General features: G+C 39.1%; 3 protein-coding genes and 1 pseudogene across 5 annotated transcripts; 3 read left to right on the top strand and 1 right to left on the bottom strand.

Moving 5' to 3' along the window:
- The first annotated feature begins 7,916 nt into the window (after positions 1 to 7,916).
- LOC138174098 (alpha-1-antichymotrypsin-like) lies at positions 7,917 to 32,392 on the top strand. The gene is made up of 4 exons (XM_069104265.1): positions 7,917 to 8,555; positions 18,324 to 18,597; positions 22,532 to 22,679; positions 32,024 to 32,392. Exons 1-4 carry the CDS (start codon positions 7,928 to 7,930, stop codon positions 32,219 to 32,221), a joined length of 1,248 nt encoding a protein of 415 aa, XP_068960366.1. The 5' UTR covers positions 7,917 to 7,927; the 3' UTR covers positions 32,222 to 32,392.
- Positions 32,393 to 61,098: 28,706 nt separating this feature from the next.
- On the top strand, positions 61,099 to 78,144 carry LOC138174065 (alpha-1-antichymotrypsin-like). Of its 3 annotated transcripts, none has more exons than XM_069104212.1 (5): positions 61,099 to 61,277; positions 64,190 to 64,833; positions 69,559 to 69,832; positions 70,759 to 70,906; positions 76,199 to 76,716. In XM_069104212.1, exons 2-5 carry the CDS (start codon positions 64,206 to 64,208, stop codon positions 76,394 to 76,396), a joined length of 1,248 nt encoding a protein of 415 aa, XP_068960313.1. In that variant the 5' UTR covers positions 61,099 to 61,277; positions 64,190 to 64,205; the 3' UTR covers positions 76,397 to 76,716. The 3 variants fall into 3 exon arrangements, with proteins under 3 accessions (XP_068960313.1, XP_068960311.1, XP_068960312.1); XM_069104210.1 differs by lacking the exon at positions 76,199 to 76,716 and adding an exon at positions 77,752 to 78,144 and having other exon boundaries at positions 61,102 to 61,277; XM_069104211.1 differs by lacking the exons at positions 61,099 to 61,277; positions 76,199 to 76,716 and adding exons at positions 61,292 to 61,315; positions 77,752 to 78,144.
- An 11,231-nt stretch (positions 78,145 to 89,375) lies between these two features.
- On the top strand, positions 89,376 to 122,999 carry LOC138174075 (alpha-1-antichymotrypsin-like). The gene is made up of 5 exons (XM_069104222.1): positions 89,376 to 89,521; positions 95,332 to 95,984; positions 103,670 to 103,943; positions 107,951 to 108,098; positions 122,624 to 122,999. The coding sequence occupies exons 1-5, from the start codon at positions 89,376 to 89,378 to the stop codon at positions 122,918 to 122,920; spliced, it is 1,518 nt and encodes a 505-aa protein (XP_068960323.1). The 3' UTR covers positions 122,921 to 122,999.
- Positions 123,000 to 137,610: 14,611 nt separating this feature from the next.
- On the bottom strand, positions 137,611 to 139,240 carry LOC138174097 (peroxiredoxin-6 pseudogene; annotated as a pseudogene).
- Positions 139,241 to 144,179: the final 4,939 nt, after the last annotated feature.

The following is a 144,179-nucleotide window of genomic DNA, read 5'->3' as shown; positions in this document are numbered from 1 at the left end:
ATTATGGTTTTAAATAATTCACCATGGCCTGGAGTGGACACTGGCGAAGGGGTAGACTAGAGTAGAATGAGGCAGCATGGTGTAATGGAAGGAATATTACATTTAGACTGAGAACATTTTATTTTTGAATTTTGACCTTCTTGTGGGAAAGCAAGTCACTTTCCCTCTCTGACCATCAATTTCTTCATTTTTAAAAAGATCATATATTGATAATATGTAAGTTCCCTTTTATCACAAATGCCTATAATATCATGAAAAAAGGTGATAGGAGGTGAGAATGGGAAATAGTAGAAAAGATCCTAGGATGGGGCAGAGGTGGGAAAGCAAGCAATTGAATGGGAGTTAATTATTCACCACTATCAAGTATGATTCTTTTGGAAGTAAGAGGAATAGCCAGGCAGTTGGGAAATGAACAAAGAAAGGATCCAGTAAACAATGTAAGTGTAGAGCTGGAAGAGACCTTAAAAATAGTTTTTGAACAGAGAATCCTACACTGTTAGACTTGGAAGGGACCTTAGAATATAGAATGTAAATGTTATAAAGACCTTAAATATCACTTCCCATCAGCTTCATTTTAAATGAGAACATTTCATGGCAAGGAATATGAAACATAATTCTTTTTATTCAGTGTAGGACCTGGTTCAATATTGATTTGAATAATGTCTCCTCTAGACTAGAGGTTTTCACTCTTTCATTCTTCCAGTGGACCACTTTTGAAGAGTATGGTACAGTGGCAAAAGGACTCAGCTGAAGGACCTATCCCTGGAATACCAGCTTTTGTGTTATGCTTTCCAATTAAGGTGATCATGCCTTTAGTGGAGGGAATCACTACATTGGGAAGAAGAGTATGTCCCTGGAACTTTCATTTAAAAGTGACATTTATTTATAGCATCATAGCAGTTGAATTAGATTTGTCATATCCCTAATGGCCACAATGTAGAGTAGTGAGTGGAAATTACAGACAGGCAGAATTTAGCTGAATGCAAAGGAAAAAAAAACAAAGAAAACCAACCTAATAAATAATGCTTTCATAAGGGTAAATTTACCATAGGATGGACATTTACTTGTAGCAATGGGCAAAGAAGATCAATGTCACTGGATTTCAGAGTACAAGGAATGGAGTAAAATTTAAGAAGACTGGAAAGGTAGGAAGGAGTCAGTTCCTCAACGACTAAACAATGGATTTTATATCTGAACCTGGAGTAATGGGAAATCACTGGAGTTTATTGAATGTTGTAGAGGGTGACAGTGTTCAGGCTTACACTTCAGGAAGACTGGTTGTTAACAGCTGAGGGAAGGATGGACTGTAGTTGGGGAAAGACTTGAGTCAGGGAGAGCAACCGAAGGTTACTACAAGAGTCCAGGGATGGGGTGATGATGGTTTGCACCCAACAGCAGCTGTGTCAGAGAAGAGGCGATCATATAGGAGAAATCATGGCACTTGGTCATAGCCTGAGTATGTGAGGTGAGGGCTAGGGAGGAGTTCAGGATGAGACCAAGTTTGTGAGCCTGGATAAGTGGGCGTAGGACGGTAACTTTGACAGTGATAAGGAAATTGAGACAGATGTATTTGTAGCGAGGATTCAGTGACCTTTTGTCTATATTCGGCCACTTCTTTATGTTCACAAATATATCTGCTAAATGTGTGTATAAACATAGAGTGCAAAGGATCCACATCCATATATGTATACAAAGACACATATGCAAGAGCTACAAAAAGATGCAGTGAAACAATTTTCCAGTCCAAGACAACTTAGAAAGTCATCAGGAAAAAGGTCTTTTGCAGCAGGGTGAGAGAGGAGCACACTCCAGCTCAGGCTGCACCAGCACAGACGGGGCCCCAGAAAACTCAGAGCAGGCCTCAGGGTGACTGAATCAGTGGCAGCAGCTACTGCTTCCAGGCCCACAGAAGGTAAGGGAGTCAGACGACTGGTCAGAGGGAGATTACAGGGAGGCAGGACTCTGTTGCTTTGCCCATATTGGATTTGGGGTGTAGTCCTGGGTCTCAGTCCCAGGCCCAGAAGGAGCACTACTAGCACCCCAGAGCTTGCGGCTGCAGGGGAGTGGGGACCCAGGTCACAGTTCTGGAATGGAAAAGAGGGCTAGTGGTCCCCAAAAGACCAGTGCACAGTATAGGTGAGTAATAAACACACCATTGTAGATCATACTACCTTTGAACAACTGAAAACTTGCAAGTCCCCAGAATTACCTGTAAAAGAGCTGCACAAAACACCTGAAGCTTGGAATGTGTCCCCTCTACTCTAGAAGCAGAGCCTGACTTTAGCAAAGAGTTAAAAGTCAACAAATAGGCTGGGAAATGAGCAAACAGAAAGAATGAAGAACCCTATCAATGCAACAGCGAACTTTGTATGCAGTGGATTTATGGCAAAGTATGTTACCCATGTACTACCAGAGAGGTAATGGAAACAGAGTTCAGAAAGAGATAAACATTTTTGGTTATAGACACTTATTTTTTTTTAAAGCAATTGGGGTTAAGTAACTCGCACAAGGTTACACGGCCAGTTATTTCTGGGTGTGGTGCTGAGTATCTGAGCCCAGATTTGATCCAGGTCATCCCGACAGTGGAGCCGGTGCTCTTACTCGCTGAGCCACCTGGCCGCCCCTAAGAAATTGGGGTTAAGTAATTTGCTCAAGGTTACACGGCCAGGTATTTCTGGGTGGTTGTAAGTGTCTGAGCCCGGGATTCGATCTCCAGGTCATTACAACACTGGAGCCGGTGCTCTTACTCGCTGTGCTACCTAGCCGCCCCTATGGATATTTATTTGACTTAACTTGTCGTACTTATTACAAGAACTTTTTTTCCTTCTGTTTCCCTAAGTTTTTAAGCAGGGAGAGACTGATAAGAAACAGTACTAGAAATAGTAATGTTCCCCTCCCCTGCTCCCCATCCCCCCTGAAGATCAAAATTGCATAATTGTATTTGTAAGAATGTACAGACTTTGGGGTGGCTAGATGGCACGTGAATAGAGCAGTGGCCCTCAAGTCAGGAGGATCTAAGTTCAAATGTGGCCTCGGAGACTTAACATATACCAGCTGTGTGACCTTGGGCAAGTCACACCCCCAATTGCCCTGCCTTCCCCCTGCAAAAAGCAAAAGAAGAAAAGACTGTACAGGCTTCTCAGTTCAAAAAAAAAGCACACACAAGCAGAATATTTGGAAAGTAATTCATGAAACGTATTATATACTTAATAAAAATATTTTATATATTGTGTTATCTATTTATTGTATGTATTGATATATATGTTAGAGGATGATTTTATTTTCTATTGTTTAGTCATTTCAGTCATATTTGATTCTTCATGACCCCTTTTGCCATTTTCTTGGCAAAGATACTGTAATGCTTTATCATTTCCTTCTCTAGCACATTTTAAAGATTAGAAAACTGAGGCAAACAGTGTTAAGTGATTTGCCCAGTGTCACATGACTAATAAGCATCTGAGGTCAGATTTGGACTCAGGAAAATGTCTTCCTAACTTCAGGCCCAGCGCACTATCCATTGTATCACCTAGCTGACTCTTAGTTTTAATATATGTTTGTGTGTGTGTATATGTGTGTGTGTGTTATATTTTAGATAATATACACTTCATAGGAAAAAAGGTAGTATGAAGTAGACATTCACGGTTTCACATAGAATTCTTTGGGGTTATTTCTGTGTGTATTTATTAGCTTTTACTGTTTAATTCGGAAAAAAAAAATATTTCTAAAACTAACATTGTTAACCCAGTTGACTATTAATGGGAAACAGTATGTAGACTTCTGCACTACAGTGCTTGGAGACACAGACCCACAGAATTAATGCAAGCAGTAGCTGCCCTCTGTGGGACCCAACATGTAAGTGAGTGCATGTTTTGGTTCAAAGCAGATGCTGCATTTACATTTTCTGAAATCTTTCAGTACCTTCCACCTATCTGTTCCTGTTCTACCTCCAGACACCTCTGAGAATAATTTAAAATTTCTTTCAAAGAACATCTCTTCCAATATCTGGAGACACCAATTATGTTCTAGGTTAAAGATTCACCGTTCTTTCAGCTGATCCATGTTTGGTACCTCTGCAGTCCATGCCTTATCCTAGCTGCTGTCCTCTGGAGAGACCCCAATTTATCAAAGTTCTTCCTGAATTCTGGTGTCCAGAGTAGGATGTAGTATTCTAGAGAGGATAGGATCAGAGCAAAGGATAGTGGGGCTAGTTCTTCTTTGTCTTGGATACTGTATCTAGCTGTCAGTACACAGGATGCTAGACTTCGATTCAGGACAACTGAGTTCAAATCCTGCTTCAGACAAGCTGTGTGACCCTGGGCAAATCACTTAACTCATGTCCTAAGTTAAGTTGCTTTATCTATAAAATGTGAAAACTAATAGTAGTACCTACTTCCCAGGGTTGTTGGGAGGATCAGATGAGATGACATGTAAAGCACTTTGCAAACCCTAAAGTCTATATAATAGCAGCCAGCATTTAAATAGTGATTGAAAGTTTGCAAGAGTAACTCAGTGTAGTAGGGAGAGTCCTGCATTTATCAGGGGACAGAAGGCATGTGTTTAAACTCCATCTCTAACTGGCACAAGTCATTTCCCCTTTCTTGGTCTGTTTCTTCATCTGTAAAATGAAAAAACTGGAGAAGATGATTTCCAATGTTCCTTTTGAATCTGATTTTCTATGACTTCTTAGGATTATGATTCTCTCATCCAATAAATTAACTGTCAGATATTGAACATATCAAAACCAAGCTTGAAAAAATAAGTATTAACAACAAAACCCAGTAACTTTAGGAATCAAACAGTGAATAGAAGCATACTTTATATAATTTTCCCTGTTGAGCCAGAAACAGTCACTAATTTATCAACAATCTGGCCAAGATAACAAAAATATGTAAAATTTCTTCATTTTTTGATTGTCTATAAGGATTAGGTAACTAGTAGATTTTATTCTCCCTGTATTCCCGTAGCTCTCTGATGAAATCTTTCTCTCTGGTTGAGATCTATGGAAAATGGAAACTGTATTATGAACACACAGTGTCTATGTGGGACAAGGCAGATAAATGGGAAGATGAAGTTACGGAAATCATCCCTTTGCCAATGTCAGCACAAACAGGTCCCTGTATTATCCCCTTTTCTGTTTAATAAACTTGGGGAGGAGCTCTTTCTGGTGGCAAATAAGAGTGAAGGTTGGCAGGGAGCAAAGTGTTTGCTTTGGGAGTGAGTGGTAAGTAATATTTTTCTCTTCCAGTGCTCTCAGCTCAAGTAAGTAAATTTCTTTGCTTTTTTATATTTGGGTTAATAGCATCAGAGAATATCAAAGCTGAAAGGTACTTTGGTCCAAGTGATGCATTTTATAGACGGAGAAAATGAGGCCAAGGGTCAGAAAGCAACTTACCTAAATTTAAAATAATTAAAGTAGTAGAATCATGATTCAAATTCAAGTTCCTTTCATTGACTTTCTAGGACATCACAGGAGTTCATTCAACAAGAAACCTCTCTTCTCATTTAAGCTCTGCCAGTAACTAGAGGGAAGCCCTGATGGGAGAACAGTGGGGTACTTTTCTAGACGTGTGACTCTGTACCTCAGTTTTCTCATCCATAAAATATCTGTACAAATAGTTGCTTTGCCTGCCTTACTGGGGCTGTTATGAGGAAAATGCTTTGTAAACCATATGGTGATATGGAAATAAGAGCAAGTGTAATGATCTAAGGGCCTGCCCAACCCCAGTGATTTCGGTTCTGACATTCTATACTCCAAGTCTGATCTAATTCTGCCATTCTTTGCTTTAAGGTGCCTTCAGTTTCTAGCAGTCTGTATTTCATTTTTTATTATTTTATATTCCAAAATTCTTATACCAAAATACTAGCTTATACCAAAGTAACCTGATTTTGTAAATGCAGGATGGCAAAATGATTTTGAATATGACCTTTGTTTTTTTTTTTAAGTGACACTAACTCCATACTGATGACTTTGTTTTTGAGGGAGTGAGGAATGGAATCATCTCTGTGATATAAATGGGACAATGAATTTTAAACTGTACATGCTCATGTAGAATTTTCACTGTCATTAGCCTGGAGGTGAAGACCCGGATTCTCTTCCTTCCCTACAGCAGGCACCTTACATTAAAGATGATGTAAGGATAGAATACTTTGCTGATATTCTATTAACAAAACTGTTGTATTTTTGCTTTTTTATCCCTAGAAATCAGCCCAGTGCCTGACATAAAGTACGCACTTAATCCAGGTGTTCTATGAATTTGGGAGAACCAATTGTTAAATTTTTAGTATGAGCATTTATTGCACAAGTTACAAATCAGGTCTTTGTTTATTTTTTCTTTGATCGTTTAAAGTAAAGAAGGTGATAGAAAACATAGTAGTGATGCAGACTGAACTTAAAAGTATGTGGTGAGTATAAGTTTTCTTTCCTGGGAGAGGTGCTTGTTAAAGCACTTGCCAGCACATCCTTCTACTCAGTCGATGCCTGCTGATATATTGTTTGATTGAGTATAACGCACTGAGTTGCATTGCCCTGAAACTAGAACTTGTTTGTTCTCATGGGAAATGATCAATTTCTCAGAAACAAATGAATCTGGTACCCAGGAGGAGGGGTGCATATAAGAAATAAGGCATCAGAAGACCTAGGTTTTAATGCTTACTTTTTTACTAGCTCACTGTGTGACCTTAGGTAAGTCCTTTCCTCTCTCTATGCCTTAGTTTCCTCAACTGTTAAGTGAAAGGCATGGATTAGATCATATCTGAGGTCTCTTTATCCCTTTCAGGAAGCTGGATGGCTCAGTAGATGCAGCAGTGGGCCAGGAGTCAGGAAGACCTGAGCTCAGTCAAGTCACTTAGCTTCTGTTGACTTAATCCATTGGAGAAGAAAATGCAAATTACTCCTACATCTATGCCAAGAAAATTCCCTAGATAGTGTGGTCCATGAGGTCACAAAGAGTCAGACATGACTGAACCATAACTACAAAGGCCCTTTCAGCATTAAGGTAGAATTAAAGATTAAATTACATTAAAGATGCTTCTAGCTCTGGCTCTATAATGAAGCATCTGAGTGATCTCCAGAAAGTCATAACTTTCCTGATCACCAGTTTCCTCCTTATCTATAACATCAGAAGATGAGATGGCTTAGTTCTGAGATCCCTTCTGGTTCTATGTATTTTTAGGAATAGATCATGATTTGAAATAAATCCCATCATTGTCGTAACCCTAAGGAATGATCAATCAATTTCTTTGAGTCTGCAAAGGCTTTTGGTCTTTGACTAACCCTGATTTAAATGCAAATATCCCAGTAGGGAAAGGTCATGCACTAAGCCAAGATTCAGTTATCAATGAATATCTTAATAGGTATTAGTAGCAATGAGATTCTAGGGGAGGGAGTTTCATGTCTATGGGGAAATGAGAGGATGGAAAGGGGAACAAGGAAGGAGGAAAAAGATTTCACGGGGAAGGACCAAAGACAACTTCACAGTTTTTTTCTACGGCTATCTCTGACCTTGAGAGTAAATCAAGGACTGGTGATGGCAACGGCTCCTTCTCCAGCTCATTTTACAGATGAGGAAACTGAGGCAAACCTTTAAGTAATTTGGCCAGAGTCATACAGCTACTAAGTTTCTGGGGCCAGATTTGAACTCAGGAAGATGAGTTTTCCTCCATCCATACTCAACACTCTATCTCAGAGGTTGGGAGCCTTAGACCTTGAGGCCACATTTGGCCCTCTAGGTCTTAAAGTGCGACCCTTTGACTGAATTGAAACTTGAGTGAATCCAAAGTAAAGAGGCACATATGGCTTGAAGGTCACAGGCTCCTCACCCCCTGTTCTATCAATGCACCACATAGTTGCCCAAGTCCAGTCCTTCTTAGCACTTTGCAGGCAGTAACGTCAGTGGTGCTTCCTTTCCACAGATTACAGGTTGGAAGAATGTATCCTGCCGATATTCTGGGGCTGCTTGTGGCTTTATTTTGTGTCACTGGGATGTGTTACCCCAACCCAGAGAAAGCTCCAATCCTGGAGGAGCAACCTGGTAGGATGAATTCAGTATTTCCATCCCTATACACTGACAATGCTGAGTTTACACTACTTCTATACAAGAAGCTTATTTTAGAAAACAGCAAGAAGAATGTCCTTTTCTCTCCCCTGAGTATATCAATTGCCTCTGCTCTCCTTTCTCTGGGGGCCAGAGGAACCACCCAGACTCAGATCCTAGAGGGTCTGAGATTCAACTTGACAGAGATCACAGAGGCTGAAATCCACAGAGGCTTTCAGCAGCTCATAAACTCCTTCAATCTCTCCAACAACACGTTCCAACTAAGCACGGGCAATGCCTTGTTTATCAACCAAAGGTTGGAACTGCTGGACAAGTTCCAGGAAGACAGCAAGTTTCTGTATTCAACAGAAGTTTTCCCTGCTAACTTCCAGAATTCTACTTTGGCAACACAGCAGATCAATGATTATGTTGAGAAGCAAACCCGAGGGAAAATCGTGAATATGTTTGACAGGCTTGATGAAGACACACTAATGATTCTTGGGAACTATATGTTCTTTAAAGGTAAGAATTATGGGTTTATTTGGGTGGTTTACTCTATTCTCAAGGGGAAAAATTTTTTTCTAAGACTGTTGGGCCCATGACCTCACATCTTTTCCTACAGGCAAGCCCCTGGTTTTGTTCCTTTGGAGTCTCCTACCATTTTCTTGCTTGCACCATCTTCCCTCTTGGCCTAGGGTCCTCATGATCAAAACTCCTGGATTTAGAGTTACAGGACCTGGGTTTGAATCTCTCAATGGCTCTTGACTTGTCAATTCCGCCATTGAGTCTGGCTTTGTTGTTGTTGTTGTAAGTTAAGGAAGTTGAACTGCATAAAGCTCTCAGATTTAGGATCAATTTTGAAAAAAAAAGGAAAGAGGATGTTGTCTTCCCTCCACTTCTGCTTTACGCCTTGACAATTGACATAGAGTGATTTTTGCAGATTTTCATTTTATTTTTTGTTGTTACTGAAACCATGGGATCATAGAACATTAAAGCTGGGACAGTCCTTATAGACAGACCACATACATAGACTCAGTAAGGTAAAGGGACTTTTTTAAGGTAACACATGAATTAAATGCCAGATCTGAGAATCAAACCTTCTTCCAGTGCTTACTATTCCAGGCTATACATAGGTCAGTTGATCAACAAGAGTTTATAAAACACTTATTATGTGCCAGGCATTCTGTTAAGGAATGGAGTTACAAAGGAAGTCCAAAACAGTCCTTGTCCTCAAGAAACTTAGCTTGGAATGGAAGAAATAACATGATAAAAACAAAACACACAAACACAGAGAAAAAAAAGCGATATGAATAAAAGATGTATACAGAATGAATGAAAGGTGAGCTGAGGAAGTCATTAATAGCTGGAAGAACTAAGAAAGGCTTCCTATAGAAGGCAATATTTGAGCTGAATCTTGGAGGAAGCCAGGGAAACTAAAAGAACGAGGTGAGGAATGAGAAGATTCTAGGCACGGGGATCACGCAGGACAAAGATAGGCATAGAAATGGGCAATAAGACATTAAACAAGAAACAGCAAGAAGGCCAGTAGAGATGGACTGTAGGGTACAGAAAAGGGAGTAAATTGTAAGAAGTCTAGAAAGGAATAAAGGATCAGGTCATGGTAAGCTTTACATGCTAAACATAGGACTTACCATTTGATCCTAGGTGTAATACAGAAGGGGTCATGAGAATGGAAGAAGAACATGTTTGTAAGGCATCAAGTTGTGTGTTAGTTCGGTACTTGATACAAACATACAAGGACTTAGTCTTTCTTAGTTTCCTCTTCCTTGATGGACTGAACTCCTCTTCAGACCTTCTCCTCCTGGGCAGTTGGCTTGGTCCCATTTGGATTGGGTTTTGGATCTTGCTCTAGGTTTGCATCAAATTTAGTCTCCAACAGGTAAGGCTAATCTGTGTTGCCAACCTACATTAAAAGTGTTAGGAGACCAGAATTCTGTCAAGACATCTTTTTTCTTTCTCTTTTCACTTTCTTAAAGAGTAGACTTCCTGGTATTCAGGATATTTGCAAAATGTTTGAAGTCATCTTCCTCAACCTTAAACCTCTATGACTATGAGTCCACAGAAGTGTTTATTTACCTGTGTGTAATGTAATGCCAAAAGAAGGCAACTTCCCAGGTTCAAAATACCAGCATAGGTGCTCTCTATTTTATTCAGTAACAAACCCAGAACAGAGAAGATCAAAACATGACATCATTCAAAATACAGCATTTACTAAGTGTGATTAAATAATCTCCAAGGACTACCCCACCCCAGGACTTTCCAATCATTCAATCAATTACAAAGTCCCAGTTCTAAATACTACTCCACCCCTAGGCTATACCTTCATTAAGTCCACCACAAAGCCCCTCTTCTCAAATGGAGATTAGTTTCCAAACATAAGTAAAATACATTCATTTGCTCAACCATAGAACACAAAAAGGTCAAAAGTTCCCCACCCCTGGATCACAATTGAATCTACCCCAGAGTTACATCAAGTTTAAACACAGCACTTAATACCCAAATGGAGGTCTTTTCTTCATCTTGACACGAGGCAAGTTCTCAGCAATCTTAGTTCCTGGGGAGACAAGGCTTAGCAAGGCCATAAGATACATTGCCAGTCCCTTCATGAATTTATCCTCTGTCTGTAGAACAGTCCTAGAACCCCTGAACACATTAGCAAAGCCCTCTCCCAGGATTTCTGTAAACATACAACAAGAAAATCCTTCTTCAGGGCTTCTGAACCAACAGAAAGGCTCCCAGACCCCTGCAACAACAGCACTGTCCTTCACCAGTGGACAGTATTCATTCTGTCTGCCGGACAGTCTCCAGACCCCTGCAACAACAGTACTGTCCCTCACCAGTGGACAGTATTCACTCTCAGTACTGTCCCTCACCAGTGGACAGTATTCACTCTCTGTCTGCAGGACAGTCTCAGGCCTTCTTAACCAAATGCCAGGTTCCAGGACTTCTTCAACAGGACAGTCTTTCACCAGTGGACAAATCTAGCAAAATAACATCAAAACAGACAGACAAAGTACCAGCAAAACAGCCATGTCTCCTCAGTCCTTGGCAGCTCAGGGGGCAGGTCTCAAAAGTCCAGGGCAATTCAAAGCGGCCACCAGCAATTCTCTTAGTCTCTCTCCACGAGGTGCAGCTTCCAAAAAAAAGAACTTCCGCCTCTCTCTTGTCTCTCCAAATCTACATCACCAGCTCCTCCCACTTCAGGACTTTCTTTTCACATCAACAAGCCCATCCCACAGGTGGGATTAACAAACTCTGGGTTTTAATACAATCAATTTGAAAACCAAGCCAATACAGGGGAATCTTTAATTGCCATTACCATCACACTGTGCTGGAAGACCGTCATTATTCAGATATAAAACATTCCTCTTCTTTACTCCAGTCCCTTAAAATTGTCTTGTCAAAGACAACTTAGTTGCTTAGAACAACTGGTTCTGCCCTATAGGTGAAGTTTTGGCTTCTCCACCTATTACCTCAAAGATGAAATCAACACAACATTCTCTCTGGAGCTATATGGACAAAACCCATGAAACCTGGACCACAATGATCATCTTCCATCAACCAATTGTGCTTCCAATAAAATACCCAGTAGATAATCTTTCCAATTCAAATCCCTCCCACTAACTTTCTGTTTTTCTGGTTTACAACTTCCTGGAAACATTGAGATGATTGGCCATTGTTACTTCACTTTTATTTACTTTCCTGGTAATAATTATAACTTACAATTACATATAATTTAAAGTATTGAATACATTTTTCTCACTATCATCCCATAACATAAATCTCACTTCTGGATTAAGGTTCTAGGACATGGTAATCCTCTTTGGTACAGATCACAACACACCCATACTTCTTGATTCTATGCAACTCTTTTTCAAGTCTTTCCATAGACCTTCCATAAAGGAGTCAACCTATGGGCCAAAGGCTTTTTTTAATGGCTATGTTGTGACTATTAGAGCAGCACTTGGCTTTTTTCTATATTAATCCTCCCTCTTACAACATGACAACCTCACTTCTCTTTCTGGTAGTGTATACACTCATTCATATATTTTATATCCTCTCTCAGGTGGGTCACCTGAAATAGTGACTCTTGGGGAAATGATTGTCTATTATTTACATATGTTGTCATCAGTAGGATATAAGTGGGATTTAAAGATATGGGGTTTTAGGCCAAAGAGTGGCTTTGGATCATTGGAAGTGTGGAAGAATTTCCTGAATGTGATCCAATAATACTTTCTATTCAATCCTGTTTCTAGCTTTTTGTCTATCTATAGCATCTGCTCAAAGTGTGTGTGTAGATCTGTGTTTTTTCCTTACTGTTTTAAGTTTTAAGTGACCCATTTATTTAGATCTCCTTACACGAATTCCAACAGTCTTTTTTATACCATACCTCTGAACTTCAATGATTCCTCCTTGGGGTTTTCTAGAAGCTGGATTCATAAAAGACAAATATTTCACCATTCAGTAAATACTGCCAATTCTTCACCAATAAAGGGTACAGTTCAGCACCACAGGCTATTTGTGGATTGGCTTAGCCAGCTATATGATTACGTAAACCACTTGTAAGGCCAATGTGCTGTCTTCAGTTAGTTGTTAGAATTTGGGGATAGAAAAAATGGATCACACCCTGATAGGAAGAATTGTTTTCTTTCTCAATTTAACCAATTATAGCTTGTGTTACCTTGATTAGTTTAATTCCAAGATTGCTCATGGTATACCTAGAGCGGCATCCATTAGCATTTCTTGAGCATCTACTCTGACCTAAGAACTGTAGATGCTAGCATACAAAGAGAACAGTTTCTGTTCTCAAAGAACTTATGTTCAATTGAAGAAAATAGCATGGACACATCCCTTGTGCATGGGAGCTTGGAAGTAGCTCATTTTGAGAAGTAGCTCAGCTGAGACCCAGACAATGTTAGAATTAGCAAGGGCTTCAGTTATAGAATTGTAACTTTTCCAAACTGGAAGAGGCTTTAGAGTCATAGGACGTAGAATGTCACAATTTAGAACCTATGTTACAGCTGGAAGGATTATTATAATCCTTATATTCCATTATATTTTTATAATCATAGAAAATGAAATGTTAGTAGTGGAAGAAATCAATCAATCTATCCAAAAGCATTTATCAATGTCACTTATTGTATTGTACTCCAGGTGCTTAAATTCTTTCAGGGAAAACAAAATGAATTTAAAGAAATGAATGAGTAAGTAAATTAATATGTATATATGAAAATACATGCAAAATAAATAGAAGATAATCATAGGAGGTGATGCTGGCAACTAGAGGGATCAGAAAATTCCTCATGCAGAAGGCAGTACTTGAATCGAATTTTTAAAGGAAGCTAGAGATTCTAAGATTTGGAAGTGATGAGGGAGCATATTCCAAGAATGAGTTAGTTCATCAGAGAGATGAAACTAAAAATCTCTCTTGACTTCCACACCCCAAATTGTGCCTATATTTTCAGGCTAGTTTATGTCACCCAATCTTTTCTTTTCTCCTCCTCTTTTCTCAGAGAGTGCTTGCCCCAACTCTTCCTCTTCTCATCCACATTTCCTTCCCTGCTTGGCCCAGCTCACATCCATCATTGTTCTCTCATTATTTCTCCTTCACCCTAGCCATGGACGTCTATGTGTTTTTTCATAAACTTTCTGCTTCCACCAATCTGCTACTTTCAGGGTTTGGGCTGCACAGTATGGACTGGTTGGAAGAAACCTTCCCAAAAGAAAAGAGCCAGGATCTTGGATTTAGGAGACTTGGGATATCATCTCTGACTCACTGTGTGGTTCTAAGCCTTTTGTTTGACTTTTCCTTGTCTTAATTTCCTCATCTGTAAAGTGAGGATAATAAGTGTTCAAGTAAAACTGTCATTCTTTTATAGTTTTGATTGTGCATCTTCTCCATTTGGGGATCATGTATCCCTAGAATGGCTAATGCATCTCAGGTGAAAGAGTATGATTTCTGACTCCCTTGATTTGATCCGTCAAGTTCTACATTTATCTCTACTCTATTCATCTCCAGGCCATTCCTCAATGTTGTGATTAGATTCATGTCCTCTGTGCAAAAGTTAAATGCCATTGCTGCAGTATTTATCGGATCCCCACAGCCACACAGTCAGCCTCCAAATGTACCTGCACATTCCCATGTGACAGCTGTAGAGCTATGTTTCCCAAAGTGCTGAAGTTCTAGGACTTGTGGGTGAATGAAATGCAGAAGTAGCATCTCTTTCTGCTGATCTGATTCATTAGTAAGTAGGCGTGGAAATGTATTCCTTGGCTCAATTCCAATACTTAAGACTCATATCAACCCAGACAGTGAGGTAGATTGAGAATGAGGAATGAGAATGAACAGAGAGAGAGACTCATAATTCTAATTTCTATTGTTATACATTATATGTATTATATATAATATTAAGTATTAGACTAATACTCTGTATAACATTGAAAGTCACTCACAATCAGTTCCCTTCACACCTTTCCAGTCTTCTTACATTTGACTCCCCATCCTACACTCTAAAATTCAGCTAATCTGGCTTACTTGGTGTTCCTCACCCAGGATATTCCCTCTCCTAATTGAACCCTGTGCACTGGTTTATTCCCCATGCCTGTACTGATCTCCTTCCTCACCTCTTACCTCCTGGCTTCTCTGATTTTCATTGAGACCCACCATCCGAATTTTCAAATTCCCCCATTTATAAGAGGCCTCTCCTAGTCTCTGCTGGTGCTTGTGCCTCCCCCTCTGAGATTACCATCCATCTAGTCATATAATCGGACATGCTGTACTTTGTCCTTGACATTGTGATGTCATTTTGTCCTCTTCAAGTCTAAAGGATAATGAGTGACCTTGTAGATACTTAGTTATTTCCATGTTGTTCACCATATTGGAATGTGAAGTCTTTGGGGACAAGGACTGTTCTTATCTCCCCTTTTATCTCCAGTACTTGACAGGGTACTTGGCAGTAAGAGCTTAAATGATCCTTGATTTATTAGTGATGATAATAGTTTCCACATTACAATAGCCTTTATGGATTGAAAAGGAACTTCAAGCACATTATCTTATGTGATTCTTATAAAAGTCTTGTGAGGTATGTGGTGACTGGCATTGAATGTGTAAAGAAGACAGGAATTATCCTTATATTACAGATGAGGAAACTGAGACATTGGAAAGGTCAAATGAGTGGTCTAAAGTCATACACTGAGTCAAGAATGACATCAAAATGATGTCAAGAATTATTTAACTCCCACTTCATGACTTTTCTCTATTGGGAAGGTGTCTACCAACCAGTCCATACTGTGCATCCCAAACCATTAAAATGGCACATTGGTGGCAGCAGAAAATAATGCGTATAGGAAGAGAAAGAGACTGATGGTGGCACTAGGCTTCCAAAATCATTTCAAATTCCTCAGAGTCTGATCACAAGTTTTTCGTTTGACTCAGTCAGGAGTAACTAATCTCTTGAATTGTTGACTCATGCTACCCAAGTTCATATGAGAAAGGATGAATTAGATGAGAAGACCAAGACATTAATTTATTGTGGGAGATAAAATTGGCCTGTGAACCAGAGTAATCTGGTTCTCATTATCTACGCAGGCTACTCCCTTCTTTCTGGGAAGATCTCAACTAGGAACTAAAATTACAGTTTGCAGTTGCTTCTATGGCTCAGCCTCTTTGGTGAGACCCATCAATAGTGTCTAAAGTCCTTCTGAAAGTAGAGTGACCAGTGAACCCTGGATTCATTCCCTGAACCTGTCTATCTATTGGTGTATCAGTAGAGAAGGTAGGTTCACCTTGCTGATCCATTACATTTTGTGTGCTGTAATGACAATGGAAAAATCATCTCTTAAAAATGTATTATTGATGCTCTTTTAAAAAAAAAAACTGATTCTTTCCAATGACTTTTTTTTTTTTGCTTTTTTGGAGGTGGGAAATCAGGGAATTGGGGTTAAGTGACTTGTTCAGTGTCATATGGCTAGTATGTGTTAAGTGTCTGAGTCTGAATTTGAACTCAGCTCCTCCTGACTTGAGGGCTGGTGCTGTATTCACCGTGCCATCTAGTTGCACCCCCCCCATGCCTTTCTTGCCATCGATAGAATCTCCTTTGTAAAAAGAAGTTAAGCAAATCAAAGCAAATGAGTACATTGGCCATGAGCTACAGAATGTGCCTCGTGACAGTCTACAATGCCACCAGCCTCCTGAAAAGAGGAAGGATGCCTGCTTTGCTGTCAATGTTCTAAAGCCATGATTGGTTACTTTATCAATCAGATTTCAAAATCAGTCCACTAAGGTCATTCTGCTTTTCTAGGACAGGATTTTCCTTGGAGGTCTCCTTCTTTGGATAGGGTTCTTGCCGGCTGCATGGCCAGCAATTGTTCTGACAGGAGGGAGGTTGCTTTGGCAGGATTGCCCCAGCCACAAAGCCAACCTGTCCTGTCAGGCTGCTTCCGATCAGCCCATTAGGGGTCTCCAGCTCTTTAGTCTTTCCTATAGCTTAGAGATAACAATTTAGTCAACCTCAGAGATCTAGCAAACACTGTGCCCACAGAATTGCCAAAGACTCCAGCTATGGCTAAACCTTGTTTTGTCTATAAAGTGATGTCAGGGACAGTGTTGGTGGTAGCGAAGGGATTTTCAAGTACTGGGGAAATAACATAGCTTAGTTTATAGAGTAATATGGATCTATTATCTTGACTGATGCTAACAAATGTCTGTCTTAAAGAGGCAGGATGGGGATTGTCATTCCTGCATTGCCCATTAAGGAGAAATGCCTTGCTCAGTCACATGATTGTGAAGTGGTGGTTTATGGACTCATAGCCAGGTCTTATTAATGATCTTCCATTTAACCTCACTGCTCTCCCAAGCCATCCTGGATGAGGATAGGGGTGTTGGTATACAGAGGTTAGCACTGAACTTGGAAGCACCAGGCTAATTGGAGCATTGAAAATTGGAAGGAGACTTAGATGTCTTAGAGTTCATGAAGTTCATGAATGTTCTCTGCACAACAGTCAGAACAAGTAATTAAGTGTCTAACTATGATAGTGAGCTCACTACCTACCAAAGTAGTTCATTACACTATGGCATGTCTGATCATCAGAAAGATACTGTTGTTGTCATTACTTCAAACCAAAATCAAGTTTTGAAAGTTCCATCCATTGACTCTAGTTTTGGTCTCCAGTTGTTTAACTTCTTTCTGCCTCAATTTCCTCAATTATAGCATAGGAATAACATTAGCACCTACATCACAGAGTTTTTGTAAGTAGTAAATGACAGAATATTTGTAAAGTGCCTGGCATGTAGTAGATGCTTTTTCACTTATTCTCCTTATCTTAGAGCCACTTATCTTTCTAGGTTCTATTCCAGTTCTGATTCTCATATTCTACCTATAGTCTCATCCCCATTCTTTTCTCTGCACATCCTGTTACTTAATTTCATTCAGCTGACTGACCTGTAATTGAAGTGATCTCTGACAAAATGGACCAGGTTTTCTAAAATGAAGCAGATGGACTAGATAGCTTCTTGCTCCAAATTTATGACCATTTGTTTAAGTGTTTCCATATTCTCCAGAAGGGCACCATGGCTAAATGGGAAGAATACTGTATTTCTGGACAGAGAATTGAGATTTAAACCATGGCTCTGCACTTGAATGCCTTGTTGAGCTTGGACAAGTCATTTAACCACTGTGAGAATCATCTTCCTCATCAGTAAAAAGAGTGGTCTGTATTAAAGTCATTCTAGGTCTGCTTCTATCCCTAAATCTATGATCCCATGATCCTTTGGTCCTGGATTTTTTTTTGGGGGGGGGGTTGCCTTTTTTCTTATTTCTTGTCTAAATTTCCTCTGTCTCCTGCCAACAAGAACTGTAGAGCAGGAAAAATGATGCAATGAGTGAAAGAGAGGGACTGATTTAAATGCTTTTTTTTGGGATCTTAAGTTAAAAAAAGTTTTTGTGAATCTACAATTTAGAGCAAGGATTCTTAGCCTGCAGTCCAAAGTCCTTGGAGAGATTTCAGGGGTTTCATAAAATTGGATGAAAAAAAGTACATTATTTTTAAATTAATTTCTAGTTGAATTTTATCATTTTCTTAAATTGTAAAAATATATAACAAAATACTATTCAGGCTTCACTGCATTTTTGCCAAAGGCATCCATGGCACAAAAAAGGGTCAAGAGCCCCTGTTTTAGAGTTATCCTGGTTACCTTTCCCTATCTGTAAACACTACTATAAAATGGCCCTTGTGTATAATGTTTCCCTGTATTTTTTCTTCCCTCTCAAGCTAAGTGGCAAACACCATTTGATTCATATCACACTTCAAAGGATATGTTTTTTGTGAGTAAAGACCAAACTGTTGAAATTCCCATGATGCATCAAGATGAATTTTTCACTGGTGTTTTCCAAGACGAAGAGCTTTTCTGCACAGTTGTAGAGCTGAAGTACATAGGTAATGCTACGGCACTTTTTATTCTTCCTGATGAAAATAAAATGAAGAATGTTGAAGATGCTCTCAGCCCAGAAGTACTGAAAAAGTGGAAGAATTCACTGCAAGTGAGGTAATTATCCACTGTTGATAATCTCCAGGGTAGAACCCAGTTTTACTCTCATTCATTCTGTATTTTAATCTGTGTTCTAATGTCCTTTCCATCCCTAACAACTCCATTATTTCTAACATCCTCCTTTACTGTAAATACCATAACAGACCTCAGTAAAATCTTAAGAAGTAATAAATCTAGGTGCTTTTCTGTTTGTTTTTGCACCTCTTATATACCCCGGCCCTGATTATTTGGCCCCAGTTAAGGCATTGTTTGAAAACTGACATGTGCCTTTCCAATTCTTTTTTTTTTTTATAAGTAAAAAAGACCATATAGACTTTTGAGCTGGAAAGGACCTTAGAGGTCATCAAATATATTCATTTTACAGGTGCAGAAACCGAGGCTCAAAAACCAAAATGACTTGACCAAGGTTACAACTACCAGAAATTCAAACTAATTACAAATTCAGGAATTTTTCTGACATACCGCAGAAGTAAATTTCATAAGTGTAAAAAAAAAACTGCATTAAAAAGGAACCTAAGTCATGTCATTGGGATATGGGTAATAGGTCTGATAAATAAATAACCTCACAAATCTATAAAATGTTAATGTTGGCAAAGTACTTCCTCCTGACAACCTGGAGAGGTAGATCGTATTTCCCTCATTTATAGATAAGAAAACTGAGGGATTAAGTAATTGTCCAAGGTCACTCAGCAATTCTCTGTCAGAATATGGACTACATCCCAATTCTTCTGCCAATCTAGGGCTCTTTCCCCTTCACCGTGAAGTTAAACTGTGACATTTTCTGGAGAGTGAGATTGATTCTTGCCTCCCATCCATGGATTATTTATGTTTTTACTAGACTCTTCGAAACCAAAAAATATTCCCAAGACCCAGAGTGAGGAAATGAACTCATCAATAACTCAGTTGTACATCTACTACCACAACAAATTAAAAAATAAATCAGTTTTATTTGATTCAATTTAACTAATTCTTTCAGTGCAATTCAATTAGCAGTAGCAGAGCAGAGAATGTTCATAAGATCTTTGTTCTAATTCTAGATCAGTTACTACTGGGATGAATTCACTGTCACTTTCTTCTGGACTTATTTAACAACAACTAGTGGGCTTGACTAGATAGATGGGTCTCTAAAGTTTCTTTCACCTCAGACATTCTAAATTTTTCAATTCATAAAAGTCCTGTTAAGCACCTACTATGTGTGGCATTTGGGGAGCAGGGGGTTAGGAGATACAAGTATAATCTTTAGATTAAAAACACAGATTTTTACTTGTCTTTTGTTCTCAATGAGGACCAATGAAGTCAGGAGTGTGATGTCTTGATTTGCAAGTGAATTGGATTTAAGTGACCCTATGCCCCAGCCTCACTCTCCCTCCCAAGTCCTCTGAGTCCAGTGGTAAGACACAGGAGGACTGGAGATGACCTCAGCTGCAATGAGAGACTTTGGCCTTTTTGAGCTAAGGTCTTTCCCATGTCTTAGTTTGTCTGAGTCAACACTCATTAAGTGATTTAAGGGTACATAAGCAATGAGGCAAAAGATGGCCTTAGTTTGTCCACTGCAAAAATCAAACTGGGAGGGGAAGAGCCTCAAAGTTTCTGACCAAAACAGAAACAATAACTATTTGCACTCCTTCTGAAACACCAAATCCCAAATGAAGACCAAGGATTGGCCAATCAGTGAGAGCCAAAGTGATTTGGGTTTAAGTTATGGTCAAGTAGTTTCATTCGAATCCCAATGGGGTTTATCAAAGCCTAGCTTTCCAGAGCTCTATGTCAAGAAAACATAAATGAAACTACATGGGACAAAAGAGTTAATTGTCCCAGTTTTTTTTAAATGACAGAATAAAAAAAAAAGTATGGAGGAGGAAAAAAATTTAGCCACCAAACCCCAATATATTTTGCAAGGCTTCAGCAATCAAAATGTATATACTTTTGGGTAGAACACCCAAATGTAAAGCTATGATTCCCTATGTGGACAGAAATAGGGGAGAGGGGGAGAAAGGGAGAAAGAAAGTAAAGAAAGAAGGAAAGAAGGAAGCAAGGAAGGAAGGAGGGTAGGAAGGAAGGGAGGGTGGGATGAAGGAGGGAAGGGAGGGAGGAAAAGAGGAAGGAGGAAGGAGGGAATGTAGGGAAGGAGGGATGGAGGAAGGAAGGAAGAATTGCCCAACTGGAACTGGAGAGGATAATAACACATCCCTCCCAGCGTTGTGAGGATCAAATAAGATATTTGTGAAGGCTTAGCACAGCACCTGGCACATAGTAGATACTTGAATGTTGATTGACTGACAGACTGTCTTATACATCAGTGCGGCTCTTGCAGATTCTCATGGTCACCATTCGGAATAGGAAAGTCAACGAAATATGCAGAAAGTGAAAAAATTGTGCAAACCTTAGAGCTAATGTTGGAGGCATTTTTTCCTTTTAAACACAATCCCTGTTACTAATTATTTTGCCACTTTCTTCTAAAAGTGGGAACATTTGAAAAATCTAATTTAGTGAGGACTGCATTAAGCAATGTCAGACTTTTCATAAAGATCATAAAGATTATGAAAGAGAAATAGATGGACACACACACATGCACACATGCACATGCACGTGCAAGCATTTTCTGAAGGTTTAAGCACCCACTTGCCCTTTCTTCCACTTAACTCCCCATCCAAGATAACTTCTATGGGAAGGTCAAAATGGTAGTTCCCCTATCTTTTTTGAAGTCTACCTTGAATACTTCAAATAATTGTTTCCTCCAAACCTTAATAACATATAGGTTGGTATCACTTTTTGGGCTCTTAACAAATATAGTCTTCTAGTGCTCATCAAAATTTTTATACTGTGTTTTTTTCCCCCTCAGAATAGATTCTTTAAGGTTAATGATGATAGTTGTTTTTATGCATCGTCTAATATGTGCGAGGCACTATCCTAAGCTTTACAAATATTATCTCTTTCCATCCTCACAACACCCTTGGGAGGTTGTTTCTATTATTCTCCTCATTTTACAGTTGAGTAAACTGAGGCAGGCAGGGGCTAAATGACTTGCCATAGGTCACACAATTAGGTGTGTGGTCAGATTTGAACTCAGATCTTCCTGAACTCAGATCTCTATTCACTGTGTCATCTAGGTGTCTGGCAAAAACTGTGTCCTATGTATCTTCTTTACAATGCTTGCTGCTCTAATGTGTGAACCAAGTCAAATAGTAATCTCTCCATCTCATTTTTCCCATTTTTAAGATGAAGGGATCGAAAAGAGGAATTGCTAAGAACCTTTTCAATTTTAAATTCTCTGTCCTAATTGCTCAGTATTCTGAAGTACCTTACAACTTTAATGTTTCATGATTTATGTTCTAACATTCAATTTCTATGAGGCCCCCTTTTTTTTATAAAGCAATTTGGGTTAAGTAACTTGCTCAAGGTTACACGGCCAGGTGTTTCTGAGTGGATGCTAAGTGTCTGAGCCTGGATTCGATCCCCCAGGTCATCCTGACACTGGGGCCGGTGCTCTTACTCGCTGTGCTACCTGGCCTCCCCAATGAGGCCCTTTTCAATTCTGACATTCTTATGGTCTGAGATGTTCTTTGTGAATTTTTTGTTCATTTTTAACTTAAATACAAGATGAAAAAAAAGACATTTCTGTGTATATAGCAGAATATGAGACGATTCAATACAAAATATGTGGTTTAATATTCTATGATATGAAGATACTAGCTGCCTAGCTCTAACTTTAGACATACTAACATACTAAGATTTGAAGGCCCTTTTGATTTTGACAAATTCACTTCTAGCTCTAAGAGTTTCTGTCTAGGGTCCTAATGTGTTCAATAAATACTTGTTAAACTGAATATTAAAATGTTTTCATAGGATTACTCATTCCAAAGGTGCTAAAGAATAAAATGGCCATAGTGCACTTTTCTCACTCTTTGGTTTGTTTGTTTGTTTTTAACAGAGAGATCGACCTCTACTTGCCAAAATTTTCCATCTCTAGTAGCTATAACCTAGAGAAGATACTTGCCAAAATGGGTATAGAGGAAGTCTTTACTTATCAAGCTAATCTTTCTGGAATAACTGGACAAAACAACCTCAAAGTTCCCAAAGTAGGTTCAACAACTTTAAATTATTCCTTCTCAAGTTTTTAGGTGCATAGATTGATGCGGACAGGATATTGGTAAGGTAGGTGAACATGGACATATTGGTAACATGACAGTGGTATAAATAATGACAACAATATATGCCTATGGACCCCCTGGCCTCCTACAATTCTTGTAGATTCCATAGAACCCAGAATAAGATAGCTTATTATTATAACCCATGTTTTCAAATACCTTCTGGCTCCCTGGGAATATAGTAATAATCCATATACCGCTCAAGGTTAACAAAGTATCTTCATCACAATAACCTTTTGAAATACCTAGTGAAAGAATTATTAATGTAAAGATAAGGAAAACTTGCCACAGGTCACACAGTTAGGAAATATCTGGGTTTAGATTTGAACTCACTTCTTCCTGACCTAAGTCTGGAAGACTGGCAATGTGAGTCTTTGAAGGGAAATGATTTGGTGAAAGACACAAAACCAAAGAATGGTAGGGCCATTTGAGCTACATGTCAAATACCTAATAAATAATAATCATAGTTGGCAGAAAAACCCAAATAAGGTTACAAAGAGTTGAACATGGTGGCAAAGAATTAGAAATTAGGGAGATGATCTTCTATTGTGGAACAGCTGAACAAGTTGTGGCATGTGATTGGGATGGAATATTATTATGCTGTTATAAATGGCAAAGGGGATGACTTCAGAAAAAAACCTGAGAAGACTTTCATGAACTGATACAGAATCAAATGAGTAGAATTGGAGAATACTGTACATAGTAACAGCAACATTGTAATAATAATCAACCATGAAAGATTTAGCTATTTTAATCAATACAATGATCCAATCCATGAACCAAAGGCTCATAATGAAAAATGTTATTCACCTTCAGAGAACTGATGAATTCTGAGTACAGTTTGAAGAGTATTTTCCCCTTTATTTTTCTTGCTTTTTTGTGTGATACAGCTAATGTAGAAATAGGGATTGCATGACTTCATGCAAATGAACATCATAATTCTTGCCTACTCAGTGGGTGGTGGAGGAAATGGAAGGAGGGAGAGAATCTGGAACTGAAAAATAAAAATTAAAATAAATTACTTGACATAGCTGGCATCATAGATTTAATGCTGGAAAGGTCCTCAGAGACCCTCTAGTAGAAACCCTATCATTTTACAAATGAGGAAACTGAGGCCTAAGGAGGCTCAGTGACTCATTCAATTGCCACAACATCCCTGTGAGATATTGGATATTATTGTAATAGCATTTACCTTCCAACTAGGTGGTGCAATGGATAGGGCACAGGACTTGGAGTCAAAAAGAATTGAATTTGAATCTGGTTTCAGACTTTCTCTGGCTGGGTGAGCCTGGACAAATCACTTGACTGTTTTGTGCCTCATTTTTGTTGTCTATAAAACTGTGGATAATAATAGCACCTGTGTCCTAAGGTTGCTGTAAGGATCAAAAGACTTAACTTAGGTAAACCACAATGTAAACTTGAGAGGACTATCTGAATGTTTACAGTTATTCTTTTCAAAATAAGGAAACTAAGTCTAAGAGAGGTTAACAACTTGCCTGAAGTCCCAGAGCAATTACATTTCTAAGACTGAATTCCAAAGTCAGTCTTTCTGATAATACCCAGTCCATGTTTATTCTGCTTCAAGCTTCTCACTTCCTATGTATGTGACTGTGGGCAAATCATTTTTCTTTTCTCATCTTCATTTTCATTAGCATTGGATTTACAAGGTTGTTGTGAGGAAAATGCTTTGCAAACATGAAAAAAAATAGGAAAATTCATTGTTATTCCTCAAAATGTATAAGATAGTGCTGAAAATTCAGAGTGATATTCGATTGTACAGGGTCTTGAATGCCAAGGTAAGGATTTTGTTTGTTACTTAAGGACATCACCTTCCTTGACAGTTATGTTACAAAGAAGTCCCATAGTTCCTTGAGTCATGCCAAATTAATTTCAAATAAGCCCAGTGTTACTTTAGGACCACTCCAAATAAGCTTGTGTTCACTAATGGATTTTCAGAATAACACTATTAACACACAGTAATGTAATGTCTGGATATACTGCTGCAGTGGTTGATTGCCCTTTATAATTAAATGCACCTTTGGGTTAGTGCTGCATTTTTGTACCACTAAAGATCTTGTTCCCTCCAAGCCCCACAGTTTGCGTCGAGATAGGGGAGGTGAGATCACTTGCTGAATCTTTCAGCATCATCAGTCGACAAAAACAGACTTCTTGCCCTCTAAAAAAGTTTTGCTGTAGATGTGCATTCCCTTCCCACCTCTCAAAGAGTCCAAAAAGTTTGATTGCTCAGCTCTGTGAAGGCTCAGCTTAAATGTTTTCATGTACAGTCCTAATAATCCGTCAAGAAAGGTATTAAGTTCTTCCTATGGGCCAGACACTTCTATGTTGTTGACAGAGGCCAGTAAATGCACTGACTTTCAGTCTTCTAAGCATCCTTAGTTGTAGCACCTTATTAGCAAGGGTGGGGTTCTGGGGCCTTACAGTTTTCTATTTCCTGTTGGAATGAACAAAATTCCCAGACTTATAAAACTATCTCTGAATGAGCCAGTGTAATAGAGTGAAAAGAGTCCTAGTCAGTCAGTCAGAAGGCATGGATTTGAGATCATGGACAAGTCACTTCATTTCTCCATGAGTTAATTTCCTTTTCTTTAAAGTGATTATTGGGAGTGTGAAGGGCACCATGTTAGGCTAGAAAATCACTGAGGTTCCTTCCAGTTCTAATATCCTTTCTCTATGCCCCTTTCTTTCAAACACAATAGACCTGGCATCATCCTATGATATTTACATGTGTCATTCTTGTCTTTCCCTTGTTAATTTAAGTAACTATTGGTCAGCTGGGGTAGTTAGATAGCTCTGTGGAGAGAGTGCCAGTCCCCATATCAGGAAGACCCATCTTTATGAATTCAAATCTGGCCTCAGACACTAAAGTAGCTATGTGACCCTGGGCAAGTCACTTAACCCTGTTTGCCTTGGCTCTTCATCTATAAAATGAGCTGAAGAAGAAAAGGGCAAATCACTTCAGTATCTCTGCCAAGAAAAGCCCAAGTAAGTAATGGAGAGTCACATGTGTCTGAAAAAAACAATGGACAAACAGGCAGTACAGCACTTTTTTCTATTGCTATATTTTCCAAAGTGAATTTAACTTATTTTACATCAATTGCAGTCAACTCATTGGAGTCCTTTCCTCAGCACTCCTGAATCTGAAAATCTACCTTGGCATCAGTGTATATGTACTGGAAAGTGAATTTGGAATAATAAAAAGTATTAGAATGTAGAAGTTACTGTTTACATGGTGATAACCAGGCATCAGCAAGGGTCCTTCATACAAGGGTAGAAATGGCTTAATTTTTGTCCTTTTATTTTCAGTGCCTAGCCCAATGACGGATGCGTAGTAGGTATAAAATAAATATTCATACAATGTATGAAGGAATGACTTGAAAGAATGAACACTGGCTCAAATTCACCTTAAAAAGAGCTATGCAGTTTGTCACATTTATTCACCCAGTTCAGCTATTAGCTAAATTGAATAGTAAGAGCTAGAGCCTAGATTAGAAGGTCTGCCCACCAGGAAAAAAACTAGATGTGTAAAGGGTTGGAGCAGCTGGGTGGCACAGTGAATAGAGCACAAGCCCTGGAGTCAGGAGGATCTGAGTTCAAATCTGCCCTCAGACACTTAACACTTACTAGCCGTGTGACCTTAGGCAAGTCACTTAACCCCAATTGCCATGCCTTCCCCTGTCCAAAAAGCAAAACCAACCCTCCCCCCCCCAAATTCAGGGAGATGCATGGAGTCGGATGAAGAAGGGATGTTTCATTCACTGGCACATTTCAGTAGTTTTTCAGTTGTGTCCAACTCTTCGTGATCCCATTTGGGCATTTCTTGGCAAAAATACTGGAGTGGTTTGCCATTTCCTTCTCCAGCTCATTTAAAGATGAGGAAACTAAAGCAAAAAGGGTTAAGTGACTTGGGTTAGACCTAGTAAGTCTGAGGGCAGATTTGAACTCAGGAAGATGAGTATTTCTGACTCCAGGCCCAGGCTCCATTCACTGCACCACTTAGCTGTCCTTTTTTTTTAGCACACAAGTAGATGATTAAGAAGTGCTTGTTGACTGGTTGATGAGAAAAATGGGAAAGAAAAGGTAAGGAGTATAGGACTGAAGGATCAGGAGACAGAGACTGAAGATGAGGTTGGGAAAAGGAGTAAGTGGGGGAGGGGAAGATAAAGAGGGCATGAGGAACATGGAAGTTGTGGGATGGTGTCAGGAGCAGTGCTGAGTGTTCAGCCACTCTTATTTGCTTTTTACCCTACTATCGACTCACTGCCCAGATGTGTTTCTGGTATAAATATATCTTCCCATAGCAGAGAAGAAATATCAAATTATCTGCAATTCTCTCCATCTTTTATAGCTCATAGCCTGCAGCCTGGCAAAATACCTCCATGTTAGATCTGAATCTCCCTTTTTTTCTGGACATTCTCCCTTTTGCAACTGCCTTCTTGTTCCCAATAAGCACAGCTAGCCTAGCAAAAGATTGTGGTTGACATCATTTATAAAGACAAAGAAAACATTCCAAACAAAGCAAGGAAGCTGACTTTTCTGTGCTTAGAAAGAAAGGCTCTAGGCTTGCATGATGGAGTCTAAGAGAGAAAAGAAGTCATTGGATTCTAGTCTTGGGCTCTGTAATCTGAGACTATAGAGGCATTGCTCATGCATGATATGCCTAAGCACTCTCACACCCAGAGTCCTGGCTTCTTGGAGCCAGTTTCTCTGTCTATATTTCTACTCTCCAGCCTCCCTTGGATTGTCCCCATTCTCCTTCCCAATCTCCCAGTACACCTCCAACCACAAGCTAGGATCCTCTTTGATTCTCTTCCAGATTCACTGAACCATCTTTAAAAGATCCTGTGGTACATGGCCTATCATTTTTTATGCTATGCGGTTGTTTCTATTCATATTCATTGAATCAGACTACAGAGTTGAAAAGAACCTTAAAGGTCATTCAGTCCAATTTCCTGACTTTACAGAGGAGGAAATAGAGTCACAGTGAGTTTAAGTGACTTACCCAGGGTCATGCCTCTAAAAAAGTATCTGAAGCAGGATTTGAACTCTCCTTCCTGACTCTAAGTGCAACTTTCTTTGAACTATGCCACCATGTATACTTCATAAAGGGGTCACCTGGAATGGCAAAAAATGTTATGCCATCTAACATAGTTCATGTCACAGGCTTGTGGATGGCAAATTAATACTGTACACCAATGTAAACTGTGAACTAGGCTGTATAGGGAGGGGTGTTATAGCAGAAGAGCAAGCAGCACAGTACTGGCAGACTGGCTGTTAGGAGGGATTTCTTTAGGGATCTGGCCCATTCCATCTGTGAAAGGAGATTGTGAATTCTTCTTTGGGAAGGAAGAGGAGGAGGAGGAGGAAGATGAAAAAGAGGAGGAAGAGGAAGAGGAGGAAGAAGAGGAGAAGGGTAAGGAAGAGAAGGAGGAGGGCCATATCTCTTTAATTCTCCTCTCTCTGAGCAGGGTATTAAGCTAGAATTAGATCTGTCTTTCTTGTGTATATCACAGGGCAGGTCAGTGGGACAGTTGATAGAGTGCCAGACCTGGCATGAGTTCAGTTCCAACCTCAAATGCTAACTGTGTGACAAACCACTGAGCAAGTCACTTAACCCCTCTGTGCATAAATGTCCTCAACTGTAAAATGAAAATGCTATTACTTTGCACAGGGCCTGGCACACAGTGGGTACTATATGAATGCTTATTCCTTTCCCCTTCCTTTCTGGGGAAGCTGAAACTGGAGACTAAAGGGGCTGGCTTTGCTCACATAGCTGCAGTTCAGATCTCCTGTCTGCCATGCAAACACCGCCCTTACCTCTTAAACTCTGCTCATCTCTGCAGTCTCTCCCCCAAGCTGGAGCTGGAACTCCCACCACACATGCAGCAGGCAGTGTAAGAGGGCCCACCTTCAGAAAACTGGCCCAAGCTCTCCTGGGCAGCAATGGGGCTACTATATAGTCTCTTTAAATGTCATTATGGAGTTCCTTTTCTGTGGTCAGGTCTGTGAAGCACAGACTCCCTTATAAAAGGATGAAGGAATAGAGGTGAGGAAGATTCTGGAGGACATGAGGGTTGGATAGGGAAAATAGGGATGAGAGATTTAAAATAAGAAGACTGGGAAAGAAAGAAAATGGTTCAAGGAAAAAAGATGAGAAAGGAAAAAAATATGAAGAAGATAGGAGGGAGAGGATAAGGAAGAGAGGATGAGGTGGTTGGAAGGAGAAACAATGCAGCACATGAGGAGAGTGGAAAGATATTAAAAGGGGGATAATGAAGATGGAAGACGCTGTGGTGACAACTGACCAGGGCAATTACCAACTGTCTGAGACAATTTAATTATCTCAAAAATAGGGAAGAAACATTAAAGTTCTTACTCTGTCCTGTACATTTCCCAGCACTGATTTTAGCATGGTAGGGATCTTAGGATCTCTTTTATTTATCAGTGGCCAACATTGATTTGGCCATAAGATCCCCCAATTGCTCCTGAGGCCCAGGACCCAAGGCCCATGCACAACTTCTCCCAGCATCCTTCATGACAGTGTTCCTATATGTACACCTCCAGGTTCAGTAATGTTGTTTTCCCTCTTACAGGCGGGCCACAAAGCTGTGCTAGATGTAGATGAGGCTGGCACAGAAGCTGCAGCTGTTACGGCCATGAAAATTGTAGAACTTTCAGGAAGATTGCATTTACCTCCAGTCATTAAGTTTTATAGGCCATTCCTAGTCACTTTGTATAATGACAGAAACATATATTCTATGGGGAAAGTCATCAACCCCCAAAGTGCATAGCTTTGTTGAAGAAGGGACTGACAGGTCAGGAACTAAAAGACTTAGAAGTAAAGGGAAAGGGAGACCTACTCCCAGGTCAGCCTGTCATATACTGGGGTAACTCGAGGCTAATTTCTTCCTCTCTGTAAACATGACCTTCTACATTTGTTTAAAAAAATAACAAAATACAAATGTCATCCTTACAATACAAGTGTGTATTGTTTGTGCAAAAACTTTTTAAAATAGTTGGGAAACTCTTGACAAACTTTAGGCACCAATGCTTTAATAATAAAAAGTTAACAGTTAATTTTTGTTACCATAAATCAGCCTTTGAGAAACAAGATTCTTTGAGCATATTTTTTTTCTTCTCTCATTCATTCTTTGTCTGGACACTCAGAGCTTCAGTTTTCTCATCTGTAAAATGGGGGTAATGATAGTTGATAGGGTTGTTGTGAAGAAAGCATTTATTTAGTGGACCTGAAAGTGTTATAGACATGTAAATTATTGTGCTTTCAATATTTATTGGGTACCTATAAATGCTTGGCTTTGATTATTTTGTTGCAAGAGATAAGAAGATAAACCATGACCTCTTCCTTCTATGAGGTTACAGTCTTGTAAAATATATGACATGGACTTATTCAACCACAATGTAAATTTGAATGTTATAGGGAGGAATACAGGTTCAAAATGCCCTAATAAATTAGAGGAGGAAGAAACTACTTTCACCTTGGATGGTGATTGTTCAGTCATTTCAGTCATGTCTTACTCTTCATGACCCCATTTGGGGTTATTTTGGCAAAGACACTCAAGTGGTTTGTCATTTTCTTCTCCAGCTCATTTTTACAGGCAAGGAAACTGAGGCAAACAGGGTTAAGTGACTTCCCTAGGGTCACCTAGTGTCTGAGCCTAGATTTCAGTTCAGGAAGATAAGTCTTCTTGACTCCTGGCTCAGTCCTCTATCCACCGTGGCACCTAGCTGCCTTGGGAGGGTGATAAAAATAGTTGCGTGGAAATTGTGTGACCATCAAGATTGCAGAATAAATAATTTCTATTGGTTTATGAAAAAAAGCCAATTCCTATACTCACTCCAGAAGAGAATTAATTAGGTCTGCCTCCAGACTGGGGGAAGGAAGGGTAACTTAAACGACCCTACCTCACATTCCACCATTAATCACACAAAAGATAATAATAGATAGCAAAAAATACATTATTTCTCAAAGCGAGTCATAAAGCAGCGAGTGCAAAGCTCTATAGAATGAGTTAAATAGTATTAGAATAGACATGAATTGGGGTCTGCTTGACTTAGGAGTATGATGAAATCTCAGCACAACCAAAGGGAGAATGATCTCCTCCAAGAAGCCTCCTCTTAGTGATTTCTGGGGACACAGGATCTTGGCAGCTAGGTGTGTAATGTATAATGTGAATAATGGAGAGAATGCTGGATCTGGAGTCAGGAAGACATGAGTTCAAATGCAGCCTCTGATGCTAGCTGTGTGACCCTGGACTTCTCTGTTCCTCAATTTCCTCAACTGTGAAATAAAAATAATAATAGCACCTACCTTCCAGGGTTATTATGAGGATCAACTGAGATAACATTTGTAAAATCACTTAGCACAGTAATTGGCACAGGGTCGATACTATATAAATGCTTATTCCTTTCCCATTCATTTCCGGGGAAGCTGGTACTGGAGACTAAAGGGGCTGGCTTTGCTCACATAGCTGCACTTTAGATATCCTGTCTGCCATTCAACCACCCTTGCCTCTTAAACTCTGCTCATCTCTGCAGGCTCTCCCCAACAACTGAAGCTGGATCTCTCAGTGTAAGAGAGCCCACCTTCAGAAAATTGGCTCAAGCTCACCTGGGCAGCGATGGGGCTACTTTATAGTCTGTTTAAATGTCATTATGGAGTCCCTGTTCTGCGGTCAGGTCTGTGAAGCACAGACTCCCTTATAAAAGGATTAGGAATAGAGGTGAGGAAGATTCTAGAGGACATGAGGGTTCGATAGGGAAAATAGGGATGAGAGATAAAGAAAGTGGTTCAAGGGAAAAAATAAGAAATTAAAAAGATATGAAGAGGTAGGAGGGAGAGGTTAAGGTAGAAAGGATGAGGAGCTTGGAAGGAGGAACAATGCGGTGTATGAGGAGATTGAAAGGATAGAAAAGGGAGATAATGAAGATGGAAGATCCGTGGTGACAATTGACCAGGGCAATTACCAGCTTTCTGAAACAATTTAATTTTCTCAAAAATAGAGGAGAAATATTAAAGTACTTATCTCTACCCCCCATATTACTCAGAACTGATTTCAACACTATACTGATCTTAGGATCTCCTTTAAGGAAACCTGATTTGATTTGGCCACAAGGTCCCCCAAAAGCTCCTGGGGTCAAATACCCAAGGCTCATGCACGACTTCTCCCAGTATCCTTCAAGACACTGTTCCTATATCTACACCTGCAGGTTCAGTAATATTGTTTTCCCCTTTACAGGTGGTCCACAAGGCTGTGCTCGAAGTAGATGAGGCTGGCACAGAAGCAGCAGCTGTCACGGCCATTATGGGGGTGGGATCTTCATTAAAATCGCCTTTACCTCTAGTCATTAGGTTTAATAGGCCATTCCTACTCATTTTGTATGATAACAGAAATATAATTATTATGGGGAAAGTCATCAACCCCCAAAGTGTATAGCCCTCTTCAAGAAGGGGCTGACAGGTGAGAAACTAAAAGACTTGGAAGTAAAAGGAAGATGATACCTACTTTCAGGTCAGTCTGTCATACCGGGGTGACCCTGGGCAAGTCCCATACTCTCTGTAAACATGACCTTCTACGTTTGTTTATAAAAATAAAGTCAGGCTGATATACCTTGCTGTGTGTATTGGTTGTGTAACATTATTTTTATATAGGGAATTCTTTTCTTATTGTTTACAGGCATTTTATTTTTTAATAGAGTTTTCTTTTTCCCCAGTTACATGTCAAGAAAATTTTTAACATTCATTTCGACAAGACTTTGAGCTTCACATTTTTCTTCCTCCCTCTCACTCTTCTGAAAATGGTAGGCAATTTTATATAGTTCACGCATCTACTATCATGTAAAAAAAAAATTCCATAGTAGTCACAGTTGTCAAAGAAGAAAGATCAAAAAGGAAAAAAAGACACTAAAAAGAATTTAAAAAAAGAAAAAATATGCTTCAATCTGCATTCATATTCTGTCAGTTCTTTATCTGGATATGGATAGCATTTTACTTTGTAAGTCCTTTGTACTTGTCTTAGATCATGAGAAGAGCTGAATCATTCATAGATGATCCTCACACAATTGTTTCCTGGTTCTGCTCAGTTCACTTTGCATCAATTTGTACAAGTGTTCTCAGGATTTTCTGAAATCTGCCTGTTCACCATTCAGTTTCATTCATATACCACAGCTTGTTCAGCCATTCCCCAACTGATGGTCATCCCCTCCATTTTCAATATTTTGACACCATGAAAAGGGCTGTTATCAATATTTTTGCACATACAGTTTCTTTCGCCTTTTTAATGATATCTTTGGGATACAGACTTAGTAGTGCTATTGTTGGATCAATGGATATGCAACATGTGGTTGCCCATTGCACAGACTTTCAAATTGCTGTCCAGAATGGTTGAATGAATGTTTCCTTTTCCCTTTTTACTTGTTTACAACTTCCACCAACAGTGTCAGTGTCCCAATTTTCCCACATCCTCTCCAACATTATCATCTCCCTTTTCTGTCATAATAGCCAATCCCATAGGGGTGCAGAAGAATCTCAGAATTGTTTTAATTTGCATTTTTCTAACCCATAGCCATTTAGAGTATTTTTCATATGAGTTTAGGTAGCTTTGAATTCTTCATCTGAAAACTGCCTTTTCATATTCTTTGATCTTTTATCATATGAGGAATGGCTTGTATTCTTATAAATTTGGCCCAGTTCTCTGTATTTTAGAGAATTGAGGCCTGTACTAGAGACACGTTTATATAGATTGTTTCCCAGCTTTCTGTTTTCCTTCTCGTATTGGTTTCATTGGTTTTGATTCTGCAAAACTTTTTAATCTCATATAATCAAAATTACTTATTTTACATTTTGTGATGCTCTTTATCTCTTGCTTGGTCATGAGTTTTTCCCCTCCCCACAGATCTAACAGGTAGACTATTCTTTACATATTGTAGGATTCTGGTTTTTGATCCATTCTGCTATCCACTTCCATTTTATGGAAGAGTTCATCCCATTCACATTAACAGTGATTCAGTTTTTGTTCCCTCCATCCTATTCTTCCTCCGGTTTGTCCTCTCTCTCCTTTTACCCTTTCCCTCCTCACCAGTGTTGTGCTTCTGTCTACCACCTTCCATTGTCTGCCCTCCCTTCTGTCAGTTTCTACCCCTTCATCCCAACTAACCTCCCTCCCTTACTTGATCTCCTCCCCTCCTACTTCACTGTCAGGTAAAATGATATCTATATTCCATTGATTGTGCATATTATTCCCCCTTTGAGCCAATCCTGATGAGAGTAAGGTTCAAGTGATGCTCGTCGTTCACCCTCCCATCTTCCCCTCCACTCTTTGGCATCTCTTCATGTGAAATAACTTCCCCCGTTCTCCCTCTCCCTTTCTTCTCTACCCACTATACTCCTCTTTCTCATTCCTTAATTTTTTATGTCATTCCCTCAAATTTGCCTTATACCCATACCCTCTCTCTATTCATATTGCTTTTATCTGTACTATTAGTGATACAATCTCTTAAAATTAAAAGTATCACCTTCCCCTGTAGGGCTGTAAGTTTAGCTGTATTAAATTCCTTGTGTTTCCTTTTCCCTTTGTACTTGTTTCTGCTTTTCTTGGGTCTTGATAATGAAGGTCATATTTTTGGTTTAGTTCGGGTCTTCTCCTTATTAAAACTTGAAATCCTTCTACTTCATTGAATGATCATGTTTTCCCTTAATGTATTAAGCTTAATTTTGCCAGGTAAGTGATTCTTGGTTGTAGTCCTAGCTCCTTTGTCTTCTGGAATATCACATCCCATAACTTCTAATTCTTGAATGTTGCAGCTGTCAAGTCCTGTGTCATCCTGATGGTGATTCCCAGATATTTGGATTGTTTGTTTCTGGCCACTTGTAATATTTTGACCTGATAATTCTGAAATTTGTCTGTACTGTTCCATAGGTTTTTTATTTTGGTATTTTTTTCCTGAGGTGATCAGTGGATTCTTTCCTTTCAATGCCTATTTTGACCTCTGGTTTCAGGACATCAGAGCAGTTTTCCCTGATAATTTAATGAAAGATGCTGTTCAGGTCCTCCTTTTGATTATGGCTTTTAGGTAGTCTGGTGATTCTGATATTGTTTCTCCTAGATCTATTTTCCAGGTCAGTTGTTTTTCCCATTAGGTATTTTATATTTTCTTCCAATTTTTTCATTCTTTGATTTTGTTTGGTTGATTCTTATTGTCTCCTAGAATCATTAGCTTCCACTTGTCCAATTTTAACTTTTTAGGTGTTATTTTCTTCAATTAGCTTTTGTACTTTCTTTTCCATTTGGCTAATTGTACTCTTTAAAAATTGTTTTCGTTAGTGTATTTTTGTACCTCCTTTTCCATTTGGCCAATTCCTGTAAAGCAGTTTTTCATTTTGATTCTTTTTTCACAATTCTCTTGTATCACTCATTTCTTTTCTCAATTTTTCTCCTACTTCTCTTCTATGATTTTTAAACTCCTTTTTAACCTCTTCCATTCTGGGCTTGATACCTCTTTCCATTTTTCTTTGGAGTTTTGCTCATAGGTATTTTGCGATTGTTGTCTTCTTCTGAGATTTGTCTTGTCCTTCCTTATCACCATAATAATTTTCTATGGTTAGGTTCTTTTTTGTTGTTGTTTGCTCATCTTTTTTCTGGCCTTTTTCCTTCCTTTTGATTTTTATCTTTGCTCCAAGAATGAAAAGGGCTCTGTCTCAGGCTTCTTGTTCCACTGACTGCAGGCACTGTCTGTTTACCTGCTCTGTGCTGATGTTGTCTGGAGGTCCGTGGGGGAACCCCTATGTCTGATGCTGTGTTGAGGGGGTAGCTGGTGCTTCTGGAGACTGTAAGGGTCTGGTAACTTACCTGGTGCTGAATTGGGGTCCTAGTGGTAGTGTGTGTTGTGTGCTGAGGCCCCTTGATGTTTTTCTGCATTTTGCTGGGCATACACGGAAGCATATGGAGGTCTGGTCAATGGAGAATGCCTTTTTTCCCCAGACTGTGCTGAAGCATGTGGAGATCTGGCTACTTTCTCATCATCCTTGGGGATGCCTTAACATGAAAATTGCCCTGAGCAATGCTGAAGCATGACATGCTTCTCAGAGCTGGAGTCTTCCAGTTCCTTGGTTATGCTAAGGCACTTGGGGGTCCTGGTGTTAGTATTTACCTGCTCTACCACACACAGACTCAGGATCTCCCACTGGTTTTCTGAGTTGATGCTTGATGGTAGCTTGCTGGCATGCTTCCTGTCATGGAATTCCCTTTTACCTTAGTGAGACAGACCTGGGCTAACAGACCACACAATCCTGTCTTTCTGCTGGCTCTACTGTTCCATAATTTGTTCTGGGACACCATTTTATGGCCTTTGGAGGTAAATATGGGAGAGATACAACAATTTAGTGCTTACTCTGCCATCTTGTTTCCTGGAAATAGTTGGTGATTTCTTGACAAACTTCAGGCACCATTGCTTTAACAATAAAAGTTTATAGTTATTTTTCATTGTAATAAAGTGATTATCTAGAAACAATATTTTTGAGCACATTTTTCACTTCACTTGTTCCTTTTTCTGACACTCTGAACTGCATTTTCCTCATCTGTAAACTCGAGATAATGATAGCTGTATAAGGTTGTTGCGAAGAAAACACTTAATGAACATGAAAGTTATGGAATCCGAATAATGCTGCCCCCAGATCCAACATTCTAACTTCCTTATGTGCCCCACTGAACAGCAGGCATGTCCTCATTTAGCCACACAATTTGGCTTTAACCACATCTCAGGTTCCCATCCCAAAACTCAAGACAGTCACTGCCCCTAGCTAGCCACTGTCCCCAGATCCAATTCACATATTTAAACAGGTGTGTTCTTGTACCCAGTCACAATCACATCATTCATTTAGCCCAAGACAGGACTGCAATGCCGAACTATTCATCTTGACCAGACAGGACCACACTAAGTAGCCAATCAGAAAACAGCATGATCACTGAACCGTATAAGATACCCCTCCCCTATTACTTAATTTATTGACACACCTTTCCTGTCTTCTTAATATTCATAATTTTTTGTATAATTGCATCTTTACCCTATAAAAATCCATCTTGTTTTCTCTGAAGTTGCTGGTTCCTCTTGGGACTTAGCCTGCTTCTGAGGGGCATCAATACTCAATAAATTCCTGTACTTGGATAAGACATGGTTTGACTCTGAATTCTTTTAGATGGTGCCACCACAATACACAATAAAACTGTAACAAAAGTGTTACAGATGTGAATAATTATTCATTCAACATTTATTAGGTACCTACTAAATTATACATGCTCCTCATCCTCTCTTAATCATCGTGTTACAAGAGATGAGAAGACAAACCATGACCTCTTCCCTCAGTGAGGTTATAGTCTAGTAAAAGACATATTCATGGACATGGACATATTCAACTAGAATGCAAATTAGAATGCTATAGGTAGGCATATGCATTCAAAGTAATACAATAAATTGGAGGAGAAAGAAGCTATTTCACTCAGGAGGGTGATTGTTATAGTTCATTCATTTCAATCATATCTGACTCTTTGTTACCCCATTTGGGGTTTTCTTGGTAAAGATATTGGAGCAGTTTGCCATTTCCTTTTCCAATTAATTTGTACAGATAAAGGAATTAAGACAAACAAGGTTAAGTGACTTGCCCGGGGTCATACACTAGTAACTATCTCAGGCTAGATGTCAACTCAGGAAGACATGTCTTCCTGACTGCTGGGCCAGTTCTCTATTCAATGTGCCATCTAGCTGTCCCAGGAATATGACAAAAATAGTTTTGTGGGAATTGTGTGTCCTTCAACAATGCAGAATAGATGTTTTGTGGCAAACTTATTCAGTCCCAAGCATCAGAGAAAGGAATTATGTCCAAAAAAGAATGCTTGAGAATGCATTTCAATGGAAAATTCAACCTCCAATTATGAGATGCAACAGTGACTTAAAAGGGTAAACAGGGAAAACACACACACACACCCTGCTATTCGATAAGAGCAAACGGGTTATAGACAAGTAGAGGGTATGAGTATAAAATACACAAAATGGCGATTAAAAAAATCTTATTAAGGGCTACAAAGGGACTGCAATGGAAGAAAGGGAATGAAGTGGAAAAGGGTAATTTATATCACACAAAGAAGCATAAAAACTGTATAGCAGAGGAAAAGAAGGGAGGGAGATGGGAATCATAAAAGCTTTTCCCTCATTGGTTCTCATGCAAGGAGGGAATAACAACCAGTTATGCACAGGACTCTATGGAGAAGAAACGCAAAAGGTATCATTTCAGAGGGAAAGAGGGAAGGGAGAGGAGCTTCACATGAGATTTTTTTCCTGTCACTCTTGGTGCGAAGAAGAAATAACATGCTTCATTAACTATAAAATTATCCTACAGGCAGTAGGAGGGGGAAAGGGATATGAAAGGCGGGGGAGAGATTAGTAGGGAGGGAAGAAATAAGGGGAAAGGGTAGAAAAAGGAAGGGGGGCTGATAAGGGAATATTGAGGGAGGCCATGGTCAAAAGGAAACCTATTAAGGGGGGGAAAGGAGAAGGTGGGAAAAATATGAACATTAACAGGGGCGGGAATAGGAAGGAGGGAAAGAAACAGATAACAATGATAACTGTAAATGCGAATGGAATGAACTCTCCCATAAAATGGAGACGGATAGCAGAATGGATTAGAAATCATAATCCTACAATATGCTGTTTACAAGAAACACATCTGAAACCGAGGGATACACACGGTAAAGGTAAAAGGCTGGAGTAAAATATATCATGCCTCAGCTAAAGTAAAAATATCAGGGGTAGCAATCCTTATCTCAGATAAAGCAAAAGCAAAAATTAACCTAATTAAAAGAGATAAGGAAGGAAACTATATCCTGGGAAAAGGCACCATTGAGAATGAATCAATATCATTACTTAACATATATGCACCAAGTGGTCTAGTATCCAAATTCCTAGAGAAGGTAAAGGAATTATATAGCAAAACTATACTAGTGGGAGACCTTAATCTCCCCCTCTCTAAACTTGATAAATCTAACCTCAAAATAAACAAGAAAGGAGTTAAGGAGGTGAACAGGATTTTAGGGAGGATAGATATGATAGATCTCTGGAGAAAACTAAATGGGGATAAAAAGGAATATACTTACTTCTCAGTGGTTCATGGCACATACTCAAAAACTGACCATGTTCTAGGGCATAGAAACCTCACAATTCTATGCATTAAGGCAGAGATACTAAATGCATCCATTTCAGATCATGATGCAATAAAAATTATATGCAATAAAGGGCCCTGGAAAGACAGACTGAAAACTAATTGGAAATTAAACAATTTAATCCTAAAGAATGAGTGGGTCAAACAAGAAATTATAGAAACCATCAGTAATTTCATTCAAGAGAATGATAATAATGAGACAACATACCAAAATTTGTGGGATGCATTAAAGGCAGTTCTTAGGGTAAGTTTTATATCCCTGAGTGCATACATGATTAAATTAGAGAAAAGGGAGGTCAACAAATTGGGCATGCAATTGAAAAACTTAGAAAAAGAAGAAATTCAAAATCCCCAATTAAATAATAAATTAGAAATATTGAAAACCAAAGAAGAGATTAATAAAATTGAAATTAAGAAAACTATTGAATTAATAAATAAAACTAAGAGCTGGTTTTATGAAAAAACCAACAAAATTGATAGACCCGTAGTCTATATGATAAAAAAAGAAAGAAGAAAACCAAATTATGATTATCAAAAATGAAAAGATTGGATCTACCTCCAATGAAGAGGAAATCAAAACAACAATTAGGAATTATTTTTCCCAATTGTATGCACATAAATTTTACAATCTTAGGGAAATGGATGAATATTTAGAAACATACAAGTTGCCCAGATTAACTTAAGAGGAAGTAAATTACTTAAATAACCCCATCTCAGAAAAAGAAAATGAACAAGCCATCAGTAATCTCCCTAGGAAAAAATCTCCAGGGCCAGATGGATTTACTAGTGAATTCTGTCAAACTTTTAAAGAACAATGGATTACAATACTCTACAAACTATTTGGGAAAATTAGTGAAGAAGGAGTCCTACCAAATTCTTTTTATGACACAAATATGGTGCTGATACCTAAATTAGGAAGAGATAAAACAGAGAAAGAAAATTATAGACCAATCTCCCTCATGAATATAGATGAAAAATTCTAAATAAAATGCTAGTGAAAAGACTACAGCAACTTATCTCAAGAATAGTACACTTTGATCAGCTAGGATTTATTCTAGGAATGCAAGGATGGTTTAATATTAGGAAAACAATCAGCATAATTGATCATCTCAACAATAAAACTAGCAGAAACCACATGATCATCTCAATAGATGCAGAAAAGGCTTTTGACAAAATACAACATTGTAATGTAATGCCAAGGAAAGGCAACTTCCCAAGGTTCAAAATACCAGCATAGGTGCTCTCCATTTTATTCAGTAACCAACCAAGAACAGAGAAGATCAAAACATGACATCATTCCAAATACAGCATTTACTAAATGTGATTAAATAATCTCCAAGGACTACCCCACCCCAGGACCTTCCAATCATTCAATCAATTACAAAGTCCCTGGTCTAAATACTTCTCCACCCCTAGGCTATACCTTCATTTGTCAATCACAGAGCACAAAAAGGTCAAAAGTTCCCCACCCCTGGATCTCAATTGAATCTACCCCAGAGTTACATCAAGTTTAAACACAGCACTTAATACCCAAATGGGGGTCTTTTCTTCATCTTGACACGAGGCAAGTTCTCAGCAATCTTAGTTCCTGTGGAGACAAGGCTTAGCAAGGCCACAAGATACATTGCCAGTCCCTTCATTAATTCATCCTCTGTCTGTAGAACAGTCCTAGAACCCCTGAAAACATTAGCAAAGCCCTCTCCCAGGATTTCTGTAAACATACAACAAGAAAATCCTTCTTCAGGGCTTCTGAACCAACAGAAAGGTTCCCAGACCCCTGCAACAACAGCACTGTCCTTCACCAGTGGACAGTATTCACTCTGTCTGCAGGACAGTCTCCAGACCCCTGCAACAACAGCACTGTCCTTGACCAGTGGACAGTATTCACTCTCTGTCTGCAGGACAGTCTCAGGGCTTCTTAACCAAAAGCCAGGTTCCAGGACTTCTTTAACAGGACTGTCTTTCACCAGTGGACAAATCTGGCAAAACAACATCAAAACAGACAGACAAAGTACCAGCAAAACAGCCATGTCTCCTCAGTCCTTGGCAGCTCCGGGGTGCAGGTCTCAAAAGTCCAGGGCGATTAAAAGTAGCAAAACAGCAATTCTCTCAGTCTCTCTCTCAGCCTCCATGAGGTGCTGCTTCCAAAAAGCTCTTCCGCCTCTCTCTTGTCTCTCCAAATCTACTTCACCAGCTCCTCCCAGTTCAGGACTCTCTTTTCACATCAACAAGTCCATCCCACAGGTGGGATTAACAAGCTCTGGGTTTTAACACAATCAGTTTGAAAACCAAGCCAATACAGGGGAATCTTTAATTGCCATTACTATCACAAACATCCATTCCTATTAAAAACATTAGAAAGTATAGAAATAAATGGAGCCTTCCTTAAAATAATAGGTAGCATCTATTTAAAGCCATCAACAAGTATTATATGTAATGGGGAGAAGCTAGGAGCATTTCCCATAAGATCAGGAGTGAAACAAGGGTGTCCACTATTACCCCTCTTATTCAGTCTGGTACTAGAAATGTTAGCAGTAGCAATTAGAGAAGAAAAAGAAACCAAAGGAATCAAATTAGGCAAAGAAGAGAGCAAGCTATCACTGTTTGCAGATGATATACTTAGAGAATCCTAGAAAATCAAGTAAAAAATCTAATTGAGACAACAAATAAATTTGGCAAAGTTGCAGGATATAAAATAAATCCACATAAATCCTCGGCATTCCTATATATTTCCAATGAAATTCAACAGCAAGAGATAGAAAGAAAAATCCCATTTAAAGTTACTGTAGACATTATAAAATATTTGGGAATCTACCTGCCAAAACAAACCCAGGACCTATAATGACCACAACTGCAAATCACTTTTCACACAGTTAAAGTCAGATCTAACTAATTGGAAAAATATCAATTGCTCGTGGCTGGGTCGAGCCAATATAATAAAAATGACAATTTTACTTAAATTAAATTATATATTTAGTGCCATATCAATTAATTTACCAAGAAACTACTTTATAGAGCTAGAAAAAATAGTAACAAAATTCATTTGGAAGAATAAACGATCCAGCATATCAAGGGAATTAATGAAAAGAAATGTTAGGGAAGGTGGACTAGCTATACCAGATTTCAATCTGTACTGTAAAGCAGCAGTCATTAAAGGACTCAATTCTAAAATAGACAGAGAATTAAGTCAAATTTGTAAGAATACAAGTCATTCCCCAATTGATAAATGGTCAAAGTATGTGAAGAGACAATTTTCAGAGAAAGAAATTAAAGATATCTATAAGCACATGAAGAAATGCTCTAAATCACTATTGATTAGAGAAATGCAAATCAAAACAACTCTGAGGTACCACATCTCACCAGTCAGATTGGCTAAGATGACAAAACAGGAAAATGACAAATGCTGGAGAGGATATGGGCAAATTGGAACACTAATGCATTGCTGGTGGAGTTGTGAACTGATCCAGCCTTTCTGGAGAGCAATCTAGAATTATACCCAAAGGGCTATAAATACTTTCATATCCTTTGACCCAGCGATACCATTCCTAGGGTTATATCCCAAAGAGATCATAGAAGTGGGAGGAAGATCCATATGTACAAAAATGTTTATAGCAGCTCTTTTTGTGGTGACAAAGAATTGGAAATTAAGGGGGTGCCCATCAATTGGGGAATGGCTGAACAAGTTGTGGTGTATGCATGTTATGGAATACTATTGTGCTATAAGAAACAAGGAGCAGACGGTATTCATATTTACATGGAGAGGCTTATACAAACTGATGCTGAGTAAGAAGAGTATAACGAGGAGAAATTTGTACACAATTACAGACACAACATATGTGCGATGATCAGCTTTGATAGACTGGTCTCTTCTCAGCAATGCAGTGATATAAGTCAATCTCAAAAGACTCATGATGGAGAGAAATGTGTGCATCCAAGGAAAGAACTAGAAAGAACTGAGTTTATATCGAGATGAAAGCAAAATACCTGATCTTTTTCCTTTTCTTGTTTGGTTTTATGTCCTCTTTACCATTTTTCATTCCATCTGATACAATCTGTCTTTATAACCTGACTAATGTATAATGTGAAAGTATTTACAGATCTTATACTTGATTATATGCTGCCATGGGGGGCAGGGGAGGGAAGGGGACCAAATGTGAAACTCAAGGAATTGTGGGATTGGATCTTGTAAACTAAAAGGAAACAAACAAATTAATTTAAAAAAAAAAAGAATTGTAATACTTGGAGCTCTTACTCAGAACTTCCTACAAGGTCCTATTGCTAAGTCTTAGCTGACAAGTACCTTCATGTCACACCACTGATTGATTCTCCAAAAAACTAGGAAGTTCCTGTGTACCCAATAATGGTTTGGTCAGCTATATTTAGGCCAAGAATTCAAAGATCTACTGATCACAATCAGTTTAGCAAACTTGATCTAATCCAGGTATTCAGAGTTAATAAACTTTGTTTTTAGAGACAGCTAGTTGGTACAGTAGATAGAGCATTAGGATTGGAATCAGGAAGATCTGAGATCAGATCCCACCTTAGACACTTACCACCTGTGTGAGTCACTCACACTCCATTTACTTCAGTTCCTCATCTGCAAAATGGGGACACATTGGAGAAGGAAATGGCAAACTGTTTGAGGTTTCTCTTTTTTTCTTTTTTTTTTTTACCTTTTGGAGGGCAGTTGGGGTTAAGTAACTTGCCAAAGGTTACACAGCTAGTTTTTTTCTGTGTGGGTGTTTAGTGTCTGAGACCGGAACTGAACACAGGTCCTTCTGACTTCAGGGCTGGCGCTTTACTCACTGCACCACCTAGCCGCCCCATGAGGTTTCTATCTCTGCCAAGAAAACCCCATAGGGTTACATATACAATTGCACAACAATAACGAAGCTTTCTTAATCACAATGCCCTTGTGGTCAACAAGCACTATCACATTCTAGGCACTCATGCACTGATTACGCTTAAGATCTTCCTCCTACTCAGTCTCTATGGTTGTGCTGTAGCACCAATGCAATATTCACATCACTGAAGGTGTCTGTAAATATGCCGACATAGTTCTCAATCACAAAACATAATAGACTCTCAATATAGAAGATAGAAGCAAAATATTTATTCAGACAACAGAAAACCAGATCTCAACACCAGGAAACTGAATCCATAACAGCAACATAGAAGAGTCACATCATTCTTTAACCTTCCCACAAACCAACTCTCATGTACCTGTCTCCCTGGGTGCATCCTCTCTCACCATCTAGCTTCTCTGACTCCCAACTTCCTGTGGACTCTGCTCTACCCTTCAGCAAACCCCTCCCACCACAGGCTCCATGTGATTACATTCATCCTATTAGAGGGCAGGGGAGATCTTCAAATCAGGGAAAGTCTTCAAATTCCTTTAGACTTATTAAGGGGCAAGGAAGATCTTCAAATTACCATTACCATTACACATTCCCAGCAACAAAATTCAGATATAAGGTCAGAGGTCCCAAGTTCTGGGCTTTCAGTTAGGGTAGTCATCTCTCTGTACACTTGAGCCATCTCAATAATAAACCTTCTGGCTTGTGATTTTTTGCACATTTTTGCTCCTTGGGACCTTTCTTATGATGTCACTGCTCCTCCCAGAAAAGACTTCCTTTATTCCTGGTAGACAGCTCAAGGGATCTCTAAAGCTCCTAACTGGACATTGGGTCATCACATTGGTTGCCACAGAGTTTCAATGATTTTATCAAGACAGCCTTCAACCTTTCATTCCTCAGGAAGTGACAGGTGCTTAATCTACTTAGTCACGTGAATGAAAGAAAATGAGAAGGAGTAATTTAATGAGCTCAGAATATACCACTATTATGTCATATTCAGAATCACAGGATAGTGGAAATCAGGCTATGAGGTTTGACAGAAAGGCAGCTGGGAACAGTTCTCTCTTTCTTGAGGTTACTCAGAGCAGAAATGCCACCAACTCTTATATTCTATAAGACAAAGAGGATGAGACTGTAAGCAGTCCAACCTCAGGGGTCTATGCATCAGTGGAAGGGTAAGGATTAGTGACAGTGAAGGGAAAATACCAGGGAAAAAGTGAAAACATCAAAACCTGTAAGAGGAAAAAGCCTCAGTAAAAGCCAAGTATGCATGCAAATAAACCAAGAGAGAATATTCGCCCCTTTCCCTCCATCTCTCCCAGAGCCATAACGCTGTGATTACCTTTTAGTCTGTGTGTGTGTGTGTTTGTGTGTGTGTTTTATAGAAGGAAGAATGAGGTAAAACTCTCAAAGAATCCAAAGTACTTTAAACCAATGCTACAGTTAAGGAGGATAGTGGACCAATGCTGCCTGATGAAAGGCAGGTGTAGGGACTTTGAGAATTTCCATCTGTCATGAAACAGCAGAAATCTCCAGAATGGTTCAAAGGAAAAATATGTAACATGTACACTCTGGCCCTACTCTCTTAGGTTATATATGCCTTTCAGGGTTTTAGAGTTCGAGGAAGGAAGGAAGTTGGGGACATTTTTCTAATGCCATTGGTTTAAGTCCCCACCGTCTATGTTCCTCCATTTGTTAGGGTTCCCAGTGCCGAGCACTAAACCATTTAATATCAATGGATATTACAAAGGGATATTGATGTCACAGATACAGTTGGAAAAAACATATAAACATTTTCTGCAACACCACCTTAGGTGTTGGAATGGGGTATGGATTAAACCCAAAATTTAGCTCCATTCCAGTATGGTAATGGTCCAATCACTTACAACAGGAATGCCACCAACTCCTATATTTATTTTTGAATTAAATTTTATGTTTATTTTCAGTTTACATCATTCATTTCCACAAGATTTTGAGTTACAAATTTTCTCCCCATCTTTCCCCTACTCACCACCACAAAAGAGAATGCCACTGAATACCCCCTCCCCCAATCTGCCCTCTCCTATGTCCTTCCCCATCCCTCTCTGACTTTTTGGTAGGGCAAGATGGATCTCCATACTCCAGTGCCTGTATATCTTATTTCCAAGTTGCATGTAAAAATAATAATAATGAAAATAATAATATTTTTAAAAATTTGATTTTAAATCTGGCTATAATATTCCTAGGAGTTTTCTTTTTGGGATCTTTTTCAAGAGGTGATCGGTGGACTCTTTCAACCTCTAATTTGCCCTCTGGTTCTAAAACATGAGGCCAATTTTCCTTTAGAATTTTTTGAAGGACGACTTCTAGGTTCTTTTTTTGATCATGGTTTTCAGGTAGTCCAATAATTTTTAAATTCGCTCTGCTGCTTCTATTTTCCTGGTCAGTGGTTTTTCCAATGAAATATTTCACATTTCCTTCTATTTTTTCATTTGCTTGGATCTGTTTAATAGTATCTTGATTTCTCATAAAGTCCTTAGTTTCCAATTGCTCCAATCTAATTCTGAAGGAATTAGTCTCTTCAGTGAGTTTTTGAAATTCTTTTTCCATCTGGCAAATTTGGCTTTTTAAGACATTCTTCTCCTCATTAGCTTTTTGGACCTCTTGTGCCATTTGAGTTAATCTATTTTTTAAGGGGTTGCTTTCTTCAGTCAGGTCGTTGAACTCTTTTTTCATGATTTTCTTGCATCATCCACATTTCCCTTCCTAATTTTTTCTCCACTTCTCTTACTTGATTTTCAAAATCCTTCTTGAGCTCCTCCATGGTCTATAGGCCATTCATATTTATCTTGAAAGCCTTTGGTGCAGGAGTTCTGACTTCGTTGTCTTCCTCCTGTTCCATGCTTTGATCCTTTTTGTCCTCCAAATAGGAGTTTACAGTTGGGTTTTGTTTGGTTTGCTTCCATTGTCTGCTCATGTTGCCACTCACTTACTTGCCTTTTGAGCTCTTTGCCACAGTAGAACTCTGCTTCCAGAGGGGAGAGTTTTGTCCCAAATCCCTGGGGTTTTTGCAGGTGCCACAGCTATTAGGAGGGCACCATCTCTACAGCCCCCACATGTTCTATCTCACTGGTCACACACCTCAGGACCATCACCCAAGACTGCAATCCAGATCCAGGCAGGTTAAAGCAAGAGCGATTACCATCTGAATGTTTACTTGGTCTCCCTACAATTTGCAGGCTGGGAGCTCTGAAGCAGCCACATGGAGGCAGCTGCAAGGTCACTGCCCCTCCACCACTTCTAGTTCTGGGGAGCAGAGGCCAGACCACACTCCATTTCCCCCAGTTCCAATAGAGTTCTGCACTGACCTCTCACTTTGTCTTTTGCATTTGTGGGTTGCTAATTCTGAAACTACCACAGCTTCTGGGGATCCCCTCTCCAAAAGTCCATGGCTGGTCAGGGCTGCCTGGGACTAAAACCATGGTTTCATGCTGGGCTGGGTTCTATTCCTAGCATGCTGCAATGACCTTCCTGTCCACCTGCTGGGCTTCCTTCAGTGGGAGATTTGTTTCTCTCTGTCACTTTGTGGGTTTTGTAGCTTTAAAATTTGTTTACAAGGGGCAGCCAGGTGGCTCAGCGAGTAAAAGCACTGGCTCCAGTGTTGGGATGACCTGGAGATCAAATCCCGGGCTCAGACACTCAGCACCACACCCAGAAATAACTGCCGTGTAACCTTGAGCAAGTTACTTAACCCCGATTGCTTAAAAAAAAAAGAAGAGGAAAAAATTGTTTACAATCATAGTTTATAGGTATTTAAGGTGGTTATGGGGTGAGCTCAGCAGTGTTTTCCTGCTTCTATGCCACCATCTTGGATCTGCACCCCCAATTCCTATAGTCTATAAGGGAAAGAGGGCAAGGCTTTAAACAGCCCAAACTCAGGGGTTTATGTATCAATGGAAGTGCAAGGGTTAGTAACAGTGAGGGGAAATACAAGGGGAAAAGTGAACACATCAAAAATTAAGATAAAAACCTTTGTAAAAGTCAAGGATGCATGTAAATAAACCAAATGAGGATATTCTCCTCTTTCCATCCCTCTCCCCCAGCATCCACCAGGATTACCCTTTAGTGGCTGTGTGTGTGTGTGTCTTTGTGTGTGTGTGTGTGTGTGTGTGAGAGAGAGACAGAGAGAGAGAGAGAGAGAGACAGAGAGAGAGAGAGAGAGAGAGAGAGAGAGAGAGAGAGAGAGACAGAAATAGACAGAAAGACAGACAGACAGAAACAGAGACTGAGAGACAGAGACGGACACAGAGACACAGAGACAGAGGCAGAGATAGATAGAGATTTGTGTGTGTTGTTTGTGGGGGGTAACAAAATGCATTGGAGGAATTCTGGCAGAAGAGAAAGAAAAGCCAACAACAATAAAAGAAGACTTGAATTGTACGAAAACCCCAAGTCAACGAACTTTGAAGTTATGATGTGCAGAGATAATGTAAAGATTATAGTCTCCTAGAAGATGATAAATTACAAAACAAATAAAATCTGTGCTGTCTCTTTCTTGGTCTCTGTCTCTCTGTCTATCTCTCTATTGCCAGGAAAAAGAAAAAACACCACCTGTACTTTTAATCCTAAGCCATGAAATGGTTAGATTGAAGAGTTTCAACAACAAAGTGTGGAAATAGCCAGGACAAATATTTTCAAATATGAAACAAAGGTCATTTGAATAAAAATGGATTATTTGAGGCTTGCATGAAATTGAAGAAGGAAATGGAATAATCTAGGGCTGGGAACCCTTGGCCTTGAGGCTAGGGGATTTGTTCTGGGAAGTATGGATTTAGTCAAAGGACCACCTTTATGGAGCTAGAAGGCCATACATGACCTTGAGGCTAGAGGTCCTCCACCCCTGGAATAATATATTTCAAAAATAAAAAATCTCAAGCTGCAAACAAGAATTAGGTAGCCTAAAGCCTAAAGCTAATCATAAGTGGAAAATATCGGGGCAGCTGGGTGGTGCAGTGAGTAAAGCGCTGGCCTCGGAGTCAGGAGGACCTGAGATTGGTTCTGGCCTCAGACACTTAATATCCACACAAAAGAACTAGCCCATGTAATCTTGGGCAAGTTACTTAACCCCACTTGCCCTCCAAAAAGGCAAAAAAAGTAGAAAAGATCAACATTCAATAAAAAAGAAACATTTGAAGCATTATTATTTTGAAGGGAAAAAAAAGGTAAGCAGATTACTTGACTTGGAAACATCATGAGGTAATAAATAACCATAATACACAATTACAATGATCAATTTAATATCTTTAGAAAGATGCTACCTGAGAGACTAGGTTTTCAATACTGTCACTAACAAACCCTTACCATTTCATATCTCCTTATTAATTAGTCAGTAGGACTTAATTTATTGTGACAAAATGTATTTTGCTAAGATAGTATAGAAGGAATGATTGATACAAAAAAACAGCCCAAAACGAAAAGTCTGGGACATTTGAGAGTGGGTACAAACTCCAAAGGAAGGAAAGCTTTATGATAAATGTCGAGAACACAGGAGACAAAGTGACAGTTTGAAATTCCTGATTCCTGAATATTCTTTTGTCTTTTCATAGAGTCCTAGTGAAGTTCCCCTTAGGAGCAGCCCTCTGTTGGGTGATATACATTGATATATACATATACAAAGATATTATCTCTGTAAATGGTCAGCATTTGCCTCTCCAACAAGGAGTCATGTTCCCTAATACTGTTTCCTCTTTCAAGCTTCTGTATCTTTGTTTATTAAGATTTGTCCCTGGGCACAGCTAGGTGGCACAGTGAATAGTGTACCAGTCCTAGAGTCAGGAGTATCTGAGTTGAAATCTGGCCTCAGACACTTAACATAAAAACTTACCTTGTGACCGTGGGCAAGTCACTTAACCCCACTTGCCCTCCAAAAAGAAAAAGATTTGTCCCCATGGTGTCTACAATGTGTTTCTCTTTGCTCCTGACTAGATGTGTTGTTTCTTACAGGTTTCATATCTCCAATAATGTGTACAAAGTTGAGGGCAGAGGGAGAGGAGGAGAAAGAAAGGAAGGAAAAGAGAGAGATGCTCTGTCTTCTCCCCCTCACCCAGAAAAAGCAAGTTTCTGCACTGGAGTTCTTTCATCATTAGACTGACTATGGCCTTGACTAAACACTTCCTGAGCCTTCTCCCATCATTTAAAGCCCCATGAAGTGGGGTAAGCTTGCTGGGTTACCCAATCATACTGTTTTCTCCTTGACTTGATTAAAGAGAAATGTGTACATTATGAACACAGACAACCTTGTTTACACTTTTTAAGAACCTAATCCTGTCTGTTGAATGATTGAAATGGAGGTGTAAATAATGAAATCAATTAACATGTATTTCTATGTTATTGTTTTGTTGTTCAAAAAGAGAAAGAATGATCTGTAGAGTAAAAGAAAATAAAAGAACCATCAGGAGAATTAAAAAGATCAAATGAGGTAAAGATTTCAAGGGAACTTAAAAACAAAGGGAGAAACAGAAGTCCATGAGGAGAGTTGATATGTCATTAACTAAATCCCTTGACTGTCCTACAGGTGAATCAATGTCCTTTGTGGGAAAAAAAAATATCAAAGTGGGAGACAAGGTATATCATACACTTTCTTGGGATTTTAATCTGAGTTATTAACACTTTCTCCATTATTTTCTTAAATATAATCAATCAACGAAACAATAAATGAACCCCTGGTTTGTAGCATTTGTGCCTTCTAAGGTGTGAATGCTCTCACTGAAAATTTAACCATGAATTCCAATATGAGCTGACTCCAGCACAGATATATTTTCCCACTAGTTATTACTCTCATGTATCAGTATTTTTCAAAAATCATAAAAATAACAAAAGATATCTAATTTATCTTGACCTCATGCTGCAATGTGAGTACCATCCTTCACTTCCTCTCCTTGCTAATCAATATGGCAATAGAAAGTAGGTTCTTCCATGTCAGGATCAGTTTTGCTTACATGTATCTTTATCACTGGTACTTAGCACAGTGCCTGACACCTGGCACACCTTTAATAAATTCTCTATCTATCCATCTAACAAATAGCATATTATATAATATTAATTATATTATTATCATAAAAAATGTTTTTCCTCTGACAAATATCACTGAGTAAATCATCTTAAACCCTCAAAATGCCTCAAAATGTTCGTTTGACAAAAAGGAAAGGACTCACATGCACAAAGATATTTATAGCAGCTCCTTTTGGGGTAGCAAAGATTGGACATTGAGATGATGTCCCTCAATCAGGGAATGGCTAAACAAGTTGTGGTATATGAGTATAATGGAATACTATTGTTTCATAAGAAATGATAAGCAGGTAGATTTAAGAAAAAGCTGGGAAGACTTGCATGAACTGATACTGAGTGAAGAAAGCAGAAACAGGAGAACATTTTACATAGAAACAGCAACATTGTGTGATGACCAACGTTGATACACTTAGCTCTTCTCAGCAATAGGATGATCTAAGACAATTCCAAATGACATGGAAAATGCTATGCACATCCAGAGAAAGGACTATGGAGTCTGAACGTAGATCAAAGCATAATATTTTTCCTTTTTGTTTTTTTCTTTCTTGTTGTTTCCCCCTTTTCTCTGATTCTTCTTTCACCACATGACATGTGGAAACATGTTTAATAGAATTGACTTTATCAGATTTTATGCTCTTTTAGAGAGGGGCCAGTAAGAGAGGGGAAAATATGTGGAACTCAAAACCTTATGAGTGAATGCTATAAATTAAAAAAAAATTTAAAAATGTTCATTTGACTCTGTTTCATTTATCAGAAAACAATCTGTTTCCGTTGTTTTCAGGGTTAGGGTTATGGTTAGGATTAGGGTTAGGGTAAGAGTTAGTGTCTTCATTAGGGTTGGGATTAGGGTTAAAGTTAGGGTTAGGGTTAAGGTGAGGGTTGGGATTAGGGTTAAGGCGAGGGTTAGGGCTGGAATTAGGGTGAGTTTTAGTGTTAGAGTTAGGGGTAGGTTAGGATTAGGGTTAGGCTTAAGGCTAGTGCCTTAGGGTTAGGATTAAAGTTAGGGTTAGGGTTAATGATAGTGTTATGATGAGGTTTAACGTTAGTGTGAAGTTAAGTTTAGGCTTAGTTTAGTGTTAGTGTTAGGTTTAGTGCCAGAATTATTGTTAGGGTTGGGATAGGTGTAGGTTTAATTTATGGTTATTTTTAGGGTAAGGGTTAGGGTTATGAAAAGTTCCTGAATTAGATTGGGGATTAGGGTTAAGTTTAGTGGTAGAATTGTGGTTAGTGGAATTAAGGTTAGGTTTAGGTTTAGGGTTGGAGTTAGGGTTAGTAGCAGAATTATGGTTAGGGTTTCTGTTGGAATTATGTTTAGGGTTATGGTTAGGAGTATTGTTAGGGTGATGGTTAGGGTCAGGTTTAGGGTTTGAGTTAGGGTTAGGTGTAGGATTAGGCTTAGTTTTAGGGTTAATGTTAGGGTTATTGCCAGAATTAGGGTTAAGGTTAGGTGTTTTTATGGTTATGTTTAGGGAAATGGTTAGGATTAGGCTTAGTGCCTTAATTAGATTTAGGCTTATGATTATTGTTACTTCTGGAATTAGGGTTTCTTTTAACCTTAGGATTAGAAGTATGGTTAGGATTAATGTTAGGCTTATTGCCGGAATTAGGGTTAAGATTGAGTTTAGGATTAGGATTAGGTTTAGGGTTTGGTTGAATCTTAACTTCAGTGCTGAAATTACTGGTAGGGTTAGGTTTACTACATAATTTGTTTTAAGGTTAGGGCTAGTGTTAGGAGAAGGGTTAGGGTTATGATTAGTGCCAGAATTAGAGTTAGGATTAGTTTTAGGTTTAAGGTTAGGGTTTAGGTTAGTGGTTGGTTTATGGTTAGATTTAGGGTTCGTGCCGGAATTAGAGTTAGAATTAGGGTTTGATTTAGGGTTAGGATTGTGTTAGGTTTTAGCTTAGGTGTAGGGTTTTGGCATACAGTTTGGGTTAGTTCTAGAATTAAGGTGATTGTTAGGGTTAGTATTAGATTTAGCATTAGGGTTTGGCTAGTGCAATATTTAGGGTTAAGTTTTAGGGTTACCTTTAAAGTTTAGGTTAGGGTTAGTCCTGGAATTAGATTTAGGTTCAGTATTAGTGTTAGGGTTAGGCTTAGGCTTAGAATGAGAGTTAGGGTTACTGTTCAGTTTAGAGGTTAGGTTTCTTTATGGTTAGTGCTGGAATTAGTGTTAGTGTTAGGTTTATTGTGCGCATCAGTTTAGGGTTAGGAATAGGGCTATGTTTAGTGTTAGTGTTAGGATTATTGCTGGAATGAAGGTTAGGTTCAATGCTAAAATTAGCATTAGGGTTAGGGTTATGGGTAGCATTTGTGTTAAGTTTTTTTTTTTAATTAGGGTTAGGGTTAGTGTTAGTATTATGGTTATAGTTTGTTTAGTTTTAGGGTAATGGCTATTGTTATGGTTTTGGTTAGGTTAGGGTTATTGCTGGAATGAAGGTTAGGATTAGTGTATAAATTTTCATCAGGCTTATTTTAGATTTAGGTTTATTTCTGGAATTAGTGCTATGCTTACTGTTAAATTTAGTGTTATGGTTAGGGTTTGTGCCGGATTTAAGGTTAGATTTAATGACAGTATTTTTGTTAGAGTTCAGGTTAGGTTAGACTTTGGTTGATAATTAGGGTTAGGTTTAGTGTGGAATTATGATTAGGTTGAATGTTAGGGTTAGGGTAATGGTTAATGCTTGGATTAAGATTAGGGTTAAGCTTTAGTGTTAAGTTCAAGGTTAGGGTTTGGTTTTGTGCCAGAATTAGGGTTAGGTTTAGGTTTAGAGTTAGGGTTGAAGTTTAGTTTTAGTGTTAGGGTGAGGGTTGGGTTTATGTTTAGTTCCAAAATTAGGTAAAGGGTTAGGTTGAGGTTTAGGGTTAGGGTTAGGGTTAGGGTAAGGTTTAGGGTTAGTATTGCTGGAATTTAGAATTAGTGCTGGAATTAGGGTTGGAGTTAGGTTTAGTGTGGAAATTAGGTTTGGGTTTAGGTTTAGGCTTAGTTCTGGAGTTAGGGTTTGGGTTATTGTTTAGCTTAGGCTTATGCTTGGGCTTTGGCTTTGGTTTAGGCTTAATGTTGGAATTAGGCTTAGGGTTTGGGTTAGGTTAGTTTTAGGGTTAGGGTTAAGCTTAATGTTAGACTTTGCGTCTAAACCTGGAATTAGGTTTTGGGTTAGGTTTAGAGTTAAGGTTGGGGTATGGTTATAGTTATCATTATGGTTAGTGGTTGAATTAAGATTGGGTTTATGGAATTAGGGTTAGGTATTAGGGTTATTTTTAGTGGTTATGGTTTGTATGGGTGTTTGGGTTAGTGTTAGTGGCAGAATTAGGGTCAGGGTTAGGGTTAGGGTTAAAATTCGTGTTAGGCGAAGTGCCATGACATGTAAAGCCCTTAGCAAACCCTAAATTCTATATAGTATCAGCTAGCATTTAAACAGTGATTGAAAGTTTGCAAGAGTAACTCAGTGTAGTAGAGAGAGTGCTGTAGATATCAGTGGACAGAAGGCATGGGTTTGAACTCCATTTCTAACTCAGAAAAGTCATTGCCCCTCTCTTGGTCTGTTTCTTCATCTGTGAAATGAAAAAAGTGGAGAAGATGATTTCCAATGTTCCTTTTGAATCTGATTTTCTGTGACTTCTTAGGATTCTGATTCTCTCACCTAGAAATTAACTGTCAGACATTGAACATATCAAAATCAAGCTTGAAAAATATAAGTATTACCAACAAAACCCAGTATTTTTAGGAATCAAACAGTTAATAGAAGCATACTTTATATAATTTTCCCTCTTGAGTGGGAAAAATTCCCTAATTTATCAATAATCTGGCCAAGATAACTAAAATTTAACAAATAATTTTGTATATATTATATATGCATATATAGTATAAAAGCTGATCCTCCCAATAAAAAGTATACAAAATAAACAAACAAAAAATAAAATTTCCTCAATTTCTGATTGTGTATAAGCATTAGGTAACTAATAGATTTTGTTCTCCCTGTGTTCCCCTTTCTCTCTTACTAAATCTTTCTCTCTGCCTGAGATCTAATGTGGAAAAATGCATTATGAAAGACACAGTTTACTGCATTATGAAAAACACAGTTTCAATAATAAATAAGTGGCCTTAATGTCTATGTGGGGAAGAGGCAGATAAATGGGAAGATGAAGTTACTGGAAATCATCCCTTCGCCAATGTCAGCACAAACAAGTCCCTGTATTGTCCCATTTTCTGCTTAATAAACTGAGGGAGGAGCTCTTTCTGGTGGCAAATAAGAGTGAAGATTGGCAGTGAGCCGAGTGAGCAGTTCAGTTTGCTTTCCCAGTGAGTAGTAAGACATGTGACTCTGTATCTCAGTTTTCTCATCCATAAAATGTCTATACTAATAGTTGCTTTGCCTCCCTTACTGGGGCGGTTCTGAGGAAAATGCTTTGTAAACCACATGGTGATATGGACATAAGAACAAGTGTAATGATCTAAGGGCCTGCCCAACCCTAGTGATTTCAGTTCTGACATTCTATATACTCCAAGTCTGATCTAATTCTGACATTCTTCGGTTTAAGGTGCCTGCAGTTTCTAACATTCTGTATTTTGTTTTCTAGCATTCTATATTCTAAAATTCCTTTCAATTCTGAGTCCTTTGGTGTCTATGATTTCCTGAGGACTAGCCTATACCAAAGTAACCTGCTTTTGTAAGCACAGGATGGCAAAATGATTTTGAATATGACCATTGTTTTTTTTTTTTTAAGTGACACAGGCTCCCTACTGAAGACTTTATTTTTGAGGGAGTGAGGAATGGAAACTTTTTTGTGATGTAAAAGGGACAATGCATTTTTAAACTGTAATGTATTTTAAACTGCAATGCTCCTGGGTGAAGGATTACACCTGTCCTGTGTTCTGTACCTATTCTGTTACTAAGGGGGTTCATAGAATTCTGTAGTCATAAGACTCCATAAGTAGGGGGCAGCTAGGTGGTGTGGTGGTTAGAGTGCTAGAGCTTGGAGTCAGAAATTCAGTCTTAGACACTTGCTAGCTGTGTGACCCTGGGCAAGCCACTCAACCTCTGCCCGTCTCAATTTCTTCATCTGTAAAAAAATAAAACAACCCGGGAGAATAACAGTATCTTTCTCCTGTAGTTGTGAGGATAATGACAGAAAATATTTTCTAAAGTTCTTTTCAAACCTTAAAGCAATATATAAATATGTTTATTGTTATTATTAATATGATGCTAGAACATGGTACACAGAAGAGTCTGAAGAGAGCTTATGGATCACAATGAAATTCTCCAAACTATGACCCAGAGAAGGAAGGGGACTTGCCCAAGGCTCCATGGGGAGAGTGTAAATGCTCACTGATGCAGTAGTGGTAATAATGATTTATATATACACACACACATATATATATATATATAATATAATACATAATATCTACATTTATAATATAATAATCATGATTTTAAATAATCCAATATAGCCTGGAGTGGACATTGGAGAAGGGGTAGACTAGAGTAGAATGAGGCAGCATGGTATAATGGAAAGAATGTTACATTTAGACTGAGAACATTTTATTTTTGAATTTTGACCTCCTTGTGGGAAAGCAAATCACTTTCCCTCTCTGACCATAAGTTTCTTCATTTTTAAAAAGATCATATATTGATAATATGTAAGTTCCATTTTATCACAAATGGCTATAATATCATGAAAAAAGGTGATAGGAGGTGAGAATGGGAGATAGTAGAAAAAATTCTAGGATGGGGGAGAGGTGGGAAAGCAAGCAGTTGAACAGCAGTTAATTATTTACGACTGTCAAGTATGATTCTTTTGGAAGTACGGGGAATAGCCGGGCAGTTGGGAAATGAGCAAAGAAAGGATCCAGTAAACAATGTAAGCATAGAGCTGGAAGAGACCTTGAAAATAGTTTTTGAACACAGAATCCTACACTGTTAGTCTTAGAATATAGAATGTAAGGGTTATAAAGACCTTAAATATCACTTACCCTCAGCTTCATTTTAAATGACAACATTCCATGGCAAGGAACATAATAAGAAATAAGAAACATAATGCTTTTTATTCTGTGTAGGACCTGGTTCTATACTGATTTGAATAGTGTCTCCTCTAGACTAGAGGTTTTCAATCTTTCATTCTTCCAGTGGACCACTTTTGAAGAGTATGGTACCGTGGGAAAAGGACTCAGCTGAAGGACCTTTCCCTGGAATACCAGCTTTTGTGTTATGCTTTCCAGCTAAGGTGATCATGCCTTTAGTGGAGGGAATCACTACATTGGGAAGAAGAGTATGTCCCTGGAACTATCATTTAAAAGTGACATTTATTCATAGCATCATAGCGGTTGAATTAGATTTGTCCTATCCCTAATGGTCACAATGAAGAGTAGTGAGTAGAAATTACAGAGAGGCAGAATTTAGCTGAATGCAAAGGAAAAAAAAAACAAGGAGAAACGACCTTACAAATAATGCTTTTGAAAGGGTAAATTTACCATAGGATGGGCATTTACTTGTAGCAATGGGCAAAGAGGATCAATGTCACTGGAATTCAGAGTACAAGGAATGGAGTAAAATTTAAGACTGGAAAGGTAGGAAGGAGTCAGGTCCTCAACGACCAAACAATGGATTTTATATCTGAACCTGGAGTAATGGGAAATCACTGAAATTTATTGAATGGTGTAGAGGGTGACAGTGTTCAGGCTTACACTTCAGGAAGACTGGTTGTTAACAGCTGAGGGGAGGATGGACTGGAGTGGGGGAAAGACTTGAGTCAGGGAGAGCAACCGAAGGTTACTACAATACTCCAGGGATGGGGTGATGATGGTTTGCACCCAACAGCAGCTGTGTCAGAGAAGAGGCGATCATATAGGAGAAATGATGGTACTTGGCCATAGCCTGAGTATGTGAGGTGAGGGCTAGTGAGGAGTTGAGGATGAGACCAATTTGTGAGCCTGGATACCTGGGCGTAGGACGGTAACTTTGACAGTGATAAGGAAATTGAGACAGATGTATTTGGAGAGAGGATTCAGTGACCTTTTGTCTATATTCGGCCACTTCTATATGTACACAAATATATCTGCTAAATGCGTGTATAAACATAGAGTGCAATGGATCCACATCCATATATGTATATAAAGACACATATGCAAGAGCTACAAAAAGATGGAGGGAAACAATTTTCCAGTCCAAGACAACTTAGAAAGTCATCAGGAAAAAGGTCTTTTGCAGCAGGGTGAGAGAGGAGCACACTCCAGCTCAGGCTGCACCAGCACAGACGGGGCCCCAGAAAACTCAGAGCAGGTCTCAGGGTGACTGAATCAGTGGCAGCAGCTGCTGCTTCCAGAGCTCTAGGCCCACAGAGGGTAAGGGAGTCGGACCACTGGTCAGAGGGAGATTACAGGGGCCCTTTACTGGCACCGGGGCAGGACTCTGTTGCCTTGCCCATATTGGATTTGGGGTGCAGTCCTGGGTCTCAGTCCCAGGCCCAGAAGCAGTACTACTAGCACCCCAGAGCTTGCGGCTGCAGGGGAGTGGGGACCCAGGTCACAGTTCTGGAGTGGAAAAGAGTGCTTGTGGTCCCTAAAAGACCAGTGCACAGTATAGGCGAGTAATAAACATGCCATTGTAGATCATACTACCTGTGAACAACTGAAAACTTGCAAGTCCCCAGAATTACCTCTAAAAGAGCTGCTTCAAAACACCTGAAGCTTGGAATGGGTTCCCTCCACTCTGGAAGCAGAGCCCGACTTTAGCAAAGAGTTAAAAGTCAACAAATAGGCTGGGAAATGAGCAAACAGAAAGAATGAAGAACTCTATCAATGCAACAACGAACTTTGTATCTAGTGGATTTATGGCGAAATATGTTACCCATGTACTAACAGAGAGGTAATGGAAACAGAGTTCAGAGAGAGATAAACATTTTTGGTTACGCATACTTATTGGACTTAACTTGTCTTACTTATTGCAAGAACGTTTTTTCCTTCTTTTACCCTAAGTTTTTAAGCAGGGAGAAAGTGAGAAGAAACAGTACTTGCAATAGAAATGTGCCCTTCCCCTGCTCCCCGTGCTCCCTGAAGATCATAATTGCATAATTGTATTTTTAAGAATGTATAGACTTTCGGATGGCTAATGGCACAGTGAATAGAGCACCGGCCCTCAAGTCAGGAGGACCTAAGTTCAAATCTGTCCTCAAGAGACTTAACACATACTAGCCCTGTGACCTTGGGCCAGTCACACCTCCAATTACCTTCCTTCCCCCCTTCAAAAAGCAAAAGAAGAAAAGAATGTACAGGCTTCTCAGTTCAAAACAAAGCACACACAAGCAGAAGAGTTTGGAAAGTAATATATAAAATGTATTGCATACTTAATAAAAATATTTTATTTTATATATTGTGTTATATATTTATTATATGTATTGATATATATATATATATATGTTAGAGCATGTTTTCATTTTCTATTGTTTTTTCATTTCAATCGTGTCGATTCTTTATGACCCCATTTGACATTTTCTTGGAAAAGATACTGTAATAGTTTATCATTTCCTTCTCTAGCTCATTTTAAAGACTAGAAAACTGAGGCAAACAGGGTTAAGTGATTTGCCCAGTGTCACATGACTAGTAAGCATCTGAGCTCAGTTTTGGACTCAGGAAAATGTCTTCCTAACTTCAGGCCCAGCACACTATCCATTGTATCACCTAGCTGTCCCTTAGTTTTAATATATGTTTGTGTGTGTGTATATGTGTGTGTGTGTTATATTTTATATATTATACACTTCATAGTAAAAAAAGGTAGTATGAAGTAGACATTCATGGTTTCACATAGAATTCTTTGGGGTTTTTCCTGTGTGTATCTTTAGCTTTCAGCATTTAAATTCAGAATAAAAAATATTTCTAAAACTAACAACGTTAACCCAGTTGACTATTAATGGGAAACAGTATGTAGACTTCTGCACTACAGTGCTTGGAGACACAGACCCACAGAATTAATGCAATCAGTAGCTGCCCTCTGTGAGTCCCAACATGTAAGTGAGTGCATGTTTTGGTTCAAAGCAGATGCTGCATTTACATTTTCTGAAATCTTTCAGTACCTTCCACCTATGTGTTCCTATTCTACCTCCAGACACCTCTGAGAATAATTTAAAATTTCTTTCAAAGAACATCTCTTCCAATATCTGGAGACACCAATTATGTTCTAGGTTAAAGATTCACCGTTCTTTCAGCGGATCCATGTTTGGTACCTCTGCAGTCCATGCCTTATCCTAGCTGCTGTCCTCTGGAGAGACCCCAATTTATCAAAGTTCTTCCTGATTTCTGGTGCCCAGAGTAGGATATAGTATTCTAGAGAGGATAGGATCAGAGCAAAGGATAGTGGGGCTAGTTCTTCTTTGTCTTGGATACTGTATCTAGCTGTCAGTACACAGGGTGCTAGACTTAGATTCAGGAGACGTGAGTTCAAATCCTGCTTCAGACAAGCTGTGTGATCCTGGGCAAATCACTTAGCTCTCATCCTAAGTTAAGTTGCTTCATCTATAAAATGTGAAAAATAATAGTACTACTTACTTCCCAGGGTTGTTGGGAGCATCAAAGAGATGACATGTAAAGCACTTTGCAAACCCTAAAATCTATATAATACCAGCTAGCATTTAAATAGTGATTGAAAGTTTGCAAGAGTAACTCAGTGTAGTAGAGCGAGTCCTGCATTTATCAGGGGACAGAAGGCGTGGATTTCAATTCCATCTCTAACTCCCACAAGTCATTTCCCTGTCTTGGTCTGTTTCATCATCTGTAAAATGAAAAAACTGGAGAAGATGGTTTCCAATGTTCCTTTTGAATCTGATTTTCTATGACTTCTTAGGATTCTGATTTTCTCATCTAATAAATTAACTGTCAGACATTGAACATATCAAAATCAAGCTTGAAAAAATAAATATTAACCACAAATCTCAGTACCTTTAGGAATCAAACAGTTAATAGAAGCGTACTTTATATAATATTCCCCGTTGAGACAGAAACAGTCACTAATTTATCAACAATCTGGCCAAGATAACAAAAATATGTAAAATTTCTTCATTGTCTGATTGCCTATAAGGATTAGCTAACGAGTAGATTTTGTTCTCCCTGTATTCTCATAGCTCTCTGACGAAATCTTTCTCTCTGGCTGAGATCTATGGAAAACGGAAACTGCATTATGAAACACACAGTGTCTATGTGGGAAGAGGCAGATAAATGGGAAGATGAAGTTACTGGAAATCATCCCTTTGCCAATGTCAGCACAAACAGGTCCCTGTGTTGTCCCATTTTCTGCTTAATAAACTGGGGGAGGAGCTCTTTCTGGTGGCAAATAAGAGTGAAGATCGGCAGTGAGCTAAGTGAGCAGTTCAGTTTGCTTTGGGAGTGAGTGGTAAGTAAGATTTTTCTCTTCCAATGCTCTCAGTTCAAGTAAGTAAATCTCTTTGCTTTTTGATATTTGGGTTAATAGAATCAGAGAATATCAAAGCTGAAAGGTACTTTAGTCCAAATGATGCATTTTGCAGATGGAGAAACTGAGACCAAGTGTCAGAATGCAACTTACCTTAATTTAAACCAATTGAAGTAGTAGAATCATGATTCAAATTCAAGTTCTTTTCATTGACTTTCTAGGCCATCCCAGGAATTCATTCAACAAGAAACCTCTCTTCTCATTTAAGCTCTTCCAGTAACTAGAGGGAATCCCCAATGGGAGAACAGCGGGGTACTTTTCTAGACGTGTGACTCTGTACCTCAGTTTTCTCATCCATAAAATGTCTGTACTAATAGTAGCTTTGCCTGCCTTACTGGGGCTGTTCTGGGGAAAATGCTTTGTAAACCATATGGTGATATGGAAATAAGAACAAGTGTAATGATCTAAGGGCCTGCCCAACCCTAGTGATTTCGGTTCTGATATTCTATATTTCAAGTCTGATCTAATTCTGGCATTCTTTGGTTTAAGGTGCCTTCAGTTTCTAACAGCCTGTATTTCATTTTCTAACATTCTATATTCCAAAATTCCTTCCTGTTCTGAGTTCTTTGGTTGTGTATGTTTTCCTAAGGACTAGCCTATACCAAAGTAACCCGATTTTGGAAGCTCAGGATGGTAAAATTATTTGAATATGACCTTTGTTTTTTTTTTTTAACTGACACTGGCTCCCTACGGATGACTTTGTTTTTGAGAAAGTGAGGAATGGAATCATCTTCGTGATGTAAATGGGACAATGAATTTTAAACTGTACATGCTCATTTAGAATTTTCACTGTCATTAGTCTGGAGGTGAAGACCAGGATTCTCTTCCTTCCTTACTGCAGGCACCTTACATTAAAGATGATGTAAGGATAGAATACTTTGCTGATATTCGATGAACAAAACTGTTCAATTTTTGCTTTTTTATCCCTAGAAATCAGCCCAGTGCCTGACACACAGTAAGCATTTAATGCAGGTGTGCTATGAATTTGGGAGAACCAACTGTTAAATTTTTAGTACAAGAATTTATTGCACAAGTTACAAATCAGGTCTTGGTTTATTTTTTCTTCGATCGTCTAAAGTAAAGAAGGTGATAGAAAACATGGCAGTGATGCAGATTGAACTTAAAAGTATGTGGTGAAGGGGCGGCTAGGTGGCTCAGTGAGTAAGAACACTGGCCTCAGTGTTGGGATGACCTGGGGATTGAATCTGGGCTCAGATACTTAGCATCACACCCAAATATGTGTAACCTCGAGCAAGTAACAACCCCAATTGCTTAAAATAAAAAGGATGTGGTGAGAGCAAGTTTTGTTTCCTAGGAGAGGTGCTTGTTAAAGCACTTGCCAGCACATTCTTCTGCTCAGTCAATGCCTGCGGACATTGTTTGATTGAGTATAATGCAATGAGTTGCATTGCCATGAAACTAGAACTTGTTTGTTCTCATGGGAAATGATCAATTTCTCAGAAACAAATGAATCTGGTGCCCAGGAGGAGGAGCGTATATAAGAAATAAGATATCAGAAGTCCTAGGTTTTAATCCTTACTTTTTTACTGGCTCACTGTGTGACCTTAGGTTAGTCCTTTCCTCTCTTTATGCCTTAGTTCCCTCAAATGTTAAATGAAAGGCATGGATTAGATCATATCTGAGGTCTCTTTATCTCTTTCAGGAAACTGGATGGCTCAGTAGATGCAGCAGTGGGCCAGGAGTCAGGAAGATCTGAGCTCAGATTCAGTATCAGACACTCGCTAGCTGTGTGACCTCAGTCAAGTCACTTAGCTTCTGTTGCCTTAATCCATTGGAGAAGAAAATGCAAAATACTCTAACATCTTTGCTAAGAAAATTCCACAGATAGTGTGGTCCATGGGGTCACAAAGAGTCAGACATGGCTGAACCATAACAACAAAGTCCCTTTCAGCTTTAAGGTATAATTAAAAATTAAATTACATTAAAGATGCTTCTAGCTCTGGCTCTATAATGAAGCATCTGAGTGATCTCCAGAAAGTCATAACTTTCCTGAGCACCAGTTTCCTCCTTATCTATAACATAAGAAGATGAGATGGCTTAGTTCTGAGATCCCTTCTGGTTCTATGTGTTTTTAGGAATAGATCATGATTTGAAATACATCCCATCATTGTCCTAAGCCTAAGGAATGATCAATCAGTTCGTTTGAGTCTGCAAAGTCTTTTGATCTTTGACTAACCCTGATTTAAGTGCAAATATCCCAGTGGGGAAAGGTCATGCACTAAGCCAAGCTTCAGTTATCAATGAATATCTTAATAGGTATTAGTAGCAATGAAATACTAGGGGAGGGAGTTTCAGGTCTATGGGAAAAAGAGAGGAAGGAAAGGGGAACAAGGAAGGAGGAAAAGGAGGTCATGAGGAAGGACCAAAGACAACTTCACAGTTTTTTTCTACGGCTATCTCTGACATTGAGAGTAAATCAAAGACTGGTGATGGCAACAGCCCCTTCTCAAGCTCATTTTACAGATGAGGAAACTGAGGCAAACCATTGAGTAATTGGCCAGAATCATACAGCTACTAAGTGTCTGAGGCCAGATTTGAACCCAGGAAGATGAGTCTTCCTGCATCCATACTCAACACTCTATCTCAGAGGTGGGGAGCCTCAGAACTTGAGGTCACATTTTGCCCTCTAGGTCTTCAAGTGAACCCCTTTGACTGAATCCAAACTTGACTGCATCCAAACTAAAGAGGCACATGTGGCTTCAAGGTCACAGGCTCCTCACCCCCTGCTCTATCAATGCACCACATAGCTGCCCAATTCCAGTCCTTCTTAGCACTTTGTCTACAATAACTTCAGTGATGCTTCCTTTCCACAGATTAAAGGTTGGAAGAATGTATCCTGCCTATATTCTGGGGCTGCTTGTGGCTGTATTCTGTGTCACTGGGCTGTGTTACCCGAACCCAGAGAAAGCTCCAATCCTGGAGGGGCAACCTGGTAGGATGAATTCGGAATTTCCATCACTATACACTGACAATGTTGAGTTTACATTACTTCTATACAAGAAGCTTATTTTAGAAAACAGCAAGGAGAATATCCTTTTCTCTCCCCTGAGTATATCAATTGCCTCTGCTCTCCTGTCTCTGGGGGCCAGAGGAACCACCCAGACTCAGATCCTAGAGGGTCTGAGATTCAACTTGACAGAGACCCCAGAGGCTGAAATCCACAGAGGCTTTCAGCAACTCATAAACTCCCTCAATCTCTCCAACAACACGGTCCAACTAAGCACGGGCAATGCCTTGTTTATCGACCAAAGTTTGGAATTGCTGGACAAGTTCCAGGAAGACAGCAAGTCTCTATATTCATCAGAAGTTTTCCCTGCTAACTTCCAGAACTCTGATTTGGCAACACAGCAGATCAATGATTACGTCAAGAAGCAAACCCGAGGGAAAATCGTGAAACTGTTCGACAGGCTTGATGAAGACACACTAATGATTCTTGTGAATTACATATTCTTTAGTGGTAAGAATTATGGGTTCCTTTGGGTGGTTTATTCAATTCTCAAGGGGAAATTTTTTTTCTAAGACCATTGGGCCCATGTCCTCACATCTTTTCTTACAGGCAAGCCCCTGGGTTTGTTCCATTGGAGTCTCCTATCATTTTCTTGCTTGCACCATCTTTCCTCTTGGCCTAGGGTCCTCATGATCAAAACTCCTGGATTTAGAGTTACAGGACCTGGGTTTGAATCTCTCAATGGCTCTTGACTAGTCACTTCCCCCATTGACTCTGGTTTTGTTGATGTTGTTGTTTTTGTAAATTAAGGAAGTTGAACTGCATAAAGCTCTCAGATTTATGGTCAATTTGGAAAAAAAAATTAAAGAGGATGTAGTCTTCCCTCCACTTCTGCTTTACACCTTGACAATTGACATAGAGTGATTTTTGCAGATTTTCATTTTGTTTTTTGTTGTTTCTGTAACCATGGGATCATAGAACATTAAAGCTGGGACAGTCCTTATAGACAGGCCATCTACATAGACTCAGTAAGGTAAAGGGACTTGTTTAAGGTAACACATGAATTAAGTGCCAGATCTGAGAATCAAACCTTCTTCCAGTGCTTACTGTTCCAGGATATATATAGGTCAGTTGGTCAACAGGAGTTCATAAAACACTTATTATGTGCCAGGCATTCTGTTAAGCACTGGAGATACAAAGGAAGTCCAAAACAGTCCTTGTCCTCAAGAAACTTAGCTTGGAATGGAGGAAATAGCATGACAAACACACACACACACACACACAGAGAAAACAAAAAAGCGATATGAATAAAAGGTGTATACCGAATAAATGAAAGGTGAGCTGAGAAAGTCATTAATAGCTGGGAGAACTGAGAAAGGATTCCTGGAGAAGGCAGTATTTGAGCTGAATCTTGGAGGAAGCCAGGGAAACTAAAAGAACGAGGTGAGGAATGAGAATATTCTAGGCACGGGGATCACCACGTGCAAAGACAGGGATGGAAATGGGGAATAAGGAGTTAAACAAGAAACAGCAAGAAGGCCAGTAGAGATGGACTGTAGGGTACAGAAAAGGGAGTAAATTGTAACAAGTCTAGAAAGGAAAGAAGGATCAGGTCATGGTAAGCTTTACATGCTAAATATAGGACTTAACATTTGATCCTAGGTGTAATACAGAAGGGGTCATGAGAATGGAAGAAGAAGATGTTTGTAAGGCATCAAGACTGTACTTATCTCCCCTTTTATCTCCAGTACTTAACAGGGTACTTGGCAGTAAGAGCTTAAATGATCCTTTACTTGTTAGTGATGATAATAGTTTCCACATTACAATAGCCTTTATGGATTGAAAAGGAACTTCAAGCACATTATCTTATATGATTCTTATAAAAGTCTTGTGAGCTATGTGGTGGATGGCATTGAATGTGTTAAGAAGCAGGAATTATCCTCATTTTACAGATGAGGAAACTGAGACATTGGAAAGGTCAAATGAGTGGTCTGGAGTCATACACTGAGTCAAGAATGACATCACAATGATATCAACAATAACTTAACTCCCACTTCATGACTTTTCTTTATTGGGAAGGTGTCTACCAACCAGTCCATACTCTGCATCCCAAACGATTAAAGGAATTTTCCTCATTTTACAAATGAGGAAACTGAGACATTGGAAAGGTCAAATGAGTGGTTTAGAGTCATACACTGAGTCAAAAATGACATCACGAGTCTCTTTCCTCCCAGTTCATGACTTTTCTCTATTGGGAAGGTGTCTACCAACCAGTCCATACTGTGCATCCCAAACCATTAAAGTGGCACATTGGTGGCAGCAGAAAATAATGCGTATAGGAAGAGAAAGAGACTGATGGTGGCACTAGGCTTCCAAAATCATTTCAAATTCCTCAGAGTCTGATCACAAGTTTTTCGTTTGACTCAGTCAGGAGTAACTAATCTCTTGAATTGTTGACTCATGCTACCCAAGTTCATATGAGAAAGGATGAATTAGATGAGAAGACCAAGACATTAATTTATTGTGGGAGATAAAATTGGCCTGTGAGCCAGAGTAATCTGGTTCTCATTATCTACGCAGGCTACTCCCTTCTTTCTGGGAAGATCTCAACTAGGAACCAAAATTACAGTTTGCAGTTGCTTCTATGGCTTAGTATCTTTGGGGACACCCATCAATAGTGTCTAAAGTCCTTCTGAAAGTAGAGTGACCAATGAACCCTGGACTCATTCCCTGAACCTGTCTATCTATTAGTGTATCAGTAGAGAAGGTAGGTTCACCTTGTTGATCCATTACATTTTGCGTGCTGTAATGACAATGGAAAAACTTCTCTTAAAAATGTATTATTGATGCTCTTTTAAAAAAAAATACGGATTCTTCCCAATGACTTTTTTTTGCCTTTTTGGAGGGGAAAAAGCAGGGAAATTGGGGCTAAGTTAATTGTTCAAGGTCATATGGCTAGTAAGTGTTAAGTGTCTGAGTCTGAATTTGAACTCAGCTCCTCCTGACTCCAGGGCTGGTGCTGTATTCACCGTGCCATCTAGTTGCCCCCCAATGCCTTTCTTGCCATCCTTTGTATGTCCTTTGTAAAAAGAAGTTGAGGAAATCAAAGCAAATGAGTACATTGGCCATCAGTAACAGAATGTGCCTCATGCCAGTCTACAATGCTACCAGCCTCCTGAAAAGAGGAAAAATGCCTGCTTTGCTGTCAATGTTCTAAAGCCATGATTGGTTACTTTACCAATCAGATTTCAAAATCAGTCCACTAAGGTCATCCTGCTTTCCTAGGACAGGATTTTCCTTGGAGTTCTCCTTCTTTGGGTAGGGTTTTTGCTGGTTACATGGCCAACAATTGTTTTGACAGGAGGGAGGTTGCTTTGGCAGGATTGCCCCAGCCACAAAGCCAACCTATCCTGTCAGGCTGCTTCAGATCAGCCATTAGGGGTCTTCAGCTCTTTAGTCTTTACTATAGTTTAGAGATAACAATTTAGTAAATCTCAGAGATCTAGCAAACACTGTACCCACAGAATTGCCAAAGACTTCATTTTTGGCTAAACCTTGTTTTGTCTATAAAGTGATATCAGGGACAGTGTTGGTGGTAGTGAAGGGATTTTCAAGTACTGGGGGAATAACATAGCTTAGTTTATAGAGTAATATGGATCTATTAGCTCTACCGATGATAATAAATATCTGTCCTAAAGAGGCAAGACGGGGATTGTCATTCCTGCATTACCCGTTAAGGAGAAATGCCTTGCTCAGTCACATGGTTGTGAAGTGATGGTTTATAGACTCATCGCCAGGTCTTATTGATAATCTTCCATTTAAGCTCACTGTTCTCCAAAACCATCCTGCACAAGGATGGGGGTGCTGTTATACAGCGGTCAGCACTGAACTTGGAAGCATAGGCTAATTGGAGAATTGAAAAATTGGAAGGAGACTTAGATGTCTTAGAGTTCATGAAGTTCATGAATGTTCTCTGCACAACATTCAGAACAAGTAATGAAGTGTCTATCCATGACAGTGAAATCACTACCTACCAAAGTAGCTCATTACACTATAGTATGTCTGATCATTAGAAAGATACTGTTGTTGTTACTTCAAACCAAAATCAAGTTTTGTAAGTTCCATCCATTGACTCTAGTTTTGGGCTCCAGTTGTTTAAATTCTTTCGACCTCAATTACTTCATTTATAAAATGGGAATAACATTAGCACCTACATCACAGAGTTTTTGTAAGTAGTAAATGACAGAATATTTGTAAAGTGCCTGGCATGTAGTAGATGCTTGTTCTCTTATTCTCCTTATCTTAGAGCCACTTATCTTTCTAGGTTCAATTCCAGTTCTGATTCTCATATTCTACCTATAGTCTCATCCCCATTCTTTTCTCTGCACATCCCGTTACTTAATTTCGTTCAGCTGACTGACCTGTAATTGAAGTGATCTGTGACAAAATGGACCAGGTTTTCTAAAATGAAGCAGATGGACTATATGGCTTCTTGCTCCAAATTTATGACCATTTGCTTCAGTGTTTCCATATTCTCCAGAAGGGCAGCATGGCTAAAGGGAAAGAATACTGGATTTCTGGATAGAGAATTGAGGCTTAAACCGTGGCTCTGCACTTGAATGCCTTATTGAGCTTGCAGAAGTCATTTCACTACTATGAGACTCATCTTCCTCATCAGTAAAAAGATGGGGCTGTATTAAAGTCATTCCAGGGCTCCTTCTGTCCCTAAATCTTTGATCCCATGATCCTTTGGTCCAGGATTTTTTGGGGGGTTTACATTTTTTCTTATTCCTTGTTTAAATTTCCTGTCTCCATGCTAACAAGAATTGTGGAGCAGGAAAAATTATGCAATGAGTGAAAGAGAGGGAGTGATTTAAATGATTTTTTTTAGGATCTTAGGTAAAAAAGTTTTTGTGAATCTACAATTTAGAGCAGGGATTCTTAGCCTGCAGAGTCCTTGGAGAGATTTCAGTGGTTTCATAAAATTGGATGAAAAAAAGTACATTATTTTTATTAATTTCTAGTTTAATTTTATCATTTTCTTAAATTGGAAAAGGAGATAACAAAATATTATTCAGGCTTCACTGCATTTTTCCCAAAGGCATCCATGGCACAAAAAATGGGTCAAGAGCCCCTGGTTTAGAGATATCCAGTTTAGGTTGCCCTATCTGTAAATACTAATATAAAATGGCCCTTGTGTATAATATTTTCCTGTATTTTTTCTTTCCTCTCAAGCTAAGTGGGAAAACCCATTTAATTCATTTTACACTTCGAAAGACAAGTTTTTTGTGAGTAAAGACCAAACTGTTGAAATTCCCATGATGCATAAAAATAAATTTTACACCGGTGTTTTCCAAGACGAAGAGCTTTTCTGCACAGTTGTAGAGCTGAAGTACATAGGTAATGCTACGGCACTTTTTATTCTTCCTGATGAAAACAAAATGAAGAATGTTGAAGATGCTCTCAGCCCAGAAGTACTGAAAAAGTGGAAAAATTCACTGCAAATTAGGTAATTATCCACTGTTGATAATCTCCAGGGTAGAATCCAGTTTTACTATCACTCATTTTGTATTTTAATCTGTCTTCTGATGTCCTTTCCATCCCTAACGACTCCTTTATTTTCTAACATCCTCCTTTACTGTAAATACCATAACAGCCCTCAGTACAATCTTAAGAAGTAATAAATCTAGGTGTTTTTCTGTTTGTTTTTGCACCTCTTATATACCCCGGCCCTGATTATTTGACCCCAGTTAAGGCTTGTCTGAAAACTGACATGTGCCTTTCCAATTCTTTTTTTTTAATAAGTAAAAAGACAATATAGACTGTTGAGCTGGAAAGGACCTTAGAGGTCATCAAATATATTCATTTTACAGATGCAGAAACTGAGGCACAAAAACCAAAATGACTTAACCAAAGTTACAACTACCAGAGATTCAAACCGATTACAAATTCAGGAGTCTTTCTGACATACTCCTGCATTAAAAAGGAACCTAAGTCACTTCATTGGGAGATGGGTAATAGATTTGATAAATAAATAACCTCACAAATCTATAAAATGTTAATGTTTGCAAAGTACTGCCTCCTGGCAACCTGGAGAGGTAGATTGTATTTCCCTCATTTATAGTTAAGAAAACTGAGGGATGAAGTAATTGTCCATGGTTACTCAGCAATTCTGTGTCAGAATCTGGACTGTATCCCAATTCTCCTGCCAATCTAGGGCTCTTTCCCCTTCACCAGGAAGTTAAACTGTGACATTTTCTGGAGAGTGGATCAATTCTTGCCTCCCATCCATGGGTCCTAATGTGTTCAATAAATACTTTTTAAACTGAATATTAAAATGTTTTCTGTGGGTTTACGCATTCCAAAGGTGCTAAAGAATAAAATGGTCATAGTGCACTTTTCTCACTCTTTGGTTTGTTTGTTTGTTTTTTACAGAGAGATCAATCTCTTCTTGCCAAAATTTTCCATCTCTAGTAGCTATGAACTAGCGAAGATACTTGCCAAAATGGGTATGGAGGAAGTCTTTACTAATCGAGCTAATCTTTCTGGAATAACTGGACAAAACAACCTCAAAGTTTCCAAAGTAGGTTCAACAACTTTAAATTAATCCTTCTCAAGTTTTTAGGTGCATAGATTGAGGTGAACAGGATATTGAATTATGCTTTGGTAAGGTAGGTGAACATGGACATGTTGGTAACATGACAGTGGTATAAATAATGACAACAATATATGCCTATGGACCCCATGGCCTCCTACAATTCTTGTAGATTCCATAGAACCCAGAATAAGATAGCTTATTATTATAACCTATGTTTTCAAATACCTTCTGGCTCCCTGGAAATATAATAATAATCCATGTACCACTCAAGATTAACAAAGTATCTTCATCACAATAACCTTTTGAAATACCTAGTGAAAGAATTATTAATGTAAAGATAAGGAAAACTTGCCACAGGTCACACAGTTAGGAAATATCTGGGGTTAGATTTGAACTCACCTCTTCCTGACCTAAGTCTGGAAGACTGGCAATGTGAGGCTTTGAAGGGAAATGTGTCTTTGGTGAAAGACACAAAACCAAAGAATGGTAGAGCCATTTGAGCTATAGGTCAAAAACCTAATAAATAATAATCATAGTTGGCAGAAAAACCCAAATAAGGTTACAAAGAGTTGAACATGGTGGCAAAGAATTAGAAATTAAGGAGATGATCTTCTATTGTGGAACAGCTGAACAAGTTGTAGCATGTGATTGGGATGGAATATTATTATGCTGTTATAAATGGCAAAGGGGATGACTTCAGAAAAAACCTGAGAAGACTTTCATGAACTGATACAGAATCAAATGAATAGAATTGGAGAACACTGTACACAGTAACAGCAATATTGTAATAATAATCAACCATGAAAGATTCAGCTATTTTAATCAATACAATGATCCAATCCACGAACCAAAGGGCTCATGATGAAAAATGTTATTCACCTTCAGAGAACTGATGAATTCTGAGTACAATTTGAAGAATATTTTCCCCTTTATTTTTCTTGTTTTTTTGTGTGATACAGCTAATGTAGAAATATGTTTTGCATGACTTCATACAAATGAGCCTCACACTTCTTTCCTTCTCAGTGCGTGGTGGAGGAGATAGAAGGAGGGAGAGAATCTGGAACTGAAAAAAAAAATTAAAATAAATTACTTGACATAGCTGGCATCATAGATTTAATGCTGGAAAGGTCCTCAGAGTCTCTCTAGTAGAAACCCTATCATTTTACAAATGAGGAAACTGAGGTCTAAAGGGGCTCAGTGACTCATTCAATTGCCAAAACATCCCTGTGAGATATTTGCTATTATTGTAATAGCATTTCCAACTAGGTGGTACAATGGATAGGGCACAGGACTTGGAGTCAAAAAGAATTGAATTTGAATCCTGTTTCATTCAGACTTTCTCTGGCTGGGTGAACCTGGACAAATCACTTAACCATTTTGTGGCTCATTTTCCTTGTCTATAAAACTGTGGATAATAATAGCACCTGTGTCCTAAGGTTGCTGTAAGGATCAAAAGACTTAACTCAGGTAAACCACAATGTAAACTTGAGAGGACTATCTGAATGTTTACTGTTATTCTTTTCAAGATAAGGAAAACGATTCTAAGAGAGCGTAAAAACTTGCCTGAAGACCCAGAGCAATTACAGTTCTAAGACTTAATTCCAAAGGCAGTCTTTCTGATAATAAACTCAGTCCATGTTTACTCTGCCACAAGAAATGAGAACATTTCCTATGTATGTGACCCTGGCCAAATCAGTTTCCTTTTCTCATCTTCATTTTCATTTGCATTGGATTTACAAGGTTGTTGTGAGCAAAATGCTTTGCAAACCTGAAAAAAAATAGCTAAATTCATTGTTATTCTTCAAAATGTATAAGATAATGCTGAAAATTCAGAGTGATATTCGACTGTACAGGGTCTTGAATGCCAAGGTAAGGATTTTGTTTGTTACTTAAGGACATCACCTTCCTTGACAGTTATGTTACAAAGAAGTCCTATAGTTCCTTGAGTCATGCTAAATTAATTTCAAATAAGCCCAGTGTTACTTTAGGACCACTCCAAATAAGCTTGTCTTGACCAATGGATTTTCAGAATAACACTATTAACACACAGTAATGTAACGTCTGGATATGCTGCTGCAGTGGTTGATTGCCCTATATAATTAAATGCACCTTTTGCTTAGCGCTGCATTTTTGTACCACTAAAGATCTTGTTCCCTCCAAGCCCCACAGTTTGCATTGAGATCAGGGAGGTGAGATCACTTGCTGAATCTTTCAGCATCATCAGTCTACAAAAACAGACTTCTTGCCCTCTAAAACAGTTTTGCTGTAGATGTGCATTCCCTTCCCACCCCTCAAAGAGTCCAAAAAGTTTGATTGCTCAGCTCTGTGAAGACTCAGCTTAAATGTTTGCATGTACATTCCTAATAATCTGTCAACAAACGTATTAAGTTCTTCCTATGGGCCATACACTTCTGTGTTGCTGACAGAGCCCAGTAAATGAACTGACTTTCAGTCTTTTAAGCATCCTTAGTTGTTCATTGGCACTTTTCAGGAGTTTTTCAGTTATGTCCAACTCTTTCTGATCCCATTTGGGCATTTCTTGGCAAAAATACTGGAATGGTTTGCCATTTCCTTCTCCAGCTCATTTAAAGATGAGGAAACGAAAGCAAAAAGGGTTAAGTGACTTGGGTCAGACCTAGTAAGTCTGAGGGCAGATTTGAACTCAGGAAGATGAGTATTTCTGACTCCAGGCCCAGGCTCCATTCACTGCACCACTTAGCTGTCCTTTTTTTTTAGCACACAAGTAGATGATTAAGAAGTGCTTGTTGACTGGTTGATGAGAAGAATGGGAAAGAAAAGGTAAGGAGTATAGGACTGAAGGATCAGGAGACAGAGACTGAAGATGAGGTTGGGAAAAGGAGTAAGTAGGAAGGGAAGATAAAGAGGGCATGAGGAACATGGAAGTTGTGGGATGGTGTCAGGAGCAGTGCTGAGTGTTCAGCCACTCTTATTTGCTTTTTACCCTACTATCGACTCACTGCCCAGATGCGTTTCTGGTATAAATATATCTTCCCATAGCAGAGAAGAAATATCAAATTATCTATAATTCTCTCCATCTTTTATAGCTCATAGCCTGCAGCCTGGCAAAATACCTCCATGTTAGATCTGAATCTCCCTTTTTTTCTGGAGGTTTTCCCTTTTGCAACTGCCCTCTTGTTCCCAATAAGCACAGCTAGCCTAGCAAAAGATTGTGGTTGACATCATTTATAAAGACAAAGAAAACATTCCAAACAAAGCAAGGAAGCTGACTTTTCTGTGCTTAGAAAGAAAGGCTATAGGCTTGCATGATGGAGTCTAAGAGAGAAAAGAAGTCATTGGATTCTAGCCTTGGGCTCTGTAATCTGAGACTATAGAGGCATTGCTCATGCATGATATGCCTAAGCACCCTCACACCCAGAGTCCTGGCTTCTTGGAGGCAGTTTCTCTGTCTATATTTCTACACTCCAGCCTCCCTTGGATTGTCTCCATTCTCCTTCCCAATCTCCCAGTACACCTCCAACCAGAAGCTAGGATCCTCTTTGATTTTCTTCCAGATCCACTGAACCATCTTTAAAAGATCCCGCGGTAAATGGCCTATCATTTTTTATGCTATGGGGTTGTTTCTATTCAGATTCATAATATCATAGACTACAGAGTTGAAAAGAACCTTGGAGGTCATTCAGTCTAATTTCCTGACTTTACAGAGGAGGAAATAGAGTCACAGTTAGTTTAAGTGACTTACTCAGGGTCATGCCTCTAATAAGTATCTGAAGCAGGATTTGAACTCTTCTTCCTGACTCTAAGTGCAACTTTCTTTGAACTATGCCACCATGTATACTTCATAAAGGGGTCACCTGGAATGGCAAAAAATGTTATGCCATCTAACACAGTTCATGTCACAGGCTTATGGATGGCAAATTAATACTGTACACTAATGTAAACTGTGAACTAGGCTGTATAGGGAGGGGGTGTTATAGCAGAAGATCAAGCAGCACAGTACTGGCAGACTGGCTGTTAGGAGGGATTTCTTTAGGGATCTGGCCCATTCCATCTGCGAAAGGAGATTGTGAATTCTTCTTTGGGAAGGAAGAGGAGGAGTAGGAAAAGGAAGAAGAGGAGGAGGAGGAGAAGGAGGAGGGCCATATCTCTTTTATTCTCCTCTCTCTGAGCAGGGTATTAGGCTAGAATTAGATCTGTCTTTCTAGTGTATATCACAGGGCACATCAGTGGGACAGTTGATAGAGTGCCAGACCTGGCATGAGTTCAGTTCCAACCTCAAATGCTAACTGTGTGACAAACCACTGAGCAAGTCACTTAACCACTCTGTGCATAAATGTCCTCAACTGTAAAATGAAAATAATATCACTTTGCACAGGGCCTGGCACACAGGGGGTACTATATGAATGCTTATTCCTTTCCCCTTCCTTTCTGGGGAAGCTGGTACTGGAGACTAAAGGGGCTGGCTTAGCTAATGTAGCTGCAGTTTAGATCTCCTGTCTGCCATTCAAACACCACCCTTACCTCTTAAACTCTGCTCATCTCTGCAGTCTCTCCCCCAAGCTGAAGCTGGATCTCCCACCACACATGCAGCAGGCAGTGTAAGAGGGCCCACCTTCAGAAAACTGGCCCAAGCTCTCCTGGGCAGCAATGGGGCTACTTTATAGTCTGTTTAAATGTCATTATGGAGTTCCTTTTCTGTGGTCAGGTCTGTGAAGCACAGATGCCCTTATTAAAGGATGAAGGAATAGAGGTGGGGAAGATTCTGGAGGACATGAGGGTTGGATGGGGAAAAAAGGGATGAGAGATTTAAAATAAGGAGACTGGGAAAGAAAGAAAGTGGTTTAAGGGAAAAGATGAGAAAGGAAAAAAAAACATGAAGAAGATAGGAGGGAGAGGATAAGGAAGAGAGGCTGAGGAGGTTGGAAGGAGAAACAATGCAGCACATGAGGAGAGTGGAAGGATATTAAAAGGGGGATAAAGAAGACGGAAGATGCTGTGGTGACAACTGACCAGGGCAATTACCAACTGTCTGAGACAATTTAATTTTCTCAAAAATAGGGAAGAAACATTAAAGTTCTTACTCTCTCCTCTATATTTTCCAGTGCTGATTTTAGCATGGTAGGGATCTTAGGATCTCTTTTATTTATCAATGTCCAACATTGATTTGGCCACAAGATCCCCCAAGTGCTCCTGAGGCCCAGGGCCCAAGGCCCATGCACAACTTCTCCCAGCATCCTTCATGACAGCGTTCCTATATCTACACCTCCAGGTTCAGTAATGTTGTTTTTCCTCTTACAGGCGGTCCACAAAGCTGTGCTAGATGTAGATGAGGCTGGCACAGAAGCTGCAGCTGTCACGGCCATTGAAATTGTCAAATTTTCAGCAGGATTGCATTTACCTCCAGTCATTAAGTTTGAAAGGCCATTCCTAGTTACTTTGTATAATGACAGAAATATACTTTTTATGGGGAAAGTCATCAACCCCCAAAGTGCATAGCTCTCTTGAAGAAGGGACTGACAGATTATGAACTAAAAGACTTAAAAGTAAAGGGAAAGGGAGACCTACTCCCAGGTCAGCCTGTCATATACTGGGGTAACTCGAGGCTAATTCCTTCCCCTCTGTAAACATGACCTTCTACATTTGTTTAAAAAAATAACAAAGAACAAATGTCATCCTGACAATACAAGTGTGTATTGTTTGTGCAAGAACTTTTTAAAATAGTTGGGAAACTCTTGACAAACTTTAGGCTCCAATGCTTTAATAATAAAAAGTTAACAGTTAATTTTTGTTACAATAAATCAGCCATTGAGAAACAAGTTTCGTCGAGCACATTTTTTTTTTCCTTCTTTCATTCATTCTTTGTTTGGACACTCTGAGCTTCAATTTCCTCAACTGTAAGATAAAAATAATAATAGCACCTACCTTCCAGGGTTATTATGAGGATCAATTGAGATAACATTTGTAAAAACACTTAGCAGAGCAACTGGCACAGAGTCGGTACTATAGAAATGCCGATTCCTTTCCCCTTCCTTTCTGGGGAAGCTGGTACTGGAGACTAAAGGGGCTGGCTTTGCTCACATAGCTGCACTTTAGATATCCTGTCTGCCATTCAACCACCCTTGCCTCTTAAACTCTGTTCATCTCTGCAGTCTCTCCCCCAAACTGAAGCTGGATCTCCCAGTGTAAGAGAGTCCACCTACAGAAAATTGGCTCAAGTTCACCTGGGCAGCAATGGGGCTACTTTACAGTATATTTAAATGTCATTAAGGACTCCCTGTTCTGCGGTCAGGTCTGTGAAGCACAGACTCCCTTATAAAAGGATGAAGGAATAGAGGTGAGGAAGATTCTGGAGGACATGAGGGTTGGATAGAAAAAATAGGGATGAAAGATAAAGAAAGTTTTCCAAAGGAAAAAATGAGAAATTAAAAATATATGAAGAGGTAGGAGGGAGAGGATAAGGTAGAGGGGATGAGGAAGCTGGAAGGAGGAACAATGCGGTGTATGAGGATAGTGGAAAGATATTAAAAGGGGAATAATGAAGATGGAAGACGCTGTGGTGACAACTGACCAGGGCAATTACCAACTGTCTGAAACAATTTAATTTTCTCAAAAATAGAGGAGAAATATTAAAGTTCTTATCTCTCCCCCCCATATTACTCAGCACTGATTTCAACACTATCCTGATCTTAGGATTTCCTTTAAGGAAACCTGATTTTATTTGGCCACAAGGTCCCCCCAAAGCTCCTGGGGTCAAATACCCAAGGCTCATGGAGGACTTCTCCCAGCTTCCTTCAAGATATTGTTCTTATATTTATACCTCCAGGTTCGAAATGTTGTTTTCCCCCTTACAGGTGATCCACAAGGCTGTGATGGATGTAGATGAGGATGGCACAGAAGCAGCAGCTGTCACAGGCATGTTTTTGGTGGGATCTTCATTAAGTTGGCCTTTACCTCCAGTCATTAAGTTTGATAGGCCATTCCTAGTCACTTTGAATAATGACAGAAACATACTTTTTATGGGGAAAGTCATCAACCCCCAAAGTGATAGGGCACTTCAATAGGGGGCTGACAGGTCAGAAACTAAAAGACCTGAAGTAAAAGGAAGATGATACCTACTTCCAGGTCAATCTGCGGTGACATATTGTCATATATATGTCATATACTGGGGTGACACTGGGCTAGTCCCATACACTCTGTAAACATGACCTTCTATATTTGTTTAAAAAAATAAAGTCATGCTGATATACCTCGAGGTGTGTATTGGTTGTGTAACATTATTTTTATATAGGGAATTCTTTTCTTATTGTTTACAGCTATTTTATTTTTTAATAGAGTTTTATTCTTCCCCAGTTACATGTCAAGAAAATTTTTAACATTCATTTTCACAAGATGTTGAGCTTCACATTTTTCTTCCTCCCTCTCCCTTTACTGAAAATGGTAGGCAATTTTATATAGTTTATGCATCTAATATCATGTAAAAAAAATTCCATAATAGTCACATTTGTCAAAGAAAAAAGATCAAAAAGGAAAAAAAGACACTAGAAAGAATAAAATAAGTGAAAGAATATGCTACAATCTGCATTCAGAGTCTGTCAGTTCTTTATCTGGATATGGATAGCATTTTACTTTGTAAGTCCTTTGTACTTGTCTTGGATCATGAGAAGAGCTGAATCATTCATAGATGATCATCACACAATTGTTTTCCTGGTTCTGCTCAGTTCACTTTGCATCAGTTTGTACAAGTGTTCTCAGGATTTTCTGAAATCTGCCTGTTCACCTTTTGGTTACATTCATATACCACAGCTTGTTCAGCCATTCCCCAACTGATGGTCATCCCCTCTATTCCCAATATTTTGACACCATGAAAAGGGCTGTTATCAATATTATTGCACATATAGGTTTTTTCCCCTTTTTAATGATATCTTTGGGATACAGACTTAGTAGTGCTATTGTTGGATCAAAGGGTATGCACTGTTTGGTTGCCCTTTGGGCAGACTTCCAAATTGCTGTCCAGAATGGTTGAATGAATGTTTGCTTTTCCCTTTTTACATGTTTACAACTTCCACCAAAAGTGTCAGTGTCCTAATTTTCCCACATCCTCTCCAACATTATCATCTCCCTTTTCTGTCATATTAGCCAATCCCATAGAGGATCTCAGAATTGTTTTAATTTGCATATCTCTAACCCATAGACATTTAGAGTATTTTTCATATGGGTATAGGTAGCTTTGATTTCTGCTTCTCAAAACTGCCTTTTCATATTCTTTGAACATTTATCATTTGAGGAATGGCTTGTATCCTTATAAATTAGGCCCAGTTCTGTGTATTTTAGAGAATTGAGGCCTCTATCAGAGACACTTTTTATAAAGATTGTTACCCAGCTTTGTTTTCCTTCTCGTATTGGTTTCATTGGTTTTGTTTCTGCAAAAACTTTTTAATGTAATACAATCAAAATTATTTATTTTACATTTTGTGATGCTCTTTATCTCTTGCTTGGTCATGAGTTTTTCCCCTCCCCACAGATCTAACAGGTAGACTATTCTTTACATATTGTAGGATTCTGGTTTTTCATCCATTCTGCTTTCCACTCCCATTTTATGGAAGAGTTCATCCCATTCACATTAACAGTTATTCAGTTTTTGTTCCCTCCATCCTGTTCTTCCTCCTGTTTGTCCTCTCTCTCCTTTTACCCTTTCCCTCCTCACCAGTGTTGTGCTTCTGTCTACCACCTTCCATTGTCTGCCCTCCCTTCTGTCAGTTTCTACCCCTTCATCCCAACTAACCCTCCCCCCTTACTTGATCTCCTCCCCTCCTACTTCACTGTCAGGTAAAATGATATCTATATTCCATTGATTGTGCATATTATTCCCCCTTTGAGTCAATCCTGATGAGAGTAAGGTTCAAGTGATGCTGGTCGTTCACCCTCCCATCTTCCCCTCCACTCTTTGGCATCTCTTCATATGAAATAACTTCCCCCGTTCTCCCTCTCCCTTTCTTCTCTACCCACTATACTCCTCTTCCTCATCTGTTAATTTTTTTATGTCATTCCCTCATATTTGCCTTATACCCATACCCTCTCTCTATTTATATTGCTTTTATCTGTACTATTAGTGATACAATTTCTTTCTTTTTAAAGCAATCGGGGTTAAGTAACTTGCTCAAGGTTACACGGCCAGTTAATTCTGGGTGTGGTGCTGAGCATCTGAGCCCGGATTTGATCCCCAGGTCGTCCCAACACTGGAGCTGGTGCTCTTACTCCCTGTGCTATTTGGCCGCCCCAAGTGATACAATTTCTAAAAATTAAAACTATCATTTTCCCCTATAAGGATGTAAGTTTATCTGTATTAAATTCCTTGTGTTTCCTTTTCCCTTTGTACTTGTTTATGCTTCTCTTGGGTTGTAATGTAATGCCAAGGAAAGGCAAATTCCCAAGGTTCAAAATACCAGCATAGGTGCTCTCCATTTTATTCAGTGACAAACCAAGAACAGAGAAGATCAAAACATGACATCATTCCAAATACAGCATTTACTAAGCGTGATTAAATAATCTCCAAGTACTACCCCACCCCAGGACCTTCCAATCATTCAATCAATTACAGAGTCCCTGTTCTAAATACTACTCCACCCCTAGGCTGTACCTTCATTTAGTCCACCACAAAACCCCTCTTCTCAAATGGAGATTAGTTTCCAAACATAAGTAAAGTACCTTCATTTGTTCAATCACAGAGCACAAAAAGGTCAAAAGTTCCCCACCCCTGGATCACAATTGAATCTACCCCAGAGTTACATCAAGGTTAAGCAAGCACTTAATACCCAAATGGAGGTCTTTTCTTCATCTTGACAGGAGGCAAGTTCTCAGTAATCTTAGTTCCTGGGGAGACAAGGCCTAGCAAGGCCACAAGATACATCGACAGTCTCTTCATTAATTCATCCTCTGTCTGTAGAACAGTCCTAGAACCCCTGAAAACGTTAGCAAAACCCTCTCCCAGGATTTCTGTAAACATACAACAAGAAAATCCTTCTTCAGGGCTTCTGAACCAACAGAAACGTTCCCAGACCCCTGCAACAACAGCACTGTCCTTCATCAGTGGACAGTATTCACTCTCTGTCTGCAGGACAGTCTCAGTAGCTTTGAACCAACAGAAAGGTTCCCAGACCCCTGCAACAACAGCACTGTCCTTCACCAGTGGACAGTATTCACTCTCTGTCTGCAGGACAGTCTCAGGATCTTTTAGCCAGCAGCCAGGTTCAGGACTTCTTCAACAAAAGGACTGTCTTTCACCAGTGGACAAATCTGGCAAAACAACATCAAAACAGACAGACAAAGTACCAGCAAAACAGCCATGTCTCCTCAGTCCTTGGCAGCTCAGGGGGCAGGTCTCAAAAGTCCAGGGCAATTCAAAGTGGCCCCCAGCAATTCTATCAGTCTCTCTCCGCCTCCACGAGGTGCTGCTTCCAAAAAGTTCTTCTGCCTCTCTCTTGTCTCTCCAAATCTACGTCACCAGCTCCTCCCAGTTCAGAACTCTCTTTTCACGTCAACAAGTCCATCCCACAGGTGGGATTAACAAGCTCTGGGTTTTAACGCAATCAATTTGAAAACCAAGCCAATACAGGGGGATCTTTATATTCCATTACTATCACATGGGTCTTGATAATGAAGGTCCTATTTTTGGTTTAATTCTGGTCTTCTCCTTATGAAAACTTGAAATCCTTCTACTTTATTGAATGATCACGTTTTCCCTTAATGTATTAGACTTAATTTTTTTAGGTAAGTGATTCATGGTTGTAGTCCTAGCTCCTTTGCCTTCTGGAATATCACATCCCATGACTTCTAGTTCTTTAATGCTGCAGCTGCCAAGTCCTGTGTGATCCTGATTGTGACTCCCAGATATTTGGATTGTTTGTTTCTGGCCACTTGCAGTATTTCAACTTGGTAGTTCTGAAATTTGTCTGTACTGTTCCATGGGGTTTTTATTGTGATTTCTCTTTTCTGAGGTGATCAGTGGATTTTTTCCTTTCAATGCCTATTTTGACCTCTGGTTTCAGGACATCAGAGCAGTTTTCCTTGATGATTTCATGAAAGATGCTGTCCAGGTCCTCCTTTTGATTATGGCTTTTAGATAGTCTGGTAATTCTGATATTGTTTCTCCTAATTCTATTTTTGAAGTCAGTTGTTTGTCCCATTAGGTATTTTACATTTTCTTCCATTTTTTTTCATTCTTTTGATTTTGTTTTGTTGATTCTTATTAGCTTATAGAATCATTAGCTTCCACTTGTTCAATTTTAACTCTTTAGGTGTTATTTTCTTCAATTAGCTTTTGTACTTTCTTATCCATTTGGCCAATTTTACTCTTTAAGGAATTGTTTTCTTTGGTGTATTTTTGTATTTCCTTTTCCATTTGGCCAATCTTATAAAGCAGTTTTTCATTTTGATTCTTTTTTCATAATTCTCTTGCATCACTCTTATTTCTTTTCCCAATTTTTCTCCTGCCTCTCTTCTATATTTTTAAACTCCTTTTTTAACCTCTTCCATTCTGGTCTTGAGACCACTTTCCATTTTTCTTTGGAGTTTTGCCCATAGGTATTTTGCCTTTATTGCCATCTTCTGAGTTTTTATCTTGGCCCTCTTTTTCACCATAATAATTTCCTATGGTCAGGTTCTTTTTTGTTGTTTGCTTATTTTTTTTTCTGGTCTTTTTCCTTTCTTTTCAATTTGATCTTTGCTCCCAGAATGAAAGGGGCTCTGTCTCAGGCTTCTTGTTCCACTGATTGCAGGCACTGACTGTTTACCTGGTGCTGTGATGATGTTGCCCGGAGGTCCATGGGGGAACCCCCATGTCTGTTGCTGTGTTGAGGGGGTAGCTGGTGTTTCTGGAGACTGTAAGGGTCTGGTAGCTTACCTGGTGCTGAATTGGTGTCCTAGTGGTAGTGTTCGGTGTGTTGAGGCCCCTTGAGGTTTTTTTGCATTCTGCTGGGGCTACACTGAAGCACATGGAGGTTTGGTGACTGGAGAGTTCCTGTGGGCCCTGGACTGTGCTGAAGCAAGTGGAGATCTGGTTACTTTCTCATCATGCTGTAGGATGCCTGTTTGTCCTGGGCAATGCTGATGCATGAAGTGGTTCTCAGAGCTGGAGTCTTCCAGTTCTTTGGTAATGCTAAGGCACTTGGGGGTCCTGGTGTTGGTATTTACCTGCTCTCTCACACTGGGGCTTAGGATTGCCCATTGGTTTGCTGAGTTGAGGCTTGATGCTGGCTTGCTGGCATGCTTCCTCTCATGGAATGCCCTTTCACCTGAGTGATACAGACCTTTCTTACTGATCCTCTATGTCTGCTGGGCTAAAAGACCACTCCCTCCTATCCTTATGTGCCCCACTGAACAGCAGGCATGTCCTCATTTAACCACACAATCTGGCTTTAACTACTTCTCAGGTCCCCACCCTGAGATTCAAGACAGTTGCTGCCCCTAGCTAGCCATGGTCCCTAGATCTAATTCACATATAAAGAGGTGTGTTCTTGTACCCAGGCATAATCACATTCATTTAGCTCAAGACATTATAAAAATTCACTATATAGTGTGGACACAAAATGAAAAATGCTATCCACATCCAGAGAAAGGATAATGGAGTCTGAATGTAGATCAAAGCATACTATTTTCACTTTTTGTTTTTTCTTTCTTGTTGTTTCCCCCCTTTTTTCCTGATTCTTCTTTCACAACATGACTAATGTGGAAACATGTTTAATAGGATTGACTATGTATAGCCTATATCAGATTTCATGCTCTTTAAGGGAGGGGGCAGTAAATGCGTAGAAAATATGTGGAACTCAAAACCTTATGAGTGAATGGTATAAATTAAAAAAAAATTTTAAATGTTCATTTGACTCTGATTCACTTATCAGAAAACTCTGTTTTAGTTGTTTTCAGGGTTAGGGTTATGGTTAGGGTTAGGATTAGGGTAAGAGTTAGTGCCTTCATTAGGGTTAGGATAAAGATTAAAGTTAGGTTTATGATTATGGACAGGGTTAAGGTGAGGGATAAGTTTAGGCTTAAGGTGAGGCTTAGGGCTAGTGCTGAAATTAGGGTGAGTTTTAGGGTTAGTGTTAGGTTAGATTTATGTTTAGGCTTAGGGTTATGGTTAGTTTTAGAATTAGGGCTAGGTTAAGGGCTAGTGCCTTAGGGTTAGGATTAAAATTGTGGTTAGGGTTAATCATAGGGTTAGGGTGAGGATTAGGGTTAGGATTAATTTTAAGATTAGGTTTAACATTAGGGTAAGGTTAGGTTTATTGCCAGAATTAGGGTTAGGGCTAGGTTTAGTTTAGGGTTATGTTTACAGAAAGGGTTAGGTTTAGCATTAGTGCCTGAATTAGACTTAGGGTTAGGGTTAATGTTAGTCCCAGAATTAGGCATTGGTTTAGGCTTAAGGTTAGAGGTATGGTTAGTATTAGCATTAAGTTTATTATTGCCTGAATTAGGGTTAGGATTAAGGTTAGGATTAGGATTTGGGTTAAGGTTAGGATTAGAGTTAGGGTTAGGCTTAAAGTTATTGATGAAATTAGTAGTAGGGTTAGGTTTACTGAAGATTTTGTGTTAGGGTTAGGGCTAGGGTTAAGAGAAGAGTTAGGGTTAGGATTAATGCCATAATTGGGATTAGGTTTAGTATTAGTTTTAGGTTTAAGGTTAGTATTAGGGTTATGGTTAGGGTAAAGGTTAGTGCTGGAATTATGGTTAAGGTTAGGGCTTGATTTAGGTTAGGATTGGGTTAGATTTCGGCTATGGGTAGAGTTTTGGTTATAGTTAGGGTTACTTCTGTAATTGGTTTTATTGTTAGGGTTAGTATTAGGTTTAGGTTTAGGGTTAGGTTAGTGCTAGATTTAGGGTTAAGTTTAAGGTTACCTTTAAGTTTAAGGTTAGGGTTTTGGGTAGTGCTTGAATTAGATTTAGGTTCAGTGTTGGGGTTAGGGTTAGGGTTCTTGTTATGGTTTAGCTTAGGCTTTTGCTTAGGCTTAGTCTTAGGTTTAGATTGAGCGTCACAATTATGCTTAGGGTTTGTGTTAGGGTTAATTTGAGGGTTAAGGTTAAGCTTAATGTTAGACTTAGGGTTAGATTTAGTGCTGTAATTAGGATTAGATTTAGGGTTATAGTTGGGTTATGGTTATAGTTATCATTATGGTTAGTGGCTGAATTACTATTGGTTTTACAGAATTAGGGTTAGGTATTAGGTTAATGTTTAGTGGTAATGGTTAATGTTGGGTTTGGGTTGGTGTTTGTCTTAATGTTAGGTTTAGTGCCTAAATTTAGAGTTAGGATTAGGTTTAGAATTTAGGATTAGGATTAGGGTTAGGATTAGTGTTAGACATAGTGTAATAACTTATAACGTCCTTTGTAAACCCTAAAGTCTATATAATACGAGCTAACATTTAATTTGTGGTTGAAAGTCTGCAAGAGTAACTCAGTGTAGTAGAGAGAGTGCTGTATATATCAGGGGACAGAAGGCATGGGTTTGAACTCCACCTATAATTCAGACAAGTCATTTCACCTCTCTTGGTCTGTCTCTTCCTCAGAAAAGTGAAAAAACTGGAGAAGATGATTTCCAATGTTCCTCTTTAATCTGATTTTCTATGACTTCTTAGGATTCTGATTCTCTCACCTAGTAAATTATATGTCAGATGTTGAACATATCAAAATAAATCTTGAAAAATAATAAGTTTTAACAACAAAACCCAATATCTTTAGGAATCAAACAGTTAATAGAAGCATACTTGACATTATTTTCCCCATTGAACTGGCAACAGTCCCTAAATTATCCATAATCTGGCCAAGATAACCAAAATTTAACAAATAATTTGTTATATATTATATATACATATATAATATAAAAGTTGATGCTCCCCACAAAAATTATACAAAGTAAACAAAAAATTAAAATTTCTTCATTTTCTGATTGTGTATAAGGATTAGGTAACTAATAGATTTTGTTCTCCCTGTTTTCCCATTTCACTCTGACTAAACCTTTCTCTCTGGCTGAGATCTAATGTGGAAAAATGCATTATGAAACATACAGTTGAATGCATTATGAAACCCACAGTTTCAATAATAAATAAGTGGCCTTAATGTCTATGTGGGGAAGAGGCAGATAAATGGGAAGATGAAGTTCCTGGAAATCATCCCTTGGCCAATGTCAGCACAAACAGGTCCCTATGTTGTCCGGTTTTCTGCTTAATAAACTGGGGGAGGAGCTCTTTCCGGTGGCAAATAAGAGTGAAGATCGGCAGTGAGCAAAGTGACCACCTCAGTTTACTTTGGGAGTGAGTGGTAAAATTTTTCTCTTCCAATGCTCTCAGTTCTGGTAAAAAAAATCTCTTTGCTTTTTGATCTTTGGGTTAATAGAATCAGAGAGTATCAAAACTGAAAGATACTTTAATCCAACTGATGCATTTTACAGATGGAGAAACTGAGGCCAAGAGTCAGAAAGCAACTTTCCTAAATTTAAATATATTAAAGTAGTAGAATGATGATTCAAATTCAAGGTCTTTTCATTGACTTTCTAGGCCATCCCAGGAGTTCATTCAACAAGAATCCTCTCTTCTCATTTAAGCTCCGCCAGTAACTAGAGGGAAGCTGAGATGGCAGAAAAGCGGGGTACTTCTCTAGACGTGTGATTCTGTACCTCAGTTTTCTCATCCAGAAAATGTCTGTACTAATAGTTGCTTTGCCTGCCTTACTGGGACTGTTGTGAGTAAAATGCTTTGTAAACCACATGGTCATATGGAAGTAAGAACAAGTGTAAAGATCTAAGGGCCTGCCCAACCCTAGTGATTTGGGTTCTGATATTCTATACTCCAAGTCTGATCTAATTCTGACATTCTTTGGTTTAAGGTGCCTTCAGTTTCTAACAGTCTGTATTTCATTTTCTACCATTCTATATTCCAAAATACCTTCCAGTTCTGAGTCCTTTGGTGTCTATGATTTCCTGAGGACTAGCCTATACCAAAGTAACATGATTTTGTAAGCACAGAATGGCAAAATGATTTTGAATATGAACTTTGTTTTTTTTTTTAAGTGATACAGGCTCCCTACTGATGACTTTGTTTTTGAGGGTGTGAGGAATGGAAACTTCTTCATCATGCAAAAGGGACAATGTATTTTAAATTGTAATGTATTTAAACTACAATGTTCCTCGGTAAAGGTTTACACCTGTCCTGTGTTCTGTACCAATTTTTTTACTAAGGGGGGTCATAGAATTCTGTGGTCATAAGACTCCATAACTAGGGGGCAGCTAGGTGGTGTGGTGGATAGAGTGCTAGAGCTTGGAGTCAGAAATTCAGTCTTAGACACTTGCTAGCTGTGTGACCCTGGGCAAACCACTCAACCTCTTCCCGTCTCAATTTCTTCATCTTTAAAAATATAGGGATTATAATAGTATCTTCCTCCTATAGTTGTTGTGAGGATAAAGAGAGAAAATATTTTCTAAAGTTCTTTCAAACCTTAAAGCAATATATAAATATGTTTATTGTTATTATTAATATGATGTGAGAACATGGAACACAGAAGAGTCTGAAGAGAGCTTATGGATCACTTAATGAAATTCTCCAAACTACGACCCAGAGAAGGGAGGGGACTTGCCCAAGGCTCCATGGTGAGAGTGTTAATGCTCACTGATGTAGCAGTGATAATAATAATTTATATATAATATATTTTATAATTCATCTTTATATTATTTATATATAAAAATAATATCTAAATTTATAATATAATAATCATGGTTTTAAATAATTCACCATAGCCTGGAGTGGACACTGGAGAAGGGGTAGACTAGAGTAGAATGAGGCAGCATGGTATAATGGAAAGAATGTTACATTTGGACTGAGAACATTTTATTTTTGAATTTTGACCTTCTTGTGGGAATGCAAGTCACTTTCCCTCTCTGACCATCAGTTCCTTCATTTTTAAAAAGATCATATATTGATGATATGTAAGTTCCCTTTTACCACAAATGGCTATAATATCATGAAAAAAGGTGATAGGAGGTGAGAATGGGAGTTAGTAGAAAAGATCCTAGGATGGGGGAGAGGTGGGAAAGCAAGCAGTTGAATGGGAGTTAATTATTTATGACTGTCAAGTATGATTCTTTTGGAAGTAAGGGGAATAGCCAGGCAGTTGGGAAATGAACAAAGAAGGGATCCAGCAAACAATGTAAGTGTAGAGCTGGAAGAGACCTTGAAAATAGTTTTTGAACACAAAATCCTACACTGTTAGACTTCGAATGGACCTTAGAATATAGAATGTAAGTGTTATAAAGACCTTAAATATCACTTTACCCTCAGCTTCATTTTAAATGAGAACATTCCATGGCAAGGAACATGAAGCATAATGCTTTTTATTCTGTGTAGGACCTGGTTCAATATTGATTTGAATAATGTCACCTCTAGACTAGAGGTTTTCAATCTTTCATTCTTCCAGTGGACCACTTTTGAAGAGTATGATACAGTGGAAAAAGGACTCAGCTGAAGGACCTATCCCTGGAATACAGCTTTTCTGTTATGCTTTCCAGCTAAGGTGATCATGCCTTTAGTGGAGGGGACCACTACATTGGGAAGAAGAGTATGTCCCTTGGGAAGAAGTGACATTCATTCATAGCATCATAGCAGTTGAATTAGATTTCTCCTATCCCTAATGACCACAATGAAGAGTAGTAAGTGAAAATTACAGAGAGGCAGAATTTAGCTGAAAGCAAAGAAAAAAAAAAAACCAAAGAGAAACGACCTTACAAATACTGCTTTCAAAAGGGCAAATTTACCATAGGATGCACATTTACTTGTAGCAATGGGCAAAGAAGATCAATGGCACTGAAATCAATGATTTCAGAATATATGGAATGCAGTAAAATTTAAGAAGACTGGAAAAGTAGGAAGGAGTCAGTTCCTCAACGACTAAAAAATGGATTTTATATCTGAACCTGGAGTAATGGGAAATCACTGGAGTTTATTGAATGGTGTAGAGGGTGACAGTGTTCAGGCTTACACTTCAGGAAGACTGGTTGTTAACAGCTGAGGGGAGGATGACTGGAGTGGGAGAGAGACTCGAGTCAGGGAGAGCAACCGAAGGTTACTACAATAGTCCAGGGATGGGGTGATGATGGTTTGCACCCAACAGCAGCTGTGTCAGAGAAGAGGCGATCATATAGGAGAAAGGATGGGACTTGGCCATAGCCTGAGTATGTGAGGTGAGGGCTGGTGAGGAGTTGAGGATGAGACCAAGTTTGTGAGCCTGGATAACTGGGGGTACGATGGTTACTTTGACAGTGATAAGGAAATTGAGACAGATGTATTTGTAGCGAGGATTCAGTGACCTTTTGTCTATATTCAGCCACTTCTTTATGTCCAGAAATATATCTGCTAAATGTGTGTATAAACATAGAGTGCAATGGATCCACATCCATATATGTATATAAAGACACATATGCAAGAGCTACAAAAAGATGGAGGGAAACAATTTTCCAGTCCAAGACAACTTAGAAAGTCATCAGGAAAAAGGTCTTTTGCAGCAGGATGAGAGAGGAGCACACTCCAGCTCAGGCTGCACCAGCACAGACGGGGCCCCAGAAAACTCGGAGCAGGCCTCAGGGTGACTGAATCAGTGGCATCAGCTGCTGCTTCCAGAGCTCTAGGCCCACAGAGGGCAAGGGAGTCGGACGACTGGTCAGAGGGAGATTACAGGGGCCCTTTACTAGCACCGGAGGCAGGACTCTGTTGCTTTGCCCATATTGGATTTGGGGTGCAGTCCTGGGTCTCAGTCCCAGGCCCAGAAGCAGCACTGCTAGCACCCCAGAGCTTGCGGCTGCTGGGGAGTGGGGACCCAGGTCACAGTTCTGGAGTGGAAAAGAGTGCTTGTGGTCCCTAAAAGACCAGTGCACAGTATAGGTGAGTAATAAACTCACCATTGTAGATCATACTACCTGTGAACAACTGAAAACTTGCAAGTCCCCAGAATTACCTCTAAAAGAGCTGCACAAAACACCTGAAGCTTGGGAATGTGTTCCCTCTACTCTGGAAGCAGAGCCCGACTTTAGCAAAGAGTTAAAAGTCAACAAATAGGCTGGGAACTGAGCAAACAGAAAGAATGAAAAACTCTATCAATGCAACAGCGAACTTTGTCTCCAGTGGATTTATGGGGAAATATGTTACCCATGTACTGACAGAGTGGTAATGGAAACAGAGTTCAGAAAGAGATAAACATTTTTGGTTATGGATAGTTATTGGACTTATCGTATCTTACTTATTACAAGAACTTTTTCTCCTTCTGTTTCCCTAAGTTTTTAAGCAGGGAGAGAGTGAGAAGAAACAGTACTTGCAATAGAAATCTGCCCTTCCCCTGCTCCCCATGCTCCCTGAAGATCATAATTGCATAGTTGTATTTTTAAGAATGTACAGACTTTCGGGTAGCTAGATGGCACAGTGAATAGAGCACCAGCCCTCAAGTCAGGAGGACCTAAGTTCAAATCTGGCCTCAGAGATTTAACACATACCAGCCATGTGACCTTGAGCAAGTCACACCCCCAATTGCCCTGCCTTCCCCCATTTAAAAAGCAAAAGAAGAAAAGAATATAAAGACTTCTCAGTTCAAAACAAAGCACACACAAACAGAAAAGTTTGGAAAGTAATACATAAAATGTATTATATACTTAATAAAAATATTTTATATATTGTGTCATCTATTTATTGTATGTATTGATATATATGTTAGAGGATGTTTTTATTTTCTATTGTTTAGTCATTTCAGTCATATTTGATTCTTCATGACCACATTTGGCATTTTCTTGGCAAAGATACTGTAATGGTTTATCATTTCCTTCTCTAGCTCATTTTAAAGATTAGAAAACTGAGGCAAACAGGGTTAAGTGACTTGCCCAGGGTCACATGACTAGTAAGCATCTGAGCTCAGTTTTGGACTCAGGAAAATGTCTTTGTAACTTCAGGCCCAGCACACTATCCATTGCAACACCTAGCTGTCCCTTAGTTTTAATATGTGTGTGTATGTGTGTTATATTTTGTATATTATACATTTCATAGTTAAAAAAGGTAGTATGAAGTAGACATTCATGGTTTCACATAGAATTATTTGGGGTTTTTCCTGTGTGTATCTTTAGCTTTTAGCGTTGAAATTAAGAATAAAAAATATTTCTAAAACTCACATTGTTAACCCAGTTGACTATTAATGGGAAACAGTATGTAGAGTTCTGCACCACAGTGCTTGGAGACACAGACCCACAGAATTAATGCAATCAGTAGCTGCCCTCTGTGAGTCCCAACATGTAAGTGAGTGCATGTTTTGGTTCAAAGCAGATGCTGCATTTGCATTTTCTGAAATCTTTCAGTACCTTCCACCTATCTGTTCCTATTCTACCTCCAGACACCTCTGAGAATAATTTAAAATTTCTTTCAAAGAACATCTCTTCCAATATCTGGAGACACCAATTATGTTCTAGGTTAAAGATTCACCGTTCTTTCAGCGGATCCATGTTTGGTACCTCTGCAGTCCATGCCTTATCCTAGCTGCTGTCCTCTGGAGAGACCCCAATTTATCAAAGTTCTTCCTGAATTCTGGTGCCCAGAGTAGGATATAGTATTCTAGAGAGGATAGGATCAGAGCAAAGGATAGTGGGGCTAGTTCTTCTTTGTCTTGGATACTGTATCTAGCTGTCAGTACACAGGGTGCTAGACTTAGATTCAGGAGACCTGAGTTCAATTCCTGCTTCAGACAAGCTGTGTGACCCTGGGCAAATCACTTAGCTCTCATCCTAAGTTAAGTTGCTTCATCTATAAAATGTGAAAAATAATAGTACTACCTACTTCCCAGGGTTGTTGGGAGGATCAGATGAGATGACATGTAAAGCACTTTGCAAACCCTAAAGTCTATTTAATACCAGTTAGCATTTAAATAGTGATTGAAAGTTTGCAAGAATAACTCAGTGTAGTAGGGAGAGTCCTGCATTTATCAGGGGACAGAAGGCATGGGTTTAAACTACATCTCTAACTCCCACAAGTCATTTCCCTGTCTTGGTCTGTTTCTTTATCTGTAAAATGAAAAAATTGGAGAAGATGATTTCCAATGTTCCTTTTGCATCTGATTTTCTATGACTTCTTAGGATTCTGATTCTCTCATCCAATAAATTAACTGTCAGACATTGAACATATCAAAATCAAGCTTGAAAAAATAAGTATTAACCACAAATCTCAGTACCTTTAGGAATCAAACAGTTAATAGAAGCGTACTTTATATAATTTTCCCCATTGAGCCAGAAACAGTCCCTAATTTATTAACAATCTGGCGAAGATAACAAAAATATGTAAAATTTCTTCATTTTCTACTTGCCTATAAGGATTAGGTAACTAGGAGATTTTGTTCTTCTTGTATTCCCGTAGCTCTCTGAGGAAATCTTTCTCTCTGGTTGAGATCTATGGAAAATTGAAACTACATTATGAAACACACAGGGTCTATGTAGGGAGAGGCAGATAAATGGGTAGATGAAGTTACTGGAAATCATCCCTTTGCCAAGGTCAGCACAAACAGGTCCCTGTGTTGTCTCCTTTTCTGTTTAATAAACTGGGGGAGGAGCTCTTTCTGGTGGCAAATCAGAGTGAAGATCGGCAGTGAACAAAGTGAGCAGCTCAGTTTGCTTTGGGAGTGAGTGGTAAGTAAGATTTTTCTCTTCCAATGCTCTCAGCTCAAGTAAGTAAATCTCTTTGCTTTTTGATATTTGGGTTAATAGTATGAGAGAATATCAAAGCTGAAAGGTACTTTGGTCCAAGTGATGCATTTTACAGATGGAGAAACTGAGGCCAAGGGTCAGAATGCAACTTACCTAAATTTAAACCGATTAAAGTAATAGAATCATGATTCAAATTCAAGGTTTTTTCCATTGAATTTCTAGGCCATCCCAGGAGTTCATTCAACAAAAAAACTCTCTTCTCATTTAAGCTCTGCCAGTAACTAAAGGGAAGCGGTGATGGCAGAAAAGCGGGGTACTTTTCTAGACGTGTGACTCTGTATCTCAGGTTTCTCATCCATAAAATATCTGTATTAATAGTTGCTTTGCCTGCCTTGCTGGGGCTGTTATGAGAAAAATGCTTTGTAAACCATATGGTGATATGGAAATAAGATCAAGTGTAATGATCTAAGGGCCTGCCCAACGCTAGTGATTTTGGTTCTGACATTCTATACTCCAAGTCTGATCTAATTCTGACATTCTTTGGTTTAAGGTGCCTTCAGTTTCTAACAGTCTGTATTTCGTTTTCTAACATTCTATATTCCAAAATTCCTTCCAGTTCTGAGTCCTTTGGTGTCTATGATTTCCTGAGGACTAGCCTATACCAAAGTAACCTGCTTTTGTAAGCACAGGATGGCAAAATTATTTTGAATATGATCTTTGCTTTTTTTTTTAAGTGACACAGGCTCCCTACTGATGACTTTGTTTTTGAGTGCGTGAGGAATGGAATCATCTTCGTGATGTAAATGGAACAATGAATTTTAAACTGTACATGCTCATTTACAATTTTCACTGTCATTAACCTGGAGGTGAAGACCAGGATTCTCTTCCTTCCTTACAGCAGGCACCTTACATTAAAGATGATGTAAGGATAGAATACTTTGCTGATATTCGAATAACAAAACTGTTGTATTTTTGCTTTTTTATCCCTAGAAATCAGCCCAGTGCCTGACACACAGTAAACACTTAATTCAGGTGTGCTATGAATTTGGGAGAACCTACTGTTAAATTTTTAGCACAAGCATTTATTGCACAAGTTACAAATCAGGTCTTGGTTTAATTTAACTTCGATCGTCTAAAGTAAAGAAGGTGATAGAAAACATGGTAGTGATGCAGATTGAACTTAAAAGTATGTGGTGAGTATAAGTTTTCTTTCCTGGGAGAGGTGCTTGTTAAAGCACTTGCCAGCACATCCTTCTACTCAGTAGATGCCTGCTGATATATTGTTTGATTGAGCATAACGCACTGAGTTGCATTGCCCTTGAAATTAGAACTTGTTTGATCTCCTGGGAAGTGATCAATTTCTCAGAAACAAATGAATCTGGTGCCCAGGAGGAGGGGCGTATATAAGAAATAAGGAATCAGAAGAGCTAGGTTTTAATCCTTGTTTTTTACTGGCTCACTGTGTGACCTTAGGTAAGTCCTTTCCTCTCTCTATGCCTTAGCTTCCTCAAATGTTAAGTGAAGTCATGGATTAGATCATATCTGAGGTCTCTTTATCCTTTTCAGGAACCTGGATGGCTCAGTAGATGCAGCAGTGGGCCCAGATTAAGGAAGACCTGAGCTCAGATCCAGTATCAGACACTTACTAGCTGTGTGACCTCAATCAAGTCACTTAGCTTCTGTTGCCTTAATCCATTGGAGAAGAAAATGCAAATTACTCCAACATCTTTGCCAAGAAAATTCCACAGACAGTGTGGTCCCTGGGGTCACAAAGAGTCAGACGTGGCTGAACCATAATAACAAAGTCCCTTTCAGCATTAAGGTAGAATTAAAAATTAAATTACATTAATGATGCTTCTAGCTCTGGCTCTATAATGAAGCATCTAATTGATCTCCAGAAAGTCATAACTTTCCTGAGCACCAGTTTCCTCCTTATCTATAACATCAGAAGATGAGATGGCTTAGTTCTGAGATCCCTTCTGGTTCTATGTATTTTTAGGAATAGATCATGATTTGAAATGCATCCCATCATTGTCCTAAGCCTAAAGAATGATCAATCAATTCCTTTGAGTTTGCAAAGGCTTTTGGTCTTTAACCCTGATTTAAATGCAAATATCCCAGTGGGGAAAGGTCATGCACTAAGCCAAGCTTCAGTTATCAATGAATATCTTAATAGGTATTAGTAGCAATGAGATACTAGGGGAGGGAGATTCAGGTTTATGGGGAAATGAGAGGATAGAATGGAGAACGAGGAAGGAGGAAAAGGAGTTCATGGGGAAGGGCCAAAGACAACTTCACAGTTTTTTTCTACAGCTATCTCTGACCTTGAAAGTAAATCAAGGACTGGTGATGGCAACAGCGCCTTCTCCAGCTCATTTTACAGATGAGGAAAATGAGGCAAACCGTTAAGTAATTGGCCAGAGTCATACAGCTACTAAGTATCTGAGGTCAGATTTGAACCCAGGAAGATGAGTCTTCCTGCATCCATATTCAACACTCTATCTCAGAGGTGGGGAGCCTCAGACCTTGAGGTCACATTTGGCCCTCTAAGTGTTCAAGTGCGGCCCTTTCACTGAATCCAAACTTGAAGAACTGAAGAGGCAAATGTGGCTTCAAGGTCACAGGTTCCTCACCCCCTGGTCTATTAGTGCACCACATAGCTGCCAAGTCCAGTCCTTACTAGCACTGTGTCTGCAGTAACTTCAGTGATGTTTCCTTTCCACAGATTACAGGTGGAAGATTGTATCCTGCCTATATTCTGGGGCTGCTTGCGGCTATATTCTGTCACTGAGCTGTGTTCTCCCAACCCAGAGAAAGCTCCGATTTATGACCCGATCCTGGAGGGGCAACCTGGTAGGATGAATTCAGAATTTCCACCACTATACACTGACAATGCTGAGTTTACATTACTTCTACACAAGAAGCTTATTTTAGAAAACAGCAAGGAGAATATCCTTTTCTCTCCCCTGAGTATATCAATTGCCTTTGCTCTCCTTTCTCTGGGGGCCAGAGGAAGCACCCAGACTCAGATCCTAGAGGGTCTGAGATTCAGCTTGACAGAGACCCCAGAGGCTGAAATCCACAGAGGCTTTCAGCAACTCATAAGCTCCCTCAATCTCTCCAACAACACAGTCCAACTAAGCACTGGCAATGCCTTGTTTATCAAACAAAGTTTGGAATTGCTGGACAAGTTCCAGGAAGACAGCAAGTTTCTGTATTCAGCAGAAGTTTTCCCTGTTAACTTCCAGAACTCTGATTTGGCAACACAGCAGATAAATGACTATGTCAAGAAGCAAACCCAAGGGAAAATCGAGAAACTATTTGACAGGCTTGATGAAGACACGGTAATGATTCTTGTGAATTACATGTTCTTTAAAGGTAAGAATTATGGGTTTATTTGGGTGGTTTACTCTCTTCTCAAGGGGAAATTTTTTTTTCTAAGACTGTAAGGCCCATGACTTCACATCTTTTCTTACAGGCAAGCCCCTGGGTTTGTTCCATTGGAGTCTTCTACCAGTTTCTTGCTTGCACAATCTTCCCTCTTGGCCTAGGGTCCTCATGATCAAAACTCATGGATTTAGAGTTACAGGACCTGGGTTTGAATCTCAATGGCTCTTGACTAGTCACTTTCCCCAATGAGTCTGGTTTCGTTGTTTTTGTTTTTGTAAATTAAGGCAGTTGAACTGCATAAAGCTGTCAGATTTCTGATCAATTTGGGAAAAAAAAGTAAAGAGGATGTAGTCTTCCCTAGACTTCTGCTTTACACCTTGACAATTGACATAGAGTGATTTTTGCAGATTTTCATTTTGGTTTTTTTTGTTACTGTAACCATGGGATCATAGAACATTAAAGCTGGGACAGTCCTTATAAACAGGCCATCTACATAGACTCAGTAAGGTAAAGGGACTTGTTTAAGGTAACACATGAATTAAGTGCCAGATCTGAGAATCAAACCATCTTCCAGTACTTACTGTTCCAGGCTATATATAGGTCAGTTGATCAACAAGAGTTCATAAAACACTTATTATGTGCCAGGCATTCTGTTAAGCACTGGAGATACAAAGGAAATCCAAAACAGCCCTTGTCCTCAAGAAACTTAGCTTGGAATAGAGGAAATAGCATGACAAAAACAAAACACACACACACACACACACACACACACAGAGAAAACAAAAAAGCTATGTGAATAAAAGATTTATACAGAATAAATGAAAGGTGAGCTGAGAAAGTCATTAATCGCTGGGAGAACTGAGAAAGGCTTCCTGTAGAAGGCAGTATTTGAACTGAATTTTGGAGGAAACTAAAAGAACGAGGTGAGCAATGAGAATATTTTAGGCAAGTGGGTCACCCAGTACAAAGACAAGGATGGAAATGGGCAATGAGACATTAAACAAGAAACAGCAAGAAGGCCTGTAGAGATGGACTGTAGGGTACAGAAAAGAGAGTAAATTGTAAGTCTAGAAAGGAATAAAGGACCAGGTCATGGGAGGCTTTACATGCTAAACATAGGACTTAAGATTTGATCCTAGGTGTAATACAGAAGGGGTCATGAGAATGGATGAATAGGATGTTTGTAAGGCATCAAGTTGTGTGTTAGTTCTGGTACTTGATACAAATGTAAAAGGACTTAGTCTTTCTTAGTTTCCTCTTCCTTGATGGCCTGAACTCCTCTTCAGGCCTTCTCCTCCTGGGCAGTTGGCTTGGTCCCATTTGGATTGGGTTTTGGATCTTGCTCTAGGTTTCCATCAAATTTAGTCTCCATTAGGTAAGGCTAATCTGTGTTGCCAACCTACATTAAAAGTGTTAGGAGACTGGAATTCTGTCAAGACATCTTTTTTTCTTTCTCTTCTCACTTTCTTAAAGAGTAGACTTCCTGGTATTCAGGTTATTTGCAAAATGTTTGAAGTCATCTTCCTCAACCTTAAACCTCTATGATATGAGCCCACAGAAGCATTTATATCCCTTTGCAGGAAGACCTTCACTATTCAGATTTAAAAAAATTCCTATTTTTTACTCCAGTCCCTTGAAATTCTCTCTTGTCAAAGACAACTTAGTTGCTTAGAACTGGTTCTGCCCCATAGGTGAAATTTTGGCTTCTCTGCTTTTTACCTCAAGATGAAATCAGGACAACCTTCTCTCTGGACCTATATGGCCAAAACCCATGAAACCTGGACCACAATGATTACCTTCCATTAACCAATGGTGCTTCCAATAAAAGATCCAGTAGACAATCTTTCTAATTCAAAATCCCTCACACTAACTTTCTGTTCCCTTGGTTTATAGCTTCCTGGAAACATTGAGATGATTGGCCATGGGTAATTCATTTTTATTTACTTTCCTGGTAATAATTATAACTTACAATTGTATATAATTTTAAGTATTCAGCACATTTTTCTCACTATCTTCCTATAACATAAATCCCACTTCTGGATTAAGGTTCTAGGACATTTTAATCCTCTTTGGTACAGATAACAACCCACCCATACTTCTTGATTCTATGCAACTCTTTCCATAGACCTTCCATAAAGGGGTCAACCTAATGGATTAACAGCTTTTTTTCAATGTCTATGTTGTGACTAGTAGAGCAACACTTGGCTTTTTTCTTTAATAATCCTCCCTCTTACAACATGACAAGCTCACTTCTCTTTCTGGTAGTGCATACACTCATTCATATATTTTATGTCCTCTCTCCGGAGGGTCACCTGAAATAATGACTTTTTGAGACATTATTGTCCATTATTTTCATATGTTTTCATCAGAAGGATATAATTGGGGTTTAAGAGATTGGTTTTTAGGTGAAAGAGTGGCTTTGGATCATTGGAAGCGTGGAAGAATTTCCAAAATTTGATCCAATAATATCTTCTATTCAATCCTGTTTCTAGGTTTTTGTCTATCTATAGCATCTGCTCAAGGTTTATGTGTAGATCTGTGAATATTGTGGCCTTTTTTCTTTACAGCTTAAGGTTTAAGTGACCCATTTATTATCACACATAGATTTAGATCTCCTTACCCAAAATCCAGCTGTCTTTCTTTATACCATACCTTTGTTCTTCAATGATTCCTCCTTGGTGTTTTCTAGAAGCTGGATTCATAAAAGATAAATATGTTACCATTTAATAAATACTGCCAATACTTCAACAATAAAGCGTAGGGTCCAGCACCACAGGATATTTGTGGATTGGCTTAGCCAATGATTATATAAACTATTTGATATATATATATATATATATAAAGCTATATGATTACGTAAACCACTTGTAAGGCCAATGTGCTTTCTTCAGTTAGTTTTTAGAATTTGGGGACGGAAAAAATGGACCACATCCAGATGGGAAGAATTGTTTTCTTTCTCAATTTAACCAATTATAGTTTGTGATTAGTAGTTTAGTTTAATTCCAAGTTTGCTCATGGTATAGCTACAGCGGCATCCATCAGCATTTCTTAAGCATCTACTCTGTCCTAGGAACTATAGATGCTATCATACAAAGAGAACAGTTCCTGTTCTCAAAGACTTTACATTCAATTGAAGAAGATAGCATGGACACATCCCTTGTTGAGCATGGGAGCTTGGAAGTAGCTCATTTTGAGAAGTAACTCAGTTGAGACCCAGATAATGTTAGAATTAGCAAGGGCTTCAGTTACAGAATGTAACATTTCCAAACTGGAAGAGACGTTAGAGTCATAGGATGTAGAATGTTACAATTTAGAACCTATGTTACAACTGGAAGGATTATTATACTCTTTCTATTCCATTATATTCTTATAATCATAGAAAATGAAATGTTAGTAGTGGAAGAAATCAATCAGTCTATCCAAAAGCATTTATCAATGTCATTTATTGTATTGGAATCAAGGAGCTTAAATTCTTTCAGGGAAAACAAAAAGAATTTAAAGAAATGAACGAGTAAATAAATTAATATGTATATATGAAAATACATGCAAAATAAATAGAAGATAATCATAGGAGGTAATGCTGGCAACTAGAGGGATCAGAAAATTCCTCATGCAGGAGGCAGTATTTGAATGGAGTTTTTAAAGGAAGCTAGAGATTCTAAGATTAGGAAGTGACAAGGGAGTATATTCCAAGAATGAGTCAGTTCATCAGAGAGATGAAACTTTTTGACTTCCACACCCCAAATTGTGCCTCTATTTTCAGGCTAGTTCATGTCACCCAATCTTTTCTTTTCTCCTCCTCTTTTCTCAGAGAGTACTTGCCCCAACTCTTCCTCTTATCATCCACATTTCCTTCCGTGCTTGGCCCAGCTCACATCTATCATTGTTTTCTCATTATTTCTCCTTCACCCTAGCCATGGACGTCTATGTGTTTTTTCATAAACTTTCTGCTACCACCAATCTGCTACTTTCATGCTTTGGGCTGCACAGTATGGACTAGTTGGAAGAAACCTTCCCAAAAGAAAAGAGCCAGGATCTTGGATTTAGGAGACTTTGGATGTCATCTCTGACTCACTGTGTAGTTCTAAGCCTTTGGTTTGACTTTTCCTTGTCTTAATTTCCTCATCTGTAAAGTGGGGATAATACCTGTTGAAGTAAAACAGTCATTCTTTTATAGTTTTAATTGTGCATCTTCTCCATTTGGGGATCATGTATCCCTAGAATGGCTAATGCATCTCAGGTGAAAGAGTATGATTTCTGACTCCCTTGATTTGATCAGTCAAGTTCTACATTTGTCTCTACTCTATTCATCTCCAGGCCATACCTCAATGTTGTGATTAGATTCATTTCCTCTGTGTAAAAGTTAAATGCCATTGCTGCAGTATTTATCGGATCCCCACAGCCACACGGTCAGCCTCCAAATGTACCTGCACATTCCCCGATGTCCATGTGACAGCTGTAGCCCTATGTTTCCCAAAGTGCTGAAGTTCTAGGACTTGTGGGTGAATAAACTGCTGAAGTAGCATCTCTTTCTGCCAATCTGATTCATTTGTAAGTAGGTGTGGAAATGTATTCCTTGGCTTAATTCCAATGCTTAAGACTCATATCAATCCAGACAGTAAGGTAGATTGAGAATGAGGGATGAGACTGATCAGAGAGAGACTCATAATTCTAATTTCTGTTGTTATACATTATATGTATTATATATAATATTAAGTACTAGACTAATACTCTGTATAACATTTAAAGTCCCTCACAATTTGTTCCCTTCCCACCTTTCCAGTCTTCTTACATTTGACTCCCCTTCTTACACTCTAAAATTCAGCTAATCTGGCTTACTTGGTGTTCCTCACCCAGGACACTCCCTCTCCTAATTGAAGCCTGTGCAATGGTTTATTCCCCATGCCTGTACTGCTCTCTTTCCTCACCTCTTACCTCCTGGCTTCTCTGACTTTCTTTAAGACCCATCTTCTGAATCTTCAAATTCCCCCTTCTATAAGAGGCCCTCCCAGGCTCTGCAGCTGCTTGTACCTTCCCTTCTGAGATTACCATCCATCTAGTCATATAATCAGACGTGCTGTACTTTGTCCTTGACATTGTGATGTCATTTTGTCCTCTTCAAGTGTAAAGGATAATGAATGAACAACTTGTAGATACTTAGTTTTTTCCATGTTATTCACCATATTAGAATGGGAAGTCTTTGAAGACAATGACTATTCTTATCACCCTTTTTATCTCCAGTACTTCACAGGGTACTTGGCAGTAAGAGCTTAAATGATCCCTGACTTATTAGTGATGATAATAGATTCCACATTACAATAGACTTTATAATAGAAAGCAGGGGAATTGGGGTTAAGTGACTTGTTCAATGTCATACGGCTTGTAAGTGTTAAGTGTCTGAGTGTGGATTTGAACTCATGTTTTCCTGACTTGTGAGCTGGTGCTCTATTCACTGTGCCACCTAGCCACACTCCCCCAATGCTTTTCTTGCCATCAATAGAATCTCCTCTGTAAAAAGAAATTAAGCAAATAAAGCAAATGAGTACATTGGCCATGAGTAACAGAATGTACCTCATGCCAGTCTCCAATGCCACCAGGTTCCTGAAGAGAGGAAGGATGCCTGCTTTGCTGTCAATGTTCTAAAGCCATGATTTGTTACTTTATCCATCAGCTTTCAAATCAGTCCACTAAGGTCATTCTGCTTTCCTAGGATAAGATCTTCCTTGGAGGTCTCCTTCTTTTGGTAGGGTTTTTGCTGGTTACATGGCCAGCAATTGTTCTGACAGGAGGGAGCTTGCTTTGGCAGGATTACCCCAGCCACAAAGCCAACCTATCCTGTCAGGCTGCTTCAGATCAGCCCATTATGGGTCTCTAGCTCTTCAGTCTTTACTATAGCTTAGAGATAACAATTTAGTCAATCTCAGAGATCCAGCAAACACTGTGCCCACAGAATTGCCAAAGACTCCAGTTATGGCTAAACCTTGTTTTGTCTATAAAGTGATGTCAAGGACAGTGTTGCTGGTAGCAAAGGGATTTCAAGGACAGGGGGAGTAACATAGCTAACGTTCATAGAGTAATATGGATCTATTAGTTCTACTGATGCTAACAAATGTCTGTCCTAAAGAGGCAGTATGGGGATTGTCATTCCTGCATTACCCATTAAGGAGAAATGCCTTGCTCAGTCACATGGTTGTGAAGTGGTGGTTTATGGACTCATCTCCAGGATTTATTAATGATCTTCCATTTAACCTCACTGTTCTCCAAAACCATCCTGGACGAGGATGGGGGTGCTGGTATACAGAGGTAAGCACTGAACTTGGAAGCACAGGCTAATTGGAGAATTGAAAAATTGGAAGGAGACTTATATGTCTTAGAGTTCATGAAGTTCATGAATGTTCTCTGCACAACAGTCAGAACAAATAATCAAGTGTCCAACTATGATAGTGAGCTCACTACCTACCAAAGTATCTCATTACACTATGGCATGTCTGATCATCAGAAAGATCCTGTTGTCGTTATTTCAAACCAAAATCAAGTTTTGTAACTTCCATCCATTGACTCTACTTTTGGTCTCCAGTTGCTTAACTACTTTCTACCTCAATTTCCTCAATTATAATGGGAATAATATTAGCACTTATATCACAGAGCTTTTGTGAGAACTAAATGACAGAATATTTGTAAAGTGCCTCACATGTAGCAGATGCTTGTTCACTTATTCTCCTTATCTTAGAGCCACTTATCTTTCTAGATTTGATTCCAGTCCTGTTTCTCATATTCTACCTATAGTCTCATCCCCATTCTTTTCTCTGCACATCCCGTTACTTAATTTCATTCAGCTGACTGACCTGTAATTGATGTTATCTCTGACAAAATGGACCAGGTTTTCTAAAATGAAGCAGATGGACTAGATGGCTCCTTGCTCCAAATTTATGACCATTTGTTTCAGTGTTTCCATATTCTCCAAAAGGGTAGCATGGCTAAAGAGAAAGAATGTTGGATTTCTGGACAGAGAATTGAGGTTTAAACCCTGGCTCTGCACTTGAATGCCTTGTTGAGCTTGGACAAGTCATTTAACCACTGTGAGGCTCATCTTCCTCATCAGGAAAAAGATGGGGCTGTGCTAAAAGTCATTCAAGGGTTCCTTCTGTTCCTAAATCTATGATCCCATGATCCTTTGGTCCAGGATTTTTTTTTGGGCGGGGGGTTGCCTTTTTTCTTATTTCTTGTCTAAATTTCCTCTGTCTCATGGCAACAAGAACTGTGGAGCAGGAAAAATGATGCAGTGAGGAAAAGAAGGAGTGATTTAAATGATTATTTATTAGGATCTAGGTTAAAAAAGTTTTTGTGAATCTACAATTTAAAGAAAGGATTCTTAGCCTTTAGTCCAGAGTCCTTGGAGAGATTTCAGGGGTTTCATAAAACTGGATAAAAAAGTACATTATTTTTTTTAATTTCTAGTTGACTTTTATCATTTTCTGAAATTGTAAAAATAGATAGCAAATTATTATTCAGGCTTCATTGGGTTTTTGTCAAAGGGATCTGTGGCACAAAGAAACAGGTCAAGAGCCCCTGGCTTAGACATATCCAGGTTAGCTTGTCCTGTCTGTAAATAGTACTATAAAATGGCCCTTGTGTATAAAGTTTCCCTGTATTTTTTTCTTCCCTCTCTCAAGCTAAGTGGCAAACACCATTTAATTCACTTTGCACTAGAAAGCGTAAGTTTTTTGTGAGTAAAGACCAAACTGTTGAAATTCCCATGATGCATCAAGATGAATTTTACACCGGTGTTTTCCAAGACGAAGAGCTTTTCTGCACAGTTGTAGAGCTGAAGTACATAGGTGATGCTACGGCACTTTTTATTCTTCCTGAAGAAAACAAAATGAAGAATGTTGAAGATGCTCTCAGCCCAGAAGTATTGAAAAAGTGGAAAAATTCACTCCAAATAAGGTAATTATCCACTGTTCTTAATCTCCAGGGTAGAACCCAGTTTTACTATCACTCATTCCGTATTTCAATCTGTGTTCTAATGTCCTTTCCATCCCTAACTACTCCATTATTTTCTAGCATCCTGCTTTACTGTAAATACCATAACAGCCCTCAGTAAAATCTTAAGAAGTAATAAGCCTAGGTGTTTTACTGTTTCTTTTTGCACCTCTTATATACTCCGGGCATGATTGTCCCCAGTTAAGGCATCAATTGAAAACTGACATGTGCCTTTCCAATTCTTTTTTTATGAGTAAAAAGACAATATAGACTTTTGAGCTGGAGAGTACCTTAGAAGTCATCAAATATATTCATTTTACAGATGCAGAAACTGAGGCTCAAAAACCAAAATGACTTTATCAAGGTTACTACTACCAGAGATACAAACCTATTACAAATTCAGGAGACTTTCTGACATACAGCAGAACTAAATTACAAAAAAACTGCATTAAAAAGGAACCTAAGTCATGTCATTGGGAGATGCGTAATAGGTCTGATAAATAAATAAACTCACAAATCTATAAAATGTTAATGTTTACAAAGTACTGCCTCCTGGCAACCTGGAGAGGTAGATAGTATTTCCCTAATTTATACTTAAACTGAGGGATGAAGTAATTGGCCGTGGTCACTCAACAATTCTGTGTCAGAATCTCTACTGCATCTCAAGTCTCCTGTCAATCTAGAGCTCTTTCCCCTTGGCCATGAAGTTGAACTGTGGCCTTTTCTGGAGAATGAGATCAGTTCTTGCCTCCCATCCTTGGACTATTTATGTTTTTACTACTCTTTGAAACCAAAAAATATTCCCAATACCCAGAGGGAGGAAATGAACTCATCAATAACTCAGTTGTACATCTATTACCACAACAAATTAAAAATTAAATCAGTTTTATTTTATTCAATTTAATTAATTCTTTCAGTGCAATTCAGTTGGCAGGAGCAGAGCAGAGAATGCTCATAAGATCTTTGTTCTAATTCTAGATCAGTTACTACTGGGATGACTTCATTGTTACTTATTTCTGGACTTATATAACAACAACTAGTGGGTTTGACTAGATAGATGGGTCTCTAAAGTTTCTTTCACCTCAGACATTCTAAATTTTTCAATTCACAAAAGGCCTGTCAAGCCCTTACTATGTGTGACATATGGGGAGCAGGGGGTTAGGAGATACAAATATAATCGTTAGATTAAAAACACACAGACTTTTATTTGTCTTTTACTTTCAAAGAGGACCAATGAAGTCAGGAGTTTGATGTCTTGATTTGCAAGTGAATTGGATTTCAGTAACCTGTGCCCCATCCTCGCTCTCCCTCCCAAGTCATCTGAGTCCAGTGGTAAGACACAGGAGGACTGGAGATGACCTCAGCTGCAATGAGAGACTTTGGCCTTTTTGAGCTAAAGTCTTTTCCATGTCTTAGTTTGTCTGAGTCAACACTCATTAAGTGATTGAAGGGAACATAAGCAATGACACAAAAGATGGCCTTAGTTTGTCCACTACAAAAATCAAACTTGGAGGGGAAGACCCTCAAAGTTTCTGACCAAAACAGAAACAATAACTATTTTCACTCCTTCTGAACCACCAAATCCCAAATGAAAAACAAGTCAGGCTTGTGCTGGGACCTAGGATTGGCCAATCAGCGAGAGCCAAAGTGATTTGGTTTTAAGTTATTGTCAATTAGTTTCATTTGAATCCCAATGTCTTTATCAAAGCCTAGCTTTCCAGAGCTCTATTTCAAGAAAACATTAATGAAACTACATGGGACAAAAGAGTTAATTGTCCCATTTTCATTTCAATATCAGAATAAATAATTATAGAGGAGTAAAAAAAATTAGCCACCAAACCCCAATATATCTTGTAAGGCTTCAGCAATCAAAATTTATATTCTTTTTGGTAGAACATCCAAATGTAAAGCTATGAGTCCCTATGTGGACAGAAAGAGGGGAAAGAGGGAAGAAGGGAGAAAGAAAGGTAAGAAAGAAGGAAAGAAGGAAGGAAGGAAGGAAGGAAGGAAGGAAGGAAGGAAAGATGGAAGGACAGAAGGAAGGAAGGAAGGAAGAAGAAAAAAAGAAAGAAAAAAGGAAGGAGAATTGTTCAACTGGAATTGGAGAGGATAATAACACATCCCTCCCAGAGTTGTGAGGATCAAATACGATATTTGTAAAGGCTTAGCACAGCACCTGGCACATAGTAGATACTTAAATATTAATTGACTGACAGACTGTCTTATACATCAGTCAGGCTCTTGCAGATTCTAATTGTCACCATTCGGAATATGAAAGTCAACCAAATATGCAGAAAGTGAAAAAATTGTGCTAACCTTAGAGCTAATGTTGGAGGCAATTTTTCCTTTTAAACAAAATCCCTGTTACTAATTATTTTGCACTTTTCTTCTAAAAGTGCGAACATTTCAAAAATCTGATTTAGTGAGGACTGTATTAAGGTGGCTTCCAGCAACCTGAGACTTTTCATAAAGATCAGGAGATAAAAATTGAATTTTAAGAAGAGAGAATGTCAGAATTAGAGCGTCTCTTAGAACATGGACTGTTAGATAATAGGGCATAATAGTGCTGGAGCTGGAGGAGATATTAGCTCACAGAATGTTGGAACAGGCTTCTAGAGCTAGAAGGGAGATTAGGACATAGAAATTATTAAGGCCCAAGCAACACACACATGGACATAGATCTCTCTTCTGTGTCTTTGGTAGTCTTATGAAGGAGAAATAGATGGACACATACACTCACGTATGCACACACACACACGCACAGGCATGCGCGAGCATTTTCTGAAGGTTTAAGCACCCACTTGCCCTTTCTTCCACTTAACTCCCCATCCAAGGTAACTTCTATGGGGAGGTTAAAATGGTAGTTCCCCTATCTTTTTTGAAGTCTACCTTGAATACTTCAAAGGATTCTTTCCTCCAAACCTTAATAACATGTAGGTTGGTATCACTCTTTGGGCTCTTAACAAATATAGTCTTCTAGTGTTCATCAGAGTTTTTATACTGCGTTTTTTCTTTCCAAGAATAGATTCTTTAAGGGTAATAATGATGATGATGATGATAGCTGTTTTTATGCATCGTGTAATATGTGCCAGGCACTATGCTAAGCTTTACAAATATTATATCTTTCCATCCTCACAACAAACTTGGGAGGTTGTTTCTATTGTTCTCGTCATTTTACAGTTGAGGATACTGAGGCAGGCAGGGGCTAAATGACTTGCCATGGGTCACACAATTGGGTTGCATCTGAGGCCAGATTTGAACTCAGATCTTCCTGACTCCCAGCCCAGATCTCTATCCACTGTGTCATCTAGGTGTCTGGCAAAAACTATGTCCTATGTATTTTCTTTACAATGCTTGCTACTCTAATCTGTGACCCTAGTCAAATCATAATCTCTCCATCACATATTCTCCCCTTTTAAGATGAGGGGATTAAACAGAGGAATTCCTTAAGACTTTTTTGATTCTAAATTCTCTGCTTTAATGGTCTGTATTCTAAAGTACCTTACAACTATAATGTTTCATGTTTTATGTTCTAACATTCAATTTCTATAAGGCCCTTTTCAATTCTGACATTCTTATAGTGTGAGATGTTGTTTCTGAATTTTTTGTTCATTTTTAATTTAAATAAAATATGAAAAAAGAAAAAAAGAACATGTCTGTGTATACAGCAGAATATAAGAGAGGATTCAATACAAAATATGTGGTCTAACATTCCATGATATGAAGATGCTAGCTGCCTAACTCTAACTTTAGACATACTAACATACTAAGATTTGAAGGCCCTTTTGATTTTGAAAAATTCACTTCTAGCTCTAGGAGTTTCTTTCTAGGGTCCTAATGTGTTCAATAACTACTTGTTAAACTGAATATTAAAATGTTTTCACGGGATTACGCATTCCAAAGGTGCTAAAGAATAAAATGGTCATAGTGCTATTTTCTCACTCTTTGGTTTGTTTGCTTGTTTTTCACAGAGAGATCAACCTCTTCTTGCCAAAATTTTCCATTTCTAGTAGCTATGAACTAGAGGAGATACTTCCCAAAATGGGGATGGAGGAAGTCTTTACTAGTCGAGCTAATCTTTCTGGAATAACTGGACAAAACAACCTCAAAGTTTCCAAAGTAGGTTCAACAACTTTAAATTATTCCTTCTCAAGTTTTTAGGTGCATAGATTGAGGTGGACAGGATATTGAATTCTGCTTTGGTAAGGTGGGTGAACATGGACATGTTGGTAACAGTACAGTGGTATAAATAATGACAACAATATATGCCTATGGACCCCATGGCCTCCTACAATTCTTGTAGATTCCATAGAACCCAGAATAAGATAGCTTATTATTATAACCCATGTTTTCCAATACCTTCTGTCTCCCTGGGAATATAGTAATAATCCATATACCACTCAAGGTTAACAAAGTATCTTCATCACAATAACCTTTTGAAATACCTAGTGAAAGAATTATTAATGTAAAGATAAGGAAAACTTGCCACAGGTCACACAGTTAGGAAATATCTGGAGTTAGATTTGAACTCACCTCTTCCTGACCTAAGTCTGGAAGACTGGCAATGTGAGGCTTTGAAGGGAAATGATTTGGTGAAAGACACAAAATCAAAGGATGGTAGAGCCATTTGAGCTACAAGTCAAAAACCCAATAAATAATAATCACAGTTGGAAGAAAAACCCAAATAAGGTTACAAAGAGTTGAACATGGTGGCAAAGAATTAGAAATAAAGGAGATGATCTTCTATTGTGGAACAGCTGAACAAGTTGTAGCATGTGATTTGGATGGAATATTATTATGCTGTTATAAATGGCAAAGGGGATGACTTCAGAAAAAAAAACCTGAGAAGACTTTCATGAACTGATACAAAATCAAATGAGTAGAATTGGAGAACACTGTACACAGTAACAGCAATATTGTAATAATAATCAACCATGAAAGATTTAGCCATTTTAATCAATATAATGATTCAATCCATGAACCAAAGGCTCATAATGAAAAATGTTATTCACCTTAGAGAACTGATGAATTCTGAGTAGAGTTTGAAGAATATTTTTCCCTTTATTTTTCTTGTTTTTGTGTCATACAGCTAATGTAGAAATATTTTTTGCATGACTTCATACAAATGAGCATCACACTTCTTGCCTTCTCAGTGAGTGGTGGAGGAAATGGAAGGAGGGAGAGAATCTGAAACTGAAAAATAAAAATTAAATTAATTGACATAGATAGCATCATAGATTTAGTGCTGGAAAGGTCCTCAGAGATCCTCTAGTAGAAACCCTATCATTTTACAAATGAGGAAACTGAGGTCTAAAGGGGCTCAGTGACTCATTCAATTGCCACAACATCCCTGTGAGATATTTGCTATTATTGTAATAGCATTTAATTTCCAACTAGGTCGTGCAATGTATAGGGCACAGGACTTGGAGTCAAAAAGAATTGAATTTGAATCCGGTTTCAGACTTTCTCTGTCTGGGTGAGCCTGGACACATCACTTAACCGTTTTGTGCCTCATTTTCCTTTTCTATAAAACTGTGGATAATAATAGCACCTGTGTCCTAAGGTTGCTGTAAGGATCAAAAGACTTAACTCAGGTGAACCACAATGTAAAATTGAGATGACTATCTGAATTCAAAATAAGGAAAATGAGTCTAAGAGAGATTATCAACTTACCCGAAGTCCCAGAGCAATTATATTTCTAAGACTGAATCCAAAAGTCAGTTTTTCTGATAATAAACCCAGTCCATGTTTTCTTTACCACAAGCTTCTCATTTCCTATGTGTGTGACCATGGGGTAATCAGTCTCCTTTTGTCATCTTCATTTTCATTAGCATTGGATTTACAAGGCTGTTGTGAGGAAAATACTTTGCAAACCTGAAAAAAAATTAGGTAAATTCATTGTTATTCTTCAAAAAAAAAGATAATGCTGAAAATTCAGAGTAATAGACGACTGTACAGGGTCTTGAATGCCAAGGTAAGGATTTTGTTTGTTAGTTAAGGACATCACCTTCCTTGACAGTTATGTTACAAAGAACTCCCATAGTTCCTTGAGTCATGCCAAATTAATTTCAAATAAGCCCAGTGTTACTTTAGGACCACTCCAAATAAGCTTGTCTTGACCAATGGATTTTCAGAATATCACTAGTAACACACAGTAATGTAATGTCTGGATATGCTACTGCAGTGGTTGATTGCCCTTTATAATTAAATGCACCTTTTGGTTAGCACTGCATTTTTGTACCACTAAAGATCTTGTTCCCTCCAAGCCCCACAGTTTCCTTAGAGATCAGGGAGGTGAGATTACTTGCTGAATCTTTCAGCATCATCAGTCCACAAAAACAGACTTCTTGCCCTCTAAAACAGTTTTGCTGTAGATGTGCATTCCCTTCCCACCCCTCAAAGAGTCCAAAAAGTTTGATTCCTCAGTTCTGTGAAGACTCAGCTTAAATGTTTGCATGTACAATCCTAATAATCCATCAAGAAACGTGTTAAGTTCTTCCTATGGTCCAGACACTTCTGTGTTGGTGACAGATCCCAGTAAATGCACTGACTTTCAGTCTTCTAAGTATCCTTAGTTGTAGCACCTTATTAGCAAGGGTGGGGTTCTGGAGGCTTACAGTTTTCTATTTCCTGTTTGAATGAACAAAATTCCCAGACTTATAAAACTTTCTCTGAATGAGCCAGTATAATAGAGTGAAAAGAGTCCTAGTCAGTCAGTCAGAAGGCATGGATTTGAGATCATGGACAAGTCACTTCATTTCTCTATGAGTTAATTTCCTTTTCTTTAAAGTGATTATTGGGAGTGCAAAGGGCACATTGTTAGATTTGAAAATCGCTGAGGTTCCTTCCAGTTTTAATATCCTTTCTCTATGCTGCTTTTTTTCAAACACAATAGACCTGGCATCATCCTATGATATTTACATGTGTCATTCTGGTCTTTTCCATTGTTATATCAAGTAACTATTGGGCAGCTGGGGCAGTTAGATTGCTCTGTGGAGACCGTGCCAGTCCCCACATCAGGAATACCCATCTTTATGTATTCAAATCTGGCCTCAGACATTAAACTAGCTGTGTGACCCTGGGCAAGTTACTTAACCCTGTTTGCCTTGGCTCTTCAACTATAAAATGAGCTGAAGAAGAAAATGGCAAATCACTTCAGTATCTCTGCCAAGAAAACCCCAAATGGGGTATTGGAGAGTCAGACATGGCTGAAAAAAAGGACTGAGAAAAAAAATTGGACAACCAGGCAGTACAGGACTTTTTTTTTCTATTGCTATATTTTCCTAAGCGAATTTAACTTATTTTATATCATTTGAAGTCAACCCTTTGGAGTCCTTTCCCTAGCACTCCTGAATCTTGAAATCTACCTTGGCTTCAGTGTGTATGTACTCAAAAGTGAATTTGGGTTTAAATAAAAAGGATTAGAACCCAATAGTAACTGTTTTCATGGCTATAACCAGGTATCAGCAAGGGTCATTCATACAAGGGTAGAAATGGCCTAATTTTTGTCCTTTTATTTTCAGTGCCTAACACAACGATGGATGTGTGGTAGGTATAAAATAAATATTAATCCAATGCATGGAGGAATGACATGAAAGAATGAATACTGGCTCAAATTCCCCTTAAAAAGGGCTATGGAGTTTGCCATATTTATTCACCCAATTGAGCTATTAGCCAAATTGAATAGTAAGAGCTAGAGCCTAGATGAGAAGGTCTGCCCACCAGGAAAAACACTAGATTTGTAAAGGTTTGGGGTAGCTAGATGGTGCAGTGAATAGAGCACAAGCCCTGGAGTCAGGAGGACCTGAGTTCAAATTTGTCTCCAGACATTTAACACTTACTAGCCGTGTGACCTTGGGCAAATCACTTTACCCCAGTTGCCCTGACGTCCCACTCCAAGAAGCAAAACCAACACAACAACAAAAAGAAACAGGGAGATGCATAGAGTCAGATGAGGAAGGATTGTTTCATTCATTGGCACATTTCAGGAGTTTTTCAGTTGTGTCCAACTCTTTGTGATCCCATTTGGGCATTTCTTGGCAAAAATTCTGGAGTGGTTTGCCATTTCCTTCTCTAGCTCATTTAAAGACGAGGAAACGAAAGCAAAAAGGGTTAAGTGACTCGGGTCAGACCTAATAAGTCTGAGGGCAGATTCGAACTCAGGAAGATGAGTATTTCTGACTCCGGACCCAGGCTCCATTCACTGCAGCACTTAGGTGCCTTTTCTTAGCGCACAAGTAGATGATTAAGAAGTGCTTGTTGACTGGTTGATGAGAAGAATGGGAAAGAAAAGGTAAGGAGTATATGACTGAAAGATCAGGAGACAGAGACTGAAGATGAGGTTGGGAAAAGGAGTAAGTAGGAAGGTGTATCAGCAATGCCATATTCACAATGCCTATGGAAATTACAAATATGCTGATATAATTATCCATCACAAAATACATCATGCTTGCCATATGGGGGAATAAGGTAGAAAATTTATTAAAATACCAAAAGACTGAGTCCCAAAGTCAGAAAGTGAAAGTCATCAGAGTAGTTATGACATTGGAATAGGTAGATAAAGTAGAAAGCACGCACATTCTCAAGCCTTTAAAACAGAACAGGCTACCTCAGGCAAAGGTCCTCCTCTCCCCACTCACAGCATCCACCCAGCATCCAGGAAGCGTGCTCCCAGCAGCTCCGGCCCCTGGCAGTCCTCAGCAGGAGTCCTTAGCAGAAATTCTGACTGACTCAAAAATGGGTTCGCACTGCCGCTGGCTCTGCTCCTGCCGCCGCCGTCGCCACCACTACTAGCCACCGCAGGAACTCTAACTTGGCTTCTGCTTCCTCTTGCTCTTCCTCCTCCTGCTACGTCAGCAAGTCCAATGGGGCATGGAAATCTTTAAATCCCATAACCCTTATATTCGGCCCCCAAATCTTTCATGTCCCTTACTTGGCAAAAATACAGTAGGAATAACTGGTGTCAACAAAATTTCACAACAATATAACAAGAATAGCACATAATAAACACAGAAAACCATATTTTAGGGTGGGGCTTGAGCACAAGCTCCCCATCATTCCCCCCACCCCGAACAAATGGGGCCTCAAAATCTTGTGGTAAGGGGTGAAGGTCTCTTCTTCCATGGCTACTTGCTGCTGAAATCGGATGTAGAGCTGTCCGTGTCCTAAGGGGTCCCATTTGAGAGGTCAGTTCTTAATATGCTTGATGCCAGGTCCAAGGGTGACACATCACAGCTGCAGACAGGGGGTGACATCCAGCTTAAGCTATCAGGCATCTACAGATGGAGGGTACCAAGCCTGTGGAAACAAATCTAGCAAACAAAGTGAACAAACAAAAAATCAAGAAGAAGCAAAGAGACAATAACCAGACTATTGTAGCCTCACTCACGGTAGAATAAATGAGTTAAGGGTACAGTTTTGTAATCATCTTCTCCAGAATAAACAATAGTTACAGTGTTATCCCTCCCATGTGCTATAATCTCTGCAGCTTTTGGAACATCATCTGGCTTTCGTTTTACCCATACTTTAGCTCCTGATTTTATTCTATCAGTAGAACCAAATCCTTCAGGTCCTGTGACCGTTATTTTGGAGGAGGGTCAGTTTTTACAAGTGGTATTGTTTTACAAGGAACGATAATCACTTGAACTATCCTATCATTTTTATGAATCTGTATGGGCCCTTCACCTAAATTATGGAATGTTACAATGATTTCTCCTTGATAATTAGAATCTATTACTCCAGCCAATACATGTATTCCTGGAGCTGCTAATCCTGATTTGGGTAAAATCTGTCCAAAGTGATTTTTAGGGATTCTTATGCATATCCCAGTGGAGATTTTTCTTATTTCTTTTCTGCCCAACCAAAAGTCCTCTAAACAATGTAAATCATACCCCACCGAACCAGGTGGTCCTGGGTATGGTGCTGGGACATCTGGCCTCAAGGTCCAATACTCAATATTCGGGATCTTATGTGTGTGTTGTTTTCTAATTTGCAGATTTGGGGTCATCATTCTGGCTAGAGGTATACTTCCTCCCAATGGTCTATTATTCAAATTATGCAAAGCCATGAACAAATTATTCTTCCAATGTTGATATGAATTATTGGAATTTAACTTCCTCAACTGTTCTTTCAGTAATCCATTCATCCTTTCAATTAACCCAGATGCTTCTGGATAATATGGAATATGATATATCCATTCTATATTGTTTAGTATACAATACTTCTTCATTTCATTGCCTTTGAAATGTGACCCATTGTCACTTTGCATCAGCATTGGGGTTCCATAATATAGTCTTATGAGATCTAGAGTTTTACAAGTGTTTTTCTGGGTTGCATTCTTATAAGGACAAGCTACTAGTACACCTGAATAGGTGTCAACACAAGTATATATAAATCTGCATCCTTTATCCAGTGGTAGTGGACCAATATAATCTATTTGCCAGATTTGGGCTGGGACTTTTCCTCTTGCTATCTCTCCAGTTACTACCCAAGGAACAGTTCGCTCCTTTTCCAATTGACATATATGACATTCTTCTGCTATCTGTTTTAACAGTGAATGAGAGATACCAATACCTCGATCTTGTGCCCACTGGTGTGTGGCCTGGACCCCCCAAATGGCCTGCTGTTTGGTGGACCCATTTTGCTAATACCGGATCATCAGTTGTTGTCAAAGTAGGGACAAGATGTTCAGTAGCAATGTTTGCCAGTCGATCAGCATGAGCATTGTACTCACGTTCTGGTGTGGTGGGGGCCACGTGAGCATCTACATGAAAAACTGACAAGTCAGTGACCAAAGACATGTTCCAGATATCTTCCCATAATTCTTTGCCCCAGACTTGTTTGCCATGAATTTCCCAATTTTCATTTTTCCACATGGGCATCCATGTAGCTAACCCATTAGCTACTGCCCATGAATCAGTGAATATATGACACTGTCCTCCTTGTTCTGTTTTGATGGCTTGATATACTGCCATAAGTTAAGCATATTGGCTCCTTGCACCTATTCCAGTACTTTCCAAAGTCCTTTAGTACATGGGTTATAGGCCACTGCTTTCCAGTGTGTTTTTTGCCCCAAATATTTTGCTGTCCCATCAGTAAACCATGCATGTCTCTTTTGTTCCTCAGTTAATACATCATATCCCTCATTCCATTTTACAGTGGACTGTACCAACTGTTGCTTTGGCTCAGGGGGTGTGTCATTCCTCTCAATTTCTATGTTTGCTACAGATTCATGTAGAGCAGAGACTCCGCTTTAGCCTGTTTTCGCTCCATTTTGAATGTACCACTTCCATTTGATTATACTAGCCTCTTGGGCATGTCCAATTCTGTGAGAAGCTGGGGTACTCATTACCCAGGTCATAATTGGGATTCCAGGTCTTAATATCACTTCATGGCCCAGAGTCAGTTGTTCAGTCTCCACCAAAGCCCAATATGCAGCTAACAACTGCTTTTCAAAAGGTGTATACTGGACTCCAAATGAAGGGAGTTTCCTACACCAAAATCCCAAAGGTACATTTCAGCTTTGTTGTTTTTGCCATAAGCTCCAGTTTGCATAATCATCTTGTACAGTCACTTGCAATTCCACTGGACCATTTTGCATGGGCCACAAATCTAGGGCCAATTGTATGGCAGCCTTGGCTTCTTCAAAAGCTTTACTCTGCTCAAGTCTCCAATCGAATTCATATTTCTTCCGTGTGACTCTATATAAAGGATTTAAAATCTGTCCCAAATGTGGAATGTGGTGCCTCCAGTATCCAAACAATCCTATGAACTTTTGGGCCTCCTTCTTATTGGTAGGGGTAGGAAAATCCTGAATCTTTTGTCGGGCTTGAGGAAGAATCTCCCATAGCCCCTTGTTGCATTGTATACCCAAAAATTTCACATTTTGAGCTGGTCCTTGAACCTTTGCAGGGTTAATTTCCCACCCTTTACTTTTCATATGCTCAATTAGAAAGGTCAAACTCCTTTCCACTTCTTTTGCATCTTTTCCCTGTATCATGATATCATCAATGTAGTGGGTAAGCTGTATACCAGGTAGCTTTAATTCATCCAACTGTTCAGCCACAATCCTGTGACAAATAGTGGGGCTATGTATGTACCCTTGTGGCAAGAGGGTGAAAGTATATTGTCTACCCTGCCAAGTGAAAGCGAAGTGGTCCCATTGCTTAGGGTCTATTGGGATGGTGAAGAAGGCATTTGCCAAGTCAATAACTGCATACCAAGTCCCATCATATTTCTGGATCTTTTCTATTAAGGTGATGGTATCTGGAACAGCAGCATACAAAGAAGGAGTCACCTTATTCGACTGTCTATAATCCACAGTCATTCTCCACGTCCCATCTGATTTTCTTACTGGCCAGACAGGATTATTCCATCTTGTGGTTGTAGGGACTAACACTCCTGCTTCAACATATTCCTTTATAGTCGTGGTAATTTCATCTTGCCCACCTGGCACACGATACTGTTTTAAAATAATTACTTCAGAAGGTTCAGGTAAAGTGATTGGGTCCATTTTCAGTCTTCCCACTAAAACTGTATTAATTCCTATCTTCCTCACAGCAAATTGGTATCTCCCTTCAGGTAAATTCAGTCATGCCTCTCAATACATCTATTCCAATGATGTATTCAGGAATGGGTACAACAACCACAGTATATTCTTTTTTAGGTAACTGCCCAATTTTCATTGTTATTTTAACCTGTCTGGCTGATATTTCAGTGCCTCCTAGACCTGTGATGGTAATAGGAGTTCCATGTTTAAACTTATCAGGGTTTCCATAGATAAGTGTGGCCTCAGCCCCAGTATCAAGCAGTGCCCTAGTCACAGTAGTTGATCCATTCTTCCAATATATTGTTAAACCAATATGGGGTCTGCAATCTCTTCTGCATATTTCTTTTATCTGGGCTGGGGCTTGGCCTATCTCCTATTCCCCCTGAAGGTGGGGCAAACTTGGATACAAATATGCAGATTCAGAATTATCTGCAGAGGTGGTTCCTGCTTCCCTGTTCATTCTAATGCTAAGTACCTTTTCTTGGTACAGCTTATGCAGCTCTTCAGTTGGAATACCATCTATTTTTCTAAAGTCCACCCCTGCTCTTAATAGAGCAGTAAACAGTTCCCTTCTTGTTGGTCTATTTTGTCTCTGAATCCTCTGGCTGTTTACTCTTCTCTCTGGAGGCAATTTGTCTTTTTCCCATTCCCCTAAATTGCTTAATTCTGAAATCTTATCCAGCACCTCTGAAAGAGGGTGCCTTATTTCTCCAATTAATAGAGTCAGAATTAGGTGCTTATATGCAGGAGGAGCCGTCTTCACTATGATATTTCTATGAGGAACTCCTAGGGGGGTATCATAATATGCTTCGCATCTCCAATCAGGATAGCAGTTTTCATTACCTCCTCCTTTAGCTTTCTCATACAGTCTCTAAGTGAGTACCAGGGTCTGTCTCCCCTAGGCCACATAGATTCAGTAGGATATTGCTTTTTGCATCCTTCTGCAGCTAAGGCTAGCAGATTAGTTTTGTTATTTCCTCCTGGCATATGGTGATCCCTAAAAGCCTGGTGTACAAAAGGATTCTGACTGATACTTATGAATTTTAAACAGTCCTCATTGTCCAGTGTTATTCCTCCGGTGCCTTCATCAGTGATTCTTAGTATCCAAGACACTAAAGACTCCCCCATTCTTTGGGTAAATCTACTCAATATATCAGTGATCTCCTGTTGAGTGAAATCCTCAATTATCTCCCTGGACTCTGTTTTGCCTCGGTGGTTCTCCTGTCTTCTTCTTCATATGGGGAGAGCTTCTACATTAGAAGACTCCTCATCTAACCTTGCTCCATTCTCCTCACACACATTCTCCTGGAAGCTGTCAGGGCAACTCTGCCCAGCCTGTACAAAAGCTGCATGCACATTCCTTGTGCTAGTTTTTTGCTTCCTTTTAGCTACATGAACAGTAGCTTGCTCCTGGACCACATGAGTCCCTCCAGTTTGCTCTTCTGAGTGCTGTGACACAGAAGAATCCTCAGGCAAAGCAGCTGACTCCCTAGCCATCCGAGCTCTTTCCTCCAGCAGCTTATCCCTACTTTTATACATAAGGCGATAACTTGTTAGCAGCACCTAGCCTCTCCTGCACACTTCTGCCAGTTCTTTGCCTGGTTCTATGGGTATTCCTTTCAAACATCTTTCTAAATCTCCAGGATCTCCCTCTTTTAGCCTTGGTTCCCAGTTGTCACAGGGCCCTGTGCTTTTAGCCCATTCTCTGGCTAGAGAGGAATAAGGCAAATCCTCCCATCCTGGAATAGCCATTTCTTCCTCTAAAGCCCCACTGCTTTCAAATAGAAGCCTGACATTTTGTGATCCCATCCTTGTCGCCAAATGTATCAGCAATGCCATATTCACAATGCCTATGGAAATTACAAATATGCTGATATAATAATCCATCACAAAATACGTCATGCTTGCCATATGGGGGAATAAGCTAGAAAACTTATTAAAATACCAAAAGACTGAGTCCCAAAACCAGAAAGTGAAAGCCATCAGAGTAGTTATGACATTGGCACAGGTAGATAAAGTAGAAAGCACGCACATTCTCAAGCCTTTAAAACAGAACAGGCTACCTCAGGCAAAGGTCCTCCTCTCCCCACTCACAGCATGCACCCAACGTCCAGGAAGCGTGCTCTCAGCAGCTCCGGCCCCTGGCAGTCCTCAGCAGGAGTCCTTAGCAGAAATTCTGGCTGACTCAAAAAGGGGTTCGCACTGCCGCTGCCTCTGCTGCTGCCGCCGCCGCCATCGCTGCCATTGCTAGCCACCTCAGGAACTCTAGCTTGGCTTCCGCTTCCTCTTCCTCCACCTCTTCCTGCTATGTCAGCAAGTCCAATGGGGCATGGAAGATCTTTAAATCCCATAACCCTTACAGAAGGGAAGATAAAGAGGGCATGAGGAACATGGAAGTTGTGGGATGGTGTGAGGAGCAGTGCTGGGTGTTCAGCTACTCTTATTTCCTTCCATATTTACTGAACCATCTTTAAAAGATCCCGTGGTACATGCCCTATCATTTTTTATGCTATGAGGTTGTTTCTATTCAGATTCATAGAATTATAGATTAAAGAGTTGAAAAGAACCTTAGAGGTCATTCAGTCCAATCTTCTGACATTACAGAGGAGGAAATAGAGGCACAGTGAGTTTAAATGGCTTACCCAGGGTCATGCCTCTAATAAGCATCTGAAGCAGGATTTGAACTCTCCTTCCTGACTCTAAGTGCAACTTTCTTTGTACTATGCCACCATGTAAACTTCGTAAAGGGGTCACCTGGAATGGCAAAAAATGTGACACCATCTAACGTAGTTCATGTCACAAGTTTGTAGATGGCAAATTAATGCTGTACACCAATGTAAACTAGGCCATATAGGGAGGTGGTGTTATAGCAGAAGACCAAGCAGCAGAATACTGGCAGACTGGCTCTTAGGAGGGATTTCTTTAGGGATCTGGCCCATTCCATCTGCGAAAGGAGATTGTGATTTCTTCTTTGGGAAGGTGGAAAAGGAGGAGGAAGAGGAAGAGGAGGAGGAAGATGAAAAGGCAGAAGAGGAAGAAGAGGAGGAGGAGGAGAAGCAGGAGGAGAAGGAGAAGGACCATATCTCTTTTATTCTCCTCTCTCTGAGCAGGGTATTAGGCTAGAATTAGATCTGTCTTTCTAGTGTTTATCACAGGGAACGTCAGTGGGACAGTTGATAGAGTGCCAGACCTGGCATGAGTTCAGTTCCAACCTCAAATGCTAACTGTGTGACAAACCACTAAGCAAATCACTTAACGCCTCTGTGCATAAACATCCTCAACTTCAAAATGAAAATAATATCACTTTGCACAGGGCCTGGCACACAGGGGGTACTATATGAATGCATATTCCTTTCCCCTTCTTTTCTGGGGAAGCTCGTACTGGAGGTTAAGTGTCTGGCTTTGCTCATATACCTGCAGTTTAGATCTCCTGTCTGCCATTCAAACACCACCCTTGCCTCTAAAACTCAGCTCATCTCTGCAGTCTCTCCCCCAAGCTGAAGCTGGATCTCCCACCACACATGCAGCAAGCAGTGTAAGAGGGCCCACCTTCAGAAAACTGGCCCAAGCTCTCCTGGGAAGCAATGGGGCTCCTTTATAGTCTTTTTAAATGTCATTATGGAGTTGCTTTTCTGTTGTCAGTTCTGTGAAGCACAGACTCCCTTATTAAAGGATGAAGGAATAGAGGTGAGGAAGATTCTGGAGGACATGAGGGTTGGATAGGGAAAATAGGGATGAGAGATTTAAAATAAGGAGACTGGGAAAGAAAGAAAGTGGTTCAAGGGAAAAGATAAGAAAGGAAAAAAAAACATGAAGAAGATAGGAGGGAGAGGATAAGGAAGAGAGGCTGAGGAGGTTGGAAGGAGGAACAATTCCGTACATGAGGAGAGTGGAAAAATATTAAAAGGGGGATAATGAAGATGGAAGACGCTGTGGTGACAACTGACCAGGGCAATTACCAACTGTCTGAAACAATTTAATTATCTCAAAAATAGGGAAGAAACATTAAATTTCTTACTCTCTCCTCTATATTTCCCAGAGCTGATTTTAGCATGGTAGGGATCTTAGGATCTCTTTTATTTATCAATGTCCAACATTGATTTGGCCATAAGATCCCCCAAGTGCTCCTGAGGCCCAGTACCCAAAGCCCATGCACAACTTCTCCCAGCATCCTTCATGACAGCGTTCCTATATCTACACCTCTAGGTTCAGTAATGTTGTTTTCCCTCTTACAAGCTGTCCACAAAGCTGTGCTAGATGTAGATGAGGCTGGCACAGAAGCTGCAGCTGTCACAGCCATGAAAATTGTAGAACTTTCAGGAAGATTGCATTTACCTCCAGTCATTAAGTTTGATAGACCATTCCTAGTCACTTTGTATAATGACAGAAACATACTTTTTATGAGGAAAGTCATCAACGCCCAAAGTGCATAGCTCTCTTGAAGAAGGGACTGACAGGTCAGGAATTAAAAGACTTAGAAGTAAAGGGAAAGGGATACCTACTTCCAGGTCAGTCTGTCATATACTGGGGTAACCTGAGGCTGATTCATTCCTCTCTGTAAGCATGACCTTGTACATTTGTTTAAAAAAAATAGCAAAAAACAAATGTCATCCTCACAGGTTGTGCAAGAACTTTTTTAAATAGTTGGGGAACTCTTGACAAACTTTAGGAACCAATGCTTTAATAATAAAATGTTAACAGTTAATTTTTGTTACAATAAATCAGCCATTGAGAAACAAGATTCTTTGAGCACATTTTTTTTCTTCTCTCATTCATTCTTTGTGTGGACACTCTGAGCTTCAATTTCCTCATTTGTAAAATGGGGGTAATGATAGTTGATAGGGTTGTTGTGAAGAAAGCACTTAGTGGACCTGAAAGTGTTATAGACATGTAAATTATCGTGCTTTCAATATTTATTGGGTACTTATAAATGCTTGGCTTTGATTATTGTGTAGCAAGAGATAAGAAGATAAGCCATGCCTCTTCCTTCTATGAGGTTACAGTCTGGTAAAAGATATGACAGGGACTTATTCAACCACAATGTAAATTTGAATGTTATAGGGAAAAATAAAGGTTCAAAGTGCCCTAATGAATTGGAGGAGGAAGAAACTACTTTCACCTTGGATGGTGTTTGCTCAGTCATTTCAGTCATGTCTAACTCTTCATGACCCCATTTGCGGTTATCTTGGCAAAGACACTCAAGTGGTTTGTCATTTTCTTTTCCAGTTCATTTTTACAGGCAAGGAAACTGAGGCAAACAGGATTAAGTGACTTGCCTAGGGTCACCTAGTGTCTGAGCCTAGATTTCAGTTCAGGAAGATGTCTTCTTGACTCCTGGCTCAGTCCTCTATCCACCGTGACACCTAGCTGCCTTGGGAGGGTGATAAAAATAGTTGTGTGGGAATTGTGTGATGTCAAGATTGCAGAATAAATCATTTGTATTGGTTTATGAAAAAAAGCCAATTTCTAAAATCACTCCAGAGGAGAATTAATTAGGTCTGCCTCCAGTCTGAGGGAAGGAAGGGTAACTTAAACCACCCTACCTCACATTCCACCAGACATTAATTACACAAAAGCTAATAATACTTAGCAAAAAGTGCATAATTTCTCAGAGCGAGTCATAAAGTAGCAATAAAGAAAGAAAGTGGTTGAAGGGAAAAAATGAGAAACTAAAAAGATATGAAGAAGTAGGAGGGAGAGGATAAGGTAGAGAGGATGAGGAGGTTGGAAGCAGGAACAATGAAGTGTATGAGGAGAGTGAAAGGATAGTAAAAGGGGGATAATGAAGATGGAAGACGCTGTGGTGACAATTGACCAGGACAATTACCAACTGTCTGAAACAATTTAATTTTCTCAAAAATAGAGGAGAAATATTAATTTTTTTTCTCTCCCCCCTATATTACTCAGCACTGATTTCAACACTATACTGATCTTAGGATCTCCTTTAAGGAAACCTGATTTGATTTGGCCACAAGGTCCCCCAAAAGCTCCTGGGGCAAATACCCAAGGCTCCTAGAGGACTTCTCCCAGCATCCTTCAAGACATTGTTCCTGTATCTCCAACTCTAGGTTCGGTAATGTTGTTTTCCCCCTTACAGGTGGTCCACAAGGCTGTGCTCGATGTAGATGAGGCTGGTACAGAAGCTGCAGCTGTTGCAGCCGTGAACCTGAAGGAATATTCATTAACATGGCCTTCACCTCCAGTTATTAAGTTTGATAGGCCATTCCTAGTCACTTTTTATAATGACAGAAACATACTTTTTATGGGGAAAGTCATCAACCCCCAAGTGTATAGCCCTCTTCAAGATGGGGCTGAGAGGTCAGAAACTAAAAGACTTGGAAGTAAAAGGAAGATGATACCTACGTCCAGGTCAATGTGTCATATACTGGGGTGACCCTGGGCTAGTCCCATACACTCTGTAAACATCTTCTCTCTTCTACATCTGTTTAAAAAAATAAAGTCAGGCTGATATACCTCGAGGTGTGTTATTGGTTGTGTAACATTATTTTGATATAGGGAATTCTTTTCTTATTGTTTACAGGCATTTTATTTTTTAATAGAGTTTTATTTTTCCCCAGTTACATGTCAAGAAAATATTTAACATTCATTTTCACAAGATTTTTTCACATTTTTCTTCCTTCCTCTCACTCTTCTGAAAATGGTAGGCAATTTTATATAGTTTACACATCTACTATCATGTAAAAAAAAAATCCATATTAGCCACAGGTGTCAAAGAAGAAAGTTCAAAAAGGAAAAAAAGACACTAAAAAGAGTTTTAAAAAATGAAAAAAATATGCCTCAATCTGCATTCAGAGTCTGTCAGTTCTTTATCTGGATATGGATAGCATTTTACTTTGTAAGTCCTTTGTACTTGTCTTGGATCATGAGAAGAGCTGAATCATTCATAGATGATCCTCACACAATTGTTTTCCTGGTTCTGCTCAGTTCACTTTGCATCAGTTTGTACAAGTGTTCTCAGGATTTTCTGAAATCTGCCTGTTCACCATTCAGTTTCATTCATATACCACAGCTTGTTCAGTCATTCCCCAACTGATGGCCATCCCCTCCATTTCCAATATTTTGACACCATGAAAAGGGCTGTTATCAATATTTTTGCACATACAGGTTCTTTGCCTTTTTAATGATATCATTGGGATACAGACTTAGTAGTGCTATTGTTCGATCAAAGGGCACTGTTTGTTGCCCTTTGGGCAGACTTCCAAATTGCTCTCTGGAATGGTTCAATGAATATTTCCTTTTCCCTTTTTACTTGTTTACAACTTCCAACAACAATGTCAGTGTCCTAATTTTCCCACATCCTCTCCAACATTATCATCTCCCTTTTTTGTCATATTAGCCAATCCCATAGGGGTGCAGAAGAATCTCAGAATTGTTTTAATTTGCATTTCTCTAACCCATAGACATTTAGAGAATTTTTCATATGAGTTTAGGTAGCTTTGATTTCCTCATATGAAAACTGCCTTTTCATATTCTTTAACCTTTTATCATTTGAGGAGTGGCTTGTATTCTTATAAATTTGGCCCAGTTCTCAGTATTTTAGAGAATTGAGGCCTGTACTAGAGACACGTTTTATATAGATTGTTTCCCAGCTTTCTGTTTTCCTTCTCGTATTGGTTTCATTGGTTTTGTTTTTGCAAAAACTTTTTAATGTAATATAATCAATATTATCTATTTTACATTTTGCTATGCTCTTTATCTCTTGCTTGGTCATGAGTTTTTCCCCTCCCCACAGATCTAACAGGTAGACTATTCTTTACATATTGTAGGATTCTGGTTTTTGATCCATTCTTCTATCCACTTCCATTTTATGGAAGAGTTCATCCCATTCACATTAACAGTGATTCAGTTTTTGTTCCCTCCATCCTGTTCTTCCTCCTGTTTGTCCTCTCTCTCCTTTTACCCTTTCCCTCCTCACCAGTGTTGTGCTTCTGTCTACCACCTTCCATTGTCTGCCCTCCCTTCTGTCACTTTCTACCCCTTCATCCCAACTAACACCCCCCCTTACTTGATCTCCTCCCGTCCCACTTCACTGTCAGGTAAAATAATATCTATATTCCACTGATTGTGCATAGTATTCCCCCTTTGAGTCAATCCTGATGAGAGTAAGGTTCAAGTGATGCTCGTCGTTCACCCTCCCATCTTCCCCTCCACTCTTTGGCATCTCTTCATATGAAATAACTTCCCCCGTTCTCCCTCTCCCTTTCTTCTCTACCCACTATACTCCTCTTTCTCATTCCTTAATTTTTTATGTCATTCCCTCAGATTTGCCTTATACCCATACCCTCTCTCTATTCATATTGCTTTTATCTGTACTATTAGTGATACAATTTCTAAAAATTAAAAGTATCATCTTCCCCTGTAGGGCTGTAAGTTTAGCTGTATGAAATTCCTTGTGTTTCCTTTTCCCTTTGTACTTGTTTCTGCTTCTCTTGGGTCTTGATAATGAAGGTCATATTTTTGGTTTAGTTCGGGTCTTCTCCTTATGAAAAATTGAAATCCTTCTACTTCATTGAATGATCATGTTTCCCCTTAATGTATTAAACTTCATTTTGCCAGGTAAGTGATTCTTGGTTGTAGTCCTAGCTCCTTTGTCTTCTGGAATATCACATCCCATAACTTCTAGTTCTTTAATGTTGCAGCTGCCAAGTACTGTGTTATCCTGATTGTTACTCCCAGACATTTGGATTGTTTGTTTCTGGACACTTGTAGTATTTTGACCTGATAGTTCTGAAATTTGTCTGTACTGTTCCATGGGGTTTTTATTTTGGTATCTCTTTCCTGAGGTGATCAGTGGATTCTTTCCTTTCAATGCCTATTTTGACCTCTGGTTTCAGGACATCAGAGCACTTTTCCTTGATAATTTCATGAAATATGCTGTCCAGGTCCTCCTTTTGATTATGGCTTTTAGGTAGTCTGATGATTCTGATATTGTTTCTCCTAGAGCTATTTTCCAGGTCAGTTGTTTTCCCCATTGGGTATTTTATATTTTCTTCCAGTTTTTCATTCTTTTGATTGTGTTTGGTTGATTCTTATTGTCTCCTAGAATCATTAGCTTCCACTTGTCGAATTTTAAATTTTTAGGTATTATTTTCTTCAATTAGCTTTTGTATTTTTTTTTCAACTTGGCCAATTTTACTCTGTAAGGAATTGTTTTCTTTAGTGTATTTTTGTATCTCCTTTTCTATTTGGCCAATTCCTCTAAAGCAGTTTTTCATTTTGATTCTTTTTTTATAATTCTCTTGCATCACTCTGGCTTTACACCACAATCTGGCTTTAATCACATCTCAGGTCCCCACCCTGAGACTGAAGACAGTCTCTGCCCCTAGCTAGCCACTGTCCCTAGATCTAATTCACATATTTAAACAAGTGTGTTCTTGTACCCAGTCATAATCCCATTCATTTAGCCCAAGGCAGGACCACAATGTCGAACTATTCATCTTGACCAGTGAGGACCAGGCTAACTAGCCAATCAGAAAAGAGCACGATCACTGACCAGTAGAAGATACCCCTGTTTATTACCTAATTCCTTGACAAACCTCTCCTGTCTTCTTAATATTCATAATTTGTTTTATAAATGCATCTTTACCCTATAAAAATCCATCTTGTTTTCTCTGAAGTTGCTGGTTCCTCTTGGGACTTAGCTTACTTCTGAGGGACATCAATACTCAATAAATTGCTGTACTTGGATAAGAGGTGGTCTGACTCTAAATTCTTTTAGATGGTGCCACCACAATACACAATAAAACTGTAACAAAAGTCTTATAGACGTGAATAATTATTCATTCAACATTTATTAGGTAACTACTCAATTATACATCCTCCTCATCCTCTCTTGATCATTGTGTTGCAAGAGATGAGAAGATAAACCATAACCTCTTCCCTCAGTGAGGTTATAGTCTAGTAAAAGACATATTCATGGACATGGACATATTCAACTAGAATGCAAATTAGAATGCTATAGTTAGGTATATGCATTCAAAGTAAGACAATAACTTGGAGGAGAAAGAAGCTATTTCACTCAGGAGAGTGATTGTTATTGTTCATTCATTTCAATCATATCTGACTTAGTGTGACCCCATTTGGGGTTTTCTTGGAAAAGATATTGGAGCAATTTGACATTTCCTTCTCCATCTCATTTATACAGATAAAGAAATGGAGGCAAACAAGGTTAAGTGACTTGCCCAGGGTAATACAGCTAGTAACTATCTCAGGCTAGATGTCAACTCAGGAAGACATGTCTTCCTGACTGCTGGGCCAGTTCTCTATCCAATGTGCCATCTAGCTGCTCCAGGAGTATGACAAAAATAGTTTTGTGGGAATTGTGTGTCCTTTAACAATGCAGAATAGATGTTTTGGGGCAAATTTCTTCAGTCCCAAGTATCAGAGAAAGGAATTATGCCCAAAATATAAGGTAATTTATTTTTAAAATAAAATAGGAAAAACTTCTACACAGGGTTTAAAAAATATTCAAGAATTATTATTAAAGAACTGTAAGCGAGAGGCAGGCCTGGATGGAGCGGCCAGCAGATGCAGAGGCAGGCCTGGAAGAGGTCTGATCATCTCAGAGAGCAAGTCGTCCCACCAACCACAAGGGCCACAACCAGGCCTATCCCCAAAGGGCTGGGACTGGAAAGAGCAAGGTAAGAACCAAACACAGTGGCCCCTGTCCTGGATGGCAAATACTTCTGGGCCTACCACTTCATAGCCTAAAAATTAAAAAAAAAAAATTCTATAACAGGACCTCCAAAGACCAGGATGACAGAGTGCACCTCACCTGCTCCAACCACCCCTCCACCCCCTGACCCTGAAAACATAGTAACTATTGCCCCAGGGCAAAAACTTCTACAGTAAAGGCTTGGGATCCCTAGAGGAAGGGCATGGATAGGGCCCTGCCTCAAAATGGGTAGAAAGCAGACTACAAAGACAAACATTCTGGAGTCTTACTATCCTTAGAGGGAAGAACCAAACTCAAAGGGAGACAATATAGACTCCACACCCACAGCTTAAACATCAACAGGGAATGGGTCCCAAGCACAAAAAGCTATCCTAGATGAGAGCAAAAAGAACTTTGAAAACCGAATGAGAAAGATAGAAGACAAAATGAATAATTCAAAACCAAAATAGCAGAATTAGAAAAACATTATAATGAAGAAAACATCTCTCTAAAAAGAAAAGTGTATGATATGGAAAAGGAGCTCCAAAAATTAACCAAGGAAAATGATTTTCTAAAAACTAGAATCAACTAAATGGAAACAAATAACTCTATGAGGAACCAAGAATTAGTCAAACAAAACAACAAAAATGAAAAATTAGAAAAAGAGGTAAAATACCTCAAAGAAAAAATAACTGACCTGGAAAACAGATCCAGGAGAGATAATCTGAGAATCATAGGCCTACCAGAAAATCATGATGAAAAAATGAGCCTGGACAACATTCTTCAAGAGCTCATTAAGGAAAACTGCCCTGAGATACTAGAACCAGAGGGTAAAATAGAAATCGAGAGAATCCACCGGACACCTGCTGAAAGAGATCCCAAACTGAAAAGTCCTCGAGATATTGTGGCCAAACTCCAAAACTAATAGATAAAAGAGAAAATACTTCAAGTGGCCAGAAAGAAACAATTCAAATATCGAGGGTCCACAGTGAGGATCGCACAGGATTTGGCAGCCTCTACACTGAAAGATCAGAGGCAGTGGAATACAATTTTCCAGAAGGCAAAAGAGCTCGGGTTACAACCAAGGATCACCTACCCAGTGAGAGTGAGCATATTCTTCCAGGCAAAGAGATGGTCATTCAATGATGTAACAGAGTTCCAGAACTTCCTGATAAAAAAGCCAGAACTCAATGGAAAATTCAACCTCCAATTACAAGATGCAACAGTGACTTAGAAAGGTAAACAAGGAAAACATAAAACACCCTGCTATTCGATAAGAGCAAACGGGTTATAGACAAGGAGAGGGTATGAGTATAAAATACACAAAATAACGATTAAAAAAAATCTTATTAAGGGCTACAAAGGGACTGCAATGGAAGAAAGGAATGAATGAAGTGGAAAAGGGTAAATTGTGCCACACAAAGAGGCAAAAAAACTGTATAGCAGAGGAAAAGAAGGGAGGGAGATGAGAATCATATGAGCTTTTCCCTCACTGGTTCTCATGAAAGGAGGGAATAACAACCAGTTAAGCATAGGACTCTATGGAGAAGAAATGCAAAAAAAGTATCATTTTAGAGGGAAAGAGGGGAGGGAGAGGAGCTTCGCATGAGATTTGTTCCTGTCACTCTTGGTTCGAAGAAGAAATAACATGCTTCATTAAGCTTAAAAATATCCCACAGGCACTAGGAGGGGGAAGGGGCTATGAATGGGGGGAAGGGTTAGTAGGGAGGGAAGAAATAAAGGGAAAGGGGAGGAAAAGGGAAGGGGGATGATAAGGGAATATTAAGGAAGGCCATGGTCAAAAGGAAAACTATTAAGGGCAGGGGAAGGGAGAAGGGAGGAAAAATATGAACATTAACAGGGGCAGGAATAGCATGGAAAGAAAGAAACAAACAACAATCATAACTGTAAATATGAATGGAATGAACTCTCCCATAAAATGGAGATGGATAGCAGAATGGATTAGAAATCATAATCCTACAACATGCTGTTTACAAGAAACACATCTGAAACTGAGGGATACACACAGGGTAAAGGTAAAAGGCTGGAGTAAAATATATCATGCCTCAGCTAAAGTAAAAAAAAAAGCAGGGGTAGCAATCCTTATTTCAGATGAAGCAAAAGCAAAAATTGACCTAATTAAAAGAGATAAGGAAGAAACTATATCCTGTGAAAAGGCACCATCGAGAATGAAGCAATATCATTACTTAACATATATGCACCAAGTGGTATAGCATCCAAATTCCTAGAGGAGAAGGTAAAGTAATTAGAGGAAGAAATAGATAGCAAAACTATACTAGTGAGAGACCTTAATCTTCCCCTCTCTGAACCTGATAAATCTAATTTTCTCATGTAATAAAAAAAAATCTCAAAATAAACAAGAAAGGAGTTAAGGAGTTGAACAGGATTTTAGAGAGGATAGATACGATAGATCTCTGGAGAAAACTGAATGGGGATAAAAAGGAATATACTTACTTCTCAGTGGTTTATGGCACATACTCAAAAATTGACCATGTTCTAGGACATAAAAACCTCACAATTCTATGCAGTAAGGCAGAAATACTAAATGCATCCATTTCAAATCACGATGCAATAAAAACTATATGCAATAAAGGGCTATGGAAATACAGATTAAAAACTAATTGGAAATTAAATATTTTAATCCTAAAGAATGAGTGGGTCAAACAAGAAATTATAGAAACAATCAGTAATTTCATTCAACAGAATGATAATAATGAGACAACATACCAAAATTTGTGGGATGCATTAAAGGCAGTTCTTAGGGGAAGTTTTATATCCCTGAGTGCATACATGATTAAATTAGAGAAAAGGGTGGTCAACAAATTGGGCATGCAATTGAACAACCCGGAAAAAGAACAAATTCAAAATCCCCAATTAAATACTAAATTAGAAATATTGAAAACCAAAGGAGATATTAAAAATATTGAAATTAAGAAAACTATTGAATTAATAAATAAAACTAAGAGCTGGTTTTATGAAAAAACCAACAAAATTGATAGACCCTTAGTGTATATGTTTAAAAAAAAGAAAGAAGAAAACCAAATTATGAGTATCAAAAATGGAAAGGGTGAATCTACCTCCAACGAAGAGGAAATCAAAACAATAATTAGGAATTATTCTTCCCAATTGTATGCACATAAATTTGACAATCTTAGGGAAATGGATGAATATTTAGAAACATACAAGTTGCCCAGATTAACTGAAGAGGATGAAAATTACTTAAATAACCCCATCTCAGAAAAAGAAATTGAACAAGCCATCAGTCAACTCCCTAGGAAAAAATCTCCAGGGCCAGATGGATTTACTAATGAATTTTATCAAACGTTTAAAGAACAATTGATTCCAATAATCTACAAACTATTTGGGAAAATTAGTGAAGGAGTCCTATCAAATTCTTTTTATGACACAAATATGGTACTAGTACCTAAATCAGGAAGAGATGAAACAGAGAAAGAAAATTATAGACCAATCCTTCTCATGAATATAGATGCAAAAATTCTAAATAAAATACTAGCAAAAAGACTACAGCAAATTATATCAAGAATAATACACTTTGATCAGGTAGGATTTATTCTAGGAATGCAAGGATGGTTTAATATTAGGAAAAACATCAGTATAATTGATCATATCAACAAGAAAACTAGCAGACACCACATGATCATCTCAAAAGATGCAGAAAAGGCTTTTGACAAAATACAACACCAATTTCTATTAAAAATATTAGAAATATAGGAATAAATGGAGCCTTCCTTAAAATAATAGGTAACATCTATTTAAAGCCATCAGCAAGTATTATATGTAATGGGGAGAAGCTGGAAGCATTTCCCCTAAGATCAGGGGCGAAACAAGGGTGTCCACTGTTACCCCTCTTATTCAATCTGGTACTAGAAATGTTAGCAGTAGCAATTAGAGAAGAAAAGGAATCAAAGGAATCAAATTAGGCAAAGAAGAGACCAAGCTATCACTCTTTGCAGATGATATGATGATATACTTAGAGAATCCTAGAAAATCAAGTAAAAGTCTACTTGAGACAATAAATAAATATAGTAAAGTTGCAGGATATCAAATAAACCCACATACATCCTCAGCATTCCTATATGTTTCCAATGAAATTCAACAGCAATAGATAGAAAGAGAAAACCCATTTAAAGTTACTGTAGACATTATAAAATATTTGGGAATCTACCTGCCAAAACAAACCCAGGATCTATAATGACCACAACTACAAATCACTTTTCACACAAATAAAGTCAGATCTAACTAATTGAAAAAATATCAATTGCTCATGGCTGGGTCGAGCTAATATAATAAAAATGACAATTTTGCCTAAATTAAATTATATATTTAGTGCCATACCAATTAATTTACCAAAAAAACTACTTTAGAGAGCTAGAAAAAATAGTAACAAAATTCATTTGGAAGAATAAATGGTCCAGAATATCAAGGGAATTAATGAAAAGAAATGCTAGGGAAGGTGAACTAGCTATACCAGATTTCAATCTGTATTATAAAGCAGCAGTCATCAAAACTACTTGGTACTGGCTGAGGAATAGAGGAGTGGATCAATGGAATAGATTAGGCTCACGAGATTCAGAAGTCAATGACTATAGCAATCTATTGTTTGATAAACCCCAAGACCCTAGTTTTTGGGATAAGAACTCATTATTTGACAAAAACTGCTGGGAAAACTGGAATATAGTATGGCAGAAACTGGCATAGACCATTATCTAACACCATATACCAAAATCATGTCTAAATGGGTGCATGATCTAGGTATAAAGGTTGATAGTGTAAGCAGTGTCGTAAAACAAGGTATAGTTTACCTGTCAGATTTGTGGAGAGGGAAAGACTTTATGACTAAACAAGAATTAGAGAACATTATAAAATGTAAAATGGATATTTTTGACACCATGAAATTGAAAAGTTTCTGTACAAACAAAGGCAATGTAACCAAGATTAAGAGGGAGGTGGGAAATTGGGAAAGAATCTTTACAACCTATGTCTCTGACAAAGGACTCATTTCTAAAATATACAGAGAATTGAGTCAAATTTATAAGAATACAAGTCATTACCCAATTGATAAATGGTCAAAGGATATGAACAGGCAGTTTTCAGAGAAAGAAATTGAAGGTATCTATAAACACATGAAGAAATGCTCTAATTCACTATTGATTAGAGAAATTCAAATCAAAACAACTCTGAGGTACCACATCTCACCAGTCAGATTGGCTAAGATGACAAAAGAGGAAAATGACAAATGCTGGAGTGGATGCGGGCAAATTGGAACACTAATGCATTGCTGGTGGAGTTGTGAACTGATCCAGCCTTTCTGGAGAGCAATCTAGAATTATGCCCAAAGGGCTATAAATACTTTCATATCCTTTGACCCAGCAATACCACTCCTAGGGTTATATCCCAAAGAGATCATAGAAGTGGGAGGAAGACCCATATGTACAAAAATGTTTATAGCAGCTCTTTTTGTGGTGACAAAGAATTGGAAATTAAGGGGGTGCCCATCAATTGGGGAATGGCTGAACAAGTTGTGATATATGCATGTTATGGAATACTATTGTGCTATAAGAAACGAGGAGCAGACGGTCTTCATATTTACCTGGAGAGGCTTATACGAACTGATGCTGAGTGAGAAGAGTAGAACCAGGAGAAATTTGTACACAATTACAGACACAACGTATGTGTGATGACCAGCTTTGATAGACTGGTCTCTTCTCAGCAATGCAGTGATATAAGTCAATCCCAAAAGACTCATGATGGAGAGAAATGTGTGCATCCAAGGAAAGAACTAGAAAGAACTGAGTTTATATCGAGATGAAAGCAAAATACCTGATCTTTTTCCTTTTGTTGTTTGGTTTTATGTCCTCTTTACCATTTTTCATTCCATCTGATACAATCTGTCTTTATAACATGACTAATGTATAATGTGAAAGTATTTACAGAACCTATACTTTACTATATGCCACCATGGGGGGCAGGGGAGGGAAGGGGACCAAATGTGAAACTCAAAGAATTGTGGGATTGAATCTTGTAAACTAAAAGGAAACAAATTAATTTAAAAAAAAAAGAGCTGTAATACTTGGAGCTCTTACTCAGACCTTCCTATAAGGCCCTACTGCTAAGTCTTAGCTGACATGTACTTTCATGTCACACCACTGATTGATTCTCCAAAAATCTAGGAAGTTCATGTGTACCCAATAATGGTTTGGTCAGCTACATTTAGGCAAAGAATTCAAAGATCTACTGATCACAATCAGTTTAGCAAACTTGATCTAATCCAGGCATTCAGAGTTAGTAAACTTTGTTTTTAGAGACAGCTAGTTGGTACAGTGGATAGAGCATTAGGATTGGAATCAGGATGATCTGAGATCAGATCCCACCTTAGACACTTACTACCTGTGTGAGTCAATCACACTCCATTTACCTCAGTTCCTCATCTGCAAAATGGGGACACATTGGAGAAGGAAATGGCAAACCCTTTGAGGTTTCTATCTCTGCCAAGAAAACCTCACAGGGTGACATATACAATTGCACAACAATAACAAAGCTTTCTTAATCACAATGCCCTTGTGGTCAACAAGTGCAATCATATTCTAGGCCACTCATGCACTGATTACCCTTAAGATCCTCCTCCTACTCAGTTTGTATGGATGTTTTGTAGCACTAATGCAATATTCACAGCATTGAAGGTGTCTGTAAATATACCGACATAGTTCTCAATCACAAACATAATAGACTCTCCATATAGAAGACAGAAGCAAAATATTTATTCAGACAACAGAAAACTAAATCTCAACACCACGAGACTGAATCCATAATAGCAACATAGAAGTTAGTACACCATAACACAGCAGAGAGCCTCACCATCATTTAAACTTCCCACAAACCAACTCTCATGTGCCTGTCTCCCTGAGTGCATCCTCTCTCACCATCTAGCTTCTCTGACTCCCAACTTCCTGTGGACTCTTGCTCTACCCTTCAGCAAACCCCTCCCACCACAGGCTTCATGTGATTACATTCATCCTATTAGAGGGCAGGGGAGATCTTCAAATCAGGGAAAGTCTTCAAATTCCTTTAGACTTATTAAGGAAAAAGAAAGATCTTCAAATTACCATTACCATTACACATTTCCAGCAAGAAAATTCAGATATAAGGTCAGAGGCCCCAAGTTCTGGGCTCTCAGTTAGGGTAGACATCTCTCTGTACACGTGAGCCATCTCAATAATAAACCTTCTGGCTTGTGATTTTCTTGCACATTTGTGCTCCTTGGGACCTTTCTTATGATCTCACTGCTCTTCCCAGAAAAGACTTCCTTAATCCCTGGTAGACAGCTCAAGGGATCTCTAAAGCTCCTAACTGGACATTGGGTCATCACATTGGTTGCCACAGAGTTTCAATGATTCTATCAAGATAGCCTTCAACCTTTCATTCCTCAGGAAGTGAAAGGTGCTTAATCTGCTTAGTCACGTGAATGAAAGAAAATGAGAAGGAGCGATTTCATGAGCTCAAATATACCACTACTATGTCATATTCAGAATCACAGGATAGTGGAAATCAGGCTTTGAGGTTTGACAGAAAGGCTGCTGGGAACAGTTCTCTCTTTCTTGAGGTTACTCAGAGCAGAAATGTCACCAACTCTTATATTCTGTAAGACAAAGAAGATGAGACTGTAAGCAGCCCAACCTCAGGGGTCTATGTATCAGTGGAAGGGTAAGGATTAGTGACAGTGAAGGGAAAATATAAGGGAAAAAGTGAAAACATTAAAAAATGTAAGAGGAAAAACCCTCAGTAAAAGCCAAGTATGCATGCAAATAAACCAAGAGAGAATATTCTCCCCTTTCCTTTGATCTCTCCCAGACCCATAACACTGTGATTACCTTTTAGTCTGTGTGTGTTTCTGTTTGTTTGTGTGTGTGTTTTTTAGAAGGAAGAATGAGGTGAAACTCTCAAAGAATCCAAAGTACTTTAAACCAATGCTACAATTATGGAGCATAGTGGACCAATGCTGCCTGATGAAAGACAGGTGTAGGGACTTTGAGAATTTCCATCTGTCCTGAAACAGCAAAAATTTCCAGAATGGTTCAAAGGAAAAATATGTAACATGTACACTCTGGCCCTACTTTCTTAGGTTATATATGCCTTTCAGGGTTTTAGAGTTCGAGGAAGGAAGGAAGTTGGGGACATTTTTCTAATGCCATTGGTTCAAGTCCCCACTGTCTATGTTCCTCCATTTGTTACAGTTCCCAGTGCCCAGCACCAAACCATTTAATATCAATGTATATTAGAAAGGGATATTCACATCATAGATATAGTTAGAAAAAACATATAAACATTTTCCACAACACTTTGGAAGCATAGTCCTCCCCCTGACCACCTTAGAAGTTGGAATGGGGTATGGATTAAATCCAAAATTTAGCTCCATTCCAGTATGGTAATGGTCCAATCACTTACAACAGGAATGCCACCAACTCCTATATCTATTTTTAAATTAAATTTTATGTTTATTTTCAGTTTATATCAGTCATTTCCACAAGATTTTGAGTTACAAATTTTCTGCCCATCTTTCCCCTACCCACTACCCTGTAGCAGCAAGCACCCCAAGCGTCCTCAGGGTTGCTTCCACCACAGGTTCTTGGATCTGCTTTGTTAAAGGAAAGCAACTCAAAATGGATTAACAAGCTTACTTTAATCAGACAGACATATATCGTTTACCTTCTTCAGGGGAAAAGGTCAGCACCCTGAACTTCAAAGTATACAGGCAGAATTATCAAGACAGAAACAGATCAAGTAGACAGATTTCCAAACTGTCCAACCATTACATCCATACCCAGTCAACATCTGGGTTTCCACATCTGGGTTTTTCAAAGCCAGGGGGGCCCTGGACAACGGCTTCCCAGAATACAGATCAAATCACAGAACACTTCTCAAAGTGAGCCCCCAAAACAAAGCCTCACATCAGGGCTTATATAGCCTTCTCCTGGCTCAGAGTATATAACAACCTTTTGGACCCACTGACCAATCAAAAAGTATCTACTGAAAAACAAGCGTCCCACCCCAGGCTTCAGGTGCACTTTAGCCTAGGGGCAGGGAAGATCTTCCAAATTTGCATTCCCATTACATTCGGCCCCAAGATCTTTCATGCCCATAGCATAGACAATTTACTTTTGAATTAGCACTAAACATCTCTTAGGTCACATTTTCAAAGTACAGAACTAAAGTTACCAAAGTGGCTACTGGGCCTTAAACAAACACAAAGCACATAACATTATCACTTCAATTCAAAACAAGAGGGCAAATAAAGTTCTGGGGGGAGGGGGGGATGTCCTTCCCCTCACACAGCTCCAGCCCCTGCTTCCAAGTATAGAGAAGGGGCTGGGCAACAAAACCAACAATGTGGAGTCCCTGGGGATCCAAGGCACTTCATCCCACCCACCATAGTCACAAGTCCATCCTCCCCCTGGGTTCCAAACTGTGGGATGCAGCAAGGAAACACATTCAGTGCCCCTGCTTTGCTGCTCAGTTCTTATCTTTTTCTGTGGCTGAATTCCGAACTCCTGGATTCCTTCTCCTCCCACAGGTGGCAGCCGCTCCTGGCTTCTGCCCAGGTCCCGATGCAGGCAGCTCACCATTCCTGCTCTCAGCTCAGCGAAGTCTGCATGCAGGCCATTCTTCTCTCCTGCTCCACGGGCTCCACAGAGTCACAGCTACCACAACTGGGAAACAAACAATTATCCCAGCCCCCATACTTTCCTTTTACTCTGCAGATCCTGTTCGTAATGCCATTTTGTAGCGGCAAGCACCCCAAGCGTCCTCAGGGTTGCTTCCACCACAGGTTCTTGGATCGCTTTGTTAAAGGAAAGCAACTCAAAATGGGTTAACAAGCTTACTTTAATCAGTCAGACATATATCGTTTACCTTGTTCAGGGGAAAAGGTCAGCACCCCGAACTTCAGGGGGGCTCTGGACAACGGCTTCCCAGAATACAGATCAAATCACAGAACACTTCTCAAAGTGAGCCCCCAAAACAAAGCCTCACATCAGGGCTTATATAACCTTCTCCTGGCTCAGAGAATGTAACAACCTTATTAACCCACTGGTTAATCAAAAAGTATCTACTGAAAAACAAGCGTCCCACCCCAGGCTTCAGGTGCACTTTAGCCTAGGGGCAGGGAAGATCTTCCAAATTTGCATTCCCATTACACACCCCAAAACAGTGATCCCACTGTATACCCCCTCCCCCAATCTGCCCTCTACTATATCCTTCCCCATCCCCCTCTGACTTTTTGGTGGGGCAAGATGTATCTCCATACTGCAGTGCCTGTATATCTTAAATCCCAGTTGCAGATAAAAAAAAATAAAATAATGATAATAATAATATTTGTTTTTCATTTCAAAAAGCTTTTATTTGTGGCTTTCCTAAAGGCAAAATATCAGAAAACAATCCACTGCAGAGATAACATTTTATAGTAAAGAAATAGTATCTTTTTCCCTTCCTTTCCTTAAGTATACATGCTTTCATCTTATTATGAACATTTGGAGCAGTTTTCCATGTCTAGGTATGTGACTTGTTTAAAAGGCACCCATAATTATGGCCCTCCACCATTCTCTACATCACTAGCAGGCCTTGTGCAGCTTCTCTGTAGTCTCAACCACATACCTGTATCATAATTAGAAAGCTCTTCTACCCAATCCATCAAAATATTTTAAGATTGTATTCTGCTTCCCTTTATCTGCTGGAAAGAGAAGAATCTCCAAGTTTTTCCTGTGGTTTAGAAGACTCAACATTTTAGAAAAAACCCACTATCTGAAACACCTAAATATTTCAAGTTGCTGGTCATAAACTTAGGGAGGTGAAGCTGAAAATCAGACGTGTTAAATTGTCTCCTCCCTCAAACAGATAATTAGAAAAAGAGATGATTTGTTTATTAGGTCAGTTAAAGAAGTCCTATTCCTGAAATGCTCCTAAGTAGTCCCTTTCCTAAATGCCAACCATACTAGGTGGCTGATGATGGAGACTGCAACAGATCTCACAAGGATTTAAAGTCCAAAACAGTGCCATCCCAGAGACAGCCAGCACAGCGACAAGGGAGTTCAATGACCCAAGTGAAATGCTGGTAAAGGCACAAGAAGAGGAATCATGGGTGACTTTAGTGCCATTTTCATTTAACAAGCCATTAATAGAGCAGCCCAAAGACTCCTGACTTTTATCACCCCAAGATGTTTAAATCAATTACTGCAGGAAGACATGATTGGCAGGCTGGTATCCCTTCTGGCAGAGATCTTCAAGGGAGCCCCAGCCAGACCCCAGCATGGACTTGCTGGAGTAACCTATGGCTGAGGGGTGTACCGTAGGTATTTCTTGCCTGAAGGGAGCTCTTTGGTGAAGACGCCATTAGGAAACAGTTTTCTGGCCTCCTCTTCAGAGATAGTTGGAACAACCATGACACTATCCCCACATTTCCAGTCAACAGGAGTAGCAACCTTCTTGTATGCTGTCAACTGAAGGGAATCAATCACTCTGAGGATCTCATCAAAGTTCCTGCCAGTAGTTGCTGGGTAGAGGATAGACAGCTTCAACTTCTTATCTGGGTCAAAAATAAGCTGTCAGAGGCATGCCCTGCCCATCCCGTTCATCTGGGTCTAACATGCCCAACTTGACCGCAAGATCCCGTTTGTGATCATCAATGATGGGGAAAGGAAGCTTCTCTGTGGCCTCCTCTCCATTGTATGTATTGATATCCTTACTCCAGGAAAGATGGTCTTGGACAGAGTCAATAGAAAGGACAATCATGTTAACATTCCTCTTTGCAAATTCTGGGGCCAGCTTTGCAGCACGGCCCAGTTCTGTTGTGCACACTGGAGTAAAATCCGGAGGATGGGAGAAGAGAATGCCCCATGAGTCTCCGAGGAAGTCATGGAAACGGATGCGGCCGATCGTGGTGTCCGCCTCGAAGTTGGGGGCCTTGTCCCCGAGCAGCAGACCTCCAGGCATGGCGGCAGCAAAGGAGGACAACCGGGCGGCGGAGGAGGAGGAGCCGCAGACAACGTGGGCGCTCGTTCGAATAATAATATTTTTTAAATTTGATTTTACAACTTTGAATTCCAGATTCTTTGCCTTCCTCCCTCATCACCCATGCTTACTGGGAAGATAAGCAATTCAATACGGGTTGTGTATTTCCATCATGGATATATTGTGAAATATGGACTATATTTCCCTCCATCCTATCCTGCCCCCCACTTGCGCGATTCTCTACTTTGACCCTGTTCCTTTTCAAAAGTGTGTGCTTCTAACTACCCTCCTCTCAACCTATCCTCCCCTCCATCATCCCCCTCTCACCCTATTCCTCCCTACTCTCCTGTAGGAAAAGATACCCAATTTAGTGTGTATTTCATTCCCTCCCTAAGCCAAATTCAATGAGAGTAAGGTTAACCCTTTCCCTTTTTTCTTCCTGTTCTTCCCCTACATTGTAACAGTTATCCCTTGCATCTTCTATATGAGATAATTTACCCCATTCTGTCTCTTCACACCTCCTCTCAATGTATTCCTATCTCACCTCTCTTTTTCACCTTTTAAATGTCATCCCTTCCTATTCAATTGATCCTGTGCCCTCTGTATAAGCATACCTGTACACATGTATACACACATCTGTATTCATACACACATATACCCTCCTATAGAGACATATATATGTATGTATGTACTTATTTATATATATATATTTTTTCCCTTCAGCTATTTTCATACTGATAAATGTTTCATAAGTTATAATTATCATTTTTCCATGTAGAAATGCAAATAGTTCACATTTGATATGTCCCTTATGGTTTCTTTTCCCTGTTTACTTTGTCATGCTTTTCTTGCTTCTTGTATTTGAATATCAAATTTTCTATTCAACTCTGGTTTTTTCACCAAGAATGCTTGAAAGTCCTGTTTCATTGAATGACCATATTTTCCCCTAAAACATTATACTCAGTTTTTTGGGGTAGGTGACTCTTGGTTTTAATCCTAGCTCCTTTGATCTCCAGAATATCATATTCCAACCCTTTGATCACTTAATATAGAAGCTGCTAAATCCTGTTTTATCCTGATTGTGTTTCCACAGTATTCAAATTGTTTCTTCCTGGCTGCTTGTAATACTTTCTCCTTGACCTGAGGACACTACAACCAGACTATAGTATTCCTAGGAGTTTTCTTTTTGGCATCTTTTTCAAGAGGTGATCAGTGAATTCTTTCAACCTCTAATTTGCCCTCTGGTTCTAAAACATGAGGGCAATTTTCCTTGAGAATTTCTTGAAGGATGACTTCTAGGTTATTTTTTTTGATTACGGTTTTCAGGTAGCTCAATAATTTTTAAATTCTCTCTCCTGGATCTATTTTCCAGGTCACTGGTTTTTCCAATGAGATATTTCACATTGCCTTCTATTCTTTCATTTGTTTGGTTCTGTTTAATAGTATCTTGATTTCTCATAAAATCATTAGCTTCCAATTGCTCCAATCTAATTCTGAAGGAGTTAGTTTCTTCAGTGAGCTATTGAAATTCTTTTTCCATCTGGCAAATTTGGCTTTTTAAGGCATTCTTCTCCTCATTGGCTTTTTGGACCTCTTGTGCCATTTGAATTAATCTATTTTTAAGGGGTTGTTTTCTTCAGTCAGGTTGTTGACTCTCTTTTCGTGATTTTCTTGCATCATTCTCAGTTCTCTTCTCAATTTTTTCTCCACTTCTCTTACTTGATTTTCAAAATCCTTCTTGAGCTCCTCCATGGTTTATAGCCCATTCATATTTATCTTGGAAGCTTTTGGTGCAGGAGTTCTGACTTCGTTGTCTTCCTCCTCTTCCATGCTTTAATTCTTTTTGTCCCCAAAATAGGAGTTTACAGTTGGGTTTTGTTTGGTTTGCTTCCATTGTCTGCTCATGTTGCCACTCAATTACTTGCCTTTTGAGCTCTTTGCCACAGTAGAACTCTGCTTCCAGAGGGGAGAGCTTTGTCCCAAATCCCTGGGATTTTTGCAGGTGCCACAGCTATTAGGAGGGCACCATCTCTACAGCCCCTACATGTTCTGTCTCATTGGTCACACACCTCAGGACCACCACCTGAGACTGCAATCCAGATCCAGGCAGGTTAAAGCAAGAGGGATTAACCTCTGTATGTTTGCTTGGCCCCCCTACAATTTGCTGGCTGGGAGCTCTGAAGCAGCCATGTGGATGCGGGTGCAAGGCCGCCGCCCCTCCACCACTACTAGTTCTGGGGGGCAGAGGACAGACCACATTCAATCCCCCCCAGTTCCAACAGAGTTCTGTACTGACCTCTCACTTTGTCTTTTGCATTTAAGGGTTGCTAATTCTGAAGCCACCACAGCTGCTAGTGATCCACTCTCCCAAAATCCATGGCTGGTCAGGGCTCTCTGGGGCTAAAACCATGGGTTCATATAGGGCTGGGCTCTACACCTAGCATGCTGCAATGGACCCTTCCTGTCCACCTGCTGGGCATCCTTCAGTGGGAGATTTGTTTGTCTCTGTCACTTTGTGGGTTCTGCAGCTTTAAAATTTATTTACAGTCATATTTTATAGGTATTTGAGGTGGTTATGGAGAACTCAGCATTGTTTTCCTGCTTCTATGCCACCATCTTGGATCTGCTCCCACCCAACTCCTATAGTCTATAAGGAAAAAAGGACAAGGCTATAAGCAGCCCAAACTCAGGGGTATCAGTGGAAGAGCAAGGGTTAGTAACAGTGAGGGGAAATACAAGGGGAAAAGTGAAAACATCAAAAATTAAGAAAAAACCTTTGTACAAGTCAAGGATGCATGTAAATAAACCAACTGAGGATATTCTCCTCTTTCCATCCCACTCTCCCAGCATCCACCAGGATTACCTTTTAGTGTTTGTGGGAGTGTGTGTGTGTGTGTGTGTGTGTGTGTGTGTGTGTGTGTGTGTGAGAGAGAGAGAGAGAGAGACAGTGACAGACAGAGACAGAGAGACAGAGAGACTGAGAGAGATAGAGGTTTGTGTATGTTTGCGGGGGGTAAAAAATGCATTGGAATGATACTGGCAGAAGAGAAATAAAAGCCAACAACATTAAAAGAAGACATGAATTCTATAAAAAAAAAAACCAAGTCCACAAACTTTGAAGATGTGATGTGCAGAGATAATGTAAAGATTATAGTCTCCTGGAAAAGGATATCTTAAAACACCAATAAAATCTGTGCTTTCTCTTTCTTGGTCTCTGTCTCTCTATTGCCAGGAAAAAGGAAAAACAAAGCCTGTACTTTTAATCCTAAGCCATGAAATGGTTAGATTGAAGAGTTTCAACAACAAAGTGTGGAAATAGCCAGCAGAAATATTTTTAAATATGAAACAAAGGTCATTTGAATAAAAATGGATTATTTGAGGGTTGCATGAAATTGAAGAAGGAAATGGAATAATCCAGGGCTGGGAATCCTTGGCCTTGAGGTTAGGGGATTTGTTCTGGGAAGTATGGATTGAGTCAAAGGACCACCTTTGTGGAGCTGGAGGGCCATACATGACCTCGAGGCTAGAGGTCCCCCACCCCTGGAATAATATATTTCAAAAATAAAAAAAACTCAAGCTACAAACCAGAATTAGGTAGCCTAAAACCTTAAGCTTATCAGAAGTGGAAAATATTAGGGCAGCTGGGTGGTGCAGTGAGTAAAGTGCTGGCCTCAGAGTCAGGAGGACCTGAGTTCAGTTCCAACTTCAGACACTTAATATCCATACAAAAGAACTGTCCGTGTAATCTTGGGCAAGTTACTTAACCCCACTTGCCCTCTAAAAAGGCAAAAAAAAAAAGTAGAAAAGATCAACATTCAATTAAAAAGAAGCATTTGAAGCATTATTTAGAAGGGGAAAAAAAAGGTAAGCATATTACTTGACTTGGAAACAGCACTAGGTAATAAATTACCATATTACATAATTAAAATGATCAATTTAATATCTTTAGAAAGGTGCTGTCTGAGAGACTAGGTTTTCATTACTTTCACTAACAAACCCTTACCATTTTATATCTCCTTATTAATTAGTCAGTACAACTTAATTTATTGTGACAAAATGCATTTTGCTAAGATAGTATAGAATGGCTGATATAAAAAACAGCCCAAAACGAAAAGTCAGGGGCACTTGAGAGTGGGTACAAACTCCAAAGGAAGGAAAGCTTTATGATAAATGTCGAGAACACAGGAGACAAAGTGACAGTTTGAAATTCCTGATTCCTGAATATTCTTTTGTCTCTTCATAGAGTCCTAGTGAAGTTCCCCTTAGGAGCAGCCCTCTGTTGGGTGATATACATTGATATATACATATACAAAGATATTATCTCTGTAAATGGTCAGCATTTGCTTCTCCAACAAGGAGTCATGTTCCCTAATACTGTTTCCTCTTTCAAGCTTCTGCATCTTTGTTTATTAAGATTTGTCCCCAGGTGCAGCCCGGTGGCACAGTGAATAGTGTACCAGTCCTTGAGTCAGGAGTACCTGAGTTCAAATCTGGCCTCAGATACTTAACATAAAAACTAGCCGTGTGACCTTGAGCAAGTCACTTAATCCCAACTGCCCTCCAAAAAGAAAAAAAAAAGATTTGTTCCCATGGTGTCTACAATTTGTTTCTCTTTGCTCCTGACTAGATGTGTTGTTTCTTGCAGGTTTCATATGTCCAATAATGTGTACAAAGTTGAGGGCAGAGAGTGGGGAGGTGAAAGAAAGGAAGGAGAAGAGAGAGATGCTCTGTCTTCTCCCCCTCACCCAGAAAAAGCAAGTTTCTGCACTGGAGTTCTTTCATCATTAGCCTGACTGTGCTCTTGACTAAACACTTCCTGAGCCTTCTCCCATCATTTAATGCCCCATGAAGTGGGGTAAGCTTGTTGGGTTACCCAATCATACTGTTTTCTCCTTGACTTTATTAAAGAGAAATGTATACATTATGAACGCAGACA

This window comes from Petaurus breviceps, unplaced genomic scaffold (assembly GCF_028583685.1).
Source record: "Petaurus breviceps papuanus isolate PSGF00001 unplaced genomic scaffold, PetGlider_PUasm1.0 685, whole genome shotgun sequence".
In the NCBI taxonomy this organism is placed as follows: Eukaryota; Metazoa; Chordata; class Mammalia; order Diprotodontia; family Petauridae; genus Petaurus; species Petaurus breviceps.
This window is presented reverse-complemented; position numbering and strand designations above follow the sequence as displayed.

Coding starts and splice junctions, on each gene's coding strand:
- LOC138174098 (XM_069104265.1), top strand. CDS start 7,928: ATGTATCCTGCCGATATTCTGGGGCTGCTTGTGGCTTTATTTTGTGTC. Junction 8,556..18,323: donor GAACTATATGTTCTTTAAAG/GTAAGAATTATG, acceptor TTCCCTCTCAAG/CTAAGTGGCAAACACCATTT. Junction 22,680..32,023: donor ACAACCTCAAAGTTCCCAAA/GTAGGTTCAACA, acceptor TCCCCTTTACAG/GTGGTCCACAAGGCTGTGCT.
- LOC138174065 (XM_069104210.1), top strand. CDS start 64,206: ATGTATCCTGCCTATATTCTGGGGCTGCTTGTGGCTGTATTCTGTGTC. Junction 64,834..69,558: donor GAATTACATATTCTTTAGTG/GTAAGAATTATG, acceptor TTTCCTCTCAAG/CTAAGTGGGAAAACCCATTT. Junction 70,907..77,751: donor ACAACCTCAAAGTTTCCAAA/GTAGGTTCAACA, acceptor TCCCCCTTACAG/GTGATCCACAAGGCTGTGAT.
- LOC138174075 (XM_069104222.1), top strand. CDS start 89,376: ATGGAGGGAAACAATTTTCCAGTCCAAGACAACTTAGAAAGTCATCAG. Junction 95,985..103,669: donor GAATTACATGTTCTTTAAAG/GTAAGAATTATG, acceptor CCCTCTCTCAAG/CTAAGTGGCAAACACCATTT. Junction 108,099..122,623: donor ACAACCTCAAAGTTTCCAAA/GTAGGTTCAACA, acceptor TCCCCCTTACAG/GTGGTCCACAAGGCTGTGCT.